The sequence below is a fragment of the Salvelinus namaycush genome, chromosome 1, assembly GCF_016432855.1.
Source record: "Salvelinus namaycush isolate Seneca chromosome 1, SaNama_1.0, whole genome shotgun sequence".
Taxonomy (NCBI): Eukaryota; Metazoa; Chordata; class Actinopteri; order Salmoniformes; family Salmonidae; genus Salvelinus; species Salvelinus namaycush.
The window spans coordinates 77726761-77846406 of NC_052307.1; the positions used below are offsets into that span (position 1 = coordinate 77726761).

At 42.0% G+C, this 119646-nt stretch overlaps 6 protein-coding genes, 1 non-coding gene and 1 pseudogene across 8 annotated transcripts; 3 read left to right on the top strand and 5 right to left on the bottom strand.

Moving 5' to 3' along the window:
- Positions 1–3247: 3247 nt before the first annotated feature.
- Positions 3248–23138, bottom strand: LOC120049406. The gene is made up of 17 exons (XM_038995677.1): positions 22943–23138; positions 22488–22619; positions 22257–22400; positions 21963–22098; positions 21537–21687; positions 21312–21448; positions 21061–21172; positions 16786–16849; positions 16410–16616; positions 16141–16286; positions 10067–10185; positions 5792–5916; positions 5528–5625; positions 5095–5231; positions 4754–4878; positions 3948–4093; positions 3248–3817 (listed from the first exon to the last, which is right to left on the bottom strand). The coding sequence occupies exons 4-17, from the start codon at positions 22063–22065 to the stop codon at positions 3679–3681; spliced, it is 1809 nt and encodes a 602-aa protein (XP_038851605.1). The 5' UTR covers positions 22066–22098; positions 22257–22400; positions 22488–22619; positions 22943–23138; the 3' UTR covers positions 3248–3678.
- Positions 23139–23333: 195 nt separating this feature from the next.
- LOC120053068 lies at positions 23334–50043 on the bottom strand. The gene is made up of 6 exons (XM_039000320.1): positions 49894–50043; positions 47901–48030; positions 47529–47684; positions 47290–47427; positions 24322–24473; positions 23334–23441 (listed from the first exon to the last, which is right to left on the bottom strand). Exons 1-6 carry the CDS (start codon positions 49915–49917, stop codon positions 23334–23336), a joined length of 708 nt encoding a protein of 235 aa, XP_038856248.1. The 5' UTR covers positions 49918–50043.
- Positions 50044–50313: 270 nt separating this feature from the next.
- LOC120056953 lies at positions 50314–56218 on the top strand (annotated as a pseudogene).
- A 1152-nt stretch (positions 56219–57370) lies between these two features.
- Positions 57371–61335, bottom strand: LOC120049442 (proteasome subunit alpha type-4-like). Its single transcript, XM_038995711.1, has 9 exons — positions 61256–61335; positions 60787–60815; positions 59601–59643; positions 59311–59473; positions 58986–59063; positions 58727–58815; positions 58411–58541; positions 57910–58033; positions 57371–57597 (listed from the first exon to the last, which is right to left on the bottom strand). The coding sequence occupies exons 2-9, from the start codon at positions 60787–60789 to the stop codon at positions 57443–57445; spliced, it is 786 nt and encodes a 261-aa protein (XP_038851639.1). The 5' UTR covers positions 60790–60815; positions 61256–61335; the 3' UTR covers positions 57371–57442.
- A 3114-nt stretch (positions 61336–64449) lies between these two features.
- Positions 64450–68805, top strand: LOC120049431 (solute carrier family 25 member 44-like). The gene is made up of 4 exons (XM_038995701.1): positions 64450–64666; positions 65361–66032; positions 66293–66420; positions 66750–68805. The coding sequence occupies exons 2-4, from the start codon at positions 65402–65404 to the stop codon at positions 66939–66941; spliced, it is 951 nt and encodes a 316-aa protein (XP_038851629.1). The 5' UTR covers positions 64450–64666; positions 65361–65401; the 3' UTR covers positions 66942–68805.
- A 3508-nt stretch (positions 68806–72313) lies between these two features.
- On the top strand, positions 72314–91592 carry LOC120049453 (cellular retinoic acid-binding protein 1). Its single transcript, XM_038995722.1, has 4 exons — positions 72314–72542; positions 74032–74210; positions 74545–74658; positions 91067–91592. The coding sequence occupies exons 1-4, from the start codon at positions 72473–72475 to the stop codon at positions 91121–91123; spliced, it is 420 nt and encodes a 139-aa protein (XP_038851650.1). The 5' UTR covers positions 72314–72472; the 3' UTR covers positions 91124–91592.
- A 78-nt stretch (positions 91593–91670) lies between these two features.
- LOC120049416 (paired amphipathic helix protein Sin3a-like) lies at positions 91671–113141 on the bottom strand. 2 transcript variants are annotated; one of them, XM_038995693.1, is made up of 21 exons: positions 112953–113141; positions 111321–111525; positions 110936–111115; positions 110004–110110; positions 109431–109755; positions 107338–107589; positions 105616–105768; positions 105119–105274; positions 104426–104512; positions 104082–104200; positions 102941–103151; positions 102544–102660; positions 102191–102429; positions 101871–102054; positions 101155–101749; positions 99726–99895; positions 99321–99494; positions 98972–99064; positions 98756–98850; positions 95836–96040; positions 91671–94556 (listed from the first exon to the last, which is right to left on the bottom strand). In XM_038995693.1, the coding sequence occupies exons 2-21, from the start codon at positions 111501–111503 to the stop codon at positions 94323–94325; spliced, it is 3879 nt and encodes a 1292-aa protein (XP_038851621.1). In that variant the 5' UTR covers positions 111504–111525; positions 112953–113141; the 3' UTR covers positions 91671–94322. The 2 variants fall into 2 exon arrangements, with proteins under 2 accessions (XP_038851621.1, XP_038851614.1); XM_038995686.1 differs by having other exon boundaries at positions 105119–105295.
- LOC120057427 lies at positions 103863–104000 on the bottom strand. The gene has a single exon (XR_005477928.1). It is a non-coding gene; the product is annotated as a small nucleolar RNA U109 (small nucleolar RNA).
- Positions 113142–119646: the final 6505 nt, after the last annotated feature.

The window sequence follows — 119646 nt, forward strand, 5'->3', positions numbered from 1 at the left end:
CAATGTATATTACTCTATCAGTAAGCAACTCAGCTAAAAATAACAATGTATATTACTCTATCAGTAAGCAACTAAAAATAACAATGTATATTACTCTATCAGTAAGCAACTAAAAATAACAATGTATATTACTCTATCAGTAAGCAACTCAATGCACAAAATACCAAGCAGGAGACTACTTCCAGAGCGTTGTATGAGGCATGGACATGGCGTACCTGCAGATGAATTGTACACCACTGTCGCAACACTACACAACAAACTAGCATAACTAGCTATCATCCTGACACCATAGTAAGATGCTTGCCTTGTTGCTTATTATTTAGTTTGATTTAATACAATAAAGCCAATGGAGTAGTCCCAAAAGTGCAAACGCCAAAACTCTGGGATAAGTTGTAGATTCGCAAAGATCAGGGGATGGATATGAAAAAATTATCTAAGACACGGAATAACCCTTTGAATATGGTCAAGTCAGTCATTATGAAGTGTATTTGTATTTAGTATGGATCCACATTAGCTCTTGCCAAGGCAGCAGCTACTCTTCCTGGGGTCCAATCACAATTAAGGCAATTACATCACACAAAAAATAAACAGTGCATCATACAACACATTATTATGCCACTACTCTACTAATACATATCTACAATGCAACATGTATAATACCATCCACAATACAACAATATTACAACATTACAATGTACATGTGTTTAGAGTGCGTGTGTTAGCCAGTGGTGTAAAGTACTTAAGTAAAAATACTTTAAAAGTACAACTTAAGACGTTTTTTGGGGGTATCTGTGTTTTACTTTACTATTTATATTTTTGACAACTTCTACTTTTACTCCATTACATTCCTAAATAAAATAATGTACTTTTTACTCCATATATTTACACTTACACCCAAAAGTACTTGTTACATTTAGAATCAAATCCAATTTTATTGGTCACATACCAATGCTTAGCAGGACAGGAAAATGGTCCAATTCACACGCTTATCAAGAGAACATCCCTGGTCATCCCTACTGCCCCTTATCTGGCAGCCTCATGAAACACAAATGCTTCGTTTTTTTAAATATGTCTGAGTGTTGGAGCATACCCCTGGCTATCTGTACATTTATGTATTCTTTTTTTTTTTTACCCCTTTTTCTCCCGAATTTAGTGATATCCAATTGGTAGTTACAGTCTTGTCCCATTGCTGCAACTCCCGTACGGACTCGGGAGAGGCGAAGGTCGAGAGGAGAGGCGAAGGTCCAATTGTGCACCGCCTCATGGGTCTCCCGGTCGCGACACAGCCTGGGATCGAACCAGGATCTGCACCTCTCACTCATATGGCTCTCTTAAATATCTCCACATTGGAGATTTTTGGTTCCAACCGCCGTGTCTTTGTGAGACGCGGCGTGGGTGAACAGATGATCTCCGCATGTGTATTTCCCACCGTAAAGCATGGAGGAGGAGGTGTTATGGTGTGGGGGTGCATTGCTGGTGACACTGTCTGTGATTTATTTAGAATTTATGGCATACTTAACCAGCATGGCTACCACAGCATTCTTCAGCGATACACCATCCCATCTGTTTGTAACAGGACAATGACCCAAAAACAGACCTCCAGGCTGTGGAAGGGCTATTTGACCAAGAAAGAGAGTGATGGAGTGCTGCAACTGATGACCTGGCCTCCACAATCACCCGACCTCAACCCAATTGAGATGGTTTGGGAAGAGTTGGACTGCAGAGTGAAGGAAAAGCAGCCAAGAAGTGCTCAACATATGTGGGAACTCCTTCAAGGATGTTGGAAAAGCTGGTTGAGAGAATGCTAAGAGTTTGCAAAGCTGTCATCAAGGCAAAGGGTGGCTACTTTTAAGAATATAAAATATATTTTGATATGTGTAACACTTTTTTGGTTACTACAGGATTCCATATGTGTTATTTCATAGTTGATGTCTTCACTATTATTCTACAAAGTAGAAAATTGTAAAATAAAATAAAGACAAACCCTTAAATGAGTAGGTGTGTAAACTTTTTACTGCTACTGTATGTAATTGAAAGACTCATTAAAATGTGGCTACATTTTCTGGCGCCTCCCTCGTGTCAGCATTGGTGTGGACATCAGGCTGTAGCCAATAGGCATAGTCACGTACACTTGTGGGCTAATTATTTAATAACATTTACATACACTCGTGTTTTGTTCTTAACAGAATATCAAGTGTTTTTTGGTTTTCAAATCAATTTCAATTTTTGGTATTGGCCTTGGTGCTCTAGCAGATGGCGTTGGTACCCTGGCAGATTTGGCACTCCTGTCTCTTCTGTAGATGTTATAACCATTTAAAGCTTTCACAGTATCATTAAATTAATTAACTAAGTGAGTTTCAGAAATAGCCTGTATTTTTGCGAGCAAGTTATTGTTTCCATTAACCTTGTTTCTTAGGGTACATGTGTTAATGTGCGCTACTTTTTGCACTTTTCTGATTGTTTTTGTTGCTTTACTGGGAGGCTTATCAGAGGTAGACGTGACAGTGATATTTATATTTGAGCTGATATTACAGGGTGAACTGCTCACAGTGGGCTTCCTACTAGGGTAAACCGTCTCAATGCTAACAGGTTTAACTCAGGTTCATAGGCGCATGATTACTGCTGACAATAGCTGTCGGATTGTCAGAGGCATTCAGGGGAGATAGAGGAAGATAAATTAGGTTACTTGCATTATGACTGACAACACCCCAGGAAAAATTTACATTTGCAGAAGCACTACGACCACTCAGCGACACAATGGTAGGGATTATCTGAGCATATTACCTGAACAGTGTATCATAACACCTTGACTGACCAGCCAGATAATAAGGAAACTGCTTAGAGATTGATAATTCATTCATAATCCAAATCGATATTCATAATCCAGCTGTAACAAACTTACTTTTTCAGATGCTTGTCAATCGCCTTTCGCTCATAGATTGTTCCATATTTGGTTATCACTGGATCAACAAAAATCTTGTTGGTAAGTGGACAAATCAGATACTGAGGAATAAAGTTCTCAGTCAACTCTTCACCCAGCAAATTCTGTAAATTAAGAAAGGAATGATTATCTAACCCTCAATAAACTGTGACAAAACTGCTTGCTGTTCAAACAAATATAGAATTTGAAAAGCCTGCCCCATAAACCTGATTAAATGGCAACTGATTTGATAAATGCTAAATTACTCAAATGTACATAAATGCAGCATAAAATTAAATAAAACACTGCCATTTAATTTACCCACACTTTTAATCAAATTTATTCCACTTTTATAATTCATGGCCGAATTCTCTGGACGCCTCTTCTTATAATTTGAAGTCCATATGCACCAATGTGTCAATCAAATACCACACTGGCCACTTCTACCCTAATACATTCTTGAGGCTTAATTGCCATTTTTTCCCCTCAAATGTTGGCAAATTTTATTATGCGGTTGATATTAAACATAACATATCATATGAAAAAAATATATAGCTTTTAAAAAATAAGTAACTTGTGGACTGTGTAGTCTAGCGGTTAGCGCCGCAGACCCCGGCACACACATACCAGTCGCCATGGGTTCGAAACTGACCCAGCACCCTTCTGACTCACACCTCTCTCATTAATTTTCTAACTTTTCACTAATGTCCTACCTGTTCAATACAAAAACAATAAAATGCATAAGGAGTGGGACTGCCCTACTCCTTTACAGAGACAAAAATATGTGCATTCACCTTCTCCATGTCATCCAATGATTTGCCTGCAACTTCTTCTGTGTTTTTCTTGGCCTCTTCTTCATACTTGTATCTGCTGGTCAGGTATTCCTCTGCCAAAATACTTTAAAAATAACATTTGATGAAAATAATATTAATCTAGGCATATCAATTCAAAATATTTTATTAACTATCACCTTTCTAATCTGTATTGTATTCATGAATCATATAAAAGAATTCAACAAATAGTCAACCTGTCCAGTGGATCTTGGGGTTCAGGAACGATGAGCACTCCATATACAGCATCCAAGATCTCTCTCATGGTTATGTGAGCGTTGTAGCTGCGGTCAAATATGTTGTGGCAGATACGACCCACACTGTTTATGTTGCAGTGGTACACCTTACATCACAAATAAGGATTTTTTCATGTTATGAATATGAAAGCATAAAATGTATATGATGTAGTTGCAAAATGATTACTTTCACACGCATAAACATTCCACTGCCTTAGAGAAGCTTACTTGTGACACAGAAGTTACTAGTCTTAATAGCCAATACCCTAAATCCCATCCTGAAGATAATACAATAATATGTCTAAATTGTTCAACTCTACTCCTTTAATCATTGACAATGTACTGGCCTAAGCCTGTACGCTTATTATGGACTCCCTCTAAGCACACACACTAAACTCTACCCACCCACCCACACTCACACATGCATACTGACACCACACACACACACGCGCTGCTGCTACAGTCTATTATCTATTATGTTGCCTCGTCACTTTACCCCTACTTATATGTACATAGCTACATCCATTACCTCGTACCCCTGAACATCCAACTCGATTCTTGTACTCCCTGTATATAGCCATGCTATTTTTACTCATTATTGTTATTCACTGTGAATTTATTCCTTGTGTCATGATTTAAAATGTTTTTCTTTATCTTTAACTCTGCAATGTTGGAAAAGGACCCGTAAGTAAGAATTTCCCTGTTAGTCTACACTTGTTATTTACAAAGCATACGACAAATACATTTTTAATTGTATAGAAGGATACAGGTGTGACAAAGCGCACAAGTGGAGGTTTGACGGGGTAGTCAGCCCCAAACTGACAGTACAGCTCAAAGACTCCATTCTCATACGGTGTTTCAGGGGGGCCTTGCATGAGAATCTTCCAAAATGCTGAAAAAGGATGGAATCAGAAACAAGGGTTGGCTGTTTGAGACAATATTATGCAAATGAATAAAAAATAATAAACCAGTCTTCTGGATGGGATATTACAGTTTGTAGAAGCAATATTAATTTCAAATTTCTCAAAGTAACATCTCACGAGACATCCCATGAAACATCAAACCATTGTTACAATCGCCAATTGGGTGAAACAAACTGAAGTCTTACTAAAGTCTGACTCTGAAGGCAAAACAGTGCAGAATGGGTGTGGGTCACAGTGCAGGCTCTTCAGCTCTTCCAGAAGGCGTTTGTCCTTCTCCAAAAAGCGTCTGCTCTTGGATTCCTGGATCTTCTTTTTCAATGCACTATTTTGTGACATATTAGTTTTATTTTAGAGATACCATGGCTAAATTAAAGCACCAACTTACCTAAATGTTTTTTTCTTGCACAATAACCTCAATGTCACTTGACATTAGTGTGGTTACTACACAATATTTGCCAGCAGGTTGTGAGTGATTTTGAAAAATTATATAAGGGACTTCATAGCTAAATTACCTGATTATGTGTTCATGTTTATATTACTCTATTCTCTGGCATAACATTTGCATTGAACCAAAAATAGTTTGGCATTACAAATTTCTCCTTGAGGAGCATAACTTACTTCTCTGTCCCAGTCACTTTATCGTTTAGTCCACTTGGCAGAGCAACCTCTGGTTTCTCATCATAGCCACGGTTAGCAAAGAGAGCAACTAGACCGATCTTTAAAAGGAATCAAAGAGCATTATTTATTACAATCAGTTGAATCAAATTTTGATCAGTGTTTAGGTCTTCCTTACCAATGCAATAAAATGACTCACTAATTGAATATACAGTAAGTCAGACATGGGAACATACATACTATTTTAACAACTGTGATAGATCATACCTCACTCATAATTAAGGATGGGTTGATTTTCTGCTTCGGCTTCCTCATCTCCAAAGACAGAACGGTTTCCATTTCAAAGAGCTTCAGACCAGCTTTACTCGTCTTTGGTTTGAAACAACAACCTCCTACAAGAAGACATGGATAGAGCGTATTCAGTACACTATTCTTATTCTTACACCGGACACGAATATAAAAATAGAGGCACACAATAACCACCTCAGAGTGATTGATATTAGTGAGTTATACACTGAACAGAAATATAAACACAACCTGTAAAGTGTTGGACTCATGTTTTATGTGCTGAAATAAAAACATCCCATAAATGTCCCATACGCACCAAAAACTTATTTCTCTCCAATTTTGTGCACATATTTGTTTACGTCCCTGTCAGTGAGCATTTCTCCTTTGCCATGATAATCCATCCACTTGACTGGTGTGGCATATCAAGAAGCTGATTAAACAGCATGATCATTACACAGGTGAACCTTGTGCTGGGGGACAATACAAGGCCACTTTAAAATGTGCAGTTTTGTCACACAATACAATGCCACAGATGTCTCGAGTTTTGAGGGAGTGTGCATTGGCATGCTGACTGCAGGAATGTCCACCAGAGCTGTTGCCAGATAATTTTATGTTAATTTCTCTGTCGTGTAAGCGAGTGGTTTACCGATGTCAAAGGTGTGAACAGAGTGCCTCATGGTGGCGGTGTGGTTATGGTATGGGCTGGCTAAGCTACGGACAACGGACACAATTGCATTTTATCGATGGCAATTTGAGACACCGATACTGAGGCCCAATGTCCTGCCAGTCCTCCGCCGCCATCACATCATGTTTCAGCAAGTGCTATTTTGTGTGTTTTTTCACGTTGTTTGTATTTTGTACATAATGTTTCTGCCACCGTCTCTTATGACTGAAAAGAGCTTCTGGATATCAGAACAGTGATTACTCATCTCGAACTGGACAAAGATTTTTTCTTTAACGAGTCAGACGCAAAGGATTTACTACAGATGCCCGACCAGGGTATTAAATCTGTTTTACCTCATTTCTACCAGTAAGTTACATGTGCAACAAGAAAAAAAAAAACTCTAGACCACCTTTACTCCACACAGAGACGTGTACAAATCTCCCTGTCACCCTCCATTTGGCAAATATGACCATAATTCTATCCTCCTGATTCCTGCTTACAAGCAAAACCTAAAAAAGGAAGTACCAGTGACTCACTCAATACGGAAGTGGTCAGATGACGCAGATGCTAAGCTACAGACTGGAATATGTTCCGGGACTCATCCGATGGCATTGAGGAGTATACCACATCAGTCACCGGCTTCATCAATAAGTGCATCGATGATGTTGTCCACACAGTGATTGTACGTACATACCCAAATCAGAAGCCATGGATTACAGGTAACATCCGCACTGAGCTAAAGGGTAGTAGAGCCGCTGCTTTCAAGAAGCGGGACTCTAACCCGGATATTTATAAGAAATCAAGCTATGCCTTCAGATGAACCATCAAACAGGCAAAAGGTAAATACAGGACTAAGATTGAATCCTACTACACTGGCTCAGATGCTCGTCGGATGTGGCAGGGTTTGCAAACTATTACGGACTACGAAGGTATGCCCAGCAGCGAGCTGCCCAGTGACACAAGCCTACCAGACGAGCTAAATTACTTCTATGCGCACTTCGAGGAAAGCAACACTGAAACATGCATGGGAGCACCAGCTGTTCCGGACGACTGTGTGATCACGCTCGCCGTAGCCGATATAAGACATTTAAACAGTTCAACATTCACAAGGCCGCAGACGGATTACCAGGACGTGTACTCCCAGGTGGTAAGAATAGGCAACAACACATCTGATCCTCAACACAGGGGCCCCTCAGGGGTTGAGCACGTTTGGGATGCTCTGGATCAATGTGTATGACAGCGTGTTACAGTTCCCGCAAATATCCACCAACTTCGCACAGCCATTGAAGAGGAGTGGGACAACATTCAACAGGCCACAATCAACAGTCTGATCAACTCTATGCGAAGGAGATGTGTCCGCCGCGTGAGGCAAATGGTGTTCACACCAGATACTGACTGGCTCTCTGATCCACGCCCCTACCTTTTTTTTTAGGGTATCTGTGACCAACAAATGCATATCTGTATTCCCAGCCATGTGAAATTCATAGATTAGGGCCTAATTTATTTATTGCAATTGACTGATTTCCTTATATGAACTGTAACTCAGTAAAACCTTTGAAATTGTTGCATGTTGCATGTATATATATTTTTCAGTATATATGGGACTAGTTAATTACTGAAAGAACAATGTTGGCTATATACAGTTGAAGTCAGAAGTTTACATACACCATAGCCAAATACATTTTAAACTCAGTTTTTCACAATTCCTGACATTTAATCCTAGTAAAAATTCCCTGTCTTAGGTCAGTTAGGATCACCACTTCATTTTAAGAATGTGAAATGTCAGAATAATAGTAGAAAGATTTATTTATTTCAGCTTTTATTTCTTTCATCACATTCCCAGTGGGTCAGAAGTACACTCAATTAGTATTTGGTAGCATTGCCTTTAAATTGTTTAACTTGGGTCAAACGTTTCGGGTCGCCTTCCACAAGCTTCTCACAATAAGTTGGGTGAATTTTGGCCCATTCCTCCTGACGAGTCAGGTTTGTCGGCCTCCTTGCACCCACACGCTTTTTCAGTTCTGCCCACAAATTTTCTATAGGGTTGAGGTCAGGGCTTTGTGATGGCCACTCCAATACCTTGACTTTGTTGTCCTTAAGCCATTTTGCAACAACTTTGGAAGTATGCTAGCGGTCATTGTCCATTTGGAAGATCCATTTGTGACCAAGCTTTAACTTCCTGACTGATGTCTTGAGATGTTGCTTCAATATATCCACATAATTTCCCCTCCTCGTGATGCCATCTATTATGGGAGGTACCAGTCCCTCCTGCAGCAAAGCACCCCCACAACATGATGCTGCCACCCCCGTGCTTCACGGTTGGGATGGTGTTCTTCGGCTTGCAAGCCTCCTCCTTTTCCTCCAAACATAATGATGGTCATTATGGCCAAACAGTTCTATTTTTGTTTCATCAGACAAGAGGACATTTCTCCAAAAAGTACGAACTTTGTCCCCTTGTGCAGTTGCAAACCGTAGTCTGGCTTTTTTATGGCGGTTTTGGAGCAGTGGCTTCTTCCTTGCTGAGCGGCCTTTCAGGTTATGTCGATATAGGACTCGTTTTCCTGTGGATATAGATACTTTTGTACCCGTTTCCTCCAGCATCTTCACAAGGTCTTTTGCTGTTGTTCTGGGATTGATTTGCACTTTTCGCACCAAAGTACGTTCATCTCTAGGAGACAGAACGCGTCTCCTTCCTGAGCGGTATGACGGCTGCGTGGTCCCATGGTGTTTATACTTGCGTACTATTGTTTGTACAGATGAACGTGGTACCTTCAGGCGTTTGGAAATTGCTCCCAAGGATGAACCAGACTTGTGGAGGTGTACCATTGTTTTCCCTGAGGTCTTGGCTTATATCTTTTGATTTTCCCATGATGTCAAGCAAAGAGGCACTGAGTTTGAAGGTAGGCCTTGAAATACATCTACAGGTACACCTCCAATTGACTCAAATTATGTCAATTTGCCTATCAGAAGCTTCTAAAGCCATGACATAATTTTCTGGAATTTTCCAAGCTGTTTAAAGGCACAGTCAACTTAGTGTATGTAAACTTCTGACCCACTGGAATTGTGATACAGTGAATTATAAGTGAAATAATCTGTCTGTAAACAATTGTTGGAAAAATTACTTGTGTCATGCATGAAGTAGATGTCCTAACCGACTCTACAAAACTATAGTTTGTTAACAAGACATTTGGGGAATGTTTGAAAAACGAGTTTTAAATGACTCCAACCTAAGTGTATGTAAATTTACAACTTCAACTGTATAACAGAATCACCTTAGAGCGCATTGCTGATTCATAACATAATCAACTTAGAGATCATACCTGTTGCATTGCTGATTCATAACATAATCACATTAGAGATCATACCTGTTGCATTGCTGATTCATAACATAATCACATTAGAGATCATACCTGTTGCATTGCTGATTCATAACATAATCACATTAGAGATCATACCTGTTGCATTGCTGATTCATAACATAATCACATTAGAGATCATACCTGTTGCATTGCTGATTCATAACATAATCACATTAGAGATCATACCTGTTGCATTGCTGATTCATAACATAATCACATTAGAGATCATACCTGTTGCATTGCTGATTCCACGCAGCACATTGTTCTCTACCTTTCCGACAATGATGGCATCAACAATAATGTTAGAGCTCATCAATTTGGTTGTAACAGCCACTGACTTTGTTGCTGATCTAAAACATAAAAATACATGCTGTGAAAATAAACTGCTGTGTTGGTGAATTAACTTAAATCTTCTGTAAAACTACAGAAATGTTCTGTGTAGCTACTGTTCATGTAACCTTCTACCACATAGAGTTATCATTAGAATACTATTGGAAGCATTAGTTATCCATTGCAGAAATGTAGGCCAGAGAGAAATGACTTTATGAGCAATTGGGACTTTGCCCACTATCGGCCTCTGCTGAAGAAAATTTGTATCACGCCTGACAAGGCCAATGAACACCGTGCCTCACCGGAAGCCCCGCCTTCCAGAGGCGATAAACGGATGAATTCCTTCAATTCAGTACCACTCTTCACCGAGCCCAAGACTGGGCGACGTGGGGTCGAACAAGTATTGCACCTCGTTTCCCTTTCAGTACGCTCCCTTTCAGTCTGTAAATTCAGTACAACACAGCTATGGGCAGGGGTGTATAGTACTTAAGTAAAAATACTTTAAAGTACTACTTAAGTAGTTTTTTGGGGTATCTGTACTTTACTTTACCATTTATATTTTTGACAGCTTTTACTTTTACTTCACTACATTCCTAAAGAAAATAGTGTACTTTTTACTCCATACATTTTCCCTGACAACCCAAAGTACTCTTTATATTTTGAATGCTTAGCAGAACAGGAAAATTGTGAATGCACTTATCAAGAGAACACGTGGTCATCTCTACTGCCTCTGGTCTGGTGGACTCATTAAACACAAATGCATCTTTTGTAAATAATGTCTGAGTGTTGGAGTGTGCCCCTAGCTATCCGTCAATTTTAAAAACAAGAAAATGGTGCTGTCTGCTTTACTTATAAGGAATTTGAAATGATTTATACTTTTACTTGTGATACTTAAGTGTATTTTAGCAATTATATTTACTTTTAATACTTAAGTATATTTAAAACAAAACACTTTTAGAATTTTACTCAAGTAGTATTTTACTGGGTGACTTTTACTTTTACTTGAGTAACTTTCTATTAAGGCATCTATACTTTTACTCAAGTATGACAATTGGGTACGTTTTCCACCACTGGCTAAGGGGACATGAAATCATGTCCCAAGCCGACCTCAGGGGACATCAAATTAAATGGCCCACAGCAAACCACCCAGAGTTTAAACCTGGCAGGAAAACCTGCGGTATCTGGGTATTGCACAATCTGCACGCTGCCTAATGACCCTGCCCTGTCCCAGGCGTAAGCAGACTGTGGGCTACACTGCGGGGCAGTGACATCTAAGCGATAAAACCTCACAAAAGTGTTTGGTGATGCCCAACTTGCTGTAGCACAAATATGGTCAGTGCTATCCGGGGTCCTTAGGACGTCCCTACCCTAAACCAAAACCCTGAGCAGGGCGGTCTTGTAGGAGAGGACCTCAGATCCAGACTCCATCGGTTCAAAGGGAGCATCACACGGCACATCCAAAACCAAAGTCAAATCCCAAGTGGGTGCAATATGTTTAGAAACTGTCCTGAGACAGCGCACACCTTTTAAAGCCGCTGGAGAATGATTGTCCCTGCTTGAAAAGCCCCAGTAGGAACATTAAAATATCCACCAGAGAGCTCTGAAAATGAACAATTCCTTTATTCCGTCACCAAAGCTCGAATGCCCGCCACTTATATCCATACAACCCTCTCGTGGAGGGTGCCCTTGTGGACTGTATAGTATCAGGACGACAGGTCTCTGCACAACGGGGGTTGCAACAGGTTCCCGCTTAAAAGGTGAATGATCTCCACGAACCCAAGGTAATTTGGGCCAACAAGTATCAACGACAATCTCTCCAGATGCACCCTCTGCATCAAGCAAAGAGCATTTGAAATGCACTGCATTGTGGAAAGAAAAACAAGTTTCGCTATGGGTACTGAGGTGTCAACATTTGTTAATGATGGGCAGCTGGCAAGAAATGTCAGTGATTGTGAACATTATTGAGTTCCTTGTTTCATAAAGGCCACATTTTCCCGGGACCATAGTCTACTAAACATTGTCCCCATGTGTGCAACTTCTGTAAGCGCCTCTACTCTACTGTTCTATGCCAGTAAGTAAATGCCATAATAATGCATGCAAAGGCAAAAAAATAACTATTCTGGTACCTCAAAGCTCTCCAGGTCACCCCGCCCACTTTTTGTTCCGGCACCTCACGATTTACAAATTAAGCACTGAACACAGGTAGTCTAAACTCTAGCTAACCACCACCTACTACAATATCCACACAAGCCACAAGCCAGGCAGCCATATATCATGAGTTAGATTAGGAATATTAGGCTCTATTATGAATGTATTACTTAAGAGCATTGAAGATAAATCACAATCAATAAAAAACAAATTGAGCTAGCTAATTTAGCAGATGTTCATCAATCATCAACATCAATGTCTTTAGGATGCACTGTAACTAGCTTGCTTACAATTTGTGATGAGTGAGTGTGTTGCAGAAATAAATAGGCCTCCCAAAAAATGTAAATGTGCTACAGAGGCAGTTAGTATGTTACGAATGTCGATATATGAATTAAGAAAGGGGGGGGGGGGGGCTGTGATGGAAAATGTTATGTTGGTGCTTTTCTATTTGATACATTTCTGTGTTCTATGTTAGTGCCTTTCTATACATAACAATTTCTGTGTTTATGCAAGTGACTGATTGAACGAATCCTCACTATCAATGTCTGCAATTTGGCAGTATGCCCAGACCCTTGTTTTTGAGAACGAAAAGATATCTCTGTTTCAAGGTCTCAGTTTAGAGAGAAGAAACCTCGTGAGGTATTGGCCTGTCACATGCATGACCCAGTATTGGTCGATCACATTAATGAAGCAAACGTTAATAATTAATTTATTATTAATTTATTGCAAGATAAATCATGCAAATATAACCTGTCTGCAGTATATAAGAGAACAAATGGGACTTCCCCATTGGAGCTCCTGACAGACGTTCACTATGGTTCATTAAGTTTGTTGGAACCTCTCCAGAGCACTGACAATAAACGATGATTAATTTAAGATTGACTTCCGAGTGTCCCTGTGTAAGAATTTCCACAACAGGGCTTTTTTCATTTTGAGCATCTGCCCCCTGAAAGGTCTGTGCACGGCCCTGCCATGGGTGGGCATGGCTATCATAGAAGCCATCATCCCAAATAGGTGCAGGCACTGGCGAAAACACACTATGTGATCTAGCCGGAATTGGGCCAAGCAGCAAAGCGGGAAATCCCTCTGCGGGGATAAGAATGCTCGACTCTTGACTGAGTCTAACTTGTGACCCAGAATTGGGATGCGATGAGATGGATTCAAACAGCTCTTCTCTTGATTCACTATGAAACCCAGAGACTGAACATGGGAAACCAGCATGGATGTATGTAACACCACCAGCCAATCGTCCAGGTAGTCCAATATCCTGAGTCCCAGTGCCAAACCCGCCTCCACAACTTTGGTGAAAGTGCAAGGCGAGAGGGAAAGCCTGAAAGGGAAGACCAGAAACTTGTAGGTTACAGCCTCTTAATTGAACCTCAGGAACTTCCTGTGAGAGGGATATATGACCACATGAAAGTACGTGTCCTTCAGGTCGATGGAGGTAAACCAATCGCCCTGGGTGCACTGACTGTAACAACCTGCTGTTCATGAGCATACTGAATTTGTTGACCCTGAAGTCCTTGTTTAGGGCACGCAGATCTAAAACGGGTCGGAAAGTCTCACCCCTTCTGGGAACCAGGAAATACCGGTTGTACCAGCAGTCCTGGGCCTCTGACATAGGAACCACTCTGACAAAAACGTGGGGGACGCGCAACAAATTGTAGCCTGTACCCCAACGTCATTGTTTGCATAATCCAGGGCGACACTGTGCATGCGAGCCATTAATCTCCCATAATGTGCCATCTGAAGGGACAGAACGCCACTTTGTGGACTGGAAGATGTTTTTTTTCATGCCTTTTTTCATTTCAACCATTCTCTACAACCGATTGTCTGACTATGGGGAAGGGACTATTTTTATTCAGCTCACATGTGGAGGACACAACAATGTGTTTAAGTGCTGATGTTTGAAGCCTGGTCCATTCTGGGTTCAGGGGTTTCGGTTACCATTGACGTACCCGGTTTGGCCATGCCACTTGGGGACACTGATGTCACGGCGAACATCTGGGGAGGAGGACCCCAGCCCATGCCACTTACCCTCTCATTGCGCTAGGTGCGTGCGGGCTGCGTGCCTTAAAAATAGACCCAGGGGAAAAAACATGATGGAGTTTATCATGCCCACCAGTCATAGGTAGGCTACCGGTGCCACATTACCTTGTAACCCAACTGGAAAATGGACCCCATCTGTGTTAACAGACAGGGCGATTCGCAATTTAATCTAATTCCCAGGAATGAAACACGCTGAGCAGGAGGCAGACACCTAATCTTGGAGTTCATATGAACCAGAGACTGTGTGTGGGATAATAGCATGATTGCCAATCGCCTACAGAATCCATAACCAGTATCACTAAGCACCACATAGGAACCAGTGGGCTACAGAATAAGCAATGAATCCCAGTAATAATCCACCTATTGGGGAGGGGTGCCTCCTTGTGGACAGACAGCACCTGGGGAGCATGTTGTGCCTCTGTGATACTGTATAGCACGCCAGAAACCGGCCCTTTTATGGGCACAGGAGCTCCAGCAGTGGTACCCCGGTTGGCCGTAGCCAAACACAGAGGCACTGTTGTCACAGTACGGTATGCTAGCCATGTGGCCTCCTAGTCTTGCTTAGCTAGTAGCTTTATCCCAGCGGGTTAGCACTAGCCAAGCCCGCTGCCAGCACCGAGCTCCGGTCTAGAGAATCTCTCTTTCAGAATAACCAAGCGACTGAACACTACATAGCAGGCTATGCAATGCTGTTGAGCTAGCCTGATCCCGTCCACATAAGACCGGATCATTGACCAAGTCTGAGAAGAGAGGTAAACAGTGATTGACCGAGATAGGCATAGGTGGCGCCAGAGCGCACAGCAACTGGGTAAAGCTAGAGCAGCATGCCTCAGCCCAGGCAGACAAGATATTTGATCCAACCCAAGCCCCAATTCACCCCCGGTTCTCGTAATTCAGACCCAGCTGAAGTATGGGCACATGTGACTGGAAGCAATAAGAATTCCACACGTTTGCCAAGGGAACCGGCATGCTCCATGGACTATGGGAAGTGCCAGCCGCGGACAAGCTACTGTTACTGACATCGACCCTTCGTCCCGCACACAAGCTGACCTGAGCGGGGGTAGCTAGAGCCCCGCACCGAGACATACCAGACAACAAAAATGTGAATATCTTTTAATTTATTTGGGCATGGTCTTTAACCCGAACCCGGCTTGTTAGACTTCGTCGTTTTGGTTGCGTTAGCCATCTTATTCAGCCATTTAGCCAGACTAAACAGGCAGAAGAATAACTAACCGTAGGAAACTCACAAAATCAGTTACCAAGCTTTAATTAACACACAATGTCCAGAAAAATGAGCACGCCCTCAAGTGGGACAGTTAAGTTGGACCAAAGCCTGAGACTTTGCGATCCCCATGTTTATTGTAAAAAGAAAATTGAAACTGTTTTTCTCAGCTCGAGGTGAAGAGCAGACGAATGGAAGGAATTAATCCGTTTCAGGTTTATCACCTGTGGAAGGCAGAGCTTCCGGTGAGGCACAGCGTTCATTAGCCTTGTCAGGTGTGATTATAATGTTATTCAATAAAGGGCGCTAGTGTGCAAATGGGAACATGTATTTTTGTGCTTAGAAGTATTGACTTCCAAACCCCAATGTAAATGGGTGCGTTCAAACTCCCTTAATACCCCTAACTCTACTTCTTTGAAATACTATATTGAAAGACTGTATACTTTGTCTGTGAACTGTTTCAAAATAGTGGTAGTACATAGACAACCACATTTTAGACCCTTTTCTGCATACTGCAAATGGAGCCCAAACAAAGTATTTAATAATTAAGTTTTACCGAAAATCATTCCCATCTGTGAGACATATGATGCGAAGTCTGCAGTCTGGAAATCGCTTCCCAACTTTTTCCAGCTCAGATATTCCAAAATCCAAGGCGTCATACAGCACAGTGCGTCCAGTTGCCTGTAGATTGTGTATGTGTTCCTGTAAGGGCCAACAATGGTTTTTCATTAATATTTGTTGATGCAAGCTCTGCCCAACCCCCAGTAGATTATTTTGAGAGTATTGTGAATTAAGAAATACATTTATTATCGTAAAACTATTTACCTTGAAAGTCTCCAGAGTCTCTGTAAATGTGTGGAGAGTTTTAACTGATGAGTCAAACTTCACCAAGCCAATGACATGATGAAAATCATAAGCCATGCTTCTAGTTGCAAAGTTATCAAAGAGCTGTTTAACAGCATCCAACCGCGTCATTTTGTCATCGGAATCATAGCATGTCTCATTCATGGAGGAGCTTGAATCCACTAGCACCTTAAGAAAGTTGGTTAGAAAAGTATTAATACAACAAAAAATAGTTTAAAATGTAATTATTACTGTACAGTTATATTAACCATTTGTTAGTTTCTAAGACCTTTGGCTGCTCCTGGTCTTTGCAAACATTGTACTTTGTACAATTATAATACAGTTGGTTATAAATTACCAATATCGCCTCTTTTGGAGTCCGGCTGGTCATGAACGTCTGGTCACTTCTGACATCTCTCATTCTTAAGAAAAAGTAAAAACATTGAGGATTATGCAAACACAATGAGCAATGAGGGGACATTTGGCTGGCTGCCATTTGTAAACAGCAGTGGAGGCTCCTCAGAGGAGGAAGGGGAGGACCATCCACCTCAGTGAAATGTTAAAATAATAATAATTGTGAAACACTAAAAAAGTTATCCTTTTTAGATAAAACTACACTAAATATAAACTCAGCAAAAAATGAAACGTCCCCTTTTCAGGACCCTGTCTTTCAAAGATAATTAGTCAAAATCAAAATAACTTCACAGATCTTCATTGTAAACGGTTTAAACTCTTGTTTCCAATGCTTGTTCAATGAACTATAAACAATTAGTGAACATGCACCTGTGGAATGGTCGTTAAGACACTAACCACTTCCGGAGGACGTCCTCCAACCAATCGAAGCTTTTTCAGTATGAACTGACGTTGTCCATCCAATCATAGGATTAGGATCAGTGTGTTGTATTGGGGTTGTGCCGCAGAGCATTATGGGGGGGTTCTATGTGTTGAGAAGCTTGGTGAAATTATTGGATAGAGATTGAAGTGATAGTTGAGCATCTTTAGGATGCTATTCAATTTAAATTTGTTTCTTCAAATTACAGGAAACGGAGGAGGTAGATTCTAAATAGTTTTCCTTAGTTTTATAACTTTATTTTTGTGTCCAGTTAGTGCAATTTATTTCAATTTCCCTTGCTGACATCAGTAGCAAGTAGCAATAGCTAGCTAACTACCAGCTCGAGTGTGCACCTTTCGCTGCCAACACTACCGCAAATGTTGTTGACTTTTTGTTGAAGAACCCCTTTCATTCTCTGGGGTACACGGAAAAGGTGTGAATTAAGACAGAGGGTCGTCCTCTGCCTGAGATCAGTTTTGTGAAGGAGGATGAAAAGGTGATGCGTTCAATACAAATTGCTATCAAAAGTAAAGCTGGTTAACAGGGAGCCTTTCATCAAGCCTCCTGTATCAGGATAAAGGTAAGACCCAGATGCAGACTGTGTCAAGGTAACAATGTTTATTACAGCAACAGCGGCAAAGGTACAGGACAGCAGGCAGGCCCAGGGTCAGGTCAGGCAGAGGTCGGTAATCCAGAGGTGGGGCAAAGGTACAGGATGGCAGGCAGGCTCAGGGTCAGGCGGGCGTGCTCAGGGTCAGGACAGGCAAGGGTCAAAACCAGGAGGACGAGAAAAGAGAGACTGGGGAAAAGCAGGAGGTGATACAAAAAACGCTGGTTGACTTGACAAACAAGACGAACTGGCAACAGACAAACCGAGAACACAGGTATAAATATAATGGGGAAGATGGGCAACACCTGGTGGAGACAAGCACAAAGACAGGTGAAACAGATCAGGGGGTGACATCCTGTATTGCTGGCCTTGCCTGCTTTTTGTAAAGTCTGAGCTTTCGGCGAAAGAGGGGAACATTGACCTGAAGAACATCGATCGTTCAGCTAAACGGCAAAACAAAAGCAGGGAGCGTATAAATGCCCACATCAGGTTCAAGCTTCTGGGAAAAAGCTGCATCACTCATGACGAAGGTCTGCATATTCAAACTGAGCAACACAACGAGAAAGTAAGAAGAAACAGAAAAAAAGCTCCTTGTAGTTGCCCTTGTTAGCAGAACTTTCCCTCTCGTCGTGTCCTCTAAAAGCCAATTATTGCCCTAAAACGCAGTGGTGTGGATAAGCTGCTTGAGAACACGACGAGAGGGAAAGTTCTGCTAACAAGGGCAACTACAAGGAGCTTGCAGCAGTAATTGCACATTACGATGCTTTTCTTGCTGAACATATGGAACTTTCCACTGTTGAAGGTTGAGGTTGACGCAACCCATGTCGGGCACGCTCAAGTGGGCTTTCCACTTTCCTCTGGTATTTATTTAGCAAAGATGACAACACATAATCACTCCGGACAGACACAAGCAAAAACTCATGACATAAATGTTGCAGCGGCCTAGGCTACACCTCAACATTAGAAATCTGACATGCTGTATGGGATGAAAACGAGACCATTTTTCAGTCTGATCAACTGTAGGCTACTAATAAAAGCAAATGCATACAGCCTATGTGGCCTGTCCATCTGGTGAGGGTAAACTAATTGGTAACATTATGTATTCATAGTCCATTTGTGTGTCTGGAGAAAATGTGAATGTGTTAAAATTTGGTTTATATTCAAAATTGGGCTGAGTAGGCTGCCTATACGTTTTCAATCCAAAAGTATTAACTGGAATTAATCAATCAACATAATAGTGATGGCAGTTCTTTAAGGCCTACAGTTCCATAGGACTGCTTGATGCAAGCTCAGCCCTGTGAGTTATATTGTCTATCAGTTGTTGTCTCTGGGTTTGGGTAGAGGAAATCCCCCTCCTAATCTAGTCTAAATATAATTCATATGAACAAGTATAAGGTTGCTGCAGTTTGACAGGGTTTTCATCCCCCCCTCAGGGCCAGGAGTTGTTTTTAAACCATGTGACCTATTTAGAAAAACTGGTCCCATCATAGCCCTTATAAAACCTGATTAGGTTAACAGATAAGGAATAACTCCAGGCCCCAGGGGGTAAAAAGTGCCCCCCTACTCTGGGACCTATGGTGCCACCCGTCTGCTTGCAGTTGTCAGTTATAGTCAGGTATGTGGATGATCAGGGCTTTATTCAGGAACGTTTCTTGGGCTACTTTGATGTGTCAAGAGGGCGAGATGCGCAGTCTGTTTGACTTTGTGAATTTTGAGATATCTGAGTTTAACTTCATGGAGAAACTTGTTGTTCAAACCGACGATGGCGCAGCTGTAATGGATTGTATCTGCTATTTGTATTTCAGCTAAGTCCCCTCCTGTTCACTGATTTAAGAAGTGATGACCACTCCACTCCACTCCCATTGTCAACTCTCTCATGACATGAACTGAAGCCTCGTCTCATGTGCCCGCCCATCCACTGGCACATTGAATGTTTCCTCTCCAAGCACTGTGAGTACCCCTATCAATTTTCTCTCATTACTCTATGTAGAGTCAGTCACATACACAATCACATTATTACACATCAATGATTTTACTCCTTGCTTGAACTAACTCATTCTTAGCTCTTTTGTCTAACTGTGTAGTGTGATGTGTTATTGTTTTTGTCTTCCCAGTCAAATCCTGTCCTGCACTGAAGTCAAGCCTCTGAACACCTCAACTCATGCCTCATACCCTCATTCAATCACTGCTGTGATCCCTTCCCAAAACAGTGTAAGTAGCACTCTTTCCCCATAATATTGTACTATAAATGTCTTTATTAAATGCTTTAGGTTAAAATAATTACTCTTTTGAAGATTTTTGAAACACACTTTGATGTCTCCGTGCGTTCCGTGTCTATACCGTGGGTCTCCCATCCTACTCAATGTTTCAAGTCACCAGCCTCCACTGGTAAACAGTGAACCATTATTTAGGGTGTCCAATCAAAAATACATATTTTCACCATTGGGTAAAATATATTAATTTTGTAGATAATTCTCTAAGAAAATCAATGGTCCAAACCTCACGTCTCTTATCATAATTCCGTCAAAAGTTATTGGAGTTTTTTAAACGTCAACAGAGCACTGAGCATATACCAACCTTTTTCTGAAGTTCGACACTGATTTTGAAGTCGCAGATGGGGCTACCTTATCACGTGACCATGAGAAACCATGACCAACTCATGTCCGCAACATTCACGCCCCTTGGACTGGCCTCCTCCCCCACGCGCCAATGTATCTGGTGGGATATGAACCCAGGTCAACCGCGGGAGAAACCAACGTCTTAACCAATTTACTTTTTGGGCCAACACTGATTTTGAAGTCGCAGATGGGGCTACCGTATCATGAGCAACCATGACCGACTCATGTCCGCTATAATTGTAATACACCAGTAATTATGAGGCTTCTGGTGAAGTGGGCACTTCACTTCCTTTTAACCTCATATTCATTATCTCCAGCACCACACCATTGTCATGATATGTGAAAACAGTGATTTTATATGGAAAAAAAAATGGGAAAAAATGAAGTCAGTCATTTTCAAGAACTGATTTTCATGGTGACAGAGCTGGCAAAGCCCCTCTGCCTGTCTGGAAACGTGTGTGTTTTTGTAGGACCGTTTCTTCTTTTGACTACAGAATGTTAAAAAAAAAAATTCAATGTCATCTCAAACAGAATGCTAGAATAGTTCTCAATAGTTATTTTTAAGGTACTCACTGACTTGCCAACTCGTCCACATTCACAGGGATGAATTTCCCAGCTAAGCAATCGAAAACCTGGATCAGCTGAGGAGCCATTTTTTCTTTACTGATGTAAACACCAAGGTTATCTGTCAGGAAGAAGAAAAACAAAATCAAAACAAAGACATATTTATCCTGCAAACCCGGCGGATGGGTAAAGGGGCTTGAACGACTTTTGAATTCTATACAATGAAATATAGAATATTTGAAGACCCAGTAGTAGCCTACCTTCTCTCAAGAGAACGAGAAGTGGCCCCTCCACCCCTACAGCCCTCAACAGCAATGGTGGAGTCACCATCAGATGAGGGTATGCTTTCAACTGTTCATTCATGTTGACAAAAGTCTTCTCTAGATTTATCTGAAAGCTTTAATTTGATCAAATATATTTTATCAAATTACACCTCTAGAAATCCAAATGTTGTGAGGTAAATGCTATTGATGCAAATATATTACTTTTGACTAGTCACACGATCACACGAAATCCAAACAGGGAATGTTTTGATGAATGGAGGCAGACTGAGCAAAATCCTTTCAACATCAGAGGCTCTAGACATTGAAGTCTCTGTCAGGATCTCCACAGAGCAGTTTGGTATTTTTTCCCCATCTATAATTGGAAAACAGTGTACATTATTATGAAATTAAAAAAGATAACTCCAAATTAAATAACTTGTCAAAAGTTCCAAGTTAAGAATAATAACAAACCATAACATTTGAAAAATATATGACAGCACTTAATCACGGGATACTGTAGCTATAGTTATTGCATGACATGCAATGCATTTTGACACTGTTTACTATCCAAATTGTGTCATGTTTTTGCTACTGCAAATACATCGTCTACTGTCCTGTGCAAGATTGATGCTTGCAGCTATATTTTACCTTGAATTTTCTGCAGAACATACTGTTTTTCAAAGACCTCCGGTACACCAGGTAAACGAACTGGGTCACAGAAGCGTTCACCTGGTTGAGAGGTCAAAACCATTGGTGCATAGATCTCATATTGTGAACTCTCTCCCTGGGGAAGACAGAGAAGTCAAATCATAAATCATTTTCATAAGTGTGATGCCTCTAAACTAAAGTCAAGGTATTTTTCATGCAAAACAAATCAAGTTAGTGTCTACATATTAATTCAACACGTTTTAATCTTTGGCATCTGTAAACATTCAGACATACTTCAGCTTCAGATATCAGGTGAGCCCAGCAAACTGGTGCATTCTCAAAAACGTCAGGGTCTTCAATGATCTTTTCGCCTCTTTTTTTTATTCGACTTGGCAGCAGCTCTCTGAAGAGATTGTACAGTCCTTCAACAATGGCAATCTAAAAGGAATACAAATTCTCTTACGTCAAAACATTTGTGGAATTTAAGAATATTGTAGGCCTGCCTATGTTCACGTTTTGAATCACCTTCTGGGTCCCTGTTCCAATCTCATTTCTGCACAACAGCTGATACAGACTTTGGGCCAGAGGACTGCATCCACTGAGCTTTCGGATGTATGCAATCACTTTCTTGAAACCATCTCCAGAATGTTTCCCTTTCTGACAGAATTAGGGGAAAAAACATTTCATTTGAAGTACAAAGACCAATGACTCAACAAACAAAAAAACAACAGCACGCTTTGCCTGAGTTACTTGAATGCCGAAAGCAATGCTATTTGCTTGCCATTATTTAAGGTTAGTTAGTGGTTGCAGAAGCTAAGATGGTAAAATCACTCATGGCCAATAGACCATTCCCAATGCAACAGTATTTGCTAGTATTAGTAGCCTATAGTCACATAAATCTGATCAACACTGATGCATTGGACAGCAAGTAATGGATGGCATGACAGTATCACAGCAGTGTAAATAATATAATATCTCACAATGACATAAAGTGAAGAAAAGAAAACACTGAGTCCTTTCTGGGTTTGTTGCACTGATGGAACAACATCATTAAGGAAGATTGCTATTGTGTCTTGGGAGTGATCTTGATTGTTTTCGGGGAAAGACGATAAAGAAAAGTGCACTGTTGACTCCACGTTGATTCCACAGTCTTTCAATGTGTCTCCAACATGGCTTTCACCTCTGCAAAAAGATTGATATTGACTTAGCGATGGCTTTCATAGATAGTAATATTGTGTGAAAGATTTTTTTTAGATTAATACTAAGGTTGTAAAAAAAAAATGTGTTATTTAAAATACATTGTCTTTGATGTTACGAAATGTATTAATGTTATATAATTTAAATAACAAAAAATAATTAATGAACATAAGATTACTTGTAATGGAGGACATGTGCTGGGATTCCACTTTCACCAGAGAGCTTCTGTCTCAAATTTGTAATTGTGTCACTTTCCAAGTTCACCTTGAGCTCATAGTCTCCCTGTTGATGAAAGGTGTATTATAAATAAGTGACATTCATGATACAAGCAGGACCAACATTTTATAGAAACATGAGCTCGAGTATGCTTTCATGTCAAATGTCGTAGCTGAATCAGAATTAGTTAGGTAACATAGATGTAAGATGTTTTATTTACTTTCATAATATGCAGAATATCAGAAAGGGAGAAGTCAGGTTTGAACATTGTCTTCATATGTGAATGTATCTGTTAAACTATGTGAAGGGCTCCACAAGGTCTGTACGCCAGTCACCCTCCTTTTCTCATTGGGGGGAGGAGTATGGCAGTGTCTGGAACCATTGTATTACCCCTCTGATGTTGCACTTATCTTTCATAGTATATGACCTAGAGGTTCACTCCCCTTAGTGAGCTTCTCCAGGAGTGGGGAGAAGAGGGGGTGTATTTGAGATGGGAGTATCTAGAATTGACAATTGATATATGCCATTGGATGAGGTAATGTTTTGGTACTATGAAGTACCAAGAACGAGAAGTAGAACCTCGTCTAAGAGACCAAACTGAACGATAATTTATAGCTAATGCTATCTGGCTATGGGATACTCCTCTCTCAAGTAAAAGGCCCTTTGTGAAGTCCCTGAGATCTGTGGTTCGTCATGTGAGTTGAGAGGGGTGTATCTTGGCTATAATAGATACTAAGTATTCTTTTGTAAGCACTCTCAGAATTAATTTATAGACACTGAATTGATCTGAGAGTCAAAGGGCTATGCTGAAGCTCATTTGATTAAAGATGGACTTTAAAATATAACACTGACTTGTGTGTGGTTTGTAAACTCTCCACATTTAGTAATACAAGAAATTACCACGACACAAACCAACAGAGTTAGACCAATGTAAAGATGAATTCACCTTGAGCATGATGTGGCATCGAACATTATCCTCTCCTGTCATGTCAGTCATTTCTTGCAGTGTCACTAGCAGGGCTGGTCTCAAGTTCTCCTTGGGTGTAAATATGGCATAGAGCTCACTTCCATTTTCAATGTGCCTGTCTTTCAAAGACCCTAATGGGTGAAATAGAAGATGCAGGTCAACACAAGGGATCCGTTGTTTATACTGAAGATGATTACAGTTGCCACCCTTTTCCAATGGAAATGTTGACTCTTTTGCATCATACACTGTGCTGTACGTATTCCGTAACAGGCTTTGTAAAATATGTGGGCCTATATTTAGCTGTGGCCTTGTGGTTAGTGTCCACCCTGAGATTGGAAAGTTGGGGTTTGATTATGGAAACGTTTTGTGTTTTATCTTTCTCACACCTTTTATTATTTTATTTGTTAAGCAGCTTGAAATTAATGCAAGGTAAGAAATGTGTTACAAAGTTAAAGATTTACCCCCCAAAAATTATCTGCTTGGCACTCTGTATTAAGGAGATAGATTGGGGGTAAGGCCCTGCGACAGACGAGCATCATGTCCAGGGGGTGTACTTGTACATCTAGCTGCCTCGTGCTACAGAAACAGAAAAAAGCCTACTGTTCCTAGCCGTTCCAGCACGCACAAGTCAAGGTTGTGCAAGGCTACTTACTTCACTTACTATATGTAATTGAGGAGTCCTCGTATTTGTATTTACTAAAATGTACTTTACCTGCATGTACCTGGCTCAAGTCTCTTCTTGACTCAAGACTACCTGACTCAAGTTTCCTCTTTCTCTTTTTACTCCCAATACCTTTGTAACTAGCGCCATTCAGTCAGAAATGGTTTCGGTGTCAAATAGCTAAATTATACAATTTATACAAACTGTATCAGGTATATTTCCAATATTACTTACATGTGTTAAAGAAAGGATCATCAGTTAGAGGCATTCCATCAACTGTGTAGAGGCACACAGCTTTAGAGTTCTCAATGCCCTCTTGGTGACAGATCCTTAGCATCAGGTCTTCAATGGTGTTTGTAGCAGGATCCATGTCTGCATTAAAAGTTTAACAAAAGCTCAAACATAATAGAGACATGCCACAAAGAGTAGTGATGTGATGATTTTTATATGACATGATTTTACATTTCCCCTCTCTTTATGGTCTCTACCTACATAAAGATAGTGTAAAGATGCAGTATTTTTTATCACCTGTGGAAAAATATTTCCCTGCATTAAATTTAAATAGCTAGGGAAATTAAATGATTGTGTGTCTGCCTTCCTCTTCCTTTTGAACCAGGCGAGTGCAGAATGCTGTGCTGTGCAAAAACAATTACTGCATCTGTATGTCTCACCTGTGATCTCTTTTAGCTCAGGACAGTGGGGGTATGTGTACCACAGTTGGAATGCCTCCATAGATTTTTGTACAGGCATCGCTTGCTGTGGCGCTCTGAGTCTTTGGATGAAAACTTTCATTTTTTCAAAGCGACTCTTCTCTACTTGAGTAAAACCTGTTATTAAAAAATCACTTGGGAATAAGGTTATGAATCCCATAGGAAATTGATAAAATAAATAAGCATAAATACTGTAACTAAACAAATGCATTTTCCTTGGATAAATGCTGTTGGTAATTAATTGGTAATCCTTAACCTAATGCATTTTAGTTAGTCATTAGTTAATCCATTTGTCTAATTTGTGATGCGACTCCCTAAAACAATATCCCACTACCAACATAATCAGTGCCATCCGTTTGTCACCAAAGCCCCATATACTACACACCACTGCGACCTGTATGTTCTCGTTGGCTGGCCCTCGCTTCATATTTGTCGCCATACCCACTGGCTCCAGGACATCTATAAGTCTTGCTAGGTAAAGCCCCGCCTTATCTCAGCTCACTGGTCACCATAGCAGCACCCACCCGTAGCACGCGGTCCAGCAGGTATATTTCACTTGTCACCCCCAAAGCCAATTCCTCCTTTGGTCGCCTTTCCTTCCACTTCTCTGCTGCCAATGACTGGAACGAATTGCAAAAATCACTAATGCTGGAGACTTACGTATATCTCCCTCACTAACTTTAAGCATCAGCTGTCAGAGCAGCTTACTGATCATTGCACCTGTACATAGCCCATCTGTAAATAGCCCACCCAACTACCTCATCCCCATGTTGTTATTTATTTTTTGCTCCTTTGCACCCCAGTATCTCTACTTGCACATTCATCTTCTGCACATCTATCACTCTAGTGTTTAATTGCTAAACTGTAATTATGTCGCCACTATGGCCTATTTATTGCCTTATCTCCCTAATCTTACTACATTCGCACACACTGTATATAGATTTTTCTATTGTGTTATTGACTGTACGTTTGTTTATTCCATATGTAACTCTGTGTTGTTTGTGTTGCATTGCTTTGCTTTATCTTGGCCAGGCCGCAGTTGTAAATGAGAACTTGTTCTAAACTGGCCTACCTGGTTAAATAAAGGTGAAATGTAAAAAAAAAAATCTACTAGTTATGGTAAAGTAGCCAATAATAACTACCCTGTCAACCCAGTCCGTTTTGCTGCATAGTTTGTTTCCAACCACAACTGAAAAACTAATAATTTCTGTATTACTTGTTGGTCTAACGCTATCAGTTCAGAAAGTAACCATGCTTGGTCATTTTTTTTGTAGAACAACTATGAGAAAGTCAGTTCTGGATGAGTTAAATTTTATTTAAAAAATGTACCCCCTTTATTTCCCTCCCCAATTGGTAGTAGTTACAGTCTTGTCTCATCGCTGCAACTCCCGTACGGACTCAGGAGAGGTGAAGGTCGAGAGCCATGTGTCCTCTGAAACACAACCCAACCAAGCCAAGCCGCACTGCTTCTTGACACAATGCCCATCCAACCCGGAAGCCAGCCACACCAATGTGTCGATGAGACAAGGATACCATGGGCCTCCCGGTTGCGGCCGGCTGCGACAGAGCCCGGACTCAAACCCAGAATCTCTGGTGGCACAGCTAGCACTGCGATGCAGTGCCTTAGACCACTGCGCCACCCGGGAGGCCCTGGATGCGTTCAATTTGATTGAACTTTTGCTACGTTGCACTGAATGACATGTTTCCCCAAAACGTTCTTCAACGTCCTTGAACCGACTTTGAGGCAGCCTACATTTGCTCCATTTGGTGAGTGTGGCTTGAAGCAATGAGTGACATATTTGAAGGGCAACTGTGCATTTTGAACACACTACCCAACCCCTCCTCGTTTTTCAATTGGTCATTCAGAACAGCACTGTTTCCGTTTAATTGAACGTTGCGTTACGTTTATGTTTTTTTTGTACTGAACGCAGCTCTGGTGACTTTTCTTCTCCAAAATTCATGAAAATAAATTGGTGAGACCATTAAAATGTTCCCCTCCAAAAATGAGCCTAACAAAATATTGGTCTATATTATCAGGCTGGTGTGTTATTTAGCAATAAGCATTATCACCTGTAGTCCACCTGATGCAGTGTAATGCTGAAGCATGGGGTTGCCCATCTGAATTTTTGCTAATCATTAATTAGATTGTGCTTCACAAACTTTTTCATGGTCCCCTTTCATCATGGGAGAACATCATTTGACCCCCAATGCCCCCTAACCTCCCCACAAAAATGGTATGAATACATTTTACTCTTCAAGAAACAGTACATAAACACTAGTAACTGGTTCCCCTTCCATATTGAAATAAAAAAATGTATAAAGGAGAAATAAACCAGCTTACAATGTCACATACATCCCTATCAATGAAGACTAGGCTGGACCCATTTCTTTTGTAAATGTTGTCAATTGAAATAGAATATAAAGGTTGTTCTGGAAGTATTGTTAGGGTGATTATAATGTTGCATAAATATGATTAGTGCCCCCCCCCCCCCCCCCCTCTAATTATGATGCCTACTAGAAACCAGTTGTTTCAAAGTTTATAATACTACCAAAGTTGTCTTTGAACTCACAAAATGTAGCACAATACAAGCGTTACCAATTATCACTCGTTTTGATAAATAACGCTCACACCAGATGCACATCTCGTCACTTTGCAATAGAAACTTTCACCATTTGAAAAATGTCCTTTCAATGTAAAACTTTTTCGTGCTTACCATGTTAAACGTTAGCTCACAGAATTACGGGTTTGTTAGAGAAAGAAAGGAGCTATTGCTCCATTCTTACAAATCTTGTGAAACTTTTTATTTCTTCACAAACCATGGACTTTGAGGACTGGGCCAAACCAAAAGCATAATTGGTGGGTGAAACTAATTAATAAAATGAGGAATTGAGTAGGCTGTGCAGTGTTTAAACCACAGAATGCCATGGTATATTATTGAGGGAGTCAAATTGGCCTCTCTCTAATATCAGGTTGACCCCTTTTCCTCTGGAAAGTTACAGCCTGATCCTTACCCATGTTGACTAGATCTTCACCAGTTATGTCTTCAACGAAATCTCTCTCATCTTTGACACCAAATGTGCGGAATTTATCGTAGTAGGGTTCCAGTCTGTGCTGCTGGAGAATGTTGAATATCTTATCCATCTGAAACAATAAACAAAGGACAAATATCAAATTGGCCTACGCATTATATAAAACGGGGTTGTTTGGATCCTGGATGTTGATTGGACCAGTGTAAATTTTGCGACTTTGTCGCTCGATTTAGCGAGTTTTTAGACCCCTCCAGTGACTTTTGTTGGTAAAAGAGGCTAGTGTCACGAGAGTCGGAGAAGCTGTCTGTGTAACAGAAGTCACAGCAACTGCTCACACACAGGCATAGAAGTACAAGGGAGAGAGGATGATAACGCTATGTTGGGGACCGCAGCAAGGCAAATTAGTGCTGTGACTTCGTTGCGGCAACGGCAAAATATGTTCAAGGCGCCGATGTGGACAAAAGCTGGTCGAATGTCGCGTGAAATACATCCAAGTGACAAGGAATGAATAGACACACTTGCACTCGAATTGCCGAGCACAGAGCCAAGTGACTTGCAGAAGGGAACGAGTCCGGTTCAGTTGGTTCACTCGCGTTATCAAGTTGGTTGGTCCCCAGTGCGGGGTAGTTTAAATTTGTCAGCGTGTGCGAGGATGAATTAATTATCCAGCGCAGGGTTGATTGAATTGTCTGTGTTCAGTTGAGCCCTGCAAGAGGAAGATTCAGTAGGTCCGCGGTTGTATATGTTTTTATGACATAATTCATGAATATTGACAGCTACCATGCCGACAAATAAGTCTAAATCTTAATAATTTACAAATATTGTCACAAACATAAGCAAACTGTTTACACGAAGTTTCACTTGTTAGGGACATGTAGAATGAAACCGTAACAAGACCAGGACAATAAAGTGGATTTACTAGTATATGGTTGGGAGTAAATCACACAAGCATATGTAGGCTACATCATAAAATTTAGTTTTTATGACATCATTCATTAATATTGACAGCCACCATGATGATGAATAAGCCTTGAAACAAATGTAATAATTTACAATATTGTCACAAACAGAAATAAACTGTGGTTACACATGAAGTTTCACAAGTACAAAATTGACCCACATTTCTATGTAACTATCCATTTAGAAAGGATATAGGCCTACACTTGCTAACCCAAATTTAAAATAAATAGTGAAATAGGTTTAAAAAAGTGCTAATCTGCATCAACTGTCATTTTTTGTGCATTTTTAAGCATTTATGTAACCAAAACATCCACATGAAACACATAAAGGCTTCATAATTCATAAAAGGTCATGTTTAAATTGACTGATATTATCTCATTGAACAAAACGTATAAGATCTCCTTAGTCTGTGTTAACCTTAGATCTTATTTTCGGGCGTTTATCCCAAAACCCCATTCTTTCCCCATTTGTTATGGGCAGCATTGCATTAGTGGAAACCAAGACTGTTCAAGACTGTTCTCAAGGCAGGCCTGGTTGTAGCTAGATATGTTAATCAAATCAAATTTTACTTGTCACATGCTCAAAATACAACAGGTGTAGACTTTACTGTGAAATGCTTACTACAAGCCCTTTCCCAACAACGCAGAGTTAGAAAGTAAGAAAAATAAAATAGTAAGATAATAAAATAACAACAATGAGACTATATACAAGGATTACCGGTACCAAGTCAATGTGCAGGGGTACGAGGTAGTTGAGGTAATATGTACATGTAGGTAGGGGTAAAAGTGACTTGGCAATCAGGATAGATAATAAAGTGTCTGTGAGGGTGTGTGTATACTGTATGTATGGCGTCAATATGTGTGTGTGTGTGTGTGTGTGTGTGTGTGTGTGTGTGTGTGTGTGTGTGTGTGTGTGTGTGTGTGTGTGTGTGTGTGTGTGTGTGTGTGTGTGTGTGTGTGTGTGTGTGTGTGTGTGTGTGTGTGTGTGTGTGTGTTGGAGTGTCAGTGTAGTATGTGTGAGTGTGTGGGTAGAGTCCAGTGAGTGTACATAGAGCCGGTGCCAGAGAATCAGTGCAAATAAAAAGGGGGTCAATGCAAATAGTCAGGACAGCCATTTGATTAACTGTTCAGCAGTCTTATGGCTTTGGTGTAAAAACTGTTCGGGAGCCTTTTAGTCCCAGTCTTAACGTTCCGGTACCGCTTGCCGTGCGGTAGCAGAGAGAACAGTCTATGACTTGGGTAGCTGGAGTCTGACAATTTTTAGGGCCTTCCTCTGACACTGCCTGGTATAGAGGTCCTGGAATATTTGAAGCCTCCTGAGGGGGAAGAGAAGTTGTCTTGCTCTCTTCACGACTGTGTTGGTGTGACCATGACAGGTCCTTAGTGATTTGGACACTGAGGAACTTGAAGCTCTCAGCCTGTTCCGCTACAGCCCCATTGATGTGAATGGGGGCGTGCTCGGCCCTCCATTTCCTGTAGTCCACGATCAGCTGCTTTGTCTTGCTCACGTTGAGGGAGTATTTGTTGTCCTGGCACCACAAAGCCAGGTCTCTGACCTCCTCCCGATAGGCTGCCTCATCGTTGTCGGTAATCAGACCTACCACTGTCGTGACGTTGGCAAACTTAATTATGGTTTTGGAGTCGTGAGCAGCCACTCAGTCGTGGGTTAACAGGGAGTACAGGCACCCCTGAGTGGTCCCCATGTTAAGGGTCAGTGTGGCGGATGTGTTGTTGCTTACACTATTAGGGGGGGGGGGGGGGCTTGTAAGGAAGTCCAGGATCCAGTTGCAGAGGGAGGAGTTCAGCCCTAGGGTCCTTAGCTTAGTGATGAACTTCAGAGGGCACTATGTTGAACGCTGTGCTGTAGTAAATGAACAGCATTCTCACATAGATGTTTATTTTTGTCCAGGTGGGAAAGGGCAGTGTGGATTGTGATAGAATAATTTGTATGTTTAAGATAATGACTAAAGTATTCCACCCTGAAACCATATAATTGTATGAAATGTGTTAGTCATAATTCAATAATGTGTGTGACTAGGCCATTGTGTTCCTATTTCGCATTATGAGTTGGGTATAGTTGTGTCACGCCCTGACCTTAGAGATCCTTATTATTCTCTATGTTTGGTTAGGTCAGGGTGTGACTCGGGTGGAAAATTCTGTTTTCTATTTCTTTGTGTTTGGCCGAGTGTGGTTCCCAATCAGAGGCAGCTGTCTATCGTTGTCTCTGATTGGGGATCATATATAAGTTGTCATTTTCCGTTTGGGTTTTGTGGGGTATTGTTTTCTGTTTAGTGTTTTCCTGACAGAACTCTGCGCTTTTTGTTTTTGATTTTGTTGTCATCAATAAAAATACGATGTACGCCTACCACGCTGCGCCTTGGTCTCCTTCTCCCAACGAGAGCCGTAACAAGTTGAGACATTCAAGGACAACAATAGTTTGCAAGACTGCCACATCTGGCAAGCATCAGAGCCGGTGTAGAAGGATTCGATCTTAGTCCTGTATTTACGCTTTGAAAAGCAGCAGCTCTAGCCTTTAGCTCAGTGTGGATGTTGCCTGTAATCCATGGCTTCTGGTTGGGATATGTACGTATATGGTCACTGTGGCGAAAGCGTTGTCAATGTACATATTAATGAAGCCGGTGTGGTAAACTCCTCAATGCCATTGGATGAATCCAGGAACATATTCCAGTCTGTGCTAGCGAAAAAATCCTGTATCTTAGCATCCGCTTCATCGACCATTTCCGTGTTGAGCTGGTACTTCCTATTTTACTTTTTATTTGTAATCAGGAGGATAGAGGCATGGTCAGATTTGCCAAATGGAGGGCGAGGGAGAGCTTGGTATGCATTTCTGTGTGTGGAATAAAGATGATCTAGAGTTTTTTGGCCTCTAGTTGCACAGGTGACATGCTGGTATAAATTAGGTAAGAACTATTTTTGTTTTCCTACATTAAAATCACCGGCCACTAGGAGCGCAGCCTCTGGGTGAGCATTTTGTTGTTCTCTTATTGTTAGGAATTTTATGAATAATGACTAAACAATGTCTACATTTAGATAAAACTATAATTAATTGAACTCTACCCTGTATTATTATATCTGATTAATAATGTTAATTCATAAGGAAGGGATTATGTAGCATGAACAAGGAGTAATTAAAGCATAATAAACACCATTCCAACTTAGTTGGAGAGGTATGTGATGTGGGTTATTAAGTAAGCAAAAAGGATCATTAAACTATGGTTGAACCGACTCAATTTAGCCCTGGGATGTTTAGATAAGGCAGCGAGTGACTCCCTAGGTCTTCCATTATCTTGAGCTGTCTGCTAAAGTGGTAATAAATTATGGTGAAACTTCAGGAGTTAATCTAGTTATATTGTGTGTCATGTGTGTGCGCTGGTGAGTTGGAATGAACTTTTGAACCTGTTTTGTCTTGGTCAAGAGGAGGAGCTTCATTCTGTAACCAATGACGTCATATTTTGTATATAAACTGTTGTTTGTGGTTAAATGGGAGCGTGCTCTGAAAATAAATACTATTATCTAATTTTAATAAGACTGGTCTCTGTCTATTTTATGCTAATAAGAATCTTACAAATTCTTAGAAACAGACAGAGTGATTTTAATTAATGAGCACATAAAGGAATTATTAAATTCCCCTAACAATTGGCCCTACACAGCTCGTTGAATGCGGTCTTAGTGCCAGCATCGGTTTGTGGTGGTAAGTAGACAGCTTCGAAAAATATAGGTTAAAACTCTCTTGGTAAATAGTATAATCTACAGCAGGAATGGGCAACTTTGATGGAGGCCACAAAAAAACGGAACTCATCTTGAAGGGCCGCAGTGGGTCAGTGACATTGAAGAGAATTGTATTTATTATTTTATGTTCCTTTTGAGCTCAGGTGCATCCTGTTTCCACTGATCACCCTGAGATATTTCTACAACTTGATTGGAGTCCACCTGTCGTAAATTCAATTGATTGGACATGATTTGGAAAGGCACACACTTGTCTATATAAGGTTCCACAGTTGACAGTGCATGTCAGAGCAAAAACCATGCCATGAGGTTGAAGGAATTGTCCGTAGAGACAGGATTGTGTTGAGGCACAGATCTGGGGAAGGGTACCACTCTTAACGGAAGATGTTTGGAACAACCAATAATCTTCCTAGAGCTGGCCACCCGGCCAAACTCAGCAATCGAGGGACAAGGGCATTGGTCAAGGAGGTGACCAAGAACCGGATGGTCACTCTGACAGAGCTCCAGAGTTCCTCTGTGGAGATGGAAGAACCTTCCAGAAGGACAACCATCGCTGCAGCACTCCACCAATCAGGCCTTTATGAAAGAGTGGCCACAGTTAAAGGCACATGATAGCCCGCTTTGAGTTTGCCAAAAGGCACCTTGATGTATGAAACCAAGATTGAACTCTTTGGCCTGAATGCCAAGCGTCACGTCTGGAAGAAAACGTCATTCCTACGGTGAAGCATGGTGGACGCAGCATCATGCTGTGGGGATGGTTTTCAGCGGCAGGGACTGGGAGACTAGTCAGGATTGAGGGAAAGATGAACGGAGCAAAGTACAGAGAGATCCTTGATGAAAACCTGCTTGAGAGCGCTCAGGACCTCAGTCTGGGGCAAATGTCCTTGAGTGGCCCAGCCAGATCCCAGACTTGACCCTGATCAAACATCTCTGGAGAGACCTGGAAAAAAGCTGTGCAGCGACGCTCCCCATCCAACCTGACAGAGCTTGAAATGATCTGCAGAAGGATGGGAGAAACATTCTTCCACTGCAAATCTACCATTCCAGTGTTTTACTTGCTATATTGTATTTACTTCGCCACCATGGCCTTTTTTTGCCTTTACCTCCCTTATCTCACCTCATTTGCTCACATTGTATATAGACTTATTTTTCTACTGTATTATTGACTGTATGTTTGTTTTACTCCATGTGTAACTATGTGTTGTTGTATGTGTCGAACTGCTTTGCTTTATCTTGGCCAGGTCGCAATTGTAAATGAGAACTTGTTCTCAACTTGCCTACCTGGTTAAATAAAGGTGAAATGAAATAAAATAAAAAATAGAGGTGTGCCAAGCTTGTAGTGTAGTGTCATACCCAAGAAAACTCAAGGCTGTAATCGTTATCCAAAAGTACTGAGTAAAGGGTCTGAATACTTATTTAAATGTGCTATTTCATTTTTTCATTGTTTTTAAATTGCAAACATTTCTAAAAACCTGTTTTTGCTTTGTCATTAAGGGGTATTGTGTGTTGATTGAGGGGAATAAACGATTTAATCCATTTTAGAATAAGGCTGTAACGTAACAAAATGTGTAAAAAGTCAAGGGGGATTATTACTTTCCGAATGCACTGTACGTACACCTCAAATGAAGGTGTATTCTCAGGTGACGAATCTCTGATCTTAGCAGCGCCATTCTTAGGCTTCCGCATTATAGCACTACCGTCTCTCCCAGGTAGCCTCCATTTGCACACACTGTATATAGATGTGTCTATTTTTTTCTATTGTGTTATTGACTGTACGTTGTTTACGTTTGTTTATGTGTAACTCTGTGTTGTTGTTATTGTCGCACTGCTTTGCTTTATCTTGGCCAGGTTGCAGTTGTAAATGAGAACTTGTTCTCAACTGGCCTACCTGGTTAAATAAAGGTGAAAAACTGAGACACTTATTGTTATCATAGAAATTAAATGAGTACAACAGACATCAAATCAACATTACATGGCACTAGCAGACATCTTTTGGTGTACCGTTTTTGGAATTTTAATTTGCAGCTTTAGTAACGATCAACTCAACTGACATTTCAATGTTAAGTCAAATTACGCTTAGTTGCTATGGTGCCGTCTCAATTTGTTTTGCATATAAACTCAGCAAAAAAAGAAACGTCCCTTTTTCAGGACCCTGCCTTTCAAAGATAACTCGTAAAATTCCAAATAACTTCACAGATCTTCATTGTAAAGGGTTTAAACACTGTTTCCCATGCTTGTTCAATGAACCATAAACAATTAATGAACATGCACTTGTGGAACGGTCGTTAGGACACTAACAGACACTTACAGACGGTTGGCAATTAAGGTCACAGTTATGAAAACTTAGGACACTAAAGAGGCCTTTCTACTGACTCTGAAAAACACCAAAAGAAAGATGCCCAGGGTCCCTGCTCATCTGCGTGAACGTGCCTTAGGCATGCTGCAAGGAGGCAAGACTGCAGATGTGGCCAGGGCAATAAATTGCAATGTCCGTACTTTGAGACGCCTAAGACAGCGCTACAGGGAGACAGGATGGACAGCTGATTGTCCTCGCAGTGGCAGACCACATGTAACAACACCTGCACAGGATCGGTACATCCGAACATCAACCTGCGGGACAGGTACAGGATGGCAACAACAACTGCCCGAGTTACACCAGGAACGCACAATCCCTCCATCAGTGCTCTGACTGTCCGCAATAGGCTGAGAGAGGCTGGACTGAGGGCTTGTAGGCCTGCTGTAAGGCAAATCCTCAACAGACATCACAAGCAACAACGTCGCCTGTGGGCACAAACCCACCATCGCTGGACCAGACAGGACTGGCAAAAAGTGCTCTTCACTGACGAGTCACGGTCTTGTCTCACCAGGGGTGATGGTCGGATTCGCGTTTAACTTCGAAGGAATGAGCGTTACACCGAGGCCTGTACTCTGGAGTGGGATCGATTTGGAGGTTGAGGGTCCGTCATGGTCGGGGCAGTGTGTCACAGCATCATCGGACTGAGCTTGTTGTCATTGCAGGCAATCTCATCGCTGTGCGTTACAGGGAAGATATCCTCCTTCCTCATGTGGTACCCTTCCTGTAGGCCCATCCTGACATGACCCTCCAGCATGACAATGCCACCAGCCATACTGCTCGTTCTGTGCGTGATTTAATGCAAGACAGGAATGTCAGTGTTCTGCCATGGCCAGCGAAGAGCCCGGATCTCAATCCCATTGAGCACGTCTGGGACCTGTTGGATCGGAGGGTGAGGGCTAGGGCCATTTCCCCCAGAAATGTCCGGGAACTTGCAGGTGCCTTGGTGAAAGAGTGGGGTAACATCTCACAGCAATAACTGGCAAATCTGGTGCAGTCCATAAGGAGGAGATGCACTGCAGTACTTAATGCACCTGATGGCCACACCAGATACTGACTGTTACTTTTGATTTTGACCCCCCTTTGTTCATGGACACATTATTCCATTTCTTTTAGTCACATGTCTGTGGAATTTGTTCAGTTTATGTCTCAGTTGTGGAATCTTGTTATGTTCATACACATATTTACACGTTAAGTTTGCTGAAAATAAACACAGTTGACAGAGAGGACGTTTCTTTTTTTGCTGAGTTTATAACACTCTTGTTCTATCTCTGTAATTTTTTAGCTTCTCTCTGTATCCTATACATGCAGTAAGAATGATTACCATTGTAATGATGTATTACAATTCTATGTCAGCCATCTTTTATACCACTAGCCAAATTGCCATGGTCTGGTCAACCATGTCTCTTCTACTCATTCTAAGGGTATTATTATGTAAAATAATTTAGAAATGCGTGTGCAATAATGTTATGCAGAGCCACTGTCATTGTAAGTTTGCCAGTTTGCTATAGAATAGAATGCTAAGTAGAAAGTAGTAGTCATAGAAAGTAAGTAGAACTGCAGCCAAAGTAAACTTTACAGGCTTCTGTATATCTCACATTCTAATGTCAGCAATATAAAACACTGTAGAGGCGATGATGGCTAAGCCTGCTACAACCATGTTTCTGTAGCCTTGTGACTTTTATGATTTCTAATTTAGTAACTATTAAAACTACAATATGTAACTTTTTGGGCGACCGACCAAATTCACATAGAAATGTGAGTTATAGATCTTTCATTCCAGTTGAAAGCAAGTCTAAGAAGTGGTAGATGTGTTCTATGTGTGCTATTTCTATGCTTCTCATTCTGAAGTTTCGTTTTTCGTGTCTTTTACCTTCGGTTTTGTACACCAGCTTCAAACAGCTGAATATACAATATATTTGGTTATTGAAAAGATATTTCACAGCGGTTTAGATAGTAAAATGATTCTCTACACCACGACTTCTTGTTTTGTCACATACACTGAAATTAGGCAAACTATTAGCATTTTAGCAACCAGGAAATTATTTCTGGAAAAGCGATTTCTGCATAGTGCATCTTTAATACATTTGATCTTAAATTGTCTAGGCCCACATCCTGCAAACTGTGCCTAACCCCTCTTCCTTCATCTCCAACATCATAAGATGAGCAGGTATGCTTGGTCATCAAAGAGCTACATGACAGTGTGAGACAACTACTTTTCCAAGTGGAACGAGTCCTGCACCCACCACTCCAAGTGCAATTGCCAACAGCTGTCCATGGAACCCAAGGTGACAGTATTCGTCCGCTAACACTTGTAACTCGTACACAGCAGGTGGGATTATACCTTGAGCATTGCTGCACAGTTGCATCCAATTACATGTTTACAATCATATTCTTGTAGACACCAAATGCAGGTTTAACACTTGTCTTAGGTGAGGTCATTCATTTCATTCAATAGAATTTGTAGCAGGGCTGCACATCCTTCCTAGAGCTACCCTCCTGTAGGTTTTTGCTTCAACCCTAATGTTGCAGACATGATTCTGGGTGGGGCTTATGTGTATGGTTATTTGTGAAATTCCCTATCCCGGTGTAATATTATTTTAATTAAGAAATTTAAATGGATTGTACAAATTGCAACCTCATCAGGGGCAGCCATTCTTTTCAATGTGAAATTAGTTCATTTTAACACATCGTCCTCTAAAGCAGGGGTTCCCAAACTTGTTCACTCAAGCCCCCCTTCCAGCATTGGGGAACATCCTGTGCCACCCTGCGTGCACCACGCCTATTTCTATGGGCAAAAGCACTGTTCATGACACAAACTATTCACACCCCTTTTTGTTGGTGGTGAGACAATTTTTCAGTTTTAAAGCTAATTTTCTTGCAATACTATACATTTTGCCATGTCTAATGTGTATTCATGTGATAATTGAGGGACTTGAACTCCACCAACTGCTCTAAAGGGTATTTTCACACTTGGTCCTGTCAGTCAATTTTGTGAATTCAGAGCGGTTCCAAAACATTTTCATGCATATGTGAATGCAGTTTATTTCCGTTTATGACAATATTTGTAAAGGATTAAGATAGCTGTCAATATCCATGAATTATGTAATAAAAACAATAGTTGTATTATGTGCTTAACTCCAAGCCATATTCTAATAAATCTAGCTTCTTGTCCTATCTTGTTACTGTTCAATTCTGCATGACCCCACCTCTAGACTGATTTTAACCGGCCATGTAAACTATAAAAAGCAGGTTAAAGGACAGATTATGTAGCATTGCAATTGAACTTGCTTAAAGTCCTCCATAACACAACTGGGCCGTATTTCACATGGCTATGACGAATCAATGTAAGTACACACAACACGGTTAAATGTATTTGCTGTTTTGAGCCAACAGGTGGCTCTCTATTTGGCATAGTGTATTTCTGTTTGTGACATTTGTAAAGGATTAAGCTTGTTCCAGTTTTTACTCATAAACATGGTAGCTGACAATATTCATAAATGATGTCATAACAATATATTGTTATGATGTGCTTGTGTGATTAACTCAGCCATATTCTAATAAATCCACTATCTTGTCCTGGTCTTGTTGTTACTGTTTGATTCTACATGGCTCTTCCTCTATGTTGTATTAATCAGCATAGCCATACAAACTATAAAAATCTATTCATCCTCGTGGACCAACTGGACACTGACAATTCATGGATAGCATAAGCGAATAAACTGAGCCAACCTCGCCCGCTCGTTCCCTTGCGCAAGTCACTTGGAGCTCCCCTTCGTGGAGTACCCCAGTACCAGTCATAATACCCATAAAATCTAGCTGTCAAACAGGGAAATGCTTCCAGTCGTTTTTTCCACTATTCATTTTCCCATAGGGGATTTTAGAAACAATTAAAATAAGGTCTGTGTTTCGTGTAGGCTCACCCTGACGTTTTGATAACACTGTAAATCTCTCTAGAACAAGATGACTTTTATCAATATTTGTATCTACAGCCCCAAAAATGAAATGCTAATTAGCTGCTAATGTGGCTATCATAAAGGACTACAAAAATGCCATGATCTGGACGAGACTGGCGAATCGAGGCAAAGTCAAGAATCTCTGGATTAACTATCTAATATTAGCTAAATGTAGTAATGAATAAATGGTCAATTATGTCCTGTGCAAGTTTTAAATTGACAAAATACCAGTTAGCAAAGTTGTCTGCTCAAGATGCTTTGATGCTAATTAGCATTTTCGAATCAGAGTAAATAGAGCTGAATATATTGCTAAAAGTCACCTTGTCCAAAAGAGATTTACATGGTTATGAAAATGTCACGCCAGGGTAAGCCTACACAAAAAACAGCCCTTATTTTAAGTGTTTCTAAAATCCCCAAATGAATAGTGGAAAAAACGACTGGAAGCATTTCCCTGTTTGACAGCTAGATTTTATGGGTATTATGACACCTCCACTGTGGGGCTCTATTCGTTTTTGTAGCACACGTGATGTTAAGTGTTTCCTAAACACATTCCCACTGGCTTGATGAAGCCACCGTGTAGCTGTCTTGGTACACCTCAATTGTAAAAAAGATTTTGGAAGCTATAGAAATGCATTTATACATGTCTACATTCGTTTTCAACACTTTTATTCTATTACAGACACCTTAATGACTACTTTTAAATTATATTATGTGAGCTAAACATTTAAAAAAAAATATATATAAAAACATTGTTAAGGTTTGTCAATGTCCAACACATAGCATCGTCTTTGGTTAGAACCCTGGTTTTAATTGTCTATGGTCACAACACTCAATCAGTACAGAAGTTGATATCGTCATGAAACTGGCAGGGTGCAGGTCTCGAACCCTCGACCTTCTAGCCCGAAGTCCAGCGCGCTATGCCGCAAAAGCATGCTCGAGCGGCAGAGTCGATATCTGCGCTTATAAACCCAGGGTCAGTACAATATGTTCACACAACACACGCAAGCTGTCCTGTGCAAAAATAAGCACCCATCAATCTACTTGCTTAGCTTATATATTTGAGGGAAAGGGATTTACAAAAGTGAATCTTCAACAGTAGACATACTAGCTAGCAATATGCTGGCTATTGTTGATAGTCTGCAAAAAGAAAGCTACAAAAATACACTTTACATTTCGTTTTGGCTAGCCTACTGTTGCCAGGTAAATATATATTTTGGAAGCAGTTCTCTTAAAGGGGCAGCGTCCTATTTTGAGATGTAAAACAACTTTCTCAAAATAACATACTTTAGAGAAAATATATATACAATTAATACAATGCAATTGTAAAGAATAGAGTAATGACTTAAATTGCTAAATTATATTAAACAGTTTTTTAATACATATCACAATAACCAAATATAGCATATTAATAGCTGCATATAGAGAGAAAGCATTGGCAACCTATCGGCCCAGCATGAACCCAAAACTTGGGTCTATGTGTGTCAAAAAAGATACACGTCAAATGACACTATTGGACTCGTCAAATAAGCTCGTTGATCAATCAGGACCTGATTATGACTGCACATCACGTTTATGACTTTTTAAAGTAGTTATAACACTGTAGAAAAGGCCCATGGAGTTGGTGGAATAATCCTTTAATTCATGGCCACTTACTCAGCTGGGCCAGGGGCGCTTTAATTAGGTCAGATGGCAATGACCGACAGATCTCATCCCCATAAAAGGAGGAAAACGCCTGCTCTCGCTGCTTTCTCTTCCTTAACTCCGTCTGCTCCAGAAGTTCTGTGCGTCCATGAATCCACCGACTCTGTTACCGTTCATCTGAACTAACTGTTGTGATCGGGAGAGTGGGCCATCAGTTATTGTTTATAGTTATTACCGCGGGAGCGCGGCTTGGAGCACACGCTTCAAACATATTGTGTAATGTGAATTGTCAATGATCGCGGCCCTACGGATCATCATAGGCCAATTATGCAATCGATATGGTTAATATGTAATTAAATTAATTACATGTACACAAGAAGACAATTGAAAGGGTGAAATGAGAAACGTCATTGTTTGCTAACTGATCGACTTTGATATCAAACTAATGGGGATTATAGATTGAATAATCATTCACTGTTTGTATTCTTTCATGACTTATGATAAATAGTTACGAGCCTAAATGACTCACACATGATTTCTATTGACTTCTTAATGAACTGGATTGTTGAATTCCCTAAATTATGTTAATAATGAATGATTGTTATGATTTGATCTTTGTGATTATGAATTTGATTGGATACATGTTATTTTGTTTCCTTTGTTACGCAGCACAGACTACTCAGTAAATATACCACTATGGTTAAAGGAATTCCTGACTCAGTCTCATCCATTCCTGTCACCTGACACGTGACCACCTGTTCACCTTCACTGTCAGTCATCCTACCTGTCCAGCTACCCACACAGATTCCACTAAGTTTTCAAACACATTGATTACACTATCACTCGTAATTCAAATGTCACAACGATTCACCGATACGTATGCTATGATGCTGGTAAAGTTTTGTCTCGTGACGCACCTGCCGCACGAGCGCAGACACACTTCCCCAAGCTCTGGACAGTGCTGGTTATAAAAAAGTGCTGGTTATAAAAAAGCTAGCTAGCCGATGGATGCAAACCATGTTCTTCCCTAAAAACATAGCAAAACAACACAATTTGTTTCAGTAGCTATAGTTAGCTAGCTAACAAGCTTGGTGTCATCGTCTAAAATACCCCTAATTTATAAGATAGTTCTTATTTGATTAATGGTGGTCGGACCCACATATATGAAACTAGCCACAATAAAGATTAGCCACAATAGTGGAATTTGCGGTTCGCCTTCAAAATAAAGGTATGTAATTTGAAAGTAATTCAAATTAATACAAATAGTGGAATCATGCAATAATGGAATAGATCATGCTAAACGAAGTTGGAATGTCCTTAAATAAATTTAACAAAATACAATAACTTGTTAATTTGACAAAAATATGTTCATCACACTGGATGTACTAGACTTTAGAATTGCATTGGGGGCATACTTATTTCACTGTACAGCCTACCTATGTATTGTGGATCAATGACACGGGGTATCAGTCACTCAGTGACACCAGAGAACATTAGCGTCGTAGCTCTTAATTCAGGACTCTGAAGCCACTGAATTGAGCCACATTTATTGTACCAATCAACTTACTATGTGTATTGAACACTATTCCAGAGGAAAACAACACAACATGGACTTAGGGGGAAAAAACACTTGCGTACTACAGTAGACTGATACCCCATTTCATTGATCCCCAATCTTTAGGTAAGGCTGTAAAGTGCAATTTAAAATGTCAATACGCACAATAGGCTGACTGGGGAGGTGATTTTCCACAGTCAAAGTCCCGCCACTATGACGTTGATATTTACGTTAACTCTTCACAGTTATGTTCTGTGGGTGTCACCGAGTAGACTCATACTCCATTTCATTACTCCACATTCCAACACTCCAACCTTGTTTAACATTATCTCGTCTAAACATGGCATGATTCCACCAATTGTAACCTTCTGCATCACTTTCAGAGGGACTTTTATTTTGAATGCGAAACGCAAATTCCACTATTGTGGCTAATGCTTATTGTGGCTAGCTTCACAACACATAACCCGGTCCGGTCAAACCATACTAGTTATTTCAATAGGAGAACAACAAGTGGCTAACTAGCTAATACTTACATGGATTCCTAAACCATTGCTAAGTATATTGAAAATGGCTGCAGTTTCTACTGGTCATTGTTTTCAGGCTGGTGGCATTGGTGCTAGCTAGCTACCCCAGGAGTTGCTAATAACATCTGTATCAATAATGTGATCATAATGGTGGCGCTTTTGGCATGAGAAACGTTGGACCCTGTCATAGCCTACGAATAGGACCCAGCGTTTTACCTGACCAGATCATGAGATCAGGAAAAACTCCAGGCCCCAGAAATGACACGTACACATTTTGCCACACCACTTTTTAACCTGTGGTGCAAGATGACCAAAAGAGCTAACATGAACAACCAGATTGTTCTCTGGACTTTATTTTCTGGTGGATGAATGAAATTGTGTAACAGTATAACTTTAGACCGTCCCCTCGCCCCGACACGGGCACGAACCAAGGACCCTCTGCACACATCAACAACAGTCACCCACGAAGCGTCGTTACCGAGCAAGGGGAACAACTACTTCAGGTCTCAGAGCGAGTGACGTAACCGATTGAAACGCTATTAGCGCGCACCACCGCTAACTAGCTAGCCATTTCACATCCGTTACAATTGCATGAATTTACCAAAATACTGTTTTAATGAAAATATGCAATCCATTGTTATTTGACTACGTTGCTAACGTTTTATAAAAGCAACAAGGCGCACGAGGGCGTGCTATGTGATGAATAGTCAAAGATAAAAAGGTTGACTGGCCCTCCACACCTTTTACCTGACTGTATTCAACATAGCACAGCCTCTTGTGCCTTGCTGCTTTAATACTGACAATGGCACCTCTTACAAATATTAATTAAACACCTGTACAAAAAATGACAGCATTGACAGCCCTTTGTTCTATACCTCAATTGAGAAAAAAATACATGGGGAATTGATAATTCAGTTTAAAGGATTTCTTCCTTACGTCTAATTCTAGTCTTATAACTACATACTACTACTTCTAACAACAAAAATCTATTTCTTTTTGGTTAATCTTATAATATAAAGTTTTTTAAATAACATATTTACCTTGTTAGATGTTGTCCATACGTCTTCTCGAATGTTCTGTTTTTGTCTCTCGGTTTCTAAGTGAAAATTTGCTCTGACTTTTCAGATTGTGTTTACAAAAACGTTCATTTCTTGGAAAGGGTGTGGCTGTGTGAAAACGAAATTTAGGTACAAGTCTTGTAACATGAACGGGGAGGGGAGGGGGCTTCTACAAAAACAAAAGTTAGTAGTGTCATGAAGCGGGAAAACACTCCACTTAAAGATGCACTATGCATAAATCGCTCTGCTATTTCCTGGTCGCAAAAAATCGTTTTTGTGACAAGCAAGTAAAGAGTAGAGAATCATTGTACCATCTAAACCACTGTGAAATATATTTTCCATACACAAAAATATTGTATTTTCAGCTGTTTGAAGCTGGTTTTCAAAACTGAGAGTAAGACTCAAAAACTAAACGTAAACATGGGAAGCATAGAAATAGCGCACATAGAAGAGATCTAGCACTTAGACTTTCTTTCAATGAGAATGACATATCTATAACACGCATTTGTGAATTTGGTTGGGTCATTCAAAAAGTTACATATTGCAGCTTTAAGTTTCATGTTTACTGAAGTAGGCAACTGTATGTAATATATGACTGTGACATGTGCACTTCCAGCCTGGTCTCATAGACTAGACTTAACACAGTAAATGTAAATCTGGGACACTTAAATTAGTATGACACACTACATGTACAAAAGTATGTTGACACCAGCATGTCAAACATCTCATTCCACAATCATGGGCATTAATATGGGGTTGGTCCCACCTTTGCTGCTATAACAGCCTCCACTCTTCTGGGAAGGTTTTCCACTAGATGTTGGAACATTGCTGCAGGGACTTGCTTCCATTCAGCAACAAGAGCATTTGTGAGGTAGGGCACTGATGTTGGGCAATTCATCCCAAAGTCATCCCAAAGGTGTTTGATGGGATTGAGGTCAGGGCTCTGTGTAGGCCAGTCAAGTTCTTCAAAACCAATGTCGACAAACCATTTCTGTATGGACCTTGCTTTGTCCACGGGGGCACTTTACAGTTGTCACTACGCATTCGAGAAGGTAGCGTTCTCCTGACATCCGCAAAACACAAATTAGTCCATCGGACTGCCAGCTGACTGAGTCAAAAGACGTGGCGGGCCTGGCACAGCTCCTGGTATTTGTCCGTTATGTTTATGGGGGGTCAATTAAGGAAGACATCCTCTTCTGCAAATCACTGGAAACCAGGACAACATGAGAGGATATTTTTAAAGTACTGGACAGCTTTGTGACATCAAATGGAAAATCTGTACTGATGGCGCAAAAGCCATGACAGGGAGACATAGTGGAATGGTAACGCGTGTGCAAGCAGTTGCTCCTGATGCCACTTGGGTACACTGCAGCATCCACCAAGAGGCGCTTGCTGCCAAGGGAATGCCGGACAGCTTGAAAGACGTTTTGGACACTACAGTGAAAATGGTTAACTTTGTTAAAGCAAGGCCCCTGAACTCGTGTATTTTCTGCATTATGCAATGATATGGGCAGCGACCATGTAACGCTTTTACAACATACAGAAGTGCGCTGGTTATCAAGGGGCAAAGTATTGACTTTTTTAAAATTGAGAGACGAGCTTAAAGTTTTCTTTACTGACCATAATTTTCACTTGTCTGACCACTTGCACGAGTTTCTCACACAACTGGCCTATCTGGGTGATGTTTTTTCCTCGCCTGAATGATCTGAATCTAGGATTACAGGGACTCTCCGCAACTATATTCAATATGCGGGACAAAATTGAGGCTATGATTAAGAAGTTGGAGCTCCTTTATGTCTGCATTAACAAGGACAACACACAGGTCTTTCCATCATTGTATGATATTTTGTGTGCAAATGAATTCAAGCTTACGGACAATGTCAAATGTGATATAGCGAAGCACCTGAGTGAGCTGGGTGCGCAATTACACAGGTTCGTTATCCCTTTCATGCCATGCCTCCAGTCCACTTACCGATTTCTGAACAAGAGAGCCTCATCGAAATTGCAACAAGCGGTTCTGTGAAAATGTAATTTAATCAGAAGCCACTGAGAGATTTCTGAATAGGGCTGAGCTCAGCTTCTTGTCTTGACAAATCACACTGTTAAGACACTGATGCCATTTGCAACCATGTACCTATATGAGAGTGGATTATCGTCCCTCACTAGCATGAAAACTAAATACAGGCAAAGACTGTGTGTGGAAAATGATTTAATACCGAGACTCTCTCCAATACAACCCAACATTGCAGAGTTAGGTGCATCCTTTCAAGCACACCTTTCTCATTAACCTGTGGTGAGTTATTCACAATTATTGATGAACAAATAAGGTTTTAAATGTAAGATGGTTAAATAAAGAGCAAAATTATTGATTATTATTATTTGTGCCCTGGTCCTATAAGAGCTCTTTGTCACAACCCGGCTCGTGGGAAGTGACAAACTCACACTCATTCTTGTGCCTGTCTTTCAAAGACCCTAATGGGTGAAATAGAAGATGCAGGTCAACACAAGGGATGGTCCATGTTATTACACAAGTTTCTTTTCACTCAGATTATACTGAAGTAGACAAGAATTACCAACCCTTCCAAATGGACGTGTACAATGATTTGTATCATATACTGTAAAGTGTTGTACCATGCAAATATGTCTTAGAGGCTACATGCATTTGATTGTATAGCTGTGATAGTTATGGGGCCAAAAATGATGGGAACTGAGTGAAATAAGAAAACTATGCAAACTGTATCTGGTTAACTGACATGTGTTGAAGAAAGGATCATCAGTTAGAGGCATTCCATCAACTGTGTAGAGGCACACAGCTTTAGAGTTCTCAATGCCCTCTTGGTGACAGATCCTTAGCATCAGGTCTTCAACTGTGTTTGTAGCAGGATCCATGTCTGCATTCAAAATTGTACAAAAGGGAGTAAGGATAGTTAGTGATGTGATGCTTTCTCCCCTCTTTCCTATAAGGACTACATAAAGATGATGTATGTCTCACCTCTGATCTCTTTTAGCTCAGGACAGTGGGGGTATGTGTACCACAGTTGGAAAGACTCCATTGGTTTTTGTACAGGCATCGCTTGCTGTGGCACTCTGAGTCTTTGGATGAAATCTTTCATTTTTTCAAAGCGATTCTTCTCTACTTGACTGAAGCCTGTTAGCAAATTAGGGGCATTGGACAAGTTGAATGCATGTCTATTGTGAGTGAGACAACCAATTATTATTATTATTTTTTATTGTGAATTTACATATGACCAATCAGAACAGTTTACATATGACTAAGCAAAACTGTTTACAGTGGAATAATGCAGTTGTTGGCATGATGGGATACTTTAAATCACCTTAGTCAGTAACCGGTCTGTGACCTTACCCATTTTGTCTAAATCTTCACCATTTACGCCATCGGTGAAATCTCTCTCATCTTGGACACCCAAAGTGAGGAATTTGTGGTGGTAGGTGTCCAGTCTGTGCTGCTGGAGAAGGTTGTATATTGTATCCATCTGAATAGAACAATCAGGTCAGACATCAAATATTTTGAGAACTAGTTTTGGCACAAGACTTTTCCTCTCTGCCAAATAATGCTCTGCACCAAGAAGAATAAATAACATTCCTAGTTTGTAATTGACTTGAGAAAAACAAAGAAAGAATGGGGATTGTATAATGTCAATGTCTCTTTATTCTCTAGAGAACTGGCGTTTCTTCACAAACTAAAATGTTTATTTATTACTGTTAATTTAAATGTATGAATATGCCTCCAACCTGCACTGCACACCTTAATCACTGGATATTTACTTAGTAATGGCTGTGACGATAGCTTTGACTGTTTGTGGGCCCGTTTAAGTCCTCCGCCTCATGTTCTGGAGTAGCCAAACTGAGTTTTATTTAGACATTAGTTTAATTAAGACAAACTGAGTTTTATTAAGACATTAAACATATAGCTCTGGAGCAGCTCACACACCTGAGGTGTATTCACTAGGAACCAAACAGAAGCAAATGGAACGAAACTGGGAGGGACCTACCTGAATTTGTCCAATAGAAACTCTTATTTTTCGTTGCAAAACGTTTTGGACTAATGATTACACAACTGATTAAACATATTGCATTCTAAACTGAAGCCCATGATAAGCCGTTTTTGGAGTCAAGTGTGTTGGTAGTGTGGCAATAAAGTGTGTCAATCAGACCTCTGGGGATGGTTGTTCAAAAGTTATCTGATTGGATTACTCCTAACGGATAGAATTAGAATAGTTTATTTTACAAAACTGAAAAATTGGATTCTGATCCTCCGGATAGGGATAAGGAATTGGTCATCCAATCTGACCTTTAAATCAGGGATTGTAGGTCATTTTGCATTTTTCAAAACTCAAAAGGTAGTGATTAGGATAGTTTTGATCCAAAAATCTGGATTATCTCGATTCCACTAGGAAGGTGGATTTAGAAAGGTGAAAGGCACTACAACCAAGAAATATCAATGTAACTCAGGGGATGTTTATCAAAAACGTTCTTCCATCTGAAAACCAAAGGTTCATTATGTTAAATGTCCCCGAGCTGACAAGGTAAAAATCTGTCGTTCTGCCCCTGAACAAGGCAGTTAACCCACTGTTCCCCAGGAGGCCATCATTGTAAATAAGAATGTGTTCTTAACTGGCTTGCCTAGTTTAAAAAAAAGGTAAAATAAATTAATAAAATAGACTGCAGTATAGGTAAGCCAATGTGATCAGTTGTTATATTGAAAAGTGTCAAATAAATACATCCATTTATTAAGTGAGTGAAATAAGTGAAATGCAGACTACTATTTTGAATCAAGGTACCTTATTTATGTAGTTTAACTCATGTCTGTTTCTCTATGACAATGAAGAAGTATTAACACAACCTGTCCAGTAGATGGCGAGGTGTAGGCCTGTTCAAAGCACTGAACATCTGGATTCTGTGACCTTGATATTGTAGTATCCGGATCAGAATGATCCTATCCAATTATTTTCTGGAAAATCGGCTCAAAAACAGACAGATCGATTTGGTCCTGGATAGCAAAAATGAGGATTACAGAATCCGGATCATTCTGATCCCCCAAAACCGTCCCGAGGACTGGAGTTTGCCCATTCCTGGTCTGGAGAATGCCAGGCTATGCCTAAACCAAGCCTTACGTTGGTCTGGTGTGCATTAGTATTACTGGCCTATATGACATGTCATTATTTTTCATGTTGACATTATGAATCAATTATATTAAATGTGTGCATTTTTACAGTGAGTTTAGCTGGCTAAATATGACCACTTTGAGCGCGCGCTAAAGTTAGCTAGCTACGCATCGTCAGGCCCAGACAAGTAATAATGGACAACTTTTTCAGGAACTGTGCAATAATACTCACCTTTACACATTGAAGGCCTGCCATTGGGTGACAGTAGCTATATAGCTATGCCTACTCAGTCGGTTACATTTACACTACGGAGAAGACACTTTTGGTAGCTGGGTTCAGCAGCCGCTCGTCTTCAACACAGTATCGACGTTTTTGGGGAACTTTTTTTGTAACTACGTTTTGATTTCCGCATTTCTAGATTTTTTTTGTAACTACGTTTTGATTTCCGCATTTCTGCACTTGTTTTACTGTTAGGTGTTCTAGCACCATCTGCTGGAAATGTGGCGGATTGATCACCAGGGAACTCCTGTCATGATTCCAGTTTGTCTTTACACGGTGCACACACGCCAGTCGGAGAGCAGTCCAGTTCCATCTGCGCTGCACTGCAACAGAACAATTGGACAGTCTTTAGGACTACTTGGCGCTTCACGGATGGTGAATTATTCTGGCGAACGTCTATTGAATTGCTATTGTTTTGGTTGTAAGGAAATTCCTTTTTCATTATTTTGTATTTTTTCATAATGTCTGCCACTGAAGAGAGGTAAGAATTCCTGATATTGTTGATGGTTTAATTTGCGGAGCAGATTGATTACATGATTTGGACAACATTTAGCAAATATATTCATTAATATTGCAAACTTAATGTATGGTGAAATATGCTGCTGTCTAAAAACAGGAATATCTTAATTTCTACAGAGCAACAACACTTTTGCAGCTATTCTGTTGGTGTAATTCCTACAATAAATAATGCTGTTTTTTTAAGGGTGAGATTGTGCACTTCAACAGATTGTTCTATTACAGATAGCTAGCTACTTTAAAGTGATTTTTATTTGAAGTTTAAAAAAATATATATATCCTGTGACCTGTGTATCTGATAATAATGACTCGTGTAGGTCACCAGGTATAATATCCAATTTGTGGAAAGTACATGCATTCAAAACAGGGATAAGGCCAACATCTGTAGACAGACAGTCTGAAACCTGTGTTGCCCATTGTTCCTCAAAACAGTGCATCATGCATGCCTCAGGAATCACTTGTATTGACTACTGGCTCAACAGCTTCGTTTGAATGATTAATGAACCACTATCCAATGATAAAATATCAATAGCAAATCCATCTCCATTTTACATCACTGTAACATAGAGCAGTTTCTTTGCATCATTTTTTCCTACAATCTCCTTTTTTAAACGTTACAAGCATTTCGCTACACCCGCAATAACATCTGCTAAACATGTGTATGTGACCAATACAATTTGATTTGATTCACAGCACATAGTAGGGCTATGAGAATCTCTGCCACAGCATAATTCCAGCCACCGGATCTGTCCCTGTTACACAACCGCTGCTTTATGCAGACTCCTCCCCCCCTAGAGAATTAGATAAGCCACTCAGAAATAGTACCCTTGCTTGAATGGATAGTAGACTCTCTCCTCCCACAGTGCAGCACACTGAGATGCTGTTAATAATATGTGGGTGGTCAGTTAGATAGTTAGATGGACCTGAGCCCTACTTTTCTAGAAAGTTCTATAGGTGTCTTGTTGTGATGTGTTTTCAGTATACAGCACAGGAGGTTGGTGGCACCTTAATTGGGAAGGACGGACTCGTGGTAATGGCTGGAGTGGAGTCAGTGGAATGGTATCAAATACATTTGTTTGATGCCATTCCATTTGCTCCGTTCCAGACATTATTATGAGCCGTCCTCCCCGTCAGCAGCCTCCACTGGTATATAGGTCAGGTTAGAGGTTACATGTCCACTAGCACACACTAGGTCATGGTTTCCTAGCCAGGCTCTTAATTCCTGACCTAATTCCCTCTCTGCCAGTGAGCTGTAAATAATGAGTTTTTTAAAGGTTGGTTTAGTACAATAACAGAAACATGTTATAGTTTTGAGTGTGCATGCCAAATGTGGGGTGTTTTGAGTGAACAAACTCTGCTGACATTCTTCATTACATTTTTAATTGGAAGTACAATAGGCTACGTAGCTTTAATCCCAGCCTGAATATACAGTACAATAGCACTCTGAGGTGAAAGGCTTTTTTTGGTCAGGCTAGTGTCTCTACTGTTTTTATTTGAACTGGTACCCTATGCTAACTGACCATCCTATCCAAAGCCACTTACATTACAATAACTTTAGCATGACTTACCCAACATCACCTTGTTGCTCTGTGTACCGCCAGTCCCATGTTGGTGTCATATATGGGCTGCTCCAAACGCCAGGCTCCAGGGCCTCTGTGGTGCTCCTGATGCCCCTCACCCACCGCTGAAGATCCCAGGTGGGCGAGGGACTGGCAGGGATCCCCCTCTCCATGTGCTCCTTCACAAAGTGAGTCCCTATAGGGCCCCATCCCAATAGCCAAACAATGTATTATTCCTCCATTGAAGTTATCAATCAAAGATATGAGAGAATTGGATTGGTTAAAGCAATGGGGTTAGAAACTTGAATTTCACTAATCTAAACACATAGGTCATAAGGGAAGAAATTAGGAAGGATGTCTGTTTTAATAACCATGAGGATTTTCCAAAGATGAATGTTAAAAATTAGCAAATTTTGTCAAAAGATACATTGCATCTTACTGTTTAGCTTTATAGCCATAAGGCCACAGGCCCTTCACTTGATTTATGCTCCATCTACCATTTGAGAGACTGCAGTCAGTTTACATGGTCTGTTTACCTACTTGTTAACATGTTCAGGGATGTGGGTCACTGTGTCACTGTGTCAGGTGCCAAAACCCACTCTCATTAACCCAGAAAGCTAGTGAACCACAAAATGACACGAGCCCAAAGACACTCAGCATTCCTACACACACCCAAAATCATGCTCTTAAAGTTAGGTTAATCCTTGCTACTTTTAGTAGTGAACAAGTGACCCTTGTACACAAGGACAAGTTTCATCCTAGACTGCCTGGAATGACTCAAAATGGGAGAACAGGCAGAGAATGGCTTGAATATCGCTATGTGTAATTTACAGGTTAATGTCGCTATGTGTACAGGTTAATATCGCTATGTGTACAGGTTAATATCTCTATGTGTACAGGTTAATGTCACTATGTGTATAGGTTAATATCGCTATGTGTACATGTTAATGTCACTATGTGTACAGGTGAATGTCGCTATGTGTATAGGTTAATGTCAGTCACTGTGTCGATCAAACAGCAATGGTGAAGAGAGTAATTCTGCTGGAGGTCCATTGGTTGGAAAATATTACGCTCATAGGCAATAATCATAACAGGAATCCCTTATTTGAGCTAGATGCTAGATCAGGCTAAAGTGTAACCTACCTAGTTCCTAGATAGAAAGCTAACAAAGACATATGTTATGGGTCGAAACCTTGTCCATCTAATAACTGTGGAAGTTCTGTATCGAACAGTGTGCCAACACGTTTTGCATCCCTCTCTCAGGATGGAAGGCTGACAGTGACCCAGGTGACCTCTGTGCGTGGATCGCTCCCCATCCTGCACTTTCACTACCAGCTGAGCGAGCAACGCAATGCATGCTGGGAGACTATGTTCACCTCAGACAGCCTCTTCCTAGAGATCCCAGAGGGGTCACTCCCTGAGGGCAGCAAAGAGGGGTGAGGAGGAACTGCCATCTATCCTCGCTGGCTTAATAATCATGCATACATACACCTGTTATAACCATGCATTATGCCATCAGTAAGGCTGGAATTAAGTCTAAAAAAATACATTTTAAAGATTTTAAATGAAAAAACGTGCACTTTCAAACAACAGCAAACAACAAATTATTATTTACAATGATGGCCTTCCAAGAGACAAAAGGCCTCCTGCTGGGATGGGGGCTGGGATTAGAAATACAAATGTAGCACAAAACACGCATCACGACAAGAGACACCACTACATAAAGAGAGACCTAAGACAACAACACAACATGACAACACAACATGACAACACAGCATGGCAGCAACACATGACAACACAGCATGGTAGCAACACAACATGACAACACAGCATGGTAGTAGCACAACATGGTGGCAGCACAAACATGGTAGAAACATTGTTGGGCACAGACAACAGCACAAAGAGCAAAAAGGTAGAGACAACAATACAGCACCTGAAGCAGCCACAAGTGTCAGTAAGAGTGTCCATGATTGAGTCTTCAAATGTAGTGATGGAGATAAAACGGTCCAGTTTTTGCAGCTCGTTCCAAATGGTACAGAACATCTAGCTGCTCGAGAGCACCCTTACCCGCCGATCTATAAATTACGTCTCCGTAATCTAGCATGGGTAGGATGGTCATCTGAATTAGGGTTAGTTTGGCAGCTGGGGTGAGGAGCGATTGCGATAGAGGAAACCAAGTCTAGATTTAACCTTAGCCTGCAGCTTGGATATGTGCTGTACTGGGTGGAGCTCCAGAGGACTACTTTGGGAGAATCCTGCACATTACAGTGTACATGAGTATGGAAGGGAACACAAAGGAGCAACACTTACATTTGAGATACACCCCTATCTTCTTTCCCCTCTTCTCTCTTATCAGACTCACCAGTCTCCTCGTGTTCTCGGAAGAAAAGTTACGAGTCAGCCATGTGTTTCTGTGGTTCTCCAAAAGCAGACTGGATCAAGGTATGTCGAAGTCTAGACACATTTTCTTTCATGTGTACTGCATACATCTGGCCCTTCTTTGGACACTGTGTTAACAAACCTCCAAACGAGCTTCAACGCCATACAACACTCCGTCCGTGGCCTCCAACTGCTCTTAAGCGATAATAAAACCGTTCGCTGCCCGCACCCGCCCCCCCGACTAGCATCACTACTCTGGACGGTTCTGACTTAGAATATGTGGACAACTACAAGTACCTAGGTGTCTGGCTAGACTGTAAACTCTCCTTCCAGACTCACATTAAACATCTCAAATCCAAAATTACATCTAGAATCGGCTTCCTATTTCGCAAAACAAAGCCTCCTTCACTCACGCCGCCAAACATACCCTCGTAAAACTGTCATTTGTCATTTATAAAATAGCCTCCAACACTCTACTCAGCAAACTGGATGCAGTCTATTAGAGTGCCATCCGTTTTGTCACCAAAGCCCCATATACCACCCACCATTGCGACCTGTATGCTCTCGTCAGCTGGCCCTCGCTACATATTCATCGCCAGACCCACTGGCTCCAGGTCATCTATAAGTCTATGCTAGGTAAAGCTCTTCCTTATCTCAGCTCACTGGTCACGATAACAACACCCACCCGTAGCACGCGCTCCAACAGGTATATTTCACTGGTCATCCCCAAAGCCAACACCTCCTTTGGCTGCCTTCCCTTCCAGTTCTCTGCTGCCAATGACTGGAACGAATTGCAAATAATCACCGAAGTTGGAGACTTATATTTCCCTCACTAACTTTAAACATCAGCTATCTGAGCAGCTAACCGATCACTGCAGCTGTACATAGCCCATCTGTAAATAGCCCATCCAATCTACCTACCTCATCCCCATATTGTTTTTATTTACTTTTCTGCTCTTTTGCACACCAGTATTTCTACTTGCACATCATCATCTGCACATATATCACTCCAGTGTTAATTTGCTAAATTGTAATTATTTTGCTACTATGGCCTATTTATTGCCTTACCTCCTCACGCCATTTGCACACACTGTATGTAGACTTTCTTTTTTTTCTATTGTGTTATTGACTGTACGCTTGTTTATTCCACGTGTTGTTTGTCACACTGCTTTGCTTTATCTTGGCCAGGTCGCAGTTGTAAATGAGAACTTGTTCTCAACTAGCCTACCTGGTTAAATAAAGGTGTAATATATATTTTTAAATGGGCTTTATATTAGACACATTATTCAATTAGTTGAATGATTTATTGATAAAAATGAATGTCACGTTAGTGACCTCTAACCGTACTGGTGTTAAAAAAAACATCAGGAATAATGCAAAGTGCACACTAACATTGAAAAAGGGAAACTGAATTTAGACACTGTCTGAACAGTCACGTTAACAATCCTATGTTTTCTACATCTTTCCAGCACTCCTTACCAGGACTTTCCACTACATAGGATTTGAGATTGTGAAACCAGGCCACCCTCTGATACCACCCCGAGCAGACCTTGTGTTTTTGGGCTACTCCATGAGTCCAACATGCCCGGAGTCAGAGGAAGATTGATGTTTGGGTTGATCAGGAGGGGATCACTCATCTGTTGCTCTGACCCAATAGTCTCTTTTCCATGCCTACCTGACCTTTATGTTTTTTTTCCTGTGGTGGTGATAGATAGGAAACAAGGAAAGGAAGCTATTTAAGCATATTGGGACAAGACCCGTCTCTCTCTTTCTCTCTGCACTTCTCATATGTACTGCTGTAGTCATGACAGAGAGCAAGCCATTAATTCTGTAGACCTCTTTGGTGATAGAACCTTCAAGGAGATTGATCCTATTAGGCGGCTGCGTTCTTGACATCTTGCATGTTGTCGCCTGTGTGGCTCAGTTGGTAGAGCAGGGTTGTGGGTTTGATTCCCCCAGGGGAACAGTATAAAAAAATATGCACTCACTACTGTAAGTCTCTCTGGATAAAAGAATCTGCTAAATGACTAAACTGTAAATGTTGCCACAGCTTCTAGTACAAGTGGGACACTCAGTGCTAAAAATATTAACTTAAACTCCACAGTGCAGCTAAAGGTGAGGGACTGTAATAATATAAAACTACAGTGCACTGGAAGAGTGGGCTAAGAGCAATATGGCACATAATATTGGAATCTAGATGTCTGGATAATTAAATTATGGGTACGCTTTCAGGACTATTTCTTTGACTGAACCGCTGCAACAAAGTGCAAATGTCTCCATTGTCTTGAATTGAGTGATTGATCCATGTAAACTCCCATTATTGACATGCAGACTTCAAGACTAGTTAAGTCAGTGACAATACATCACTTAACTGTAATGTTGCTCACACTTACAGGTTTAGCAGAGGTCAGGGGAGCACAACACAGACTGTGTACTGGACTCACTTTCCATTCTGCTTGTGCATTCAGTTGAGAAGATTAGGCTGCACATGTGAAAGCAAGAACCTACATTCCCCTGTAGCTGATTCAACTTACGTACTATGCACACACTCTCTTCCTACTTTTTAAACTATTGTGTCCTAGAATTTCTATATACATTTTAGATTTCCATGTTCATGTAATGACACTAAAGATGGAATAAAATTCCTGTTATACCTCTGTTCTTGTCGGTATTGTGTTTTGGCACTTAACACTAGTTAACAGCCCATGTGTAATGATGTGAATCCAATTATATTGGTTGTTCTAAGTGAAACAAGCTGAACTTAATTACAAGTGCTTTAAAACGTTTTGCTACCGTGTGCCCTACTGAACATGACCCAGCTCACAACAGTGAAATTCTCTAAACAATCAGGACATACCCTGTGGCATTAATCTTTCCCTTGCCTTGGCTTTTGAGAAGTCTGCCTGGATACACAATAGTTATCACACCATAATGAAACTACAGATTCTATCAGCACATTTGGTTTCAATGTTTTAATAAAGAAAAAGACAAACAAGCGCGTAACACATTACGGGATTTTTAGGAAAGTATGAATTCGAAATACGTGTTTATTTGTCCTTCTCCTTCTGTTCTTTGTCTTTCTTGTCCTTCTCGGCCTTGGCCTCTTCAGCCTCGTGTCTTTTGATCAGCTCCTCCACCTCTTTCTGTTTCAGCACCTTGATCTTGGTCTTTCCGTCTTCTCGCGTCAGGGTGGCTATTTCCACTGGGGAGGTCAAGATATCCATGAGTCATACAGTCTATGTTCATAACTCAGGCTGCATTACAGACGTATCGGTTAATATGCATATCTCTAGACACATTTATTATATACATTGTGTGCATCATGTACAACAGCTGATGATGTCTAATGTTTTAGACGTCATCATCACTAGCCTACTCTCCATAGAACAGCTGTGAATTAGGATAACACTGTCCCACTCTATACAACATCTCCAGTCTGTGTTTACTCAGTGTGCTCCAAGGCAGGACGGGCTCAGGAGTTGTTTAGAACGGTGATGTCAGGTGTAGATCTTACCTTTCTCCGCCGAGAGCTTGCTGACGTCCATGGTCTTGTTCAGGACTTTGACAGCCAACGCCAGGGCAGAGGACAGCGACATCTCACCCTCTTTGAAATCCTGCTTCAACATGGACACTGCAGCCTGGGGGCGAAGAAGACAACATGATGATTTATACAAACGTGTGGGTCTAATTCTGAATGCTGATTGGTTAAATTTGTTTTTCAGCCGGTGTCTATTCCACAAGTTACCACAGGCTAAAACCTCATTATCACTCGATGAGATAATTGTGTCTATTTTCATTGAGAGGGAGTATGCCACTTAGGCAGCCATAAGTCTGACTTCCAGCAAAGGGGCTGAATTATTGAAATATTATGCCATAAAAGTATCAGCTATATGTTAATTCTCAGTCAACACTGTAGCACCATCTACTGTGACGTTTCACGTCGTTACTTTGTGGCAATGCTGCTGCCAAAACATGTGTGCATTGTGCCAATGTTGATGACAGCAAACAGGCTTACCGCACTATTGTTGCCGATGCAAGTAGCCTTCCAGCCTCCATAGTTCCCACTGGGGTCACTCTGGTACAGCTGGAAGCCGTAGTGTTTGTCCCAGCCCATGTACAGCAGAGACACTCCAAACGGCCTCTTCCCTGAAGACACACAACACATCAAATACAATCAAACCTGTGCTTACTCTAACTGTACTCTAATGACTCTGGTATGTTCTTTTCCACACAGCCCTTTGGTCCAATATGGTTTCAGCAACAATGTAACCAGGGTGGTGTTTACTAGAGAACCCAACTGAGGTGTTTGTGTCATTTGTCTTATAGCTAACCTCCAAACTGTGTGTAGGCCTGTTTGATGTCACACAACGCTGTCACCAACTGCTCACAGGGGATTGGCTCCTGGTACTGCAGTAGATATCTGTGTGAATTAAAAAACACATACACATTATCTGTCAGATAAACAGACACGGTGCTAGATTACTAGAGGTGCCTTGTTGGTCTTGCACTAACACTGTACATTGCTTTGTATACAAATTAATGAACAAATGGGTCACAGGTAGAGACCGTGGACTTTACTACCCAACGTACCTCTGTGCTATTAGCCTCAGCTCATTGGTTAGAACGTTAGCATCGGAGGTGATTCCGGCAACACTGCAAGCCATGTCTCTGAAAGGATAAAGGGTACGACACCAAATCACAGAGCAGCCCATGGGTATAATGTAGCAGCATGTCTGACATCACCCCAGCTTCAGAGTAGGAGTGCTGATCTAGGATCAGTTTAGTCTTTCTGATCATAATAATAATGCAGACCTGATCCTAGATCAACACTCCTAGTCTTGAGACGCTTTATGAGAAGATCCTGATCTGCAGTGCTACATATAAGCCTGGCAAGAGAGACTATGGTCATACTCACTCATTGAGCTTGTAGATCTTCTCTGAAAAGAAAACCTCATCAAGCAGCTTGTGGATGTTCCGCCTCTCTGCAGCCAACAGCACTCCGTCATTGGCTAAAATCCCAAGACATGAGCCGGCGTGGCCAATAGCCTCCATGGCATACTCCACCTGATATAAGCGCCCTGTAAAACAGCAACAATGATTTGTTATGTCTGACATGGTTGCTCAGAGGAGAACACTTGACAATATAGTCTTGAATGTGATGGTAACATTGATTATGAAAATCGTTATTAGAAAGATAACACTTGCCTTCAGGTGAGAAAATGGTAGTCCGGGAATCATATCTACGAGACTACAAAAACAAATAAGTGTCAATTTCCCAAGAAAGCACCCAAGTAAAAGTTGCAAGGTAGTCAATTGCATCATATTAAACATGTACAGGTAAGTGCCAAAATAAAGGAAACACTTGAGTAAACGAGAGATACAAGGTATATTGAAAGCAGGTGCTTCAACCCAGATGTGGTTCCCGAGTTAATTAAGCAAATAAAATGTACCCAGTTTTTTGGGCTACCATGGCTAGAAGAGATCTCAGTGACTGAAAGAGAAGTCTCAAAGGAGCATAGGGGGTTTAAAGGGTGTGTGTGTGTCAGTCACCAGTTCTCAACACAATTCAACACTAATGGGAGATTCTGGAGATTCTTACGGGAGATTCTGGAGAAGTGCCTGAGACCCCTATTAAACAAAACACCAAATGATGGAAGTTCTCATAAAAGTATGGTGTCACATCCCTCCAATAGAGTTCCAGACACTTGTAGAATCTATGCGATGGCGCATTGCTGCTGTTCTGGCAGCTCGTGGTGGTCCAGCGCCCTATTAAAGTTGCACTATGAAGAAATCGCTCCGCCATTTCCTGGTTGCTAAAACGCTAATCGTTCGCCTACTTTTAGTTTGACAAAATAAGCTAGTATAGTGTAGAGCCCTCAAACTCAACTCTGGACCTCGACGCCAGTTCCACTACTATTTTTTTCCATTGTTCCTCTCTGGTCAGGAACTGATTTAGACCTGGGACACCAGGTGGGTGCAGCTAATTATCAGGCAGAACAGAAAACCAGCAGGCTCCAGACCTCGTAGGGCAAGAGTAGAATATCCCTGGTGTGGAGAATCATTGTATCATCTAAACTGCTGTGAAATATATTTTCCATAAACAAAAGTTGTAATTTTAGCTGTTTGAAACTGGTACAAAACAGAAAGTAAAAGATGCAAAAACAAAACTTAGCGAAAAAAGCATTGAAATAGCGCACATAGAACAGATCTACTGCTTCTTAGACTTGCTTTGAAATAGAATGATAAATCTATAACTCACATTTTTGTGAATTTGGTCGGGTCGCCCAAAAAGTTACATATTGCCACTTTAAGACACTATGTTGGTGTTTCCTTTATTTTTGAAGTTACTTGTACATTACAGATAGCGACGTTAACGTAGCTAGCTACTTACCATGATTCAGCCTGCCTGTAAAATAAAACCTGCGAAACAAATAATTCCAATAATATTAATGAAGTTCCATAATGCAAAGCTCAAGTGCTGCTGTCAAATGGGGGCATGGCAAATCATGACTACTGTTTATTAGACAGGTGCTGGTAAGTTAGCGAACTATATTTGATTAAAGTATAGCTAGCTAGCCAATTAGAAAGTTAACATATAGTTACAGTGGTAGCTCAATTAGCTAGAGTAGTAAACGTTAGCGAAGTAACATTAACGTTACTTCATTCTTACAAGGCAATTGTTAAACAGAAATATGCTTGCTAGCTAGCATGCTAACCCTTAGCTAGCTATCTTCACAATGACTGGAGAGGCTAGCTGACTTTTGGCGCCGTTTTTAACAAGAAATCACGTTTTGGCAATTTATGATATTTTTATAGTAAACATGTGGCTAAACAGACAGGAATATAAAACACCTATTTACCTTAGCTAGCCTGATGTTGTAGTTTGTTGCTGACACACCGTTGTGAAGCAAGCAAGAACAACTAAGAACTTCCGTGTCCCATATTTGTGGAGTCCTTCAGAATAAAAGTTCCGTCCTATATAGTTTGTAAATTAATAATTACGGTGAAAATGTGCACAATTATCAATATATTTTATACTAGTTATCATACAAAGAAAAATGTAAAGTATTTCTATAAGATATGTCATTTATTTATTTTTTCAAGCCTAAATAGTTAACAATGTTTTTTTTGTGTGTACTCCTATCATTTATTGCATACAAAATCCGTACAAAATTATCTGTACTCTGTGTCGCAGTAATAGGGTGTCCATTCTATTCAGGAGCACTTTTAGTTTCCAAATCCACAGAGTTTACACCCAGAGGAGCGCCACTGCTCATTTTGCGGGCCCTAAAGAGTGGCCCATCAACTTAAAACCAATAATTTATTTATATTGTACATACATATTGCACAATAAACAATTATCTGTAGGTTGTGTCACAGTAGAATGGGGGGGGGGGGTCCATTCTACTCAGGAACACTTCTAGTTTCCTCTCGGTGTAAACCAGTGGAGGCTATTCAGAGGAGGAAGGGAAGGACCATCCTCCTCAATGAATTTCCTCAATGAATTTCAACAAATTGTTTAACATTAAATTTATCATTTTTAGAAAGAATCAATCAAGTTTATTTTATATAGCCCTTCGTACATCAGCTAATATCTCGAAGTGCTGTACAGAAACCCAGCCTAAAACCCCAAACAGCTAGCAATGCAGGTGTAGAAGCACGGTGGCTAGGAAAAACTCCCTAGAAAGGCCAAAACCTAGGAAGAAACCTAGAGAGGAACCAGACTATGAGGGGTGGCCAGTCCTCTTCTGGCTGTGCCGGTTGGAGATTATAACAGAACTATGCCAAGATGTTAAAAAATGTTCATAAGTGACAAGCATGGTCAAATAATAATCATGAATAAATGTCAGTTGGCTTTTCATAGCCGATCATTAAGAGTTGAAAAACAACAGGTCTGGGACAGGTGGCGGTTCCATAACCGCAGGCAGAACAGTTGAAACTGGAATAGCAGCAAGGCCAGGCGGACTGGGGACAGCAAGGAGGCATCATGCCCGGTAGTCCTGACGTATGGTCCTAGGGCTCAGGTCAGGTCTGGGACAGGTGAGAAAGAACTATACTAAATATATTCACGTCACCAAATAATCTATGAAAACACACTGTTTTGCAATGAAGGTCTACAGTAGCCTCAGCAGCACTCTGCAGGGTAGTGCCATGGTGTAGCCAGAGGACAGCTAGCTTCTGTCCTCCTCTGGGTACATTGACTTCAATACAAAACCTTGGAGGCTCATGGTTCTCACCCCCTTCCATAGACTTACACAGTAATTATGACAACTTCTGAACAATGTCCTCCAACCTATCTAATCTCTTGCAGCATGAACTGACATGTTGTCCACCCAATCAAAGGATCAGAGAATGAATCTAGTACTGAAAGCATAAAATACAGCTAGCTAGCACTGCAGTGCATAAAATGTTGTGAGTAGTTATTAGTAACTACTGTTGTTGGTTTGGCGTCAAATAGCCACTCTTTATGTGTTATTTGACGAATCTCAGTTTTCCATGTGGGTTTTATGATGTAATGTCAACTTTATACGTTTATATCCCGGGAACATTCAATTTCCAACTCACCCACAGCAATTCTCCATAAATCTGTTGTGGATTACCCAGAATCCCATACCTTTATCACTCAGTGTATTATACAATGTAAACACACTAATCTACCAGGTGGCATAATACCCATTTTATGCAGGAATGTAAGAATTTAATTACACCTTTACAGAGGCAAGAGTGTGCAAGGCGTTATTGAATGTGGCACTGTCTGTCACCTTGATTACTCTAATTTCTCTCGACCAGTGCGCCTACACTTTAATTTGTAGGCTAGGTTGAAGCAACCTCATGATGGGTATAGGGAAAATTTGAGTATCATGTAGTAGCCTAAACCTATCGATGTTACATTGAGCTGTGTAAATGGAATATGAATGACAGTCATCCAATATGCTGTAATAGAAATAAGGCCATGCTCATAGAAAAAAATTGTTTTCCCTCATCTTAAAGGTAAACTGTGTTGATTTGGAAACTAAAAGTGAGTAGAATGGACCTCCTTTTACTGCGACACAACGTACAGATAATTGTGTACGGTGCAATATGTATTGCCAGTATGAAAAAACGATTGGATTCAAACTGATTGGCCACTTTAAGGGCTGATTAGCAGCGACGCTCCTCTCGTGTAATGCCGCGTTCACAACAACGGGGAACTCTGAAAAATACGAGGTCAAATCAAGTCTCATTTATTTTGAACACACTGAAGTCGGAAGTCGGATATTTCACTTTTGTATATTATCTACTTCACTTGCTTTGGAAATGTTAACATATGCCAAAGAAGCCCCTTGAATTGATTTCCGAGTTCCGAGTTGTTTTGAACGCGGCACAAACTGTGGATTTGGAAATTAAAAGTGTTCCTGAGTAGAATGGACCCCTTTTACTGCGACACAAAGCACATGAAATTGTGTATTACTGTGCAGTATATTCAATATGAAAAACTTACTGAATATTATGCAATACAAATGGACTAATTAACAATGGGATTTAAACGTGTTTTCTAAAGTTGATTATTGTAATTATACGAAATATATATATTGTTATTACTATTATTATTAATAGTAGAATAAATCATGTTTTGTTATTTGTATTACGTTTGTTACCATGATAACTATCTAATAATAATTTTTGTTTATGCTGTTAACTATAATGTCAATTCTAAACATGTATTTGTGCTATGAAGGCGATTAACTTTATTACATTTTTTATATTGTTAAACAAAATTCTAACTCTGCTAACATTTCCTCATAAAATGTTACGTTTTCATTGCGGGACTTTCATTTTGAAGGAAAATCGCCGAGGTTACGGCCTTATTCTTGCTAGGTTTTGCTTATTCTTGTTGGCTGAACGGAGGTCTGACACACGGGGCATAGAGTTTAGAAAAAGCTATCTCATTGGCAATGAACCGGTCTAAGAAAATACCTTATAGCGCCATCTATCGTCAAGGTGGTGTCTCTCTGTGGTAGCGCAGTACAGTGGAGGAGAAAAGTTCAATTATTTAAAAAAAACCTCGCTTGCTGAGCAAAACGAAAAAACGACACCTGCTGGAAACCACAAATGTTTTTCCCAGTTAACCCTCTCGCGTTGCCTCTTCCTCTGGTTTAGTTCTCCAACATACCATCAAATCATAACCCGGATAGATATCTCTAAATTCGGTATCGCTTTCCTCACCTGCTGATATGACATTGCTATTCCGACTATGTATATAATATTTTGATATACATTTGTCCAACGAGGTAAGTTAAAGGTTGCTTGTTTCAAATAGTTAACGGTTAGCCTGCTCGCTAGCAAGGAAATCAACCAACGCATAGCTGGCTAGCTAGCGATAGCTAGTGACTGGATGCATTATTATTGGCCAGCTAGCGAGCCAATTTGTGGTTACATACAGTCTGACCTACTGTTTACACATGCACAAGTATTCAACCTGTGCATTGTTAGTTAGCTACTATTTCAGTGTTATTTCCGGATTGCGCGATTGAAAAGTAGGCTCTTTGGTTTAGGGAACATTGTGTCCTGTGACCTGCAACTAGCAGTAGCTTGTAATGTTAGCGCATAACTACTTCAGCTAGAGAGCACATTGAAGTTCCCCATCAATGCGCGATCTGTTTTTACCTCGTCAGGCATTTGATAACATGGTCATGACTGCTACGAAGCAGTACAGTGTGTGTATGACCTTTGATCCTTCCTAACACAAACCCAGTCAGTTTAGACATCGCTCATTTCCCAAGGAGACTTGGGAGATAATGAGTGACACACCACACAACACAGGCCTTGTTTTCTGATGTAGTAGTTTGTGAATCATTGTCATGACACTGGTACAACCTTCAGACCTAATGCCATCTTTAATTCATTCAAAGTTGATGCATTCCAACGTTGTGCTACCTCTTGGAGGAAACCGTTGACAGTGTTGTGTGGTCTGTATTTCCCCAGGTAGAGGCTAGTCTGATGAGGGGGCTCTCCAGAAAGGCAGGATGCAACAGAACAGGAACATCCAGATCATTGAATGGGAAGACCTGGACAAGAGGAAGTTCTACTCCTTCGGGGTATTCATGACCATGACCATCCGGGCCACCGTCTACCCGGCCACCCTCATCCGCACCAGGCTGCAAGTGCAGAAGGGCAAGTCGCTCTACAACGGGACCTTCGATGCCTTCTTCAAGATCCTGCGGGCCGAGGGCGTGCGGGGCCTCTACCGCGGCTTCATGGTCAACACCTTCACTCTCATATCGGGCCAGGCTTACATCACCACCTACGAGCTGGTGAGGAAATACGTCTCCAACTATTCCAAGGACAATACCGTCAAGTCTCTGGTGGCTGGTGGCGCGGCATCCCTGGTCGCACAAACCATCACTGTCCCCATAGACGTGATTTCCCAGCAGCTGATGATGCAGGGCCAAGGGAAGCACCTGACTCGCTTCCGGGTCAAGCTCAAAACGGAGGCCGACGGGAAGACCAAAATGGCATTTGGCCAAACCAGGAACATGATTGCTCAGATCTTTGCGGCCGACGGTTTCCGAGGCTTCTACAGGGGATATGTGGCCTCCCTTCTAACATACATCCCAAATAGCGCGGTCTGGTGGCCTTTTTATCACTTTTACGCAGGTAAAAAGGAGTGTTTGTTTACAAGGATATTTATCCAAGGATCGAGTTCCCGGACACAGGTTAAGCCTGGTCCTGGACAAAGCGCTTCATTGAGCTTTGAGTCCTGGATTAGGTTTAATCCGGGAAACCGTCCCTTAATGTTATTATTACTATTTTCTTCAAGAAGGGTCGGAGATTAATAATGTCTTATATCTTTATAGTCAACATACATTGTCTATAAGTAGCATTTCAAAGCACAAATCTTCCACAACGTTTCACAGAACAGCTATCCAAAATGGCGCCCAGTGACTGCCCTCATCTACTACTCCAAGCCATGGCCGGACCACTAGCTGCTGCGACTGCATCCACTGTCACCAACCCCATGGATGTGGTCAGAGCTAGAGTGCAGGTAGAGTGCAACTTCAGCTAAATGCACTAGTGGAATGTAATGGGGTAAAGGGTCTGTTTGGATAGCCACATGTGGCCATCATTGGGGCCACTGTTTTCTCTAACAGATGTTAGTGGCACAGAGTCTAATCAGGGATAGGCAACCCTGGTCATGGAGTGCCACAGGCACATATTATTTTTTTTATTCAACAAAATCCTGCAGTGGCTGTTGCACTCCACGACCAGAGTTTCCTACCCCGGGTCTAAATCCTGGCATAGCAAATCGAATTTTACACAAAAAAATGAACATGAATAAATACCTTTGTAACAACAGCCTTGTGTGGGTGGCAGGTTGAAGGCAGGACCTCCGTCATCGAGACGTTCAGGCACCTGCTGGCAGAGGAGGGATTCTGGGGGATGACCAAAGGGCTGTCTGCACGCATCATATCCTCCATTCCTACCGCCATCGTTATGGTCGTGGGCTATGAAACCCTCAAGAGAGTGAGCTTGAGACCGGAGCTGGTCGACTCCAGACACTGGTAGAGGACATTAGCACCCAATCCCAAATCGACCCCTAGCCCAAACCCCCTATGCCCAAGTGAGGGGGTTAGGGGATAGGGTTTACCAATATGGAAATAGCTACAAATTTCTCACTTGAATTTTCACCACATTGTATATACAATCATAGGGGGTAAGGGACACAGATTGATTTGGGATTGGAAATTGTTGTTGTGGCCCTGATTCCAATTTGGCCTCTAGAGCTCCCCTGACCTCACCACTGCATAGGTGATAGCAATAGAGCACAATATTGGCCCAGGGACTGAAATGGAACTGGGCCAACAAGTTCTGCCTGCTTCTATTCCTTAATGGCTTCCTTGTCCTTATCATTTTGTTTGCCTTTTAAACTACTGCTGCCTTTTAGTGGGGATTTTTATCTTAAGTTGTAGGTGAATGAAGGGACAGTAGTTTGAGATTTGATGTCATTACAATGTGTAATTTGTGACCGGTGCTGAGCGATTAACTGAAATGTTGGTTATTTTTCGTTTTTTAAACAACTAATTGACCAATGTCTGTTGAATTATTTGAATTCCATTTACTTGTTTTTTTGTCTGAGCGCTATGCACAGTTTTTCTAGCGATAAATCAGATCAAGCCCGAACTGTGCAATGGAGTTGTAGTTTCCAACAGGCTAATATTCTTCATAGTTTAGTGCAGAAAACACGGTAGTCAACTACAATGACCATAATCCATTGCGTGCCTACTTGTCTGGTCTGAGACAGAAGACCGTGATCAGGTGGGATAGAAAACAGTGAGGCATCTACCTGAAAATAAATTATCCAAGATTGATAGTTGGTATTCAGCAGTCATAAAAGCATGCCTTGTTAACTTTGAAGAACTACTCAAATAGTGATTTTGTCAGACAGCATGGGCAGCAGCTCTGTAAAGATGAGATGACTTGGAATGAAATAAAGTCATCAAATAGGCTTAAAACAAATTAAATATTGAATTAAAGTCGTGAATAAATTATGCTTAATAAGTGATAAGCAGTAATGGGCAGTCACTACTGTCATGGGACTTTTAATTGTTTTACTCTGTGTTACAGTATTCAAACCACATAATGCGCAGTGCATTTAATGTAAAAAAATTAATGAAATAAAAAATATAATTTTTTTAATAACCAAACTGACCTCAAAAAGTAATCACTCAGCACTAGTTGGTTCCTTCGGTATAAACACTGAACTGATCCATCACTTCTAATGTATTTCTACTGTCTTAGTAATAGGATAGATGCTCTTAAATCTGTTTCTAGCTGCCCTCTGTAGCCTTTATCAGGTTTAGTCCTAGGAGGTAGCAACAGCAAATTGCATACACAAGTTCAGCTCAAACACACAGAACAAAACAACCAATTAGGGCACATGTTCCTCTTCTTCTTTGACTTTTCACTTGCAAAGACCCTCCCCTTTAGTCCTCCCAACCTAATCTCGTCCACCCAGCCAGCTCTCTAGCAATTGAGCCTGGGGTCAGACAAGGTTACTCCCAGCACAAAATAAAGAAGTCGGTAGAGTCACATTATTTAACAGAAATCTAGGCTATGGAGGGTAGATGTAAATGATACAATTATTATATTAGAAGTAGTACATATAACTTTGGGGTGTTTAGGGCAGCCATCTTATTGTGAATTAAAAAAAGATGTGATGTGATTCTGTAAATTATACTGTTAAAGCACATTGTTTCCAATTGTCTTCACCTCAACTCCAATATTCAATAGTTTGACCCTGGTATTTACCATTGCTGCTGTGGCAATATTAGCAATATTCAACTAATGTTGTACTGAACAATCAAGGTTGTTGGCCAATCGTGAAATGCTGTTGTAGTTTAAAATGTTGAGTAAATGACTTTTCTGCTGGTTTCAGGGTTGGTACTTTGGGAGGGATTTATTGTTAGTGTGCTGGACCACCAGTGAAGTGCTCTTTAAAGGAAGCCATGTGAGATGAGGACTCCAGGCAGAGAACAAGACGAGGCATGTCCCTTTGTGTATTGTGGCAGTAAACCTCTGAGTGCAATCTATGTATTAACTTAATCACTTCCAGCTCAAACGTGTGGTTGCACAATGTACATTTCTTTGAATTTATCAATATATTATTGTCTTAAAAGAAAATGTTATGAAGTTATTTATTGTGAAAAATATTTATATTTTCATATTTCTCTGGACAATAGCAAAGCAAAGGTTCAAACTATACTGAAGAAAAATATAAACGCAACAATTTAAAAGATTTTACTGAGCGACATGACTGGAAATACAGGTATGCATCTGTTGGTCAGAAACCTTCAAATAAATGGGTCTCACAATGGGCCTCAGGATCTCGTCACGGTATTTCTGTGTATTCAAATTGTCATCGATAAAATGCAATTGTGTTCATTGTCCGTACCTTATGCCTGCCCATACCGTAACCTCACCCCCACCATGGGGCACTCTGTTCATAACGTTGACATCAGCTAACTGCTCACCGACGTGACGCCATACACGTGGTTGTGAGGCCAATTGGACGTACTGCCAAATTCTCTAAAACGATGTTGAAGGTTTTTGATAGAGAAATTAACATTAAAGTATTTGGCAACAGCTCTGGTGGACATTCCTGCTGTCAGCATGCCAAGTACACACTCCCTCAACTTGAGACATCTGTGGCATTGTGTTGTGTGACAAAATGGCACATTTTATAGTGGCCTTTTATTGTCCCCAGCACAAGGTGCACCTGTGTAATGATCATGCTGTTTAATCAGCTTCATGATATGGCACACCTGTCAGGTGGATGGATTATCTTGGCAAAGCAGAAATGCTCACTAACAGGGATGTAAAGAAATGTGTGCACAACATTTTAAAGAAATAAGCTTTTTGGGCATATGAAATGGGACTAACACTTTACATGTTGCGTTTATATTTTTCTTCAGTGTAGTTTACATCTTACTTGCCTTCTAGGTTCATTTATGTACATTAGTATTTCTGTCTCAAATACTCTGTCGTGTATTGGAAAGGGCACTTGTTATGGGCAACAAGGCCACCCTCTTTAGAGGTTTGTTTTGTAAATCCATGCTCCCCTAGGGTGAGTAGGGACTGTAATTTAACAAGCACATTCAAAATATATAGACTACTGCCTGGAATTTTAATAACAAACTTGACCCGAAAAACAATCCAGGCAGCACACAGGCTTGTTGTTTAACAAAGTGTGTTCTGTTGTCTACACAGTGACAACCGAGTGGCTCGTTTAAAACATCTGCTATGGTCACATCACATGGCTCCAACATAATGGAGATTCACTAGAAACCAAACGGAAGAAAAAGGAGAGAAATGGGGAGAGACTAGACTTGCACTAATGAATAGGAACCAGGTTTCTTTGATGGTTTTGTGTGGCAGTTTTGTTTCACTAACTTGGGTCATTAAAACATCACGATTGGATGGCAGACTCACCTTGGTTATTCTGCTATGACTAAGGTTAAGCATGACAAATGCCCATTAAGAGAATGATAGAGGGGGTCTTTAAGCTAGTCCTTTAGGAGTCCATAGAAAAAGCCCCAGGGCTTTGAAAGGGTCCGCATTGGGCTAGCAGACATTTTGGGAGAGCACAATGCGATTCGCTGCTCTGAATGGCTAATGTCTCCTAGATGTTCTTGTGACTGGGGGGCCTTAGTATGTCTATTTGGAAGTGACGTTCTGACACACAAGGTCATGTATCTGTGTTGCTAGTTATTAGGTGAGATGGATAGGATCCATTAGAAAGGAGTCAGTTTAATTTAAATCCAATATACAGTCTTAGGGGGAAAAAGGTGCTATATATAGCCAAAAAGGGTTCTATCGCTTATTTCATATATTTCGCCCCTAAAGGTGAAACAAGCAGTAGAAGCATTTTTGGTTCTTTAAAAAATATATGTTTTTAAGAGTGTATGGTTAACTAGTGGCGCAGCGTTCTAAGGCACTGCATCTCAGTGCTAGAGGCGTCACTGCAGACCCTGGTTCGATCCCGGGACTGTATCACAACCGGCCGTGATCGAGAGTCCCATAGGGCGGTGCACAATTGGCCAAGTGTCGTCCGGGTTAGGGGAGGCCGGGGTAGGCCGTCATTCTAAATAAGAATTTGTTCTTAACTGACTTGCCTAGTTAAATAAAAACTATGTCATAGTCCCAAGTGTGCATACAGATTTCAGGGAGGATGAACATCTTGACTAAGCTGTCACCCATTCATTTGTTTGAAATATTTTGTCATTCAAATGTCTATGGATTGTCTCATCACAACCAGCAGAATACTTTCTAAATTAGAAAATGTTTATCAAATCAGTGAATTATCCCTTTAATGTGTATTTCTCCCCTCACAGCATGATACTAATAATTAAATAAGTCCACTCACTAAAAAAGCTAAAACAAAGCTGCACGAACCTCGTGAAAGGGTCATTCATTCAACGCTTAACACAAAAAATCTAACCATTTCTCTGTTTTTCTTTCCCCTACTGCTCTCTGTGTGTTCAAAGAAAAACAGCACCCAAAGACAAATCTATTGATTGATGAGACAAACTGTGGTGCACCAGCATGCATAGGGAAATAGATGGGAGCCTTTTTAATGTGACACTTCCTGGAGGGATGACAGAGTGCTCCCGGCTCTGCTCTATACATGAATTATCAACTGCTGTCTGGAAGCCACTTTGTCAAAGAGATTGATGAAGAGCCATCAGAAAGAGAACAAATCAGACTTGATGGGAGGGGGAGTGAAGCTATCAGGGCCTCTCATTCTGTGTTGGGGGGCTGTTGCAGTGAGTTGGTGAGTTGGGGGGGGGGTTCTTGGGTTGAATTGGACTTAATGGGAAATGTATTGAATGCATGTTTAGTCTGATCCTTAGCTGTAGCCAGGGAGAGAGGGCTTGTCAATGGGATGAACATTAGATGGACATTCACTCCCATCGTTTATCAAAGAAAGATCGTATCACAACGACAATATTGGAAGCCATAATTGCATTCAACACTTTATTATATTACTGTGATGGTGACATCCATGGTTCTTTTCTATGGAATTCATTCCATTTAAATGTCCTATTTGTCCTATTTATATTGCAGGCTTGAAACGAGACCACCTGAACCCCTGTCCATCTGTCATTTAAAATGGTCTTTAAGAGGAGGACATTTCACTCACTACAGGACTAGAGAGAAGCATGCTGTGAGGGGTTATTACAGAGAGAGAGAGAGGAGCATGCTGTGAGGGGTTATTACAGAGAGAGAGAGAGGAGCATGCTGTGAGGGGTTATTACAGAGAGAGAGAGAGGAGCATGCTGTGAGGGGTTATTACAGAGAGAGAGAGAGGAGCATGCTGTGAGGGGTTATTACAGAGAGAGAGAGAGAAGCATGCTGTGAGGGGTTATTACAGAGAGAGAGAGAGGAGCATGCTGTGAGGGGTTATTACAGAGAGAGAGAAAGGAAGGGAGGGTGAAAGGGAGAGCGTAGGGAAGGGATAGCGGGACAGTGAGCTGAGGAGATACAGAGCATATCAAGAGGCAGAGAGAGACCGGTACACATCGAGCCTTCCCAAGAAAATGACCAATTTCGCAGGCACTTGGAAAATGAGAAGCAGTGAGAATTTTGATGAACTACTCAAAGCACTTGGTAAGATGTCTATAGTTCTTACCTTCTATCATTAAGAGCTATTTGAAATAATAAATACTTAACAATATGCTATCAAAATCCTAACTGTTCTTTCTCTATTGTGTCCGACTACCAAACGCATCATTATTTTCGTCTGTGTTCTATTATTTGGGGAAATATTTTTCAAAAACAATAATTGGGAGAGGCCACAGGGTGTGTGACGTCTTGATCATCAGTTTTAGGATCATCCCAGCATGTATTAATCCATTTGAGCTGCATTTTATGTTGTCATTTGTTGAAATTCCGAAAGTCAACTGAGTTGGGCATGTATAAAAAAAAAAAAAAGAATAGAAAATGTACACAAGGTGCACATGTAATACATATTATTATACATATACATATTACAAATCACTTAAGCTTGATCTTGCGTGTTGTTTCCTGCCATAGAATAGTCATCTTTTCAGTGAAAGCAGTGAGGGTGGATCATCCCAAAGCTGTACTGTTGAGCCCAGCTGGTGTGGAATAGATGAGACAATCCACTGTGTATGTTTTCTCAAATACGTCTCCTGTGACTGCACTGAGATCTCACTTAATCTGAGCTCTAGGTATTGGCTTGGACAAAACTTTGGCTTTTGGTGCCATTGTTTTTTTCATTTTCATCGAGGAACAAAGAGATGAGAGGAGAAAAAAAGGTGAAAAGATTGAACTCCTCTCCTCTGGGGAACTCAAGTACACAGATTGTAGTTTTAAATGAGAGCAATAAGACTAGTACTGAAGGATACAGTATTTGAGAGCGAGAGAGCAGCTCTGAAAACATATGCAGAGGGGAATGAATGGAAACAGCAAGACATTTTTTCATCCAATTGGTTAAATTGCAACTGTGTGACACAGCCAACTAGCGCCATAATAACTTGTTGGAGGAATCCATCAGTCTGCAGGAGAGCTAAACAAAGCTAATGACTCCAGCATTCCTTGTTTTCATCACCTTGTCATAGCGTCCACCCATATTTGCAACATCTGCTGATAACCATCTCATTTGCAGTTGCTTGCCTTGAGAACTCTGTATATAACTTGAATACCTACAGTGCACCATTGATATCTTCTCACACTCCTAGAACCTTCTGTCTACCATGACTTTGTCACAAATAGGTAACACTGCCACTATGCATTCCTCTTGTAAATAAGCACAACCTACACCTTTGAAAGTGGAATTCAGTATTGTTTTCCTTCTATCAATGGCGCCAGGAGGAGACAGAAATGTAACTGTACTCATCCTTGAATTAGGTGAGGATAGGAGCAAACATGACATACCAAATGTCAGTACAAGTCAAACGATAGCCCCGTGAAGCCGTATTGTCACCATGGGTTCAACCCAGTGGCATGTCAAGGTTGTGTACAGTCAGTTGTCATAACCTGACAAAGTCAAAACTGATCAATGACACATGCAATTGGTTATGCAGCACTTATGACCGTTAAAGTAAGCGTAATGACAGGTGTCATTTGCCCACAGGCGTCAATGCTATGTTGAGGAAGGTGGCTGGTGCCGCGGCGTCCAAACCTCACGTGGAGATCAGGCAGAATGGGGAGCAGTTCTACATCAAGACCTCCACCACCGTGCGCACCACCGAGATCAACTTCCTCATAGGCCAGGAGTTCAATGAGGAGACGGTAGATGGCAGGAAGTGCAAGGTAAAGTCTCTGAGTCTGCCCCCATATAATGTAAAGGTAGTCTGCCACCATACAATGTAATGGTAGTCTCTGCCACTATACAATGTAAAGGTAGTCTCTGCCCCATACAATGTAAAGGTAGTCTCTGCCCCCATACAATGTAAAGGTAATGTCCCAATCCTATTCAGATAGCCTTTGTACGGATGAAGGAAAGGAGACAAGCAGAGGAAGCTACATTGAGACGCAGCCCATGTTCACTCATCCAGATCAGATCCCCTTCAGATAAGTGAGGACAGGAAAGTACATGGATGTATTGACATGGACCCTCTTCATTGCATTACACTCATATCAACAGAGCCTGGCCACATGGGAGACCGAGAGCAAAATGTACTGCAGGCAGACTCTCCTGGATGGCAACGGCCCAAGGACCTTCTGGACCAGAGAGCTGAAGGGAGATGAACTCATACTGGTGAGGAAGTTTGTGACTAAAGAAAGGTAGTAGGCAAGGCTGTCATGTCAGGCCCCCTCAGTTTTATCTATTTGTACACTGAAACTATAGAAGAGTGTTCCTTTCACAAATAATTCATAGTCCAGTGTGTGTGTAGAGTCCAGTGTGTGTGTGGGTAGAGTCCAGTGTGTGTGTGTGTGGGTAGAGTCCAGTGTGTGTGTGTGTGGGTAGAGTCCAGTATGTGTGTGTGTGGGTAGAGTCCAGTGTGTGTGTGTGTGTGGGTAGAGTCCAGTGTGTGGGTAGAGTCCAGTGTGTGTGTGTGTGTGTGTGGGTAGAGTCCAGTGTGTGTGTAGGGTGGTAGAGTCCTGTGTGTTTGTGTGGGTAGAGTCCCGTGTGTGTAGGTAGAGTTCAGTGTGTGTGTAGGTAGAGTCCAGTGTGTGTGTGTGTGTGGGTAGAGTCCAGTGTGTGTGTGTGGGTAGAGTCCAGTGTGTGTGTGTGTGTGTGGGTAGAGTCCAGTGTTGTGTGGGTAGAGTCCAGTGTGTGTGTGTGTGTGGGTAGAGTCCAGTGTGTGTGTGTGTGTGGGTAGAGTCCAGTGTGTGTGTGTGTGTGGGTAGAGTCCAGTGTGTGTGTGTGTGTGTGTGGGTAGAGTCCAGTGTGTGTGTGTGTGTGGGTAGAGTCCAGTGTGTGTGTGTGTGTGTGTGGGTAGAGTCCAGTGTGTGTGTGTGTGTGGGTAGAGTCCAGTGTGTGTGTGTGTGTGTGGGTAGAGTCCAGTGTGTGTGTGTGTGTGGGTAGAGTCCAGTGTGTGTGTGTGTGTGGGTAGAGTCCAGTGTGTGTGTGTGTGTGGGTAGAGTCCAGTGTGTGTGTGTGTGTGGGTAGAGTCCAGTGTGTGTGTGTGTGTGGGTAGAGTCCAGTGTGTGTGTGTGTGTGTGGGTAGAGTCCAGTGTGTGTGTGTGTGTGGGTAGAGTCCAGTGTGTGTGTGTGTGTGTGGGTAGAGTCCAGTGTGTGTGTGGGTAGAGTCGTGTGTGTGTGTGTGTGTGTGTGGGTAGAGTCCAGTGTGTGTGTGTGTGTGTGTGGGTAGAGTCCAGTGTGTGTGTGTGTGTGTGTGGGTAGAGTCCAGTGTGTGTGTGTGTGGGTAGAGTCCAGTGTGTGTGTGTGGGTAGAGTCCAGTGTGTGTGTGTGTGTGTGGGTAGAGTCCAGTGTGTGTGTGTGTGTGTGTGTGTGTGGGTAGAGTCCAGTGTGTGTGTGTGTGGGTAGAGTCCAGTGTGTGTGTGTGTGTGGGTAGAGTCCAGTGTGTGTGTGTGTAGAGTCCAGTGTGTGTGTGGGTAGAGTCCAGTGTGTGTGTGTGTGTGGGTAGAGTCCAGTGTGTGTGTGTAGAGTCCAGTGTGTGTGTGTGTGTGTGTGTGGGTAGAGTCCAGTGTGTGTGTGTGTGTGTGGGTAGAGTCCAGTGTGTGTGTGTGTATGGGTAGAGTCCAGTGTGTGGGTAGAGTCCAGTGTGTGTGTGTGTGTGTGTGTGTGTGTGTGGGTAGAGTCCAGTGTGTGTGTGTGTGGGTAGAGTCCAGTGTGTGTGTGTGTGGGTAGAGTCCAGTGTGTGTGTGTGGGGGGGTAGAGTCCAGTGTGTGTAGGTAGAGTCCAGTGTGTGTGTGGGTAGAGTCCAGTGTGTGTGTGTGTGGGTAGAGTCCAGTGTGTGTGTGTGTGTGTGTGTGGGTAGAGTCCAGTGTGTGTGTGTGTGTGTGTGGGTAGAGTCCAGTGTGTGTGTAGAGTCCAGTGTGTGTGTGTGTGTGTAGAGTCCAGAGTGTGTGTGTGTGTGTAGAGTCCAGTGTGTGTGTAGAGTCCAGAGTGTGTGTGGGTAGAGTCCAGAGTGTGTGTGGGTAGAGTCCAGTGTGTGTGTGTGTGTGTGTGTGTGTGTGTGTGTGTGTAGAGTCCAGTGTGTGTGTGGAGTCCAGTGTGTGTGTAGAGTCCAGTGTGTGTAGAGTCCAGGGTGTGTAGAGTCCAGGGTGTGTGTGTGTGTGTAGAGTCCAGTGTGTGTGTGTGTAGAGTCCAGTGTGTGTAGAGTCCAGGGTGTGTGTGTGTGTGTAGAGTCCAGGGTGTGTAGAGTCCAGGGTGTGTGTATAGAGTCAGTGTGTGTAGAGTCCAGGGTGTGTAGAGTCCAGTGTGTGTAGAGAGTGTGTGTGTGTGTGTAGAGTCCAGTGTGTGTGTGTGTGTGTGTGTGTAGAGTCCAGTGTGTGTGTGGAGTCCAGTGTGTGTAGAGTCCAGGGTGTGTGTGTAGAGTCCAGTGTGTGTAGAGTCCAGGGTGTGTAGAGTCCAGGGTGTGTGTATAGAGTCAGTGCAAGAGAGTTGGTGCAAAAATAAAGGGTCAATGCAGGTAGTCTGGGTAGCCATTTGATTAGCTATTTAGCAGTCTAATGGCTTGGGGGTAGAAGTGCGTCCTGTTGGTTCCAGACTTGGTGTACTGGTACCCCACACTGTTAGTGTTAACACTTCATTCTGAACCCAAAAGAGAGTAGGCCTGCACTTCATACTATTCCCCAAGAGATTATACTGTAGGTTCAAACAGACGCTTGACATCAAAGCTAAGACAAGCTTTTCCCCCAGAACACTCCGTATGATGGACGCTGCTCTGCACAGGCTAACTCAGAAACCACTGTTACGAACACCTCTGAAAGGGTTCCTGAGGGATTTCAAAGCTTGCTCTTTGATGTATTGGTACAGGCTGATATTATACTGCACAAAAATATATGTTTGCTGTTAAGCTCCTCACATACCAGGTCCTTACATCCATCAAAAACACTTCTTGACTTCTTCACGGAACTGGCTTTCATATTAAAAAGAAAATGTGCTTTCTGTAAACTTCTGGCCTGTTTTAAATTTATAGACCAGATTGACAACAGTAAATGGGGCCAATAACCTTAGATTCCAGTTTATAAGTGATGAGGATAACCTCGTTATTGACTCTTACAAAGCCCAGAGGGAAATCAAGAGGAAAACCTCTGTGTAAGGGACTCCTTTCTGGATAGCATGCTTGGACTTTGCAACACACATGAAATGTGTGTGTTTCAACTCAAGGGTGTGTAGTTCTGTGCATATTGAGCCATATGATAGGTCTGTGAGGCCGTTGTTGGACAACGGTCTGATTGTTTAGAGATGGGATCATGAGGTTGGCTCAGAGTTTTGTCCAATATTAGAGGGAGAGGTCAGTGTAACGTGTTGTTTTTTTGATGTCAAACATATTTCCCGCTAGGCACACACAATCTTGTGTTTTACTGTGGAGGAAAATACTTTTTCACTAAATGCTCAACTTGGTAGGGTCTCAAAAGGTGGGAACCATGACTTTTTCTTATTGAATTACTGCAATATGGAGAAAGTCACCAATGCACTGCATCTGCTCATCCACATGCAGCAAAACCCATTGGATGACAAACAAGGTGCCACGATACACTTCTTCCCAGGTCCCACACATCGAAAAACAAACCTCTTGAAAGGTTGATCCCCCACATAACTCCAGAATTTTGTTTTCACAGGCAATGGATCTAAATTTGAACAATTCGTTTATTAATTCCAGGGAGCTAATGGGCAGCGCCTCATCCTCCACTAAAACAAGCCTGCTCTCCTTCCGGTGACAAAGGAATCTGGACCTGGCCAGGAAAACGTAAATGCAGGTGGCTCATGTCAAAGCATCTATGAGCTGATGAGGAAATTAATGATGAGGAAGGGAAGGAGGGATGGAGGGGGGTTGGGGGAAGGAAAGTAATGAAGACAGTATGTTCTGGCTTTACTGTATCCAGTGATGTAAGACGGATGGAGTCTAGGATGTGTTCAATAGCATGGAGAAATCTCAGGGGACTAGTTTAGTTTAATAGGACGGGCAGCAGGGGATGTGCCTCTAGTTACTCTGATACTGCATGTGTTCATGACTGACACACTGTTCATGTTATCTACCATGCTGTTGTCCTGTAGTTACTGACTGACACACTGTTCACGTTATCTACCATGCTGTTGTCCTGTAGTTACTGACTGACACACTGTTCATGTTATCTACCATGCTGTTGTCCTGTAGTTCCTGACTGACACACTGTTCACGTTATCTACCATGCTGTTGTCCTGTAGTTACTGACTGACACACTGTTCATGTTATCTACCATGCTGTTGTCCTGTAGTTACTGTCACACTGTTCACGTTATCTACCATGCTGTTGTCCTGTAGTTCCTGACTGACACACTGTTCACGTTATCTACCATGCTGTTGTCCTGTAGTTCCTGACTGACACACTGTTCACGTTATCTACCATGCTGTTGTCCTGTAGTTACTGACTGACACACTGTTCACGTTATCTACCATGCTGTTGTCCTGTAGTTCCTGACTGACACACTGTTCACGTTATCTACCATGCTGTTGTCCTGTAGTTACTGACTGACACACTGTTCACGTTATCTACCATGCTGTTGTCCTGTAGTTACTGACTGACACACTGTTCACGTTATCTACCATGCTGTTGTCCTGTAGTTACTGACTGACACACTGTTCACGGTATCTACCATGCTGTTGTCCTGTAGTTACTGACTGACACACTGTTCACGGTATCTACCATGCTGTTGTCCTGTAGTTACTGACTGACACACTGTTCATGTTATCTACCATGCTGTTGTCCTGTAGTTACTGACACACTGTTCACGTTATCTACCATGCTGTTGTCCTGTAGTTACTGACTGACACACTGTTCACGTTATCTACCATGCTGTTGTCCTGTAGTTACTGACTGACACACTGTTCATGTTATCTACCATGCTGTTGTCCTGTAGTTACTGACTGACACACTGTTCATGTTATCTACCATGCTGTTGTCCTGTAGTTCCTGACTGACACACTGTTCATGTTATCTACCATGCTGTTGTCCTGTAGTTACTGACTGACACACTGTTCACGTTATCTACCATGCTGTTGTCCTGTAGTTCCTGACTGACACACTGTTCACGGTATCTACCATGCTGTTGTCCTGTAGTTACTGACTGACACACTGTTCACGTTATCTACCATGCTGTTGTCCTGTAGTTACTGACTGACACACTGTTCACGTTATCTACCATGCTGTTGTCCTGTAGTTACTGACTGACACACTGTTCACGTTATCTACCATGCTGTTGTCCTGTAGTTACTGACTGACACACTGTTCACGTTATCTACCATGCTGTTGTCCTGTAGTTACTGACTGACACACTGTTCACGTTATCTACCATGCTGTTGTCCTGTAGTTACTGACTGTCACACTGTTCACGTTATCTACCATGCTGTTGTCCTGTAGTTACTGACTGACACACTGTTCATGTTATCTACCATGCTGTTGTCCTGTAGTTACTGACACACTGTTCACGGTATCTACCATGCTGTTGTCCTGTAGTTCCTGACTGACACACTGTTCACGTTATCTACCATGCTGTTGTCCTGTAGTTCCTGACTGACACACTGTTCATGTTATCTACCATGCTGTTGTCCTGTAGTTACTGTCACACTGTTCACGTTATCTACCATGCTGTTGTCCTGTAGTTCCTGACTGACACACTGTTCATGTTATCTACCATGCTGTTGTCCTGTAGTTCCTGACTGACACACTGTTCACGTTATCTACCATGCTGTTGTCCTGTAGTTACTGACTGACACACTGTTCACGTTATCTACCATGCTGTTGTCCTGTAGTTCCTGACTGACACACTGTTCACGTTATCTACCATGCTGTTGTCCTGTAGTTACTGACTGACACACTGTTCATGTTATCTACCATGCTGTTGTCCTGTAGTTACTGACTGACACACTGTTCACGTTATCTACCATGCTGTTGTCCTGTAGTTACTGACTGACACACTGTTCATGTTATCTACCATGCTGTTGTCCTGTAGTTACTGACTGACACACTGTTCATGTTATCTACCATGCTGTTGTCCTGTAGTTACTGACTGACACACTGTTCATGTTATCTACCATGCTGTTGTCCTGTAGTTACTGACTGTCACACTGTTCACGTTATCTACCATGCTGTTGTCCTGTAGTTACTGACTGACACACTGTTCATGTTATCTACCATGCTGTTGTCCTGTAGTTACTGACTGACACACTGTTCACGTTATCTACCATGCTGTTGTCCTGTAGTTACTGACTGACACACTGTTCACGGTATCTACCATGCTGTTGTCCTGTAGTTACTGACTGACACACTGTTCATGTTATCTACCATGCTGTTGTCCTGTAGTTCCTGACTGACACACTGTTCACGTTATCTACCATGCTGTTGTCCTGTAGTTACTGACTGACACACTGTTCACGTTATCTACCATGCTGTTGTCCTGTAGTTACTGACTGACACACTGTTCATGTTATCTACCATGCTGTTGTCCTGTAGTTACTGTCACACTGTTCACGTTATCTACCATGCTGTTGTCCTGTAGTTACTGACTGACACACTGTTCATGTTATCTACCATGCTGTTGTCCTGTAGTTACTGACTGACACACTGTTCATGTTATCTACCATGCTGTTGTCCTGTAGTTCCTGACTGACACACTGTTCATGTTATCTACCATGCTGTTGTCCTGTAGTTACTGACTGACACACTGTTCACGTTATCTACCATGCTGTTGTCCTGTAGTTACTGACTGTCACACTGTTCATGTTATCTACCATGCTGTTGTCCTGTAGTTCCTGACTGACACACTGTTCATGTTATCTACCATGCTGTTGTCCTGTAGTTACTGACTGACACACTGTTCACGTTATCTACCATGCTGTTGTCCTGTAGTTCCTGACTGACACACTGTTCACGGTATCTACCATGCTGTTGTCCTGTAGTTACTGACTGACACACTGTTCACGTTATCTACCATGCTGTTGTCCTGTAGTTACTGACTGACACACTGTTCACGTTATCTACCATGCTGTTGTCCTGTAGTTACTGACTGACACACTGTTCACGTTATCTACCATGCTGTTGTCCTGTAGTTACTGACTGACACACTGTTCACGTTATCTACCATGCTGTTGTCCTGTAGTTACTGACTGACACACTGTTCACGTTATCTACCATGCTGTTGTCCTGTAGTTACTGACTGTCACCCTGTTCATGTTATCTACCATGCTGTTGTCCTGTAGTTCCTGACTGACACACTGTTCATGTTATCTACCATGCTGTTGTCCTGTAGTTACTGACTGACACACTGTTCACGTTATCTACCATGCTGTTGTCCTGTAGTTCCTGACTGACACACTGTTCACGGTATCTACCATGCTGTTGTCCTGTAGTTACTGACTGACACACTGTTCACGTTATCTACCATGCTGTTGTCCTGTAGTTACTGACTGACACACTGTTCACGTTATCTACCATGCTGTTGTCCTGTAGTTACTGACTGACACACTGTTCACGTTATCTACCATGCTGTTGTCCTGTAGTTACTGACTGACACACTGTTCACGTTATCTACCATGCTGTTGTCCTGTAGTTACTGACTGACACACTGTTCACGTTATCTACCATGCTGTTGTCCTGTAGTTACTGACTGTCACACTGTTCACGTTATCTACCATGCTGTTGTCCTGTAGTTACTGACTGTCACACTGTTCACGTTATCTACCATGCTGTTGTCCTGTAGTTACTGACTGTCACACTGTTCATGTTATCTACAATGCTGTTGTCCTGTAGTTACTGACTGTCACACTGTTCATGTTATCTACCATGCTGTTGTCCTGTAGTTACTGACTGTCACACTGTTCACGTTATCTACCATGCTGTTGTCCTGTAGTTACTGACTGTCACACTGTTCATGTTATCTACCATGCTGTTGTCCTGTAGTTACTGACTGACACACTGTTCACGTTATCTACCATGCTGTTGTCCTGTAGTTACTGACTGACACACTGTTCATGTTACCTACCATGCTGTTGTCCTGTAGTTACTGACTGACACACTGTTCATGTTATCTACCATGCTGTTGTCCTGTAGTTACTGACTGACACACTGTTCACGTTATCTACCATGCTGTTGTCCTGTAGTTACTGACTGACACACTGTTCACGGTATCTACCATACTGTTGTCCTGTAGTTACTGACTGACACACTGTTCACGGTATCTACCATGCTGTTGTCCTGTAGTTACTGACTGTCACACTGTTCACGGTATCTACCATGCTGTTGTCATGTAGTTACTGACTGACACACTGTTCACGGTATCTACCATGCTGTTGTCCTGTAGTTACTGACTGTCACACTGTTCACGTTATCTACCATGCTGTTGTCCTGTAGTTCCTGACTGACACACTGTTCACGGTATCTACCATGCTGTTGTCCTGTAGTTACTGACTGACACACTGTTCACGGTATCTACCATGCTGTTGTCCTGTAGTTACTGACTGTCACACTGTTCACGTTATCTACCATGCTGTTGTCCTGTAGTTCCTGACTGTCACACTGTTCACGGTATCTACCATGCTGTTGTCCTGTAGTTACTGACTGTCACACTGTTCACGGTATCTACCATGCTGTTGTCCTGTAGTTACTGACTGTCACACTGTTCACGTTATCTACCATGCTGTTGTCCTGTAGTTACTGTCACACTGTTCACGTTATCTACCATGCTGTTGTCCTGTAGTTACTGACTGACACACTGTTCACGTTATCTACCATGCTGTTGTCCTGTAGTTACTGACTGACACACTGTTCATGTTACCTACCATGCTGTTGTCCTGTAGTTACTGACTGTCACACTGTTCACGGTATCTACCATGCTGTTGTCCTGTAGTTACTGACTGACACACTGTTCACGGTATCTACCATGCTGTTGTCCTGTAGTTACTGACTGACACACTGTTCACGTTATCTACCATGCTGTTGTCCTGTAGTTACTGACTGTCACACTGTTCACGGTATCTACCATGCTGTTGTCCTGTAGTTACTGACTGACACACTGTTCACGTTATCTACCATGCTGTTGTCCTGTAGTTACTGACTGTCACACTGTTCACGGTATCTACCATGCTGTTGTCCTGTAGTTACTGACTGTCACACTGTTCACGTTATCTACCATGCTGTTGTCCTGTAGTTACTGACTGTCACACTGTTCACGGTATCTACCATGCTGTTGTCCTGTAGTTACTGACTGACACACTGTTCACGTTATCTACCATGCTGTTGTCCTGTAGTTACTGTCACACTGTTCATGTTATCTACCATGCTGTTGTCCTGTAGTTCCTGACTGACACACTGTTCACGGTATCTACCATGCTGTTGTCCTGTAGTTACTGACTGACACACTGTTCACGGTATCTACCATGCTGTTGTCCTGTAGTTACTGACTGTCACACTGTTCACGTTATCTACCATGCTGTTGTCCTGTAGTTACTGACTGTCACACTGTTCACGGTATCTACCATGCTGTTGTCCTGTAGTTACTGACTGTCACACTGTTCACGGTATCTACCATGCTGTTGTCCTGTAGTTACTGACTGTCACACTGTTCACGTTATCTACCATGCTGTTGTCCTGTAGTGACTGTCACACTGTTCACGTTATCTACCATGCTGTTGTCCTGTAGTTACTGACTGACACACTGTTCACGTTATCTACCATGCTGTTGTCCTGTAGTTACTGACTGACACACTGTTCATGTTACCTACCATGCTGTTGTCCTGTAGTTACTGACTGTCACACTGTTCACGGTATCTACCATGCTGTTGTCCTGTAGTTACTGACTGACACACTGTTCACGGTATCTACCATGCTGTTGTCCTGTAGTTACTGACTGACACACTGTTCACGTTATCTACCATGCTGTTGTCCTGTAGTTACTGACTGTCACACTGTTCACGGTATCTACCATGCTGTTGTCCTGTAGTTACTGACTGACACACTGTTCACGTTATCTACCATGCTGTTGTCCTGTAGTTACTGACTGTCACACTGTTCACGGTATCTACCATGCTGTTGTCCTGTAGTTACTGACTGTCACACTGTTCACGGTATCTACCATGCTGTTGTCCTGTAGTTACTGACTGTCACACTGTTCACGGTATCTACCATGCTGTTGTCCTGTAGTTACTGACTGACACACTGTTCACGTTATCTACCATGCTGTTGTCCTGTAGTTACTGTCACACTGTTCACGTTATCTACCATGCTGTTGTCCTGTAGTTACTGACTGACACACTGTTCACGTTATCTACCATGCTGTTGTCCTGTAGTTACTGACTGACACACTGTTCACGTTATCTACCATGCTGTTGTCCTATAGTTACTGACTGTCACACTGTTCACGTTATCTACCATGCTGTTGTCCTGTAGTTCCTGACTGACACACTGTTCACGGTATCTACCATGCTGTTGTCCTGTAGTTACTGACTGTCACACTGTTCACGGTATCTACCATGCTGTTGTCCTGTAGTTACTGACTGACACACTGTTCACGGTATCTACCATGCTGTTGTCCTGTAGTTACTGACTGTCACACTGTTCACGGTATCTACCATGCTGTTGTCCTGTAGTTACTGACTGACACACTGTTCACGGTATCTACCATGCTGTTGTCCTGTAGTTACTGACTGACACACTGTTCACGTTATCTACCATGCTGTTGTCCTGTAGTTACTGACTGTCACACTGTTCACGGTATCTACCATGCTGTTGTCCTGTAGTTACTGACTGACACACTGTTCACGTTATCTACCATGCTGTTGTCCTGTAGTTACTGACTGACACACTGTTCACGGTATCTACCATGCTGTTGTCCTGTAGTTACTGACTGTCACACTGTTCACGGTATCTACCATGCTGTTGTCCTGTAGTTACTGACTGTCACACTGTTCACGGTATCTACCATGCTGTTGTCCTGTAGTTACTGACTGACACACTGTTCACGTTATCTACCATGCTGTTGTCCTGTAGTTACTGTCACACTGTTCACGTTATCTACCATGCTGTTGTCCTGTAGTTACTGACTGACACACTGTTCACGTTATCTACCATGCTGTTGTCCTGTAGTTACTGACTGACACACTGTTCACGTTATCTACCATGCTGTTGTCCTATAGTTACTGACTGTCACACTGTTCACGTTATCTACCATGCTGTTGTCCTGTAGTTCCTGACTGACACACTGTTCACGGTATCTACCATGCTGTTGTCCTGTAGTTACTGACTGACACACTGTTCACGGTATCTACCATGCTGTTGTCCTGTAGTTACTGACTGACACACTGTTCACGGTATCTACCATGCTGTTGTCCTGTAGTTACTGACTGACACACTGTTCACGTTATCTACCATGCTGTTGTCCTGTAGTTACTGACTGACACACTGTTCACGTTATCTACCATGCTGTTGTCCTGTAGTTACTGACTGACACACTGTTCATGTTATCTACCATGCTGTTGTCCTGTAGTTACTGACTGTCACACTGTTCACGGTATCTACCATGCTGTTGTCCTGTAGTTACTGACTGACACACTGTTCACGGTATCTACCATGCTGTTGTCCTGTAGTTACTGACTGACACACTGTTCACGTTATCTACCATGCTGTTGTCCTGTAGTTACTGACTGACACACTGTTCACGTTATCTACCATGCTGTTGTCCTGTAGTTACTGACTGACACACTGTTCATGTTATCTACCATGCTGTTGTCCTGTAGTTACTGACTGTCACACTGTTCACGTTATCTACCATGCTGTTGTCCTGTAGTTACTGACTGACACACTGTTCATGTTATCTACCATGCTGTTGTCCTGTAGTTACTGACTGACACACTGTTCACGTTATCTACCATGCTGTTGTCCTGTAGTTACTGACTGACACACTGTTCACGTTATCTACCATGCTGTTGTCCTGTAGTTACTGACTGTCACACTGTTCACGGTATCTACCATGCTGTTGTCCTGTAGTTACTGACACACTGTTCATGTTATCTACCATGCTGTTGTCCTGTAGTTACTGACTGACACACTGTTCACGTTATCTACCATGCTGTTGTCCTGTAGTTACTGACTGACACACTGTTCACGTTATCTACCATGCTGTTGTCCTGTAGTTACTGACTGTCACACTGTTCACGGTATCTACCATGCTGTTGTCCTGTAGTTACTGACTGACACACTGTTCATGTTATCTACCATGCTGTTGTCCTGTAGTTACTGACTGTCACACTGTTCACGGTATCTACCATGCTGTTGTCCTGTAGTTACTGACTGACACACTGTTCATGTTACCTACCATGCTGTTGTCCTGTAGTTACTGACTGACACACTGTTCACGTTATCTACCATGCTGTTGTCCTGTAGTTACTGACTGACACACTGTTCACGTTATCTACCATGCTGTTGTCCTGTAGTTACTGACTGACACACTGTTCACGTTATCTACCATGCTGTTGTCCTGTAGTTACTGACTGACACACTGTTGATGTTATCTACCATGCTGTTGTCCTGTAGTTACTGACTGACACACTGTTCATGTTATCTACCATGCTGTTGTCCTGTAGTTACTGTCACACTGTTCATGTTATCTACCATGCTGTTGTCCTGTAGTTACTGACTGTCACACTGTTCATGTTATCTACCATGCTGTTGTCCTGTAGTTACTGTCACACTGTTCACGTTATCTACCATGCTGTTGTCCTGTAGTTCCTGACTGTCACACTGTTCATGTTATCTACCATGCTGTTGTCCTGTAGTTCCTGACTGTCACACTGTTCATGTTATCTACCATGCTGTTGTCCTGTAGTTACTGTCACACTGTTCATGTTATCTACCATGCTGTTGTCCTGTAGTTACTGTCACACTGTTCATGTTATCTACCATGCTGTTGTCCTGTAGTTACTGTCACACTGTTCACGTTATCTACCATGCTGTTGTCCTGTAGTTACTGTCACACTGTTCATGTTATCTACCATGCTGTTGTCCTGTAGTTACTGTCACACTGTTCATGTTATCTACCATGCTGTTGTCCTGTAGTTACTGTCACACTGTTCACGTTATCTACCATGCTGTTGTCCTGTAGTTCCTGACTGTCACACTGTTCATGTTATCTACCATGCTGTTGTCCTGTAGTTCCTGACTGTCACACTGTTCATGTTATCTACCATGCTGTTGTCCTGTAGTTACTGTCACACTGTTCACGTTATCTACCATGCTGTTGTCCTGTAGTTACTGACTGACACACTGTTCACGGTATCTACCATGCTGTTGTCCTGTAGTTACTGACTGACACACTGTTCACGGTATCTACCATGCTGTTGTCCTGTAGTTACTGACTGACACACTGTTCATGTTATCTACCATGCTGTTGTCCTGTAGTTACTGACTGACACACTGTTCACGTTATCTACCATGCTGTTGTCCTGTAGTTCCTGACTGACACACTGTTCACGTTATCTACCATGCTGTTGTCCTGTAGTTACTGACTGTCACACTGTTCACGTTATCTACCATGCTGTTGTCCTGTAGTTCCTGACTGACACACTGTTCATGTTATCTACCATGCTGTTGTCCTGTAGTTACTGTCACACTGTTCACGTTATCTACCATGCTGTTGTCCTGTAGTTCCTGACTGTCACACTGTTCATGTTATCTACCATGCTGTTGTCCTGTAGTTACTGACTGACACACTGTTCATGTTATCTACCATGCTGTTGTCCTGTAGTTACTGACTGACACACTGTTCATGTTATCTACCATGCTGTTGTCCTGTAGTTACTGTCACACTGTTCACGTTATCTACCATGCTGTTGTCCTGTAGTTACTGACTGTCACACTGTTCATGTTATCTACCATGCTGTTGTCCTGTAGTTACTGTCACACTGTTCATGTTATCTACCATGCTGTTGTCCTGTAGTTACTGTCACACTGTTCATGTTATCTACCATGCTGTTGTCCTGTAGTTACTGTCACACTGTTCATGTTATCTACCATGCTGTTGTCCTGTAGTTACTGACTGTCACACTGTTCACGTTATCTACCATGCTGTTGTCCTGTAGTTCCTGACTGACACACTGTTCACGTTATCTACCATGCTGTTGTCCTGTAGTTCCTGACTGACACACTGTTCATGTTATCTACCATGCTGTTGTCCTGTAGTTACTGACTGACACACTGTTCACGGTATCTACCATGCTGTTGTCCTGTAGTTACTGACTGACACACTGTTCACGTTATCTACCATGCTGTTGTCCTGTAGTTACTGACTGACACACTGTTCATGTTACCTACCATGCTGTTGTCCTGTAGTTACTGACTGTCACACTGTTCACGGTATCTACCATGCTGTTGTCCTGTAGTTACTGACTGTCACACTGTTCATGTTATCTACCATGCTGTTGTCCTGTAGTTACTGACTGTCACACTGTTCATGTTATCTACCATGCTGTTGTCCTGTAGTTACTGTCACACTGTTCACGTTATCTACCATGCTGTTGTCCTGTAGTTACTGACTGTCACACTGTTCATGTTATCTACCATGCTGTTGTCCTGTAGTTACTGACTGTCACACTGTTCATGTTATCTACCATGCTGTTGTCCTGTAGTTACTGACTGACACACTGTTCACGTTATCTACCATGCTGTTGTCCTGTAGTTACTGACACACTGTTCACGTTATCTACCATGCTGTTGTCCTGTAGTTACTGACTGACACACTGTTCATGTTATCTACCATGCTGTTGTCCTGTAGTTCCTGACTGACACACTGTTCATGTTATCTACCATGCTGTTGTCCTGTAGTTACTGACTGTCACACTGTTCATGTTATCTACCATGCTGTTGTCCTGTAGTTACTGACTGACACACTGTTCACGTTATCTACCATGCTGTTGTCCTGTAGTTACTGACTGACACACTGTTCACGTTATCTACCATGCTGTTGTCCTGTAGTTACTGACACACTGTTCATGTTATCTACCATGCTGTTGTCCTGTAGTTACTGACTGACACACTGTTCATGTTATCTACCATGCTGTTGTCCTGTAGTTACTGACTGACACACTGTTCATGTTATCTACCATGCTGTTGTCCTGTAGTTACTGACTGACACACTGTTCACGTTATCTACCATGCTGTTGTCCTGTAGTTACTGACTGACACACTGTTCACGGTATCTACCATGCTGTTGTCCTGTAGTTACTGACTGACACACTGTTCACGTTATCTACCATGCTGTTGTCCTGTAGTTACTGACTGACACACTGTTCATGTTATCTACCATGCTGTTGTCCTGTAGTTCCTGACTGACACACTGTTCATGTTATCTACCATGCTGTTGTCCTGTAGTTACTGACTGACACACTGTTCACGGTATCTACCATGCTGTTGTCCTGTAGTTACTGACTGACACACTGTTCACGTTATCTACCATGCTGTTGTCCTGTAGTTACTGACTGACACACTGTTCACGGTATCTACCATGCTGTTGTCCTGTAGTTCCTGACTGTCACACTGTTCACGGTATCTACCATGCTGTTGTCCTGTAGTTACTGACTGACACACTGTTCATGTTATCTACCATGCTGTTGTCCTGTAGTTACTGACTGACACACTGTTCACGTTATCTACCATGCTGTTGTCCTGTAGTTACTGACTGTCACACTGTTCACGTTATCTACCATGCTGTTGTCCTGTAGTTACTGACTGACACACTGTTCATGTTATCTACCATGCTGTTGTCCTGTAGTTACTGACTGTCACACTGTTCACGTTATCTACCATGCTGTTGTCCTGTAGTTACTCTGATACTGCATGTGTTACTGACTGTCACACTGTTCACGTTATCTACCATGCTGTTGTCCATGCAGGCCTTTACTGCCAGAGGTGTGTGTAGGGTTAAAAGCTACTGGCTGTCTGCCCGCAATAATGTGCCTCATTGATCATGTTGTGTTAGAAAACACCAATGGACCATGACGCATCTCACGTTAATGTCTCCCTGGACACTCGCTGCACACGGCAGATGGCTTCATCTTAGCGCCATTCTTTAAACCTGAATGATATTTACTTTCCTCCCTCCCTGGGTGCTGGGGTAATGATGATCTGTGGTGCTGACAAGTTCGGTTGCAGTCTTGCAGCACCTCTGAAAGTACCATAAATCTTTGAGGGCTCGATGCGCCTCTCGATCATTTCCCCTTTTCCCTCATTCATTCACTGATACTGTAGCAGCTGCCATGTGCCAAATGGACTGTTTTTGGACAGGAAATCTCAACCAGTCGTGTGCTAAAGCAGTCTTCCATTCTGTCACAATGAGAGTTTGAACAAGAAATCTGTTTTTTTATCTCACTTGACACCAGTTATATTTGAGATGAACACAAAATGGTCCTGTGTTCTTATCTGAAGGTTCAAAATCTGATCTACAACAGCAGGAAGCACTTCTGTTGATGAGATAACTGGAATCTTTTGTCCCTTTCCCTTCTTTTTCAGACCTTTGGGGCAGACGACGTGGTTTGCACACGGATTTACGTACGAGAAAATAAATAACGTAGCTTCAGGACCGACCAGGACCATCATAATGGGCTCCATCCCCCTTCGTACAGCTGCAATAACTCTCCAATACATCCATCTTCAGAGAAATATTTCATAGCATCATATATCAGATTAAACAGACATTTACCATGCTTCATATAACTAGACCAAACATGCAATTGTATTTAGACATTGTTTCTCATGCCAACTGCCACTTTAATAAAACAATGTTTCGTCCTTACAGTGTTTTGTCAGTATTGGCAATAAGAGACAATATACATACAATTTCAATATATTGTATTATTTGTCTGGTGTCAAGGAAATGTCTAAAGAAATACATCTGCTTGTATCAAGACAAACGTCAGGTAGGAAAATGATTCACTTCATTCTAAGTTTAGGTGACCTATTGCTTTAACATGCAGAAATGTCACGGCAACAACCCGGAACCAAAAAGGAGCATCAGAGATTTGTCCAATCAGAACAGATGCAGCCGATGTACCTCTTGTTCAAGCAACTTGAACGCCACCTAGAGGTTTAAAATAAATTAAACTATGGACAAGGCTTCAGTCTATTCAAATAAGAGTTTAATGCCAAACACCATACTACACAACATCATAGAAGTCAAAGAAGAGGTGACAAAGGGACACAGAAAATGGGCTACAAATGTAGTCTTTGTAGTTTGTATATACAATTCAGCTGCCCGGTAGTCCTCCTGTACTCCATGTTCAACACAGTAAATAGAAAAATGAAAATCAGTCTAAAGATAGAAACAGTCCAGAGATTGTCTTTAGCTGGTTACAGCACTGACAGAGTAGCCTTGTGGGGCCAAACGTTGATGAGGAAACTTGTCCTATTTGGGTTGTTAAAATGTCCTCCTTCCAGATCAATTGGTGGCAGTTCAACGTCACACACACTCCCACGACTACAACTCTCCCCAAAGTATTCCCTGGTGTCGTAGCTTGGATCTATTCTATGAGATCGTTCCATCGGTAGTGTAGGAGCAAGACTTCAGTCAAGTGGATCTGAGGATCTGGTTGATGTCCATAGCCAAAGTGTTTTTGTTTACATTTGTTCATGTAAATCAGAATGCCCAGGTTCTCATGTGAGATCAGAATTAACATCCAGAATTTACAGGCTTTGCTGGACAGAAACAGAGCCAGATGAGAAGGTTCTGGTCAGGCGTGAAGAGGTACCGAGTGGTGTGACATGTGGTTAGACAAAATTAAACTCAAATTCATATACGACGATGATGAAACACTGGGAAAATGGAAGTATTACCACCAACCCAAAACACTACAGGCTCAACCTTTCTGGGGACAGGATTTCTTACCAAAAAAAAGAAAAAGAGAGAAAGGAATAGCATGTCAAATGCAGTGTGCTTGTTGCTTGGTTGTTGATGATTAAACTGTAGCGGTTGAATGGTATACATTCACATATACTCATATGGTTGTCAATGTGGATCTTATTATGGATATGGACCAGATTTGGCGATCAGAATACAATTTCACAAATCATTGTATATGTGTCTACACCTGCACCTTCTGAAAGTGTACAACATGACACTATAAAACAGTGCTGTTTATAATTGGGGGGGGCCATTACCACCGTTCTCTTTAATATTGAGACATTATCAATACCTTGTAAAGTAGGCAGAACTACATCTCATCTGGACTGATTTTAATGAAGCATGATTGCGCTTCAGAAACGGACTCGGGAGTCTTACGTCTCTGAGTCATCTTTAAAGTGACATTTACCAGAAAGTAGAGATGGGGATGCTGCATGTGGCTGATTGGTCCTGTGGAGGTGGCATGACTGATCCCTCTACTGTAGCCCTGGGTAGCCCTGGAGGAGGAACCTGTGATCCAAGTGGGAATCTTAACACGCAACAACCTGCCCGTTACCAATGGCAACTATCATCACAACCACAATAAGATCACATGGATTTATGGGATTAGCTGTTCCATATTTGATGACTGATCCAGAAATTCTGATGGATATATTAATGGAGAATTGGTTTAGGGGGTACAAATCGTTTACATTATGTACAGGGAAAGCGTAAATAGTTTCTAGGCTACATTCATTGTTCAGAAATTCCGAATTGGAACTGGTGCCAATGACTTGAGTGAAAAACCGGATAGACAAATAATGTCTTGAAACATTTTGTATAAAATTATCAATTTCAAGACAATGAAAACGTTATACTTTGCTAAATGAAGGCTTACATGACATAACACGAAAGAAACAGAACACAAAGGAAAAAGGCTCTAATAAAGTTCCTTTGGTAAAAACAGTTGTTAAAATGTGAGCATTTTCAATATAGGCTATTTCTCTTCAACTTTTGACCCGAGGTCTAAACTAAGTCTGTTAGGGTACACATCAATGCACATCTCTGACAAAAAGGACGACTATCAACAAGCTATTTACAAATCAGCAGTATGTGGGTAGTCTGATGTTACTATACTTGACTGACTCGGGGAAAACCTGGTATTTTCGCATAAATCTGCCCAATATCTACACCACGGCTGCCAGAGATGTTTGTGGACACATAGCATACATACCTGTACCACTGAAAAAAAGAAACATTCACAGGCTATACAATTATACAAAATCCAAAAGCCATCTTGTGGCCTGGATAAAATACATGTTCATAGTCCATGCCTGTATGCTAATCTTCCTACTCACAGTGGTTGTGAGAGACTTCTGTGGTTCCCCTTAGTTAAACTAGAGACCTGCACACCGGATGGTGTGGTGCTCCTCAACCACTTCAATGGGTGTATATTGCTTCAAAACGGGGGGAAAAGGCCAAGCATTCTGTATGGCGTGCTCTTTCTGCGTGGTTCTCAACAGCATCCATCAGTCTGAGGATCAGTCCAGCCAAGGATCAATAGCTGTATAACTACAACGGCTTCCTTTCTTGCACTCATAGCGTATTCGGTCGCATCACATCTTTTCTGCTGTATTCAAAGGTGGCATAAGACAGGCTGGTAGGGTGGGTGGGGGTTTAGGGGACTGATGGAGAACTGGTTGGTGGCCACATAGGAAATTTGGCTTTTTTTTGTGCTGCAAAGATAGGGAGGGTCCATTTAAAAAGTCCTTATAAAAACAAATATAAAGTAATCTCCGGCAGTTTCCAGAATCCAGCAATTTGCTGCCAAGCCGACTTATTAAAATGACGATAAGTAATACCCTCCCGTCATCTCGTCACCCGGTTGAGCTAAGGTGCCCCTGACGAGCTGCCATGATACGTCACATGGTATCTGTTGATTTTCAGGTAATAGAGGACCTGGGGATCCCGGGTGGTGGTGCACGGCAACAGACCCTCGCGACGCTCTCCCATCAGCCACTTGCGGGTGTCGGTGGCCATGTCGCTGGTCACGTGTTCCTTGGCCCAGGTGTCCACCAAGCCTTGGAAGCGGCGGTGCAGGCGAGTGTGGACTCTCTGGTGGGACTGGGGAAGGGAGGGACACCGGGGTTAGCTGTAGTGAAGATCATATCAGCACTCTGACCAACACCATGTTGGTTGAAACGTCAGTAAGCGGCCATTATGTTTCTCTAAATTCTTTCAAAATATGACATATTCCAATATCTTCACATATTCCAATATCTTCAGTGTTTTCCACAAGTACATTGAGTAGCCAGCCAAATAGAAAAAGTAGCCAGGCCTCCCCGAGCTAATTTATTTTTGCAGGAGCTCTATTTAGGTGACCTATGGTACATTCTAATGCCTTGATTACATCTGAAATACACAGGAAAATTATTGAATACTTTATCGAGTTTACCACCCAAATTGGAAAAATTTGTTGTTGAAAGACATGACTTTACAATTTAAAATACTGAACATTGATGAATTCAGTTTATTGTTAGTTGTTTTGGATATTGTCTTTCAATTGGTTCATGTTGCATAGGCGTCCAGTTTTTAAGTCATGTTAAAAGAATTCTGAGCGGTAGATCTCAGATTGTATCTTGACTCAGAAAGTGACCGGGACTCAGAAAAGGCTGGTGACCACTGTTCTAGAGTATTCCCTGCATGAAGCAGCGAGAGCTGCATGTAGCCACGGTTGGACATTTTGTTCATATCCTGTTCTAGTTAGTGAGTTATTATCCCAGTTATAGATCATTTGTAGTCAGTAATGGGGGAGTGATTACTTCTTACAAAAGCACAAAATGTGTGCATTTCTAGACATCTTTTAAAAGCGAGTCAGGTAAAGAGACTGTCTTAAAGGGGCAGTGTTGTATTTTGAGACAGGCTTGAGTAAGCAAAGTAGCCAATAGGCAGAGGGTAGCATTAGTCTGATTCTCTGTAGTAATGGTATGGGAATAATAATGCATTTTATTTTGTAAAGTGGTTTCTTGCATCAAACAACATTTTCAGTCAAGTGTATTAACAGGTTAATGACAAGCCCACATGTTTTTTTTAGTCTCATGGGATGTAGGCCTACATTGAACACCACACATTGGCTGCTACTGTAGGCTGAACGATAGAACAGCTATTTCCATGTTAAAATGTTATGGGATCCATTTTAGCCATTGTTTTTGTTTAAATAGCCACAGTAGCCTACTTAGCCACTGTTAAAACTTAAAGGGAGTACAGACTCAGTGTTCACAGTAAACACGCGCTGGAAGTTGCACAGAATTTTCATAAATGTTCAAATTTGCGCTCAGCAGACCTGAAATTTGCTCAGTGGCCCACATTTTTTTAGGGAACATTGGTTAGTGGTGTTGCCTACCTGGTGAGCCCGGGTCAACGCAGTGCGTCTGTACATGTAGTCCTCAGACTTGAAGACGTACACCATCTTGTACGAGTTGAGTTTGAACATGCACTCCATCTTCAGGTCCTCAGCGCTGTGGGACTTCTCCGACGTCCCCGTAGCCGCCTTCGCCTGCTGCAGCTGCTCCCACCCTCTCTGGCACTTCCGTATCCGCCGGAGGTTTCTGATTGGAAGAGGAGAAGGATTGGCATTAGACCAGAGCCAGTAACAACGCCTTGCTTACCTGTGCCCTCTACCCACATAGCAATTCAGTTTACAAGGACAGTTTACGCAAATTTCGGTCAAATCATGCGAGTACTTAGACTGCAATATATCCATACCATTTGTGACATTGGTTGAGCACAGGATGTGTAAGTTATGGCTAAATGACAGGACACATGGTTCCCAAATAACAGACCAACGCTAATGCTATTTAGAGGTCAAAATACTCAGTCATTTAGGCCAATGTTTTCCACTCAAAGTTAACAAGTTTAATAGATCAGAAAATGTGTGAAATTTGAGCGGGCCGTCCCTGTAAAGATTTGTCTTGATATACCCACGCATAGCAACTCACCCAATAATAAGAGTTTAACTGGGACACAAATGATTAGGGGAAGGGGAGGCTCTATTGCAGTAGCAGCAGTATTCCTGTACAGTGCACTTCCGTTTGACATTCATATGTTGATTCTCTTGTTAGTCTTTAATATCCTTGGCAAACAATATTTTGGTCAATCAAATTGAATCCAGATTAAATTTTTTATTTTGCAAGCATTAAAAATGCAATTATTATTCACCCCGCTTTAATGAAAGGTTTAAATGTGTACTTACCACACAGGGTAGAGGTGAGCGAGGACTGAAACCGTGAAGCATATTTTGTCAATGCCACTTAGGACATTGCAGTTAGAGTAGCCAATTTCCAATAGAAATGGGAGAAAGGACATTTCATTTGGTTTTTTTACACATTGCCGCCAAAAGGGTTAACAAGCCAGGATATGGGTTGAAAGATACTTTGATGTGCACATACAGTACTTCCACTGACAATGTACAGAGCAGTTATGACCATGCAATGAGGATAACATTTAACTGAAAAGACAACCTGCTGGTTGTCACTGCTGTTTAAAAGGTACTTTTTGGGGTGGAAAATAAGAGAATCATGCCTATTGACTTTTGTACCAACCTCTCATATTCTTGATATGAGAAACAGACAGAATGTGGGTGAGATCACGGATAAATCATATCCAGTCAAGACAAGTAGCCAATATATGCAATGGGTAAAATAAAACAAAAAGGGAGGGGGGGGACTGACGCCAATTTCCCCCACGTTTTGCATGGGTCCATCCAGCCCATTGAAATGTATATGATACATTATGGACAGCCATTTGGAAAAATGGCAACAAGCACTGAAAACCAAAGACAGACAGGCTTGATGTGCAACACTCATCTCAGGGCTTAATAGAGGACCCAACCACCCTTCCATGCAATGCTCAGAGAGACGTCTGGAAAGAAATACACCAACATTTGAGCATACAATTCAGACCATTTTATTCACAAGCCCCTTCTCTTTTGTACAAGTGTTGCAGATGCCGTGCTTGACCAGGTTTTCATGAGTTATCAGCACTAGTCTTGGTCAACTCGTATAAAAACCTCACCCACAACAAAAAGATTGCAACGGGAGTGCACTGTATCCTTAAATTGTTTTACACATTATAATAGAGTATGCTGAACACCCCAAATCTCAATCCGTACAACATTTACATGTATCTAAACAGTGATTAGAAGAAGTCACATACAGAATGTTTTTCCTATGAATACAATTACAGGAAACACAGGGCAGCTGATAAAAAAGACATTATTTTATCTGAATCCTTTTCTCTAGACCGACAAAAAGGGGCCTTTTGTCCGTCACCAATGCCACAACAAAAAAAAATGGCCGTCGTGACAATGCAATTAAGGACACTGTACATATAGAATTTATGCTCAACCAAATGGTTAACCTCCAACAGAGAAAATTATTGTACAATAGAACACTAATATGCGCGATGGTATAAAAATACTTCCTTCCCTTACATACATAAGCAATGTGAAAAGTAAACTCCTGTTCATTGCTTTCCCCCCCCCCCCTCCTTTCAGTTAATATCAAACCACTATTGTAGCCTTATTCTCACAATAAAAAAAATCTAACGAAATACATATTTTTTTTTTTACCCAATGATTTGATGACTAGTCTGTTGAGTGGGAAAGTTGAAATAAATACTATCCTACTAATATAATATAAAAATTGCAATATTCATAAATAAAAGGGCCCCGAAAAAAAAAAAAAAAAGAGTGAATAAATGTATAAATAATGAGCCTATTTAAAAAGATGGCAGGGTAAAGTGCAATCTTTCGGAGATAAAGGCAGGGGGGCAGAAATGGAGAGGAACAAGTTGCTTTTCCAGTAGACAGCCAATTACATTCTCTCTAACAAAAACAGGACAGGCACCGTCAGCATTTCTACTAAACATCTGATTTTTTTTTAGCACTTAGGCCTACTTTTCTGAGGAAAGCAAACACAAAAATGACCTAGTGCACTTGTAGTTCAACTGGTGTGTGTGTGTTCATCACTATTGGCAGAGTTTCTCAAAACAAGTGCTTCGTGGATAAGTCTCGGGGCCCCATTTAGTTTGAGGCTACGGAGAGAAAGCCCTGACAGTTTGGTTTGTGCAAAAAACACTGACCTGGAACTGACCTGCACGTGGAGGGAGATGGGCTTGCACTCATTCTCAAAATGAGCCATTTTAGTTTTTTTTGTCAGCTGGTTTTGGCTTGTGAAACAGTGCCATGGCCTGTCTTAGAGAGAGCCTTTAGGGGTAGATGTTGTTAGCTGTGCAGACGGGGGAGACACAGCCAGAGGCCTCACCTGGGGAGGAACACAGGCTTTTGGGCCAGGTGCTCGCGCAGCTCTGGAGACGCTGAGTCCGAGTTCAGGTAGCGTCCCACGTAGTCGCACCACCGCTGTTTAAAGAACCAAAAGAGAACTACCGTCACAACACAAGAATCTGACTCATCTGAATCTGTTCTAAATGTCATGTGGCGATGCATTAGACTGATGTCACCACCTGCCTGCCATACACACCTCTGTCTCAGCGGGTTCATCTGAGTTCTCCTCCTCCGTGTCAAGCAGCTCCAGGGTCAGGGTCACGCTGCCTTGGCTCTTCACAAACATCAGCTGGACCACAAACAAACCAGTCAAACAAGAAGACAACCAACAAGACAGACAGCAAAGGTCAGAGAGAACGTACCAGGGGAGACAGAAGAACAAAATGGGGACAGGGGACAGAAGAACAAAATGAAAGCAAGAGAGAAAACCAGAGAGCTGGAGAGAGAACACATGAAAGTTCAAATGCAACTCAAAGTATTTTGCTGAGACACAATAACATCCCAGGTGGGACAGCCATCCACCCACCCATACACCCACACTGTACCTTGAAGCAGTTCTCGTCGGACATGAGCTGCTCCGCCTTGCGCTGGTATGCCCCCTCGGCGGTCGCTCTGGAGGCCTGGGTGGACAGGGCGCCGCCGGTGGCCTTGTTGGTGCTCTGGCTCAGGTAGAGGTCTGTCACACGCACGCAGAGCTCATCACTCACAATGTGCTGGAGCTGGTGATAGGAACCACAACGCCAGGTGTGAGCACAGTCATTAAGTCAGCCATCAAAGTTATCATTGTTTAGGCAGGGTGGGCCCCCATTTAGCTCTGTTGCTGCCCCCCCACCGCCTGAAAGAGATAGGCCTCAACTTATTTAATTTGACAATTTTGGTGCCTAGATGTTCCTCAAGGTTTGCTTTTTCTCGCCGTCTGGGACCTAACGGAGGGAAAAGACTGTACTGACCTGTCTGACAATGCTCTGGATGAGCTTGTCCATGGTGAAGGCAGTGTAGGCGTGGATGGTGAACATCTCCCTGAGGGAGTCCTCGTACTGGGTGGGCTCCATGTTACCGTCCAGGAGGTTCCGCACCATCTCCAGGAAGGCAGAGTAGTAGTCCTCCACTTCAATGTCCACTGGAAAAGGAAAAGGACAGGATTTAAAGTAATAGTACAGATGTTTTGTATCATTTCAGGAAGTAGTTTTTGAAAGTAGCGTTCACCAGCCAAAACGGGTCCTGGAAAATTGTGTAAGTTACATGTGTGTATCAGTTAATTGTTCTGGTGCCCTGATCCCGCCTCCCACTTTTACCTTGCAACCTCATTAGACATCATTCCACCTGCCAATCAACATCAGAGGTGCGTTCAGCAAGACGTAACGTTTTGAAAAGTTCAGATAGATATACTCTATGTGGAACAAACATGCCTTTCTGACATGTAGCCTAGATTAGAATAAGGATGCAACGGACTATTGGTGGCATTTCCTTTGGCAACGTTTGGCTACTGAATGTGGCCCAGGTAAGGTTGCTGTAGGCTACTTAATGTACATCCCTTGTAGCACAGTGTGATCAGATCATTATGGCAAAATATAGCCTATTGAAATGAGAGATAGTGAGTGTACAACAACGTCCACTTCATAGTATGACACTATGGGCTATAAGGATGTTATGTAACTAATGTCTCACCCTCATCTGTTATTAGTAGGAGAACTTCTGACTAACGTCTGATGCATTGATTTGACCGATGTATTTGATTTATTCTCAGTTATCAAAATAACTAAGCATTTACAGTTAACCTGTGTTGCTTCACAAGTGCCTGTCCACTATGAAACAAACGAGCGCAGCTCACATGCATGAAATATTTGAAGCATTGAATGTAAGGATTGTGTGGCTTTCTCCGCTAGGGGGAGGTTGCAGATGGTATCTTATGCATGAATGAGCCATACACTGGCAAAACGTGTTGAAATCAGAAGGTTTAAAAATACAGACAGTTTTCATGATCCCGACTAGCCTATTGTGATTAGGAAAACATTTGGAAGGTATATCTCCCCCTGGTTGTGGTGTAAATGATAGGAAGGGTATCTATGTGCAATTGGAACAAAGGTCTGTGTTGGGACCATTGACGTTGTCAAAAAAAACATTCTCCTGAAGACGTTAGCATGTACTGTACATGTCCATGTTTTTTCAGATATGAAAGTAAAAAACAATGTGACAGACTAGACTTCTTCAGAGGAAGAGCTTTGCAGATATAAAACTGCATGAAGGTAAAGTACATTTTCTCCATAGAAAAATGTTAAACTGGGCGCAAAAGAAATGTGTGATCCTTTGATCTAAACCTTAATGGTCAGTGGGTTCATAGCGTGCTGCAGTTTGGTTTTAAAGGTTGTCTGGACTTACTGGGCTCCTTTAGTCTCAGCTGGACGGCAGGATTCTCACTCTTATCCCGTTTGACACCCAGCACCTCCCTCTCCCACTCCCGTTCCCTGCAGTCCTCCTCGATCTGCCTCTCTGCCTGCCCGTAGATGCGCAACAACCGCAAACAGAGGATCTGATGCAGGCGCTGGAAGATGTACCAGTTGTTGTTGACGTAGTAGAGGTTGTAGACTTCGTCAAGGCCACGCAGTTTCTGCGCCCCCGTGTTGCCGAAAAGCAGCTTAGACTTAGTGGAGCCGCCACTGCCGGCCAACCCGTTGTGCTTCTTTGACCCGTCTTCATCTGGTCCGGTTTCGTCTTCTTCCTCCTCTTCATCCTCATCTTCCTCTTCCTCCACATCCGACAGCTCCCCGCGCCGGGCAAACAGCATGTCTGGGATAAAGTGGTGGATGACCTGTTTGATCTTGTACTTGTCCTCCTTCTGGATGCCGGCCTGCCTCTTGACGTGGTGGATGATGAGCGCGGCGGCGTCCTCCAGGATCTGGCTGTCCTGGTAGGTCAGGGTTATGTGGGGCCCGCCAGGCATGGTGGCCGTGTCCTCGGAAGCCTGTTCCTGTCGCTAAATGGAGGCAAAAAAACACAGGTTAGAGTAGCTAAAAAATAAATAAATGCTTTAATCAATACTTGGAGACATTGACACATAGATCAGATCAAGTAAGTGGTATATCACTGCCTCTTACCTCATCGTATATGGTCTCAATCTCATTGAGCAAGGTCTTTGAGCGGAACACCTTGGTGTCATTCTGCTTGAAGTTGATGCCTTGGTGGTCGAGGGACTTGAGGTAATACTTCTCATTCTGCTCCCTCCAGATCTTGTTGAATCCTCTCTGGGCTTCCCTCCATTCTTCCTCTTTCATCTTTAACCTGGAACGAGGCCAATCAGAACACATACCGTGGTTAACATGGGACAGCAACATGTTCTCTGGAAGCTGTTGCTTAGGCCGCTTTACATTACTCTATTTACATTTATTGTCCATCACACAACCTCTTCATATCACACCTCTTGAGAACTATAGGGACGGACACAGACGGGTTCCTCTTGAGCCCGTCGATGATGTCGGCGGCCTTGTCGCCGTATATCCTCTGGATGGCCTTGCGGTGGATGACCTCGGAGCAGCCACCCATGGTGTTGTCCAGCCGGAACTTGACCTGCTCCTCGGCCGTCATGCGCGACAGCCTCCTCTGTACCGCCTCCAGAGCTCTTATGGTGGCCAGGTTGGTCTCCAGCACCACGTCCAGCTGCAGGGTGAAGAAGAGTATGGAAAATGTCAGTACATCACTTCAGACAGGACATCACCACACGTTGGTTTGTACTATTAGAATATAACAACCATGAGAGGGGGAAAGTCTCACCTCGAAGCGCTCGTCCTCACATCTGTAAATATGCTCCTCATACGGGGTCTTCTTGGAGCTGACAAAGGTGGAATCCTCTGACCACGAAGGGAACGACACCCACGTGTCATTCAGGACCTGAAATGGACAATACTGTTAAAACTCTGCTCTAATTGATTCACTTGCCAAGATGAGTACTTGAACAACATCTCAGTACTAACCAATTAAACCCCTGTGATCGACTTCACTGGCAGGATGACGCGTGCAAAAAAGTGACTCAAATTGTATTTTCATTGCTCTTAATTTTCCTATACACAAACATGTATTTTACAAATTCCTCTGGTTTTTATTGATCCTATGATTCAATTTGGTTGACTTTGAAGGGTAACATTTGACTGTCAATAACTGCTACGCTCACCTCTTTACACAGTGGGGTCCTCCCTGTACACTTGGGCTGTGTGTAGCTCTTGGGTAGCGCCCTGTAGCTGGAGCCCAACCTCTTACAGGAAGCGTAGTCAATCTCCATGGCCATGCCCTCTGTGGTCCTCTCCTTGGGAAAGCTCTCGATGTGGCTGGACTCTCTGTAGCCCAGGAAGTTTTTGAACCAGGAGAACAGCTCTGGGAATTTTCTGCAGATCACATTCCGGAATGGGTGTTAGATGGGCGGCAAAATATCAGGATGAATAACAAAGCTTGTATTTTCACATGCCGTAAACGAAGAAGGTCATCTATTTTTAAAGTAATATTTTTATTTAACCTTTATTTAACTAGGCAAGTCAGATAAAAACAAATTCTTATTTACAATGACAGCCTACCGGGGAACAGTGGGTCAACTGCCTTGTTCAGGGGCAGAACAACATATTTTTACCTTGTCAGCTCAGGGATTCGATCCAGCAACCTTTCGGTTACTGGCCCAACGCTCTAACCACTAGGCTACCTGCCTCTAACCACTAGGCTACCTGCCTCTAACCACTAGGCTACCTGCCCCTAACCACTAGGCTACCTGCCCCTAACCACTAGGCTACCTGCCCCTAACCACTAGGCTACCTGCCCCTAACCACTAGGCTACCTGCCCCTAACCACTAGGCTACCTGCCTCTAACCACTAGGCTACCTGCCCCTAACCACTAGGCTACCTGCCCCTAACCACTAGGCTACCTGCCCCTAACCACTAGGCTACCTGCCCCTAACCACTAGGCTACCTGCCTTCCCCGAGCTGACAATGTATAGGAGGTCAATAATAGGAATAGAGAAGAATGCCTATAGCTTTTTAGATCATGAACATGGACATTCATTTGGCCTAAGAACAGACATATTAGCAACACCTTTTTGACATGCTCAGAGTGTCAGAGTTTTATACTACCGACTCAGCCTGATCTTGAGAGGCTGGTGGCCCTGTTAACTCTACTCGTCTGCTGTAGCATGACTGAATTGTCTACACTCCTCACAGCAGAGAAGGTAGTTGCAACAGCTATGCAGCGCGTCCTGTAGTCTGGCTGATAAATTGTGCAAAGTTTTTAAATGGTTGTTTGGCGCAGGTGATAGTTGCTTAAAGCTTACCCCAGGAACGGTAGCACTAGCTGCACAAGCTCTGCACGAGAAATCACTTCCTGGTTAAAGATGAGCAGACACCGCAGGAAGTTGTCATAGGCCTCAGAGCTCCGGAGGGCTTTCCTCACCTATGATAAAAAAGCAGCTCTGTAAATACACACTACAACACACACTGAATGACTTTACAATTGGGTTAGGGGGACAGCGTCTCATCACAACCAGGCAATTCATTAATTCAAATCATGTTCAGTTGGAACAGAATAAATCATTTCTATAGGTGTCATTCGTATAGATCACATTTTATGTTATTGTATAACATTCACATTAGGTTTAAAACAAAAATGTAGAAGGACCTTTTCAAAGAAGAGAGATTCTGTGCCGATGCTATGTTTGCTGGCCTCAGCCATGGCATGGTCTTTCCCCAACATTTTGGGTTTCTTCTGCAAGGGTGGGAAAGAGAAGAATTGAGCGTAAATAAGGACTACATTACCACTGACATGGTAGACCAATTAACTGATACAGTGACAGAGGCTTCAGCAGTATATTACAGTTCTACAGTAAATAAGAAGCTAAAAATCCCACATTTAAAGAGTTGACAGATCTATGGGACGCTCTAGTCAAAAGTATACCATTCTAAGCTGTCTGAACAGTATTACAACTGTTACTACTGCTAACTAGTTTCTTAATAGCCGCATGTCTGACAACTATGGTTGCAAAGCTACTGGTAATTTATCGGAATCTTCAGTAATTTTGGTAATTAACAGGTAATCTATGGTAATTTTGGTAATTTAAACTTGATTTTATTTTATTTTAAAGCATTAATATATATAGTATTCATTTGTTATATCTGTGTCCATACAGTCCATTAGCTTCTAGTGGATAGACCATATGGTTCAAGAGAAAATAGCCTAATTAATGAAAAAAGCCAATCTAATCAACAATGAAATTATTCTCAATTATTTACTTTTTCACAACTGCCACCGGTTTGGCGCCAAAACGTTTACATACAAAGACTTGACACTGTCAACTAGAGGGCGCTAGTTTACCTTGACGGGAGGCGTGGCGCCCGCTCCAGAATGCCTCCGGATTGGACAGCCGTTCTGGTTGAGCCGCTGCTTGTTGTTCATCAGGGGCCTCTTGACCGTGGTGCCGTGGTCGTTGCGCACCGACTCCGCCCGGTCGGCCGTGGTCTTGCTCAGCAGCTGGAGAAAAGGGGGACAACTCTGGATCAGAGATAAACGTGAGAGTTTAAGATAGGCAACATCTGTGTAGATCTGCACAGAACATACAACTTTTACATCAAACTGAAAGGCATTATCAGTGCATCTTGATCATGCTGTCTGAGTCATATGATGTAGTAAATAAAACAGGTGGTATTAGTCATATGAAAATAACAATATGATATGACAGTGGCCAAGTTTGTATTTCAATGTCCTCACATAGTTTAAACTCAACTTCTATCATTCTGAAATAACATCTCAGGTGAAGGAAGCATTATCTCTTGCAATAGAGGACTATTTTAGTGTGGACGTGAAACACTCACCACTGAACTGTTGGCGTCCGGTAAGAACTGGCCGAACTCCGAGAGCAAGTCCTCCTGGTTCTTGAAGAGCCGTGCCACCTGAGCGTACACCTCCTGCTCTGTCAATGCCGGGGTGTAGTTGCCCCCCGCCTCCTTCGCGTTTCGCTGCTCCTTCTGCAAAAGCAGCAATCGGACCACTGGTTACAGACTACACCAAGAACTTCAATCAGAACACTGGTTATAGACTACACCAAGAACTTCAGACCACTGGTTATAGACTACACCAAGAACTTCAGACCACTGGTTATAGAATAGACCAAGAACTTCAATCAGACCACTGGTTATAGACTACACCAAGAACTTCAGACCACTGGTTATAGACTACACCAAAAACTTCAATCAGAACACTGGTTATAGAATACACCAAGAACTTCAATCAGACCACTGGTTACAGACTACACCAAGAACTTCAGACCACTGGTTACAGACTACACCAAGAACTTCAATCAGAACACTGGTTATAGACTACACCAACAACTTCAATCAGACCACTGGTTACAGACTACACCAAGAACTTCAGACCACTGGTTACAGACTACACCAAGAACTTCAGACCACTGGTTACAGACTACACCAAGAACTTCAATCAGACCACTGGTTATAGACTACACCAAGAACGTCCAGTCCACTGGTTATAGAATAGACCAAGAACTTCAATCAGACCACTGGTTATAGAATACACCAAGAACTTCAGACCACTGGCTACAGACTACACCAAGAACTTCAGAACACTGGTTACAGACTACACCAAGAACTTCAGACCACTGGTTATAGAATACACCAAGAACTTCAGACCACTGGTTATAGACTACACCAAGAACTTCAGACCACTGGTTACAGAATACACCAAGAACTTCAATCAGACCACTGGTTACAGAATACACCAAGAACGTCCAGTCCACTGGTTATAGAATACACCAAGAACTTCAATCAGACCACTGGTTATAGAATACACCAAGAACTTCAGACCACTGGTTATAGAATACACCAAGAACTTCAGACCACTGGTTATAGACTACACCAAGAACGTCCAGTCCACTGGTTACAGAATACACCAAGAACTTCAATCAGACCACTGGTTACAGACTACACCAAGAACTTCAGACCACTGGTTACAGACTACACCAAGAACGTCCAGTCCACTGGTTATAGAATAGACCAAGAACTTCAATCAGACCACTGGTTACAGACTACACTAAGAATTAACCATGGATGACATAGGGTCAATGTAAATAACATTACATATATGTATTTATTTAAAAAGGCAAGTCAGTTAAGAACACATTCTTATTTACAGTGATGGCCTACACCGGCCAAACCCTAACCAGGACGACACTGGGCCAGGGCGGCGCACAATCAGAATGATCTGAATTTCCTTCCTCTAAAGTTTCTTTCTGAAATTATTATCCAGTACATCTCTGGTTCTTGCAGCCCTGTTCCCAGAAAGTGACCAGGGAGACCACACAAAGGGCACCACTGCCCCGTCGGCAGTTTCGTTGTAGCACTGGAATGGAACCTCAAGTTCATATTGAATGTTGACCCAGGTTACGAACAGATCTCGGTGTGTACACTGTCTTTTGTATAGCGTGTTGTTTATACTGAAAATAAATCACCCTTCAGAAAGAAGCCAGATTTATTGAACGAAATGGTTTGTGTGGGGAAGCTCTCGTGCTGCGTTTTTACCTGGTAAGTGTGCAGGATCTCCAAGAAGGCTTTGTAGATGTCAGGCTGCCCCTGGAAGCGGTTCTTGATCTTGTTGACGTAGTTGATGGCGTGGTTGAACTCCACGGGCTGGTTGTTCTGCAGGGGAGGCCCGCTGGAAGGGGTGCTGCTCACCGGGGCGTGGGACTGGACTGAGGGGGACCGTGGGGAGGCGTAGGATGGGATTGACGGGTTGGGTTGGCTAGTCGGGGTCAGGGCAGGAGACTGCATCGGCTGTGGGGGGGAAAAGAAGGACAATGAGTTGCCTCCAAATACCAAATATACACTACCGTTCAAAACACTTATAAATGTCCTTGTTTTTTTACAGAACAGCACATTTTTTGTCCATTAAAATAACATCAAATTAAGCCGAAATACAGCGTAGACATTGTTAATGTTGTAAATGACTATTGTAGCTGGAAACGGCTGATTTTTAATGGAATATCTACATAGGTCCATTATCAGCAACCATCACTCCTGTATTCCAATGGCACGTTGTGTTAGCTAATCCAAGTTAATCATTTTAAAAAGGCAAGTTTATCATTAGAAAACCCTTTTGCAATTATGTTAGCACAGCTGAAAACTGTTGTTCTGATTAAAGAAGCAATAAAACTGGCCTTCTTTAGACTAGTTGAGTATCTGGAGCATCTGCATTTGCGGGCTCGATTACAGGCTCAAAATGGTCAGAAACAAAGATCTTTCTTCTGAAACTCGTCAGTCTATTCTTGTTCTGAGAAATGAAGGCTATTCCACGCGAGAAATTGCCAAGAAACTGAAGATCTCGTACAACGCTGTGTACTACTCCCTTCATAGAACAGCGCAAACTGGCTCTAACCAGAATAGAAATAGTAGTGGGTGGCCCCGGGGCACAACTGAGCAAGAGGACAAGTACATTAGAGTGTCTAGTTTGAGAAACAGATGCCTCAAGTCCTCAACTGGCAGCTTCATTAAATAGTACCCGCAAAACACCAGTCTCAACGTCAACAGTGAAGAGGCGACTCCGGGATGCTGGCCTTCTAGGCAGAGTTGCAAAGAAAAAGACATATCTCAGACTGGCCAATAAAAATAAAAGATTAAGCTGGGCAAAAGAACAGAGACACCGGACAGAGGAACTCTGCCTAGAAGGCCAGCATCCCGGAGAAGCCTCTTCTGTTGACGTCGAGAGTGGTTTTTACAGGTACTATTTAATGAAGCTGCCAGTTGAGGACTTGTGAGGCATCTGTTTCTCAAACAAGACACCCTAATGTACTTGTCCTCTTGCTCAGTTGTGCACCGGGACCTCCCACTACTATTTCTATTCTGGTTAGAGCCAGTTTGCGCTGTTCTATGAAGGGAGTAGTACACAGCGTTGTACGAGATCTTCAGTTTCTTGACAATTTCTCGCATGGAATAGCCTTCATTTCTCAGAACAAAAATAGACTGACGAGATTTAGAATTAAGTACTTTGTTTCTGGCCATTTTGAGCCTGTAATTGAACCCACAAATGCTGATGCTCCAGGCCAGTTTAACTGCTTCTTTAATCAGAACAGTTTTCAGCTGTGCTAACATAATTGCAAAAGGGTTTTCTAATGATCAATTAGCCTTTTAAAATTATAAATTGGATTAGCTAACAGAATGTGCCATTGGAACACAGGAGTGATGGTTGCTGATAATGGATTTCTGTACGCCTATGTAGATATTCCATTTTTAAAAATCAGCCATTTCAAGCTACAATAGTCATATAGGACATTAACAATGTCTACACTGTGTTTCTGATCAATTGTATGTTATTTTAATGGACAAAAAAAGTGCTTTCCTTTCAAAACGAAGGAAATTTCTAAGTGACCCCAAACTTTTGAATGGTAGTCTACATCAGCACATAACAAGGATAAAACAGTTGAATAATATATTTACATACGCAACTATACAGCAATAAGTCAATTAATACATGTTTACATAACAAATTAAGGGAATAAGCCAATAACTTGTGGTTCAAATCTCCAATAGGAAACTAAACATGCAGAAACAAATAACTTGAGAAGAGGTTCTTGCACAGAATGACACAACAAAGTAAAGGGGTCTTAGTGAGCTGGAACCTTGCTGGTCTTGGCCGGTGTAGGCTGGGTGGGTAGAGCGGTGCTGGCTGTGGCGGTGCTGGTGGGGGGTCCACTGGGCGGCTGCAGGGCCTGGTGATGATGGGGCACCGGCTGGCTGGGTGGTCCCGTAACGGGGAGGTTCTGGACCGAGATGCCGTGCGGGGTGATGTAGTGGATCTGACCTGGCGTGGTCACGTTGACCTGCTCGTTGGTCTGGACCTCGATCTTGTAGCCCGGCGGCAGGAAGGTGTTGAATCCCATGATGAGGTCTGGGTGGCCCTTGAAGAGCTGGGAGACGCGGCTGATCACGCCCGGAGTGTCGATGCTGTGAAAGTAAATGTGCGTGTTTAAGATTGACTACATGGTAGTTAGACTGTGCCGAATCCCTGATGTACAAATCACCTTGCTTCTCAAATAACTACTCATTATGTGATCAAGATTAGTGATTCCCCGCCCCGCCTTGCTCAAACTGATCCCCTCAAACACATGGAATATCTTCCTGCAGCAAGAGTTCACGGCTTACATGGATGTTTACAGTGTTTGCTTAGAAAAACAAACTAAATTGTAACTGACCTCTGTGACTTGAACTCTTTCATGATGTCAAGGAAGTCGTTGTAGACTTGAGGCTGATTCCCAAACTGCAGTTTCACTTGGTCCAGGTAGGACAGAGCGTCTTCAACCTACAAACACAGTTATGCCAGTCAAACAATGTTTTCAAAGGTATAAGGAGATGAAGTGGGCATTGATCAAGAGAATGAAAACATCCCAACGAGCTCCATACTTTAATTGTTGACTAGTCTCATTGCTGCATTATCTACTAGTGATGGGGGGATCAATACAGTTACACATAGGGATATTATTTTGGATGATATATCCTAGCATTTTGACAATATCTCAATATTATTTTTGTGCTAGTTGGCTGTACCACTTTAAAATAAAAGAGGTATTTAACCTTTATTAAACTAGGCAAGTCAGTTAAGAACAAATTCTTATTTACAATGACGGCCTACCCCAGCCAAACCCTCCCCTAACCCGGACGACGCTGGGCCAATTGTGCACCACCCTATGGGACTCCAATCACGGCCGGTGGTGATACAGCCCGGAATGGAACCCGGGTCTGTAGTGATGCAGTGCCTTAGACCGCTGCGCCACTCTGGATCCCTATACTCCAGTACCTCTCCTTCATAGCTTGTTTTCAGCACTTTTATTTCCATGACTGATCAAAATTAATTTTTCCATGGCTCTCGTCCCTCTGCAGCAGTCATACGGTGAGCAATGTTTGTAACGTGGAATAGCAATACAATGACAGAATAAATATCAGTACCTAAGTATGGCGATGATATCGTATCCCTGGCAACTCCCAGCCCTATTATCTACCATGCTTTGAAATCAACAGGTCCTAATTGAGTCCATCATACCCCCACTTTATTCTGTATTTAGTACATGTGCTTATTTTTGTATCTCTTTTGTACGCTCAATAAAATGTATACATATGAAAAATGCACCTTAAGTCGCTGGAACTGGGCACCCTGTGAGGGGGCCATAGGGGCCAAAGGATGGGCATGGCTCTGGACCACCGCAGCCCCCTGTGATTGGACAGCTGGACTGTGGGGGTGGGGCCCGACAAGTGCAGCGGGACTAGAGGCATGTCCATGGCCACTGGAGTTCTGGGGCATTGTGGGAACCTGGAGGACAAGATTCAGTCAAATATCAGCATTCTGCCTGTGGTAAGATAGTAAACAAAGGCTTGAAAAAGGCAAATACAGAAACTACAGTTTGCTGGTTAATTGGTACTTATAAATTAATGTATTGTAGAATCTAGCAAAATTATTATTTTCTGTGCAACATACTCTCATCTAGATTAAAGAGATATGGCAACAGTTCCCATACCTGGTAACCCTGGGGGATGGAGTATTGGATGCCGGGGGAAGGCTGCATGTTGTCGGTGACGGCCTCGTACACGGCTGGGGCTATGACGCGGTGCTGGAAGCCCTCCACAGTACCCGGGACTGGGGGGCGACGCTGTTGCTGGGACGCAAATACTGGTTCCTGATCCTCCGCACGCCGCTTCATTGTATATTCATACTCAAAAGAGCTAGGATGCACAGGTACAACACAGTTAACATTTAGGCATACTTGATTGATAATCGATAGTCACCCTGACACAACTGCAAATTCCAAGATGGATACAATCATTTAGCACATTTCAGACTCTGTGGCACACATTTATGGGATTCTCCAGTATCTGTCTCACCCACAACTAGTGGCTATATTTCCAAAAATGTGATGATATGAACGTTATTGTGATCACTTTGGAGGGAGAGTGGTAGCCCCCCCCAACAAGGCTGGAGAATTCAGTACGTCACAAAGAAGGATGTTTGGCCAGAATATGAGCTAGAATTCACATTGACTGCTTTAGTGGACAATACATAGATAACTATGTAGCTAACTACAGTGTGTAGGGACGAGGGACGCATTGGCAAGATACCGACTGGACAACGTTATTCAACCATTTATCTAGCTAGCGTGCTTGCTAAGATAACTAGGAAGTAACCTTACTCTCATCACTCAACATGGTAAACCAAAATATGGAATATGGCTAGGGAACACATCCACAAGTCTAATCCAATTAAATGTATGTTTCTTATTTAGCGGTGGCGACACGTCCCAAAGACAATCCCCAAGCTAACGGTGAGATGTTAACTGGCTAGCGGTTAGCTTCTAAACCAGCAATAAGACCTGCCCATTCCCCTCCCCCTCTGCCAAGAGAGGGCCTGACGCCATCCACTGCTAGCGGAGTCGTGCGCGCCCGAACTTGTGTGGCTAAATGTACGAGCGTGTCAGGTCAAATATGTATAGAGCACTGTTAACTATTCGCCTTTTCATTTTTAACTAACACGTTAGCCTTAGCTGTCGTAGTAAAGAAAAGTTCAATTAAAAATAGATTTCAGTTAACGTTAGCTAACAAGGATGGTTGACTTCCCGGTGGTCTTTTTAGTAAGCTACTGCTAGCAACACATTGTGGCTTACGCTAACCAGCCATGTTCGAACGTCATCATCATGAAACCCAGTGATTCGACTAACGTTAGCTAGCACAACAACTGTCCTTGCTACCATTATTTCAATACTGTAGCAAATACTGTTTTTCGCTGGATAATGTGTTTTTGACGATTATCTAGTTAGGATTCGGACAAATTAACGACTATCAAAATGTTTAACTAGCCAACTACTGCTGTACGATGCTGTTCACTAGCTCATGGAACTACTGTAGCTAGCTAATCGTCAAAAACCCATTAGCCAGCGAACATTAGCGACATGCTAAAGCAGGCATCGTTACTGTTTAAAGACTCAGTCTGCCAGCAGAAAGATAACATTTTCTGAGATGTATTGATGCATCTGACAAGGTTATGTAGCTAACGTTATGTAGCAACTTGCTGTAACAGCACGTAGCTAGCGCCATTTAGTTTGGCTTCAAATGGGCTTAGTTAGCTAGCTAACGTTAGCTTGCGTGATAAAACTCACCTCAACTGACTGCGACCAATAACAACTTGTCGAACCAAATTTGGATTTTCTCAGTCAAATGACAAAGATTCGCCAGTTAAACCGTATCAATATTGAGGGTGCATATTCCAATTGAAATGTCAAAGAAGAACTGCCCCTGCTAGCAAACCCGCTAACAACAATCCCTGTGGCTAGTACGTTCCTTGAACAGAGGCGTGGTTCCAATGAGGGCGGTTAGTCTCCTCCCATTCTAAATGACAATTGGCAACTCTTCAACAGAGGAAACAATAGCAACAGAACTTCATTGGTCAGATTTCCAATCACTCAGATCAGGATTTTTTTTATTTTTTTTTACATACAGGCATTTTTAGACCTCTGCAAACTTTTTACCATTGAATACAAAATATCATCTATAGAACGATAAACTCGATGATAATGTAAGAAATATAGCTACCGTACCTGTATGAGCATAATACGCTACTTTGTGCCTTGTCGTATCTAGACACAGGGATACAGCACAACCGCATAAACACACCAATTCATGCATAGGTATTATAGTGCTCAACGACTTCATAAACACAACATATAATATTTATGAACCAGACTATAGATGCTTCACAAATCAGTTATAACCAAAGCAATACTATAAAAGGTGCTTACTTCTGGTGCTTTTCCAAATGGTAAATTACATGTTCTTACGAATGACTTCGGAGAATCTAGTAGTCAGTCAGAGGGTTGATGTTTCATGGTTATAAAATGTTTGAATTAAGTTAAATTCATGAGGATTAACACTATTTTAGCGGTAGTAGGAGACCAATACGCCTTTTGTGACCAATTGCGTATCAAATCTGGTTTGTCCTTGCACCTGAAGACTGATAGCCAGATGAACTAAAGCCCCAGCAGGAGTCGTCTTTGTGCTTACATAAGCACGATCTATGTTTGTAGTAAACGTGGAGCGGGAGTAGTATCAATAATATTGATTAGTTAAGGCCGGGTTACTGTAATGATGTGACAACTGTTTATGGCTTTATAAATACATTTGATCGAATTTGATTGGTTCAATGTTGAAGAATTCATTGGGAGTTATTAGAAAGGTTGTTAAAAAACAAGAAAAACAACTTTGAAAACCTTTCAATTTCACTTCACAGTGGAGGAAACTCTTGTAAATATGTGTCAACGGCAGTTTAAAAATAAAATCGAGTATAATTTGCAAACTGCAGGATAATTTTATTCAACCCCCCCTTATTCATTAGTCCACTTTTGATACATTCCCACAAAAGTGTGCATGCCAACATCCAATTAAGATATACTACTTCAAGTCAGTCTTTATGATGTGTGTTCTCAAATGTTATTTGGGCATCTTACCTAAAAAAGATTGTGGAACTAGTTACACACACAAACAGCGCTTTTGTATGTCAAAATGTGTCAAATATGGTTGCCCAAATAATAATTTATAGCTGAATGAACATATGAGACAAGTTGAGAAAACACATTTTAAATGGACTGAATTCTTGTCAAATTGGAGCTAAGTTTGAGTCATTTTTGTTGTTGTTCAGGTAACACTTGGACCGAAAATTTGAGTAAACAAAAAAAAGTCTGTGGAACCAGTTATTAATAATAATTAGTTGAAACTAGATTTTATTTATATTTTTTACAGTGCATGCATGACCAGGTTAAATTTTAAACAACTACTTTACGTTCATATCCAGGATTACATTTTGAACAGGATTTTTGGACGAAAATAGTTATAAACAGCAGTTAAAAATAGTTAAAGCTCAGACACACCAGTAAGATTGTCAAACGTTTGCCTGGTAAAATTGTTAAACATTTGCCTGCCGACAGTATTTAGCAACTCTGAACAGTGTCGGCAGTCACTCTTTTGTGATCACACAACAAAGACCTTGGAAGTCGTCACCCACTCAGACTTTTAAAATACTCCAAACCAGAAGGTGGCAGTAGCTTTGTTTGGCAATGCATATCCGTGCGTCTTGTTTATGGTCTAGATTACCAGACATCTGTGTTTATGTTGCTACTAGCCAGATGGCCACAGCTAGATAACTACCTAGCAAAGTGAAGAAAAAACAATTGTATTCACTCTCATTCACTCTCCAAAATCCCAAAGTACCACCCCATAACCAAATGTTTAGCTAGCTAACGTTTGGTAGCTAAGGAAACTGCACAACTCGGTAACTAACACAGGCAGCTGTTTCATGGACACTAGCAAATCCATTGTTATTTACATACAATGTCAATACTAACTACAGTGGTTAGCTAGCTTGGAGGAATAATTGAGTATTGTGTTTGTGCACTTAGTTAGTTTCCAACCCATAGCCTACATTGCATATGAAGTGTGACTGGCTCTTCCGAGGATGTGCGGAAAACTGCCCTCTTATTTCCTTTTTTTCGTTGTTGGCTCCCCAACGTGGGGGTTGGTGCTCTCTGATTGGGTTTCCACTAGTTACCGCAAAGTCCAAAATTGTCTACATCATAAAAATTAATGAAAACAAACATTTGCTATCCGGTCTTAATTTAAGGTTATGGTTAGGCATAATGTTAGCAGTGTGGTTAAGTTTAGGTTTAAAATCACATTTTAGGTTTATGACTTTGTGGCTGTGGTAACTAACGACGAACCTCTGATTGGCTCAAAATCAAGTTGGCCACTGACTAGAAGCCGTAGGTTCGTCGCTACCAGGTTGGCACGCAGCAGGTACCGCTTTTGCTCTAAGAAGGAACGCCACCCGCTGTGATAAGTACCTTTCGGCAGTGAGATTCTCGGTGTTTCGTGCTTTACAGGCACAAATTTCGAGTTTTGATGCAATGTAAGTCTACCAATGTCCTCAGGGAAGATGTAGAAACCATCATGGGGAGTATACTGTACAAAATAATTATCTTGAAAAACGACCCATTCAATGTAAGAAGTGTGTCATATCATTAATTCCATTGGCTTCTTATAATGTAAATTAGTATGTAGTAATTCACATGAGAGCTACAATTTAACAACATAGGAATTATAAGCCTTTGTCTCTTCAGTGATGAAGCAGGCTTTGAAGTAAGACATGAATGACAGCCAAGACCACGCCCACTGCCATGTTTGAGTCCTCAGCCGGAGCTAGAGTAGGAGAAAGTAGAGGAGAGAATCCAATTGAGGGTAAACCCAGCACTGGTTAGTTCTACTTTATTGGTGAGTGCTGGTCATCTTTTCCCTATCGGTTGGATTACTGCCGGGCTACAGCCCCCAAAGATAAATATAAGCTACGGGACTGAGTAAGAGCTGAGCCTGTCTACAAATCCTACCATTTGAGGCTGTTGTAGTTGGTGCTGCTGTGGTACTAATGGTACCAGTGGGGGTGGTTGCTGCGACCACAGTGGTAGTTGCCAGTGCAGCGGTGGTGGGTACGAGGCTAACAGGGCCGGAGCGGACGGTGTAGCTCCTGGTCAGCAAGTTGTCAACCATTACCTGGTTGCTGCTGGCCCTGTCACACTGATCAGGACACTTCTGAGAGGGCCTCGTGGTGACACAGAGATACACTGTACACTCCACGTACATCTGCAGACGACAAGAGACACGATCAACTACACATGCAACACTTGTACTACTGATTGTTACACTATTGTGATCATATAGGCTAACGTCGTTAGAGAGAGTCAGACCCAAGACCCCAAAAATCTTGGAGAAACATATTGTGAGAATTTGAAATAAGCATTATACACATTTGATGGCCTTTCAGATGGACATATACTGTTATTCAAACAGAGCTGAAAGGGACAAACACATAGTGGCAGACTGACACATTGATTGAAGTGGATAAATCAGTAATAACAATAATAAAACATGTTTTAAATTAAATATTATAAACTGGGTGGTTCGAGCCCTGAATGCTGATTGGCTGACAGCCGTGGTATATCAGACATTATAAACTGGGTGGATCGAGCCCTGAATGCTGATTGCCTGACAGCTGTGGTATATCAGACCGTATACCACTGGTATGACAAAACATGTATTTTTACTGCTCTAATTACATTGGTAACCAGTTTATAATAGCAATAAGGAACCTCTGGGGTTTGTGGTATATGGCCAATATACCACGGCTAACGACTGTATCCAGGCACTCTGCGATGCGTTGAGCATAAGAACAGCCCTTAGCCTTGGTATATTGGCCATATACCACAACCCCTCGTGCCTTATTGCTTAAGTATGTGATATAGGCGCTAGTTATTCTATTTTTAGTCCCTGGGCTTTAGCTCAACTGGATAGTCATGCTGGCAGGTTCCGGATGCCTGAGAGACAAATGGGAGCACCCTTCATATCCCTGAAGAGAGATACATGGCCAGAAAGACACACCGTGGTTCCTTTAGTTTTGATAGTGCTCAGGTTGATTCGGTATACCCTGACAGTGGAGGTTGACGTCAGAATCTCCAGGGTTCCATTTCCAGCCGAACACCTGAGAAAGAAGGAAGATATTTCATGTTTTTAATGTATGTGAGAGAAGCGGTTTCAAAACAGAGGCAATCTCAGTAAACTATCCATTTCATAGCGACGTGACAAATTGCTACCACCTCAACTGAGTTAAATGGACAGTTTTCTGAAATTCCATGCATTGTTTAGTTCATATGGCTTATTGTAGAGCTTGTATTAAAAACCCAAGTACTCCATTTGGGGTAATAAAAAACAATTAAGATTGAGTAAAAATGTCAGAAAACTATCCCTGACCCCTGATCTAGGATACAGAGGCTGTCAGCCATGTCTTCTGTCTCGGACTCCATGCACTTGTCCACCATCAGCTCTGCCCTGTCCAGAGAGGTGTTGGAGAACACATGCAGGTCCAGTGTGTCCAGCCTGCTCGCGGTGCGGACCGACGTCTCTCGGCGGACACGCTGCGAGAAAGGGAGGAGGTGGCGGAACTTGGGGATTTTAGTTCTGTTAGCCATGGGCCCCTCCCCAGGCCGGTAGAACTCCAACCAGAACTTGACGATGCCGAAGGTCTCCTGCTCCGACGGCATATTGATGGTATACCGCGGGCTCTTGGCCTCGACGCCGGGGAAACGGCAGGCGAGCGACATAATCAGGGTGGGCTGCCGACTGATGACAGTGTTGCGTACACTTCGCAGGGTGTTGGTGTACACCATCTCTGAACCAGAGTGCTGAGGAGAAAAGGAACAGGATCATGTGTGGATATTCTGGTTCATTCACACATCACAGCAGACAGTCTGTTAAAACTGATTTATGGAAGGAGCAGTGGCGTGCATTCATGTATGCAAAGGGAAGCCAGGCTTCCTCTAAAAACTGACCAAGAAAAAAACATATAAAATGATTTATCTTTCATCTCTGGGAAACCAGCAAGCATTTGGTCTCCCTTGATAAAAAAAATATAAAATTATAGCCAATCAGCATTGAGCTAAACTGAGTGAGCTCAAAAATGGTCCTGGCACACCAAAAAAAAAAAGGTCCAGAGAGGCCAGTTTGGAATTGGCTTCACACCAATCACATCACATCGAGAGAAAAACGTTATTGACAGAAAAAACTTGATTTGTTGCATCTCGTTGCATTGTTGTCCTCCAGTGGCTATTTAAAATTGGCCCTTTCTTAAATTAGCCATAGATGGAGATAGAGATTTGGACTTGTAGTTTTACTTAATTCTCCTTACTGGCCAATGATTATAACAGTGATTCTTATCCAACCAACCATACATTGTGTCCCCGGCCTGAGAGCATGGAAGTTCAATATGTAGCTAGATGTAGTAGGCTAATGTTAACTAGCTGGCTCATCATTACATGAAAGTTAGGCTAGCGAACAAGTATTTTAGCCAGGTAGCCTAGGACAACAAAAACTAAAAGCATGTACTGTATGACAGAATCATAGACTGTTTCGTCAACATGAGAGGAGGATGGCATTGACATTTCTCTACAAGTAGGCTGGGTCAACATGTTTTTTCTACTTGCAAGAACACATACAGTTGGAGTCGGAAGTTTACATACACTTAGGTTGGAGTCATTAAAACTAGTTTTTCAACCACTCCACAAATTTCTTGTGAACAAACTATAGTTTTGGCAAGTCGATTAGGACATCTACTTTGTGCATGACACAAGTAATTTTTCCAACAATTGTTTACAGACAGATTATTTCACTTATAATTCACTGTATCACAATTCCAGTGGGTCAGAAGTTTACATACACCAAGTTGACTGTGCCTTTAAACAGCTTGGAAAATTCCAGAAAATTATGTCATGGCTTTAGAAGCATCTGATAGGCTAATTGACATAATTTGAGTCAATTGGAGGTGTACCTGTGGATGTATTTCAAGGCCTACCTTCAAACTCAGTGCCTCTTTGCTTGACATGATGGAAAAATCAAAAGAAATCAGCCAAGACCTCAGAAAAAATAGTGTAGACCTCCACAAGTCTGGTTCATCCTTGGGAGCAATTTCCAAACACCTGAAGGTACCACGTTTAACTGTACAAACAATAGTACGCAAGTATAAACACCATAGGACCACGCAGCCATCATACTGATCTGGAAGGAGACTCGTTCTGTCTCCTAGACATGAACGTACTTTGGTGCGAAAAGTGCAAATCAATCCCAGAACAACAGCAAAGGACCATGTGAAGATTCTGGAGGAAACAGGTAAAAAAGTATCTATATCCACAATAAAACAAGTCCTAAATCGACATAACCTGAATGGCTGCTCAGCAAGGAAGAAGTCACTGCTCCAAACCC

What these genes read in the sequence shown, in the direction of transcription:
- LOC120049431 (XM_038995701.1), top strand. Translation starts at nt 65,402, where the DNA reads ATGCAACAGAACAGGAACATCCAGATCATTGAATGGGAAGACCTGGAC. An exon ending in TTTTTATCACTTTTACGCAG is followed by an intron (nt 66,033 to 66,292) that starts GTAAAAAGGAGT and finishes AACGTTTCACAG; the next exon opens with AACAGCTATCCAAAATGGCG. An exon ending in TGGTCAGAGCTAGAGTGCAG is followed by an intron (nt 66,421 to 66,749) that starts GTAGAGTGCAAC and finishes TGTGGGTGGCAG; the next exon opens with GTTGAAGGCAGGACCTCCGT.
- LOC120049406 (XM_038995677.1), bottom strand. Translation starts at nt 22,065, where the DNA reads ATGGTTTTGACCTCTCAACCAGGTGAACGCTTCTGTGACCCAGTTCGT. An exon ending in TCTCGTTCTCTTGAGAGAAG is followed by an intron (nt 21,173 to 21,311) that starts GTAGGCTACTAC and finishes TCTTCCTGACAG; the next exon opens with ATAACCTTGGTGTTTACATC. An exon ending in GCCTTCAGAGTCAGACTTTA is followed by an intron (nt 4,879 to 5,094) that starts GTAAGACTTCAG and finishes ATCCTTTTTCAG; the next exon opens with CATTTTGGAAGATTCTCATG.
- LOC120049416 (XM_038995686.1), bottom strand. Translation starts at nt 111,503, where the DNA reads ATGAAGCGGCGTGCGGAGGATCAGGAACCAGTATTTGCGTCCCAGCAA. An exon ending in CCCAGTTCCAGCGACTTAAG is followed by an intron (nt 110,111 to 110,935) that starts GTGCATTTTTCA and finishes CTGTGTTTGTAG; the next exon opens with GTTGAAGACGCTCTGTCCTA. An exon ending in TTGAGACCATATACGATGAG is followed by an intron (nt 101,750 to 101,870) that starts GTAAGAGGCAGT and finishes GCCTCCATTTAG; the next exon opens with CGACAGGAACAGGCTTCCGA.
- LOC120049453 (XM_038995722.1), top strand. Translation starts at nt 72,473, where the DNA reads ATGACCAATTTCGCAGGCACTTGGAAAATGAGAAGCAGTGAGAATTTT. An exon ending in TGAACTACTCAAAGCACTTG is followed by an intron (nt 72,543 to 74,031) that starts GTAAGATGTCTA and finishes ATTTGCCCACAG; the next exon opens with GCGTCAATGCTATGTTGAGG. An exon ending in AGGGAGATGAACTCATACTG is followed by an intron (nt 74,659 to 91,066) that starts GTGAGGAAGTTT and finishes CTTCTTTTTCAG; the next exon opens with ACCTTTGGGGCAGACGACGT.
- LOC120049442 (XM_038995711.1), bottom strand. An exon ending in TACCATTTTCTCACCTGAAG is followed by an intron (nt 59,474 to 59,600) that starts GCAAGTGTTATC and finishes GCTGTTTTACAG; the next exon opens with GGCGCTTATATCAGGTGGAG. An exon ending in AAGATCTACAAGCTCAATGA is followed by an intron (nt 59,064 to 59,310) that starts GTGAGTATGACC and finishes TTATCCTTTCAG; the next exon opens with AGACATGGCTTGCAGTGTTG.
- LOC120053068 (XM_039000320.1), bottom strand. Translation starts at nt 49,917, where the DNA reads ATGGCAGGCCTTCAATGTGTAAAG. An exon ending in TGAGCTAAAAGAGATCAGAG is followed by an intron (nt 47,428 to 47,528) that starts GTGAGACATACA and finishes TTTTGAATGCAG; the next exon opens with ACATGGATCCTGCTACAAAC. An exon ending in GATGCCACATCATGCTCAAG is followed by an intron (nt 23,442 to 24,321) that starts GTGAATTCATCT and finishes TTTCATCAACAG; the next exon opens with GGAGACTATGAGCTCAAGGT.